At 38.8% G+C, this 144,179-nt stretch overlaps 1 long non-coding RNA gene across 1 annotated transcript; it reads left to right on the top strand.

The window, feature by feature from the left end:
• The first annotated feature begins 30,657 nt into the window (after positions 1-30,657).
• On the top strand, positions 30,658-112,637 carry LOC113925647. Its single transcript, XR_003521014.1, has 3 exons — positions 30,658-30,996; positions 105,827-105,960; positions 112,447-112,637. It is a non-coding gene; the product is annotated as an uncharacterized LOC113925647 (long non-coding RNA).
• The last annotated feature ends 31,542 nt before the right edge of the window (positions 112,638-144,179 follow it).

Genomic DNA, 144,179 nt, shown 5'->3' with positions numbered 1-144,179 from the left:
GAGCAGAGAATTACCTCCTAAAAAACTGAGTCTCATACAACTCCTGCATTTCCCTTAATTTCTGTTACCTCTGCATTTTACAACTAGTTAATGTCAAATGTTATAAATTCAAGGGTCCTCCAAGTATGCTTGTTGCCTCTTTTTTTTTTCCCCTGAGGTTGAGAATAAATTAATTTAAATTACTCTAAGCCCTGAAACACAAGAAAATTGAAGGGCCTTTACCTGGAATACAGGTACTTCTAAGAATCAGGTTGTCCCAAAACTTGAGGCATAGCATTGGTAAAGTCAGGATTTAGGCTTGACTTCTGAATAGGAACACTTGAGAAGTGAAAGGAAAATGAAGAAAGTGCTGTTAATTGAGGTGGAGGAAGAAAGGAATTTCCTTAGGAGGAAGGCTGAGATCAGAGCGATCAGGTCAGACAGACAGGAAATATGTGGGCTCTGTGTTCCTTTTGGGACTGGTCTTGGGAAAGGGGATCTTAGGATGGTTAATAGATTGTTGAGTTGTTTGAGGAGCATCAAATTTATAATTTATAATGTCCATTCTTCCCTGTCTTGATTCTGAACCAGCTAAGTCTGAAGACGCCAGGAACCCAAGGCTCAAGAGGTAAGTGGATATTACAAGCCTTTAAAATATATGGAATGGAGGGCACCTGGGTGGCTCAGTCGGTTAAGTGACTGCCTTTGGCTCAGGTCATGATCCTGGAGTCCTGGGATCGAGTCCCGCATCGGGCTCCCTGCTCAGCAAGGGGCCTGTTTCTCCCTCTAACCCTCCCCCCTCTCATGTACTCTCTCTCTCTCTCATTCTCCCTCTCTCAAAATAAATAAATCTTTAAAAAAAAAAATAAAATATGTGGAATGGATGCTGGGGGGCAAAGGCATTTCAGGGAGTATCTGGAAACTTGGAGAGACCACCTTGCAAATTTCCCTATTTTGCCACATTGGAGGAGCTCATGGGGGAGGGACGTGACCACTGGTTGACCCGGGGGTGGATCCTTTCAATCGGCGGCTCATCCCTTCCTCCGGGCTTTAGGAATGTACAATCTGCCCACCATCCCTACAGGGGAGCCGTTTTCAAGGACACAGCCCTGAGAGACTCCTGTGTCCTTGAGATCATCTAGGCGCTATATGGGACCGAATCCAGTTAAGGCCTCCATAAAAGTTCCTAAGATTCTGGCAGCTGGGTGTGGAGATCTACTCAGCTTTTGGCCTCCCAAGAGGAACCGCACAGGTAAGTTCCCCAGTTGATCATACCTACCACCTACCAATCTGGAGTGGTCTGCCTCTTTCTTCAGTATCTCCCTGCCCTCCATGAATGGGGGTAATGGGGGGGCAGTTTCACATTTCACCTGGGAAGCACCCGAGGTTTCCAGCCAGCGTCCTGGAAGACAGGAGTGTCTCAATTGCCTTTTGGGGAGAGGGTGCCGTATGCATAGGCTAATTGTTTTTCCTAGGAAAGAGGGTGTATAATATCATAGTTGCCTTTTTGATGGTATTTCTCCTAATGTGATTCTGGATTGTTTTAAATCCTGGGTTTTGAGGCAATTGTTATATTTGGGGTAACTATGGTAGGAGGTGGTCATTTGTGTTTTTGACATTTTGTGCCTGGGGCGCTAATGCTTGGTTTCTTATTTTTCCTGTTTACTCTGACTCTTTCAACACGTGGATTTTAGGGAGGGATTTGGGTTTTGTTGATTCAGCTTGGGAGGTGAAGAAGGAACCCATTCTGTGACAGGCTGTGGCTCCCAACGCAGGTGTCTGACTCTGCCCAGGCCTTGAGGGGAGATTCTCTAAGCGGAACAAATTTGAGGATTAATTTTTTTCAGCAATACTGTACATGAGGATTTCGTTTCCAGAGTCCAATTTCTCTCTGGACACTTACTATTTGAGGGGGTTCATATTGTCTCAGCTTGGCGCCTATTTGTATTGCCGCTGAAGGATTTGGGGACTAAGAATGTCTGTCCTCTGTGCTCCTTGCACACTTTTTGCAGAAGCTATATTAGACAGTGCTGCTGGGCATAATGTGAGAGGGGAAATAGGTAGGGAGTGAATTTTGGCTCAGGGTGCAGTTTGGCCTGGAAGTTAATTTAGTAGATGTTCAGTTTTGGCCATCTCCGAGCCTTTAGGTACAAAAATCTCGTCCACATGAGCCCAAAGAAGATACATCAAGAGCAGTAATAGGTGTGGGCGGAGAGGTCTCATGAAAGCAGTAGCAAAACCACCCTGATATCCTGTAGGTTTGCTTCCCTGAGAGAGCCACATTCCTAATTCGTATGAACTTGGTCATTCCAGCACTGAGGTGAAAGAGTAAAGGCTGTGTGTGTGTTGGGGGGGGGGCAGAGAGAGATAAGGGGGTGTTATTGGTGGTGAAGGGAAGGCTTCTCCATTATTTTTGGCTGTCGTGAAGGGAATTTCTCCCCCATGATTTTTGCTTCCAGGGAACGTCTAACCTGTTGGTTGGATCCTGCTTCTTTGTCAGGAAGGGGGTTCCATCTGCCAGAGGTCACTGCCCCTGCCTGGCATGGTTTCTTTTCCCCACTGCTTATGAGAAGCATAAGGCACCGGGCTTCCCTTTAGGCACTGTGCTTCTCAGCTTCACATTTTGGATCCCCTGCCCTGGGCTTTGCCCGACTTTTCAGACTTCTGTTTGTAACAAAAAAAGGCCTTCAGGGATTGTGGGGAGGTGATTATTTAAACCTCATAATGTGGTTCAGGTGAAGGACTCTTGCTTTGCCTTTTACATTCGTCATTCTTCTTTTACCTGGAGAGAGAGGGGCTTGATTGGCCATCACTTTCCTTCTTAGAGAAAGGCCTGAGCAGTTTCATCCCCCAAAGTTATTTTACACAAGTTGCAAGAAGAGAAAGGGACAGAAGATGAAATATACTGTAAGTTTCTTGTATGTTTTGCTCTTTGAGAAATCATGCATACTTGTTATTCTGTAGTATTGAGGAAAAAAGAGGAAGCTCAGCTTTCAGTGACCCAAATAAGAAAAGTTAACTTGATGTAAAAGGGAGTCAGGTAACTTTACTCTTGGGTACAAGGGGGCAGTTCTTACCCTTGGGGCTTGATGATGGACCAACCTCTCTGGTTCTTCGTAAGATGGGTGGAAGCAAGTTCAGACATTTGAATGAAAAGAAAGAACCCTTACCAGCAGAGGTCTGAGAAAGCGGCTCCTGTGATACTTGATTATTACTTAATAATTAAATAATTTGAGTAGATATTAATCATTTAAGTAGTAGATTTGGATTCTGCTCACAAACCCATTATCCATCTGTTTTCTATCCCCCTCCCAACTAAGAAAGCCCAAGGAAAACCCACTTTAGGTTTCAAGTAACTGTTTTCCACAAGCAGTTTCTTGTCTTGGAGATGGAAGTTGTAATTAGCAGTGACTGTGTGAAACTGTTCAATGGAAAAGCAAGCGGTCCCAGCTCTAATTGCCCCAAGTGCCATATGGTGTGTGTGTCTCTGCAATTTCTGTATTAGCCACTGGGTGGCGAGCTCACTTCACAGAAACCCAAATCTGCGCACCCGAAGTTTCTTTTTCTAACATTGATAACAAAAGGAAGACTGTTCTAGCGGCCAAGATAGGCTACTATGTAGAAATGAGAGGTTAGAAACTTCCCCCAAAATTATTTCATTGAATAATCAATTTGGGCATTTACTGCGTTACGTGTGCCTTACAAAGGCTTATTGCTTTTTTTATTCTCTATTCCTCCAGGACGCTTGATTTGAGAAAGCAATCAATAAAGATTCATTGAGACAACCAGAGGCCACAATGACATAGTGATCAAATTCTATTTATTAACTAGACAAGATGCTTTTCATTCGAAGATCATACATATCTAATGTACCCCTTAGTCCTTGCTATGGGCTGAATTGTGTCCCCCTGCCCCCCATTAATGTAACTGTATTTGGAGATAGAGCTTTTAGGAAGTAATTTAGGTCATAAGGCAAGGTCCTAATCCTAAGTGACTGTTGGTCTTAAGAGAATTTACCATTTCAGAATTATTTTAATGATCAGTAATACTGGGGAGTTGAAGAAGCCCTAAGACAGAAGAATAGTAGAACATCTTTCTCATTATTCCCAATGGTCTTGAACAAAACAAAACAAAAACCCCTCTAGAATTTATGTTTTGTATATAGTATATATATATTTATGGTTGTATATAAATTTTTATTTAGGAAATTGTAAGATACCCAATTGCACAGAGCCAGGGAAAAGTTGACAGTCTATGGCAAAACTTCTGGACTCTTCTTTGCCAATTTCCCCCTATGTTGGCTAAAGTTACTTCACTGGTGACAAGACCATTGAATCTGCAATTTGGAATGAGACTTAGAAGTGCATATTTCTAGAAAGTTGAAGTATTATCTCAAATCCATCCCAAGGTGTCAGAGATGGATTCTTTTACATGCACATGTTTCAGGGAGGTAGAGTTGGGGTAGTGGAAATAAAGAAGAGGGGAAAGGTGAGGAAAAGTGTAGAGACAGGAGGGGGGAAATAAGAGAAACTTTCTCCTTTGGAACTAACGAGGCTCAGATCTGCTCAGAAGACTCTAGATTCTGTTATTTTTTTTTGCTCACTTACAAAAGGGATACACTTAAACATGGAAACAATCCCCATTTTAACCTTAGATCAGAATTTGAGGTCCAGTTTTGACACTTATGCCTTTGGGCAAGGTGCCTTCTGATCCTTTTTCCTAATCTGTACAACACAGCTAACGTGTACTCATGGAGTTGTCTGGAGGCCTGGATGCGAGGATGCCTACAAAGCCTCCAGCCTTGCTTAGCACAGAGTTGGTGCTTGGGATTATTTGGTGGGGGTTTAACATCATAGCTAAGAATACAGCCTTTGGGAGCAGACAGTCTGGCCTGAGTCCAGCTTGGCCATTGACAATCTAGGCTGTTTGAACAATCTACAAGTTTCTTCATCTGCAAGCTGAAGATCATATTTACTTCCTTTTTTTTTTTAAAGATTTTATTTATTTGACAGAGAGAGACACAGTGAGAGAGGGAACACAAGCAGGGGGAGTGGGAGAGGGAGAAGCAGGCTTCCTGCGGAGCAGGGAGCCCAGTGTGGGACTCGATCCCAGGACCCCGGGATCATGACCTGAGCCGAAGACAGACACTTAACGACTGAGCCACCCAGGTGCCCCGATCATATTTACTTCCTATTGTTGTGCGGATAAGACAACATACATCAAGTTTTGTGTAATGAGGGCTACTTAGTAGGAGCTCAGTGAGCAGTGGCTGATACTGTCTCCCATTAGCCTTGGACAGTGTACTTTGCACTTGGGGGAAAACCGCAGATGGAAGCTGTAGGAGCTCTCTCCTGTTCATGCCTCAGCACTTGCTTTTTGACGCTGTCCTCCTCTGACTTAGATCTGATCCTGCATTCATGTGTTTATGCATCCATATCTAGTGCAATATGTCTCAATTTTTCAAGACCCATAATTCCTTTTGATAAATGCAAAAAAAAAAAAAAAAAGGCAACCTTCCTATTCTTTTTCAGATTTTGATTTCCTGTCCCCCATCCATCCCCTCCTCCAATCTGGTCATTGTCTTCAGGGGAAACTCTCCCATTTGGAGGCTCGCCATTGCCCAAGGCAGAACTTCCCAGTCCTGGGCCAGGGCACTTGGGGCCTCCAGTGGCTTGGAGGGGTGGCAAGAAAATGATCCCCCTGCTAGGTGGGGAGCAATCCATCCCTCTTCTTATTTCCTGGTGAAGTTTCCTCTTAACCCTATGAGTTCGCTTTCAAACATCCCTTCTTTAGGAGCCCTTTCCTAACCATGGCCCTTGTGGTTGGCAGAATTCCAGGGTGACCCCCCAGTGGCCCATGCTCTTGTATAATTCATTCCCGGTGCATGAGCAGAACTGTGATGAGATATATTGCTCCTGTGATCATGGTACATTGTACAGCAAAGGTAAAGGGATTTTGCAGATGTAACTAAGGTCCCTAATTAGTTGATTTTTGAGTTAATCAAAAGGGAGATTATCCTGGGTGGGCCTGGCCTGACTAGGTAGCATTTAAAAAGTGACAAGCTACAGCAGGCATTCTCCTCCTGACTTTGAAAGAAGCAAACGACCGCGCTGTGAGCTGCCTAAGCAATGCAGAAACAGCCAGGAAGGTGAAAGAGAATTTGGTGAGAGGAACATGCAACATTTTCAGCAGGGAGGAGTCAACTGCTTCAGAGAGGTAAATTAAGACAGGGGCTGAGAAATAGACATTTTATTACCTGGCAAGCAGGCGGTCAGGGTATATTCCACGGAATGGCATGGACAAAATCAGATTGCAGTGTTGTGAAGAGTGAAGGCAAGATGATGAGTAGCTAGATCAAGCACCAGGTAAGTCTTTTCAAGCAGCTGTGCTGGGAAAGTTGAGAGTCAGAGGGCAGTAGCAGAGGGGGTCCTGGGACCACAATATGGGTTTCATAATGGGACACGCTGAGGAATGTAGTTGCTACTGGGAAGGACAAAACAGTGAGAAAGAGAAGAAAACACTTCATGGCATGATGTTCCCAAAGAGATAATCCTCAACAAAGAGGGAGGAATTTTCCCTGGGCAGGAGTGGGCTGGTTCTTCCACTGTGTTGGATTTAGGTTTGCATATGATTTTGGAAGGGGGAGTGACTGATTGGGTAGGGCAGGAAGAAGAAGTGTTTTTAGAGATGACCTCCACTTTCTCTGTGAAGTAGGAAGCAAAGTCATCCGCTCAAACGAGGCAGTGAGTGTTTGGTTTGTGGAGAGTGGGGAATTAAAAATAAAAATCTTTAAAATTTAATTATAAGACACATACAGAACAGTGCGTAGGTCATAATAATACTGACCAGTAACTTATTACAGGGTGAACTCAACCACGTAACCACCACCCATTTGAAGACCCAGAGTGTTACAGCACCCTAGAAGCCCTTCCTGCGCCCCCCTTGAACAGCAAACGCTTCCTAAAGGAACCACCACCCTGACATCTAACACCATACATTAATACTGCCTTTTTTTTTGCTACTTTCTCTGACTGGAATTATATGGTATATATTGTTTTATATCTGGTTTCTTGTACTCAACATTGTATTTGCAAGGTTCATCCCTGTTGTTGGGTGTAGAAGTAATTCATTTATTTGCCTTGCTGTATAGTATTCCATTTATGAATCTATCACAATTTGTCTTTTTTAATGTTTTGGATTGTTTTGGCTGTCACAAATGGGCTTTTATGTAAAAACATACTACACATATTTTTTTAAGATTTTATTTATTTGAGAGATAGGGAAAGAGAGAGAGAGAGAGAGAGAGAGAGAGAGCGCAAGCAGGGGGAGGGGCAGAGGGAGAGGAGAAGATGGCTTGATGGGGGACTCGATCCCAGGACCCTGGGATCATGACCTGAAGACAGATGCTTAACCGACTGAGCCACCCACACGCCCCCATACTACATATTTTTTGGTGTCCATATAATGCAGTTGTGTTTAATAGAAATATAGGAGTGGAATTACTGTACATTGGATTATACGTATGTTCAACTTTCACAAATACTGCCCGGGAAGGAAAGATCTGGCAGCAATCCTGCAATCAATTCTCTCCCTTTAGTGAAGATGCCTGGGAAAGAAAAAAAAACAACCCAGGTGAACACTCTTGTAAATGTGCTAATGAAAGACCTCCTGGCAAATACACTGATGTATTTACTAGCATGAGAGTCCTTATCTATGGAATGCTTTTTAGCTGGATGTACTTGAATAGTTTAGGTTGCTTTTTTGTAAATAAATCTGGTTTATGTGTCCTTAAGGGTTATGATTCAAGAAAATAGTACCTAAGCTATGGAATCATCAGAATAATAGTACCTAAGCTATGGAATCATCAGAATATAAACTACAGATGTTTCACAACTGAAATTAGCTCCTATTTGTTTATGTGATGGCCATGTGCATTGCTCATAGCCTCCTAACATGACAGGGAAGAGTGTGGACAGCAGTGTTGGTGATCACCAATCTCTCCTTGCCTGTGTCTCACAATTACCCGTATCCTTGTAATTGTTTGCTGATACGAGGGAAGCTCTCTGAATCTTCTGATTTGACTGTCTGATTCTTTGTGCTATCTCACTACTGAACAGTATTCTACATGATTGCTCCAATTTATGCTTCCAACAGCAGTGTAGGAGAGTTCCAATTGCTTCCATTCTTGCTAAAACTTGGTAATGTCATCTTTTTATTTTAGATATTCTGGAGTGTGTGTGTGTGTAAGTCCTTTGTCTTTGTTTTTTCTTCAAAGTTGCCTTGACTTTTCTTTTATTTGCATCTTAATTATAAAAGCAGCCTGTCAATTTCCACAACAGATCTGCCTAAATTTTGATTGAGATAGCATTAAATTCATACACAAATGTGGAAGAAAGGCCATATTTTCAACATTTAGTGTTGTGGGCTGAATTGTGTTCCCCCCAAAGTTATGTTGAAGTCCTAACCCCAATACCTATGAACATGACCTTATTTGGAAATGAATCTTTGCAGATGTCATCAACTTAAAATGAGGTCAGACTTGATCAGGGTGGGCCTAAATTCAATGACTGGTATCCTTATAATGATATCATAGTCGATTTTTAGACTTCTTTCTTTCCAGATATATATTGACTAAAGACTATAAATTCCCTTCTAAGTACAGATTTAGCCGCATTGCATATTTTTAAATATGTTTACACCATTTTCATTTGCCAATTTGCCATTTATTCTTTGACCCATGGGTAATTTTGACATATTAATTTGAAAAATATGGATAATTTCTGGTTGTATTTCTGTAGTTGAGTCCTAGTTGAATTTCACTATGATCAGAGAACATATTCTAAGTGGATTTTTTATTTTTATTTTTTAAGTGGTTTTGATCCTTTAGAATTTATTGAGACTTGCTCTATGACCCAAAATGTGGTTTAACTTGGTAAATATTCTATATTAGGAATATTGGAAAGCAGGTGTCTTTGCAGTTCCTAGGGTAAGTGTTCTGTATATAAGTAGATCAATTTGTGTTTTTCAAGTTTTTTCTATCTTTAACTGATTTTTTTTTTTTTTTTTTGGTCTGCTTGTTCTATCAACTATTGAGAAAGTTATATTAAACTCTCTCTTTTTTTTTTAAAGATTTTATTTATTTATTTGACAGATAGAGACACAGTGAGAGAGGGAATACAAGCAGGGGGAGTGGGAGAGGGAGAAGCAGGCTTCTCACTGAGCAGGGAGCCCGATGTGGGACTCGATCCCAGGACCCTGGGATCACGACCTGAGCTGAAGGCAGACGCTTAACGACTGAGCCACCCAGGCGCCCCTTAGTATCATTGTGAGTTTGTCTGTTTCTCCGTTCTGTCAATGTTTCCTTTATTTCTAGGTTATATTGTTATATGTGTACACACTTAAAATTGTTATAACTTCCTGCTAAAATGGAACTTTTATCATTATGAAATATCACTTCTCTTCTATAATAATGCTTCTTGCCAAAAAGTTTACTTTGTGTGTTATTAGTATAGGCACACAAGCTCTTTTGGTTAGTGATTGCATAGTATATCTTTTCTCAATTTTTACTTTTAGGCCCTTTGTATTTAAGGCATGTCTTTTATAAAGAATACAGAATTAAGTTTAATTTTTGTTTTTCAAATCTACCAATGTCTGTCTCTTAATTGGACTGTTTAGTCAGGCTAAATTTATTGTAATTACTTAAATATTTGTCTTGTTTTATATTTTTAGGATTGTTTATAGGATTGTTTTATATTTTTCCAATCCATTCTAAGTTCTTTTCTCTCAATCTCTCTTCCTCTTTTGTAGACCTGCTGGTGCTGTTATCTCAGTTTTTGTTTGAAAATGGGTTTATGGAGTTTTTACCTTTAAAGGTATTTTTATTGTGTATAGAATTTTAAAGTATTTTGAGGCCATTATTATGTAATCTTTTGGCTTTCATTATTTCCTTTGAAAAGTTTTTGCAAGTCTTATTGTTTCTATTTTCAAAGTAATCATTAATTTTTTTTTATATTGGTGTCTTAAAAAGAATTTTTCTTTATACCTTTGATTTTTAGCAGTTTTAGTTCAGTAAGTAAAATAGGTACATCATACTCTGATGTACTCAGATATGATTTTTAAAAGAGATTTTATTTATTTATTCATTCACTTATTTAGAGAGAGCAAGCAGGGGGAGGGGCAAAAGAAGAGGGAGAGAGAGCATCTCAAGCAGACTCCCCACTGAGCACAGAGCCTGACATGGGGCTCAATCTCACAACCCTGAGATCATGACCTGAGCCGAAATCAAGAGTCAGATGTTCAACTGACTGAGCCACCCTGGCACCCCCAGATATGATTTTCTTGGTATTCATCCTTCTTGGGGTTTGTAGTACCTTTTTGATCCATGGATTGATATCTTTCATTATTTTTGGAAAATTTGTAGTAGTATTACTCCAATTATTCCTTTATTCCCATTCTCTCTTTTTTTTTTTTCCCTAGGAGCCCAATTACATGTGCTACATATTTTTTATTGTACTCCTTTGGTCTTAAACTTTTAGATTTTCTTTTTTTTTTTCCTCTCTGTGATTCATTCTGGATATTCCATTTTTACAAAAGGCTATTTTTTTAGGGCAGTTTTAGGTTCACAGCAAAATTGAGTGGAAGGCACAGAGATTTCCCATATATCCCTTTGCCCCTATGAATGCATTGGTCTCCTCCCATTATCAACATCCCCCATTAGAGAGGTACATTTATTGCAATTGATGAACTTCCAATGACACATCATTATCATCTGAAGTCTATAGTTCACCTTGGGCCTCACTCTTGATGTTGTGTGGGTTTGGACAAATGTATAATGACATCTGTTCATCCTTATAGTATCATGAAAATTATTTTCACTGCCCTAAAAATCCTCTGTGCTCCACCTATTTATTCTTTACTCCCATCCCATTCCCTGCAACCGCTAATCTCTTTCCTGTCTCCATAGTTTTGCCTCTTCCAGAATGTCATATAGTTTGTATAATATATATGTAGCCTTTTTAGATTGTCTTCTTTCACTTAGTAATATGCATTCAAGTTACCTGCATGTTTTTTCATGGCTTAATAGCTAACTTCTTCATAGCACTGAATATTCCATTGTCCGGATGTGCCAAATTTTATCTGTTCACCTACTGGAGTACATTTTGTTGCTTCCAAGTTTTGGCAACTAGGAATAAACCTGCTGTAAACATACATGAGCAGGTTTTTATGTGTACATAAGTTTTCAGTTCCTTTGAATAAATACCCAGGAGCACAATTGCTGGATTCTATGGTAAGAGTATGTTTGGTTTTGTAAGAAACCACCAAATGGTCTTCTAAAGCGGCTGTACCATTTTGCATTCCCACCAGCATCTCACCTGTTGTTCCACATCCTTGCCAGCATTTGATGTTGTCAGTGTTTCAGATTTTGGGCATTCTGTTAAGTGTGTAGTCATACCTCATTGCTTTAAATTGTAATTCCCTGATGATATATGTGGATTATCTTTTCATATGTTTATTTACCATCTGTATGTATGTGTGTGTGTATATATATATTTGTGAGGTGCTGTTCAGCTCTTTGGCCCATTTTTTAATCGAGTTGTTGTTTTCTTACTGTTGAGTTTTAAAAATTCTTTGTATATTTTGGATAAGAGTCCTTCGTCAGATGTGTCTTTTGTAAATGTTTTCTCCCAGTCTGTGGCTTCTCATTTTCTTGCCGGCGTCTTTCCTGGAGCAGAGTTCTTTTTTTTTTTTTTTTTAATTTTAATGAAGTTCAGCTCATCAATTATTTCTTTCATGGATCACACCTTTGGTGTTATATCTAAGTCTTTATCCCCATACCCAAGTTATCTAAGTTTTCTCCTCTGTTATCTTCTAGGAGTTTATAGTTTTGAATTTAACATTTAGGTACATGAGCCATTTTAAGTAAATTTTTGTGAAGGGTATTATAAAGTCTATGTATAGATTCATTTATTTGCATGTGGATGTCTAGTTGTTCTAGCACCATTTGTCGAAAAGACTTCCTTTTCCCAATTGTATTGCCTTTGCTACTTTGTAAAAAGATCAGTTGATTATATTTCTGTGGGTCGATTTCTGGCCTCTTTATTCTGTTCCACTGATCAATTTTAAAAATTCTTTTGTTAATACCATACTTTCTTGATTACTGTAGCTTTATAGTAAGTTTTGACATTGGGTAACATCAATCCTTCAATTTTGTTCTTCTTCAGTATTGAAGTCTTTTGCCTCTCCATATAAACTTTAAAATCAGTTTGTCAAATCCACAAAATAACTCGCTGAGATTTTGTTCGGGATTGTGTTAAATCTGTGGACAAAATTGGGAAGAATTTATGATACTGAGTCTTCCTATCTACTGGATCTTTTCTTTTGAATTATCTTCTTGTCATTAATTCTATCTGAAGTTGATTAATATTGTGTTTTTCAGTTTCCAAATTTCTATTTGATTTTTTAAAAATCACTTTCAGCTGTGAAATTTTCCATCTTGCTTTTTTATATTGAATATATCAGCCAAGGCTATTTTAAATTTTGTGTCTGACAAGTTCCATATCTGGTCCTATGGGTCTGTTTTGTTGTCTGTTTTTTTCCCCCTTTAATTTTCAGGTAATTCTTAACTTTTTGATGCCTGATAATTTTTGATTGAATGTTGTACATGGTATGTGAAAAATTATAAGTTGAGACTGTGGACAGTGTTCTCTTTCTCCAGTGATGATTTACTTTTGCTTTGAAGGCAGTTAGGCCAGGGACTGATTACCTCAATTCAGTCAGATACTGAGATGTTTTTAAGCTAAGCATCAGTCTTTGTGAGGACAGGCTTCTGCTGACTCAGCAGAGTGAGGGATCTTTGAAGTAAAGTTCCCCTCAAGACTAAATGGCCTGAATATGCTTATTTCTGAATCATTCACTTTTGACTTAATACTATGTGCAAAGTGGTTTAGGTCTGGCTGACCTTAACCAATTAACTGTGGCAAAGGTAAGGGGACCACGCTGATTAGGTCAAAACAATCGGGTTCCATCCCTGGAAGTGGGCTGAATCCACTTCTCCAACTGTTGCATGGTAGGTGGTAAGGATTCAGGGAGAGAACTACAGTCTATTACACATGCTGGCTGCAAAGAACATTAAACCAAGACTTGGGAAATCTGAGTTCTAGGCTTGCCTTTACCACTGATGTTAATATATAGGCTTGGACGAGGCATATTCTGTCTTTAAACTCGAAAGTTTCAGTAAGGTAAGGAAGTAGGATTATGTTCCCTACAGATGTGCCTCTATTTTTATTGTGGGCTAATTCACTTCAGCAGAGGAACCTCGTTGTTATTTGAGGTTCTGTGTAAGATTTCACTTGATTAAAGAGCTTCTCAGCTAAAGAGAGGTTGAAAAACCAGTGGACTAAATGATTTTAAACATCTTCAGTTTTATTCTTTTATAGATGAAGCATAGTTGTCTAAATGTATTTTTTTGCTTATTTTTAAGTTTAAAAAAAACCCTTAATCACAACCCTATTTAATCTCTTTAACAAAAATGACAATGACCACAAATTATATTTTTTAGGGGAAAATCATAAAAGCAGAAACTTTATGATGGTATACTGCAATAGGTCCAGGTTTGCCAGGAACATGACATTGTTAATGAAATTTATATATTATATGTATAATAAAATATATATAATGAAATTTATATATATAATGAAAGAAATATATATACATATATAATGAAATTACTTATATATATAAGAAGTATATATAATGAAATTTATATACAAAGGAATTTATATATTGTATATAATGAAATTTATATATAATGAAATTTATATATAATGAAATTTATATATATGATAAAATCTATATATAAAGAAATTTATATATATTTATATATACTTCTTATAATATATATATTATATATATATACACACACTCATGAAATATAATGAGTGAATAAACTGTCTTTACATCATAAAGTTATAAAACATTAGCACTTGGCTGGTTTATAGGAGTGTGGTAGGTAGAATTCTAATATGGCCTCCAAGATTCCTGGACCCTGGTGTACATACAGCTTCTCCAGTTGTTGAATCAAGCACTAAAGCTGGTAGCACTTAGAGAGATTTTCCAGATGTAATTAAGGTCCCTAATCCAGTGACTTTAAAATGGAGAGTTTGTCTTGTGGAGCTGATGTAATCACCTCATCATTTAGTGAACTTTTAAAATATGAGTCTAGGGGCACCTGGGTGGCTCAGTTGTTGGGCGTCTGCCTTTGGCTCAGGTCCTGATCCCAGGGTCCTGGGATCGAGCCCCACATCAGGCTCTCTGCTCCACGGGAAGCCTGCTTCTCCCTCTCCCACTCCCCCTGCTTATGTTCCCTCTCTCGCTGTCTCTCTCTCTCTCTCTTTCTCTGTCAAATAAATAAAATATTAAAAAAATAAATAAAATGCGAGTCTATAGGTTAGAGACAGAGGTAGTCAAAAATTTGAAACATGAGGGAGATTCATTGTGCAAGAATTTCTCCACTGCTGACTTGAAGATGAAAGGGACCACGTGGCAAGGAATGCAGGTGGCCTATAGGACCTGAGGACAGCTCCTGACTGAAAGCCAGCAAGGCAACAGGGACTTCAGTCTTACAACCACAAGAAACTGAATTCTGCTACAGCCACTGGGTTTCAAAGATGTATTAGCCTGCCAGGGCTGCCATGACAAGATGCCACAGATGGAGTGGCTTAAACAACAGAAATTTATTTTCTCACAGTTCTGGAAATCACAACGTTGGCAGGGTTAGTTTCTGGTTAGGTGTCTCTTCCTGGGCTGCAGATGGCTGCCTTCTCACTATTTCCTCATACGGGCACTTGGGGTGGTGGGGGGCAGAGGGCAGAGAGCGAGACAGAGAGATCCCTGTTGTCTCTTCTGCTTCTTATAAGAACACCAGCCCTATAAGATGAGGACTGCACCCTATGACCTCATTTAACCTTAATTACCTCCCTAAAGTTCCTTTCTTCAAATACAGTCACATTGGGGGTGCAGGCTTCACCGTATGAATTCTGTGAGGATGCAGTTCAGTCCACAACAAAGGAAGACCTTGACCTCTAGATTAGAATTGTAGCTCAGGTCTGCACCTTGATTTCAGCCTGGTGAGACTCTGAGCAGAGAATCTAGCTCTGGGCTTCTAGCTTCCAGAAACTGTGAGATAGTAAACCTGTGTTGTTTAAAGCCACTGAGTTTGTGGTAATTTGTTATAAAGCAATAGAAAACTAAGCAGGGGCACCTAGAAATTCTAGGCTAATCTCATTTTATTCATGAAGAAAATCGTATCCAAAGAAGCACAGAGTGAAGCAACTGTAGAAGTTTACTCTACCAGTTAGAGTTTCTCGGTTAAGCACTCCCCAGTAAGCTCAGTCTAGGCCTTTTTCCACTCTAGTGTTTATTTCTTGACCTCCTGCTGATGTAGCCAATGAGGTTTTATTCTAAAAAGAGAACATTTTTGCCTCAAATTCCCCTTTCTGGAAATATATAATTATATAATTATATATATATATGTAACATATATATAATTATATATAAATATATAATTTCCCCCTTTTCCTAGTGATTAGGAAAGAAGGATTTCTGTTCTAGGTCTTCAGCATTCCTTATTACCACCTCACTCCAGAGATTTAACTCCCAACTTCTAGAAAGGTCTGGTTCACTTAATGTGCAGGATTTATGTAAATATGGTCTGTAGACCATCTCTATTTGAATCACCCCTGGTGCTTGCTAAAAATGCAAAATCTTGACCCTCTTCCCAGAGAGATTTGGATTCAGTAGGTGATGCAGATGCACACTGCAGTTGCAGAAACACAGTGACATCCTTTGTGCTGCAGTGTGTGCCCTTTCCTACTTGTTGGCTCCTCAGAGGAGAGCAAAAACATCTGTTCATCATTCTATGCATAATAAGCCATAGCATAATTTTGATTACCTCATTCCCACAAGACTCCGGTGAGATGGATTTATCTTATCATTGGAAAGTGTCCAATGTTAGGAACCATATATTCTTACCTCAGCATTCTGTTTGTTTTCCCCAGGCTCTCACCATCACCTCCTTCCCTTTGTTCTGCTTACTATAGCCAAACCCATTACCAGTGAAGAAGAATGATTATTAGGCATCCCCTACATGACCCCTGTCCTCTCTCCTCCCCTTGACTGAGGATTTTCTGTTTGGGGATTGCATATAGATGGCTTACTTTTTGAATGCTGTTAATATCAAGAGATTTGTGTTTCAGACCATAATCAAGGTTTTAGACTTGATCCCTTTCTGGGAAGTTGGGGGAAAAGGCCAAACAATACTTTTTAGAAATAAAAGTTACTACCATTTCCTCCCTGTCAGCCTTAAGGAGGTTGATTCTCAGTCCCTGGCATGAGTGACAGGAATCTTCTGCTTTCCTTTCCTTATTTTGTTACCCAGTCATCTGGGTGTGTTTGCTCTTAACATTTATATTTCCTTTTGTCAGGCTGCTTGCTGTCTATTTGGGCAGATGGTTACACAAAGTTCATTGGTCCATCCTATGTATTATGCAAGAAATTTTTGGTGCTTGGGGATCTGAATGTCATACCATGCCTTGGAACCAGGGGGCAGGAGGATTATTCTGTTATGGGCTATTCTTTTTGTAAAGATGTACACATTTAAAATGGAAAAGTCCTTACAAAATAGCTTTTAATACTGAATGGGAGGGTGGGAGATAATTTGGGGGAAACTTAAAAATGTCTAATCTGGAAGCCAGCATTATGGGGCATAGCATAGTTCATTTCTGTTGATAAGCACTTTGAGAAGTAGATATTCTGGACTGGCTAAGAAGTTACAAGGTCTCCTTTTCATTGTTGGCATAGTTGTCCCGGACTCTGTCTGTTCACATGGTTGACTTTTGGAGATCAAGGGTCTTGAAGAATTAGGTAGATTAAAGTATTTGCAAATTCTATTAGTGATGCTCTAAAACTCCAGGAAATAAAAAAAAATATACTCCAGGCTCTTGGTTGCTCAGTGGTGCAAACTTACTGCACCTGAAACTTCGCCAACTTAAATCTTGTTATGCCACAGCAATAGAAAGTGCTTTTACCAGAAGATGGGCCAGGTTAGCTGGGGTCCCAGCCATTGAGTGTAACAACAGGGAAAATGCAGTCTATTTTTGAGAATGCACTCTTGTTAGACCAGTGTTTCTAGATCTTTTTATCAAGAGAAGTTGAAAATCTGATTTTATTGTGAGATTGACTGATTTAACCTATTTGCACCTCATTTGATTTTTAGAAAACACTGCGTGCCAATCAAAATACAACTGTGAGCAGGCTTTGGACTTTTAGGCCACCAATGTGCAATCCGAATATCCTAGTTCTTCATAAATCTAAAGGCGGTATCTGGAGAAGGTGTCCTGCCTTGAGAGCTATTCAGTGACAACTTTGAAAATATGTGTCTAATCATCTGAATTTATTTTTATTAGGTCTATGGAAATGGCTTCAACTGATTTAAGCTAGAGTGTTGTTAAGTCAGTTAAAAAAAAATTCATTCCTGGGGCGCCTGGGGGGCTCAGTCGTTAAGCGTCTGCCTTCGGCTCAGGTCATGATCCCAGGGTCCTGGGATCGAGCCCTGCATCAGGCTCCCTGCTCCGCGGGAAGCCCGCTTCTCCCTCTCCCACTCCCCCTGCTTGTGTTCCCTCTCTCGCTGTGTCTCTCTCTGTCAAATAAATAAATAAAATCTTAAAAAAAAAATTCATTCCTCTACTCCCCCACCCTCCCAAAACTATAGGCCCTTTATCTTATTAATCATTCTTCACATGTGTGCTACGGTGGTGGATGCTGTGATGTACCTTCCAGATTCCTGTTCTGGACTGAAGCCCTCAGTCCCTGAGCTACAGCTCGTAGCAGTATCTCTCGTTGGGAGTTTCAGGCCAGAGGGAGCTGCTTCCCCAAAAGTTACACTTTCTCCTGCAGGTGGGGGGCAGGGCCTGGCCAGTGCAAGGATACGAAGGCCTGGACAACTTGTCTCCATTTGGAACAACTCTGAAGGTCCATCCCAGGTCAAGAGCTCCTCACAGGATTGGCGAGGCCCCCTTTGAGAAGTTTTGTATGTCAGAACTGATGATAGGAGATGCTGTTACAGGATTGTCCCTGCTAGGGGCTAGGTGGCACTGCTTAACCATCTGAAACAAGATGAGTGCCATTACAGTAATGAACGGTAGGGTTGGAATGGTAGTGAGCCTAAACTTCAGAGAGCTATGGAAATGGTTACTAGCACACAATGTTATGAGGGTCCAGATAGATGGCAATTAACAAGAGTATTGCATAATTTACACTATCAAGGGAAATTAGGGATGGATGATCAAGAGGCTTACATCAATTAGCCCAATAAAATGTCACTATCTTTGCCCAATTTTTGGACTGAGTCAATTCTCAGACACAGAAGCCATTGACTGAAGGAGAGGCAGTTCTCATGAGCAAAAATGCTGAAGCATTATGACAAGTGTAAGCATTAAGGAATTTCTCTGTTTTCTTGCAAAGGGATAATGGCCATAACCCTATACTGGGGAAACCCTATGCTGTGGAATAGGGGAATATCTCAAGATTTTGAAGACTGTTCAATGTAGGGTCTAAGCTGACACTGATATCAGAGGACCTAAAAGCATTATCATGTCTCTCAGGTAGAAAGGTGGTATATGGATGCAGTCCAGGTAATAAATGGAGTCCTGGCAGAGTTTACCTCACAAAGGTCCTGAACCTACTCAGTAGGCAATTCCCCATCCCCAAATATTTAATTAGAATGGACACTCTTCTAAGCAATCCTCGGGTCAAAAACAAATCCACAAGGGAACTTAGGAAATATTTCAAATTGAATGAAAATGAAAATATAATACATTGAAATTGTAAGATGCAGCTAATGTCATGTGTAGAGGGAACTTGTATTTATATTTGAAAAGAAGAAGGGTCTTCTTTTGTCTTATTGGAATAGACATGCTTGGAAGTTGGTAGCACTCTCACATTGTTTCTTGGTCTATGGTTAAGAGCTGTCATATGGGGAAGCCTCAGAAACTGTCCTTCATCCTGGCCAAGAGAGTAAATATAAACACAATACTGCAGTCTAGGCTTATTTCAGATATTAATGCCCCCCCCTACAAACTTAAAAAAGGCAAAAGTGGTCTTTTAAATCCCTGTTTAGTTTACCAATCTTGACCCTACAAAAATGAAATGGTTTCTGGCAGATGGACAATAAACTACCATAAATGCAATCAAGTAGTAGCCTCGGTTGTGGTGGCTATGCCAGACCATATTAAAAGATTAACACTGAGCAGATTAAACACAGCCTCAGATAGATGATATACATGCAGTCATCAATGGAGTGAATGCCTTCTTTTCATCCTTATCAAGAAAAAGGATCAGAATCAGTTTTCATTCATGTGGACTGGACAACAACACATTTATGATCTTTCCACAGGTCTATGCTAACTCTCCTTCTGTCTGTCATAATATAGTCCGGAGGGACTTAGATTATCTGGACACGTTGCAGAACTTCACTTGGTCCCTCATGTTGATGAGATGTTTATTAGGCAGAATGAGAAATAGGCAGCAAATACATGGGAAAGCATATAAGTTCCAGGGGTGGAGATAAACCCTATTTATCGCCACTGGGGAATGAAGGCAATATGCGAAGAGAAGCCTAGAAAAGCAGAACCAAAAGGCAGAGTAAGGTAGAGGAAGAGGGGGAGATGTAGAGGCAACCTTGAGTATGCCTTTCTACTCTTGGACTTTCTAATTATGTGAGTTGGTGAGTCACTTTTGGTCTAGGGCTGGATTGAGTTGAAGTTTTGTCTGCAGAAGCTCATTTTCACAGCATTAAAATAAGGACACGTTTGACTTTTTTTTTTTTTTAGGGCAAATGTAGCTTAGAGACTTTACAACATTTTCAAATGAGGTGGACCCATATGCCTTTCCCTCTATTTCACCCTGTTTCTGAGAAGAGAAAATTAAACAGTCCCCTTTATACAGATCTCATGTTCTTCTTCTTTTTTTTTAAAAGAGTAAGAGAAGTATCAGTAGACAACTAGCTCTGTTATCTAATAGCAGAAATTATTTTAGAGCAATCATTCTAACCAATAATAGTTTAGTAAATGTTATCCTATATCTAAAAAATTACGGCTTAAGCAATTGAGCAAATCAACTTACTTAACTACATAGGAGTATGCACAGTTTATTTTAGAAGGTTCATCAGAAAGACCCAATTCTTTTTTTTTTTAAATTTTATTTATTTATTTGACAGAGAGAGAGAGAGAGACAGCGAGAGAGAGAACACAAGCAGGGGGAGAGGGAGAGGGAGAAGCAGGCTTCCTGCAGAGCAGGGAGCCTGATGTGGGGCTCGATCCCAGGGCCCTGGGATCATGACCTGAGCCGAAGGCAGCCACTTAATGACTGAGCCACCCAGGCGCCCCCAGAAAGACACAATTCTTAAAGTTAGATGCATTTTGAGTACTTTACAGAGATTTCTCTTTTGTCGAAATGAGCACTTGGTAATACTTACTGTAAAAGTTTTCTGGGTTAATATTATTGTGGCTAATCTCTATGGCAATAACCAGTTAGCAGTAACAATGAAAAAAAGATTTGTTCACAATAGTAGTAAGAGGGAGAAAATGTCTATGAATAACATGAAAATTAAATGTGTGAACCTCTGTGGAGAACATTGCAAAACTCAACTGAGAGATATAAAAGAATTGGAATAATGTAGACATAAAATATTCTTGAAGAGGATCAGGATTTATGTGAAAATGTCAGGTTTTTTTCCCAAATTAACTTACAGTATTAATGTAATAAAAAGTCCAACAGGATATTTTTCCCTCGAAAATTGACAAAATATTTTCTTACCGTCACTTGGAAGAACAAACAGGTGAGAACAGCACTAAAAAATGCTGAGAAAGAAATATAATGTTGCAGAAGCAACCTTACTGGATTCTATTTTAAATATTTGTTATCACTTATAAAACTATAGCAATTTTATCTGTATGGTACTGGCAGGTAAGTGAATAGATAATTTAGAAAAATAACTTGATGTGAATAAGACTTAATGTCTGAAAAGGAGGCAAGCAAATCAATAATAAAGGGTAGGATTATTTAATCATGACTTCTAAAATAATTAGAAAATTGTTTGGAATTTTCTCTTACCAAATAATCATCTATTTTCTGATGGATTAAAACACTAAATGTCAACAAAACATGAAAGTGATAGAAATATAGGTGAATGTTATCTGATCCAGGGATAGGAAAGGATTTTTTAGCCTGCAGGCAATGAAAGAGAAGACTGATAGACTTGACTTCTCATGTAAAAATAATTTAAAAAACATTTTTTCCCTATTTTTAATAGAAATACTCTGAAAACAATACTCTGAAATACTGTGTTTACCAGAACTGACATGAAAAGGTCCTTTTTTTCCTTTAAAGATTTTATTTTTTTATTTGTGAGAGAGAGAGAGAGCACAAGCAGGGGGAGGGGCAGAGGGAGAGGGAAAAGCAGGCTTCCCACTGAGCAGGGAGCCCAGTGTGGGACTCGACCTCAGAACACTGGGATCATGACCTGAGCCAAAGGCAGATGCTTAACGACTGAGCCACCCAGGCATCCCTGACATGGAAAAACCCTTAAGATATATACTTAAATACAAAGTTAAAAAGCAAACAAAAAGAAAACAATACAAAGTAAAAGTCATGTAACACATTGGGAAAATATTTTTAACAGATACCTAAGGTAATATTATACTTGGCATCCAAAGAAATATATATTAAGACCCAAACTTAGAAAAGGAGGAAAAGATGTGAACAGTTCAGAGAATTTTCTAAGAAACCTTTATTTTCAAAAAGAATCAAATTAATATAAAAGAATGAGGTACTGTTTTATGTATATATAGTTGACTCTTGAGCAACATGAGTTTGAACTGTATGGGTCCACTTATATGCAAATTTTTAAAAATAAATACAGTACAGAGGTGCCTAGGTGGCTCAGTCTGTTAAGAGTCTGCCTTCAGCTCAGGTCATGATCCCGGAATCGCACATTGGGGAGTCTGCTTCTCTCTCTGCCCCTCCCCCCTGCTCATGCTCTCTCTCTCTCTCTCTCAAATAAATAAATAAAATCTTAAAAAAAATAAATACAGTACAGTGCTGTAAATGTATTTTTGCATGATTTTCTTTAGTTACTTTATTAAAAAATATAGTATGTGATTCATATGCCATACAAAATGTGTGCCAATCAGTTGTTTATATTATCAGTAAGCCTTCTGGTCAAAAGTAGGCTGTTAGTAGTTAAATTTTTGCAGAGTCAAAAGTTATACATGGATTTTTGACTGCATGGGGAGTTGCTGCCCCTAATCCTGACATCGTTCAAGGGTCAGCTGTAGTTATCAAAAAGCAAATGTCTAATGCTTGAGCATACTTGCTCCGAGTCTAAATTGTAATTATGTGCCTGTATTATATCTAGATTACATATATTGAAGGCCCCCAAACTATTAATATTGTTTCACTTGGCATCTCCAGTTCTCAGAATCTTTCCTAAGGAAATGATCCAAAGTGCAGATTTTCATAAAATAATTTTAGCATCATTTATAATTGAACAATTCTATACATCCAATAAAACAATTTAAATATCCAATGAATGGGAAATGATTAAGGTAAATTGTGTTGAATCCATATAGTGAGATGTTGAGCAGCCATTTAAAATTATGCTTGTAGAGAAGTTTTATTGCTTTTATTACAATGGAAAGTGAAAAAAAATTAATATACACATTTAAATATACAGTTTCAATGATAAAATCATGGAAATGCACCAGAACTTTAGCTCTGGTAATCTTTTCATGGTTGGATTAGGAATGCATTAAAAAAATTCTTTTGTCTGTATATACCATGGGCATTTGATTGAAAAATAAGCGATTTGTTTTTTTAGCTATAAACTCATCAGGTATCTATTTCATGGAAACATCTAGGGCTTTTTGTTTTATGACTCCCTGGTAGATTTAAGGGGTCTTTTTTTTGTTTTTTGTTTTTTTGTTTTTTAACTGCAAACTCCCAACAATAAAAGTAGGTTTCTGGAGGCATGGTTGGAAATGGAGAGGACTTTAAGAATGGGGTGTGGAGGAGGGAAGGGATGGCCTGACCTGAGAGAGAAGTGGATGGGATAGAAAGAAGAGTGGTAAGTTCAAATGGGGTACACCTGTGCTGTGCTACCTCTCAGCACTTTGGAGATGAAGGGTCCCAGGGGAAGGAGGCTGACCGAAAAGGGGGGTTGATATATATGAGAGCTGTACAGTAAGGAAGGTACTATACCTCTTGGGATAAATTTTATGCTTGGTGAACGGAAGGTAGACTCAGAAATATTTTTAGGCTAGGGCCATCCCCTAGTTAGTCAAAATGATGCTTGCCAGTAGTAAGGACACTCCTCTACTTTTCTGTTCTTACAAGCACTGCAAATCCTTGCATGGTCTTTAGAATGGGCTATGCTTAGGTAGAGTATACTCCTCCAGGGAGAAGTGGGGCAGTAGTTGGGTACTTAAGTTCATTGATCTGTGGGGAAGATGGATCACTTAAGTAGGGGGGAAGGTCTCATTGTAGATATCCATTTCATTACTTAAAAAATCATTTGTTATTTTTAGTACACAAAATTATAAAAAACAAAACATCCAATAACTCCTGATGACTGAAAAGCAATAGATTTAATATATATACATGATGAGATAATTCAAATAATATATTAAGGTGTGAAATAGGAACAAACTAGCCCTTCCCATTTCACCCTGTGTCTTTCTCTCTCTAAAAGTTACCACTTAGCCTTTTCTGTATCCTTTCAGAAAAAAAATTTACGCATATACTGGCATGTGTTTATGCGTTTATTCAGTAAGTATTTAGGGAATGATGTCTCTGTACCAGGCATATTTCATTATTACTTTTTTATTTGAGTATAGTTGACATGCAATGTTACATTAGTTTTGGGTGTACAACTTAGTCATTTGAGTTTATATGTTATACTATGTTCACCAGAGGTGTAGCTACCATCTGTCCCATTACATTGCTGTTACAGTATCATTGACTATATTCCTTATGCTCTGCTTGTTATTCCCATGACTTACTCATCCCATACCTGGGAAGCCCGAATCTCCCTTTCCCCTTCACCCATTTTGCCCAGCTTCCCATCTCTTTCCTCTTTGGCAACCATCAGTTTGTTCTCTGTATTTTTTTTTTTTTTATGTTGAGTTAGCCACTGTATAGTACATCATTAGCTTTTGATGTAGAGTTCACTGATTCATTAGTTGCATATAACACCAAGTGCTCATCACAACACATGCCCTCCTTAATACCCATCACCCTGTTACCCCACCCCCCTCCTCCCCTCCCCTCTGACACCCTCAATTTGTTTCCCGGGGTCCATAGTTTCTCATGGTTCATCTCCTTCTCTGATTTCTCCCCCTTCAGATTTCCCTCTCTTCCCCATAGTCCTCCGTGCTATTGCTTATATTCCACATATGAGTGAAACCATATGATAATTGTCTTTCTCTGCTTGACTTACTTTACTTAGCATAATCCCCTCCAGTTCCATCAGTGTCATTGCAAATGGTGGGTATTCATTGTTTCTGATGGCTGAGTAATATTCCATTGTATATATGGACCACATCTTCTTTATCCATTCATCTGTTGAAGGGCATCTCGGCTCCTTCCACAGGTTGGCCTTTGTGGACATTGCTGCTATGGACATTGGGGCGCATGTGCCCCTTCTTTTCACTACATCTGTATCTTTGGGGTAAATACCATTGCTGGGTCATAGGATACCTCTATTTTTACATCTTGAGTAACCTCTACACTATTTTCCAGAGTGGCTGTACCAGCTTGTATTCCCATCAACAGTGTAAGAGGGTTCCCCTTTCTCCACATCCTTGTCAACATTTGTTGTTTCCTGTTTTGTTAATTTTTGCCATTCTAACTGGTGTAAGGTTGTGTCTCATTGTGGTTTTGATATGTATTTCCCTGATGGCTAATGATATTGAGCATTTTTTTCATGTGTCTGTTAGCCATTTGTATGTCTTCTTTGGAGAAGTGTCTGTTCATGTCTTCTGCCCATTTTTTGACTGGGTTATTTGTTTTTTGAGTGTTGAGTTTGAGAAGTTCTTTATAGATCTTAGATATCAGCCCTTTATCTGTAGTGTCATTTGCAAATATCTTCTCCCATTCCTTGGGTTGCCTCTTAGTTTTGTTGACTGTTTCTTTTGTTGTGCAGAAGCTTTTTATCTTGATGAAGTCCCAAAAGTTCACTTTTGCTTTTGTTTCCCTTGCCTTTGGAGACATGTCTTGAAGGTGGTTGCTGTGGCTGATGTCAAAGAGGTTACTGCCTATGTTCTCCTCTAGGATTTTGATAGATTCCTGTCTCACATTGAAATCTTTCATCCATAGACCAGTGGAACAGAATAGAGACTCCAGAAATGGACCCTCAACTCTGTGGTCAACTAAACTTTGACAAATCAGGAAAAAAATATCCAATGGAAAAAAGACAGTCTCTTTAATAAATGGTGCTGGGAAAATTGGACAGTTACATATAGAATGAAACTGGAACATTCTCTTATACCACACAAAAGATAAACTCAAAATAGATGTTCTCTGTATTTGTAGTTCTGATTTGGCTTTTTTTTAAAGATTTTATTTATTTATTTGAGAGAGAGATAGAGAGAGAGTGAGCACAAGCTGGGGGAGGGGCAGAGGGAGAGAGAGATACAGACTCCTTGCTGAGTGGGGAGCCTGATTCGGGGCTTGATCCCAGGAACCTAAGTCATGACTTGAGTAGAAGTCAGATGCTTAACTTACTGAGCCACCCAGGTGCCCCGATTCTGGTTTTTGTTTGTTTATTCATTTTTTCGATACCACTTACGAGTAGAATCATATGGTATTTGTCTTTCTCAGTCTGACTTATTTCACTTAGCATAATGCTCTCTAGGTCCATCAATGTTGTCTCAAATGGCATAATTTCATCCTCTTTTATAGCTGTGTAATATTCCATTGTGTTTATCTACCATGGTTTTCTTATCCATTCATCTGCTGATGGACATTTAGGTTACTTCCATGTCTTAGCTATTGTAAATAACAATAGCGGTGTATATATATATATATACATATATATAAACAATAAACATAGAGGTGCATATATCTTTTCGAGTTAGTATTTTAGTTTTCCTTGAGTAAATACCTAATAGTGGAGTTACTGGATCATATGGTATTTCTGTCTTTAATTTTTTGAGGAAGCTCCATACTGTTTTCCACAGTGGTTTGCCAATTTACACTCCCACCAACAGTGTGCAGGAGTTCCTTTTTCTCCACATCCTTGACAACACTTGTTTCTCATCTTCTTGATTTTAGCCATTCTAATAGGCATGAGGTGGAGTCTCATTGTGGTTTTGATTTGCAATTCCCTGATGATCAGTGATGTTGAGCATTTTTCATGTGTCTACTAGCCATCTGTTTGTCTTCTTTGAAAAAAAATGTTTATTTAGGTCCTCTGCCCATTTTTTAATTGGATTTTTTTTTGGTGTTAAGTTGTATGAGTTCTTTATATATTTTGGATGTTAACCCCTTATCAGATATATCATTTGCAAATATCTTCTCCCATTCAGCAGATTTTTAGTTTTTTTGGTGACTTCCTTTTCTGTGTAAAAGCTTTTTGTTTTGATGTAGTCCCAATAGTTTATTTTTGCTTTTGTTTCCCTTGCCTAAGGAGTTGTATCTAGAAAAATGTTGCTATGGCTAATGTAAGAGAGATTACTGCATATTTTCTCTTCTAGGATTTTTATGGTTTCAGGTTTCATGTTTAGGTCTTTAATCCATCTTGAGTATATTTGTGTATGGTGTTAGAAAGTAGTCTAGCTTCATTCTTTTATATAAAGCTGTCCAGTTTTCCCAGCACCATTTATTGAAAAGACTTTTCCCCACTGTATATTCTTGCTTCCTTTGTCAGAGATTGACCATATAAATGTGGGTTTATTTCTGAGGTCTTTATCCTGTTCTATTGATCTATGTGTCTATTTTTGTACCAGTACCATACTGTTTTGATTACTACAGCTTTGTAGTATATCTTGAAATCTGGAATTGTGATACCTCCAGCTTTGTTCTTTCTCAGGATTGCTTTGACTATTCAGGGTCTTCTGTGGTTCCATAGAAATTTTAGCACTATTTGTTCTAGTTTTGTAAAAAACTGCTGTTGGTATTTTGATAGGGATTGCATTGACTCTATAGATTGCTTTGGGTAATTAGACATTTTGACAATGTTAATTCTTCCAATGCATGAACATGGACTCTCTTTCCATTTGTTTGTGTCCTCTTCAATTTTTCATTAGTGTTTTATAGTTTTCAGAGTACAGGTCTTTCACCTTTTTGGTTAAGTTTATTCCTAGATATTTTAGTCTTTTTGGTGTAATTGTATGTGGTATTTTTAAAATTTCTCTTTCTGAGACTTCCTTGTTACTGTATAGAAATGCTACTTATTTCTGGGTATTAATTTTGTATCCTGCCACTTCACTAAATTTTTTAATTACTTCTTGTAATTTTTTGTGTGGAATCTTTATGATTTTCCATGTATAGTATCATGTCATCTCTGAATTGCTACAGTTTAACTTCTTTTTTTACCAATATGGATGCCTCTTATTTCTTTTTCTTGTCTGATTGCTGTGGCTTGCATTTCTAGTTCTATGTTGAATAAAAGTGGTGAGAATGGACATCCTTGTTTTGTTCCTGACCTTAAAGGGAAAGCTCTCAGTTTTTCCCCATTGAGGATAATGTTAGCTGTCAGTTTTTCATATATGCCCTTTATTATGTTGAGGTATATTCCCTCTAACCTCATTTTGTTGAGTTTTCCTTTTTTACAATGAGTGGATGTTGAGTCTTGTCAAAACTTTTTCTTCATTTATTGAGATGATCATATGAGTTTTATCCTTTGTTTTATTGATGTGGTGTGTGGCATTTATTGATTTGTGAATCTTGAACCATCTCTGCATCCCAAGGAATAAATCCCACCTGATTGTGGAGAGTGATCTCTTTAATGTGTTATTGTATGTGGTTTGCTAATATTTTGTTGAGGATTTCTGTATCTATGTTCATCGAGGATATTAGCCTGTAGTTTTTTTGTGGTGTTTGTCTGGTACTGGTATCATGGCAATGCTGGCCTTGTACTATGTATTTAGAAACTTTCCTTCCTCTTCTATTTTTTGTAAGAGTTTGAAGAGAATAGGTATTAACTCTTATTTAAATGTCTGGTAGAATTCACTTGTGAATCCATCTGGTCCTGGACTTTTATTTTTTGGTAGTTTTTCGATTACTGGGTCAATTTTGTTACTTGTAATTGGTCTATTCAGATTTTCTGTTTCTTCCTGGTTCAGTTTTGGAAGATTGTATGTTTCTAGGAATTTATCTGTTTCTTCTAGGTTGTACAGTTTGTTGGCATATAATTTTTCACTATATGCCATTAGTGTGGTACAGAGTTTGTCATTTTTATCTTTTCAAAGAACAAGCTCTTGGCTTTTTCTATTTTTTTTTAGTCTCTATGTCAATTATTTCTGCTATGATCTTTATTATTTCCTTTCTTCTACTCACCTTGCACTTTGTTTTTCTTTTTCTAGTTCCTGTAGCCATAAGGTTAGACTGTTTCTTTGAGCTTCTTCTTGTTTCTTTAGTGGGCCTCTATTACTACATACTTCCCTCTTAGAACTGCTTTTGCCATGTCCCAGAGATTTTGTACCCTTGTTTTTCATTTTCATTTGTCTCCATGGAGTGTTTATTTCTTCTTTGATTGCTTCATTGACCCATTGGTTGTTTAGTATCATCCTTTTTAGTCTACACATGTATTTCCAGTATTTTTCTTGTGATGTATTTCTAGTTTTGTACCATTGTGGTTGGAAAAGATGCATAGTATAATTTCAATTTTCTTAAATTTATCAAGGCTTGTTTTATGGCCTAATATGTGATCTATTCTGATTAATGTTACATGTGCACTTGAAAAGAATGTGTATTTTGTTGGTTTTGGATAGAATGTTCTGTATATATCTGTTTTGTCCATCTGGTCCAATGTGTCATTCAAAGACATTTTTTCCTTATTGATTTTCTGTGTGGATGATCCTATCTATTGATGTAAGTGGAATGTTAAGGTCTCTTAGGGTTTTTTTTTTCTTACCATTTTTTTAGATTTATTGAGATATTATTGACATATAAAACTGTAACTTTAAGGTGTACAATGTGATGATTTGATATACATACATATAATGAAGTGATTAACACAATGTAAAGTTTCCTATTATTATATTGCCATCAATTTCTTTCTTTATTTCCATTAATATTTGCTTTATGTATTTAGATGCTCCAGTATTGGTTGTGTAGATATTTACAGTTGTTAAATCCTCTTGTTGGATTGATCCTTTTGTCATTATACAATGCCTTTCTTTGTCTCTTGTTACAGTCTTCTGTTTTAAAGTCTATTTTGTATGATATAAGCATTACTGGCCTGGCTTTTTTTCACTTTCATTTGCATGGTGAATATTTTTCTATTTCTTCACTTTCAGTCTGAATGTGTCTTTAGGTCTGAGGTCATTCTCTTGTAGGCAGTATACAGAAAGGTCTTGTTTTTTTCTTTTATATCCATTCCAGCACTCTATGTTTTTTGATTGAAGTATTCAGGCCATTTACATTTAAAGTAATTATTGGCAGGTATGTACATATCACAATTTAAAAAATTTGTTTTCTGGTTGTTTTTGTAGTTCTTCTTGCTCTCTTTGTGATCAGTGGGTATCTATAGTGTTTTTTTGGCTTTTTAAAATTTTTATGTGTCTATCATAGGTTTTGGGTGTGTGGTTACTATGAGGTTCACATATAATATCCTAAGTAAATAGCAGTCCATAGTCATTTGATGGTCATTTAAGTTCAGACAGACTCTGGAAAAAAAAAAAGAAAAACAGAAAAGGGATTCTTTTTCTTTTTTCCATATCTTCCCTCCTTACTCCATTCTCCACATTTTATGTATATGCTGCCATATTTTACATCTTTTTATTCATATTGTCTGGTTATGGCCATTTCTTTTCTGAGTAAGTCCCTATAACATTTGTTGTAAGCCTGGTTTAGTAGTGACAAACCTGTTTATCTTTTGTTTTTCTGGGAAACTATCTCTTCTTAAAATCTGAATGATAACTTTGCTGACTAATTTACTCAGATGGGAAGATTATGAGAGGAATGGGTTGGAGGAAGTGTGCTGGAATTGAGGGCTTTGGTTTGGGTCATGTTGAGACACCTGTTAGACAATCAAGTGTAAATGGGGAGTAGAGAGTCAGCAGCATAGATATGGTTTTAAAGGCATAAACTGGATGAGAGCAACTGGGCAGTGAATATAGGATATGTATATATATGTACATATATGTATATAGTAGGTACTGTGTAGTATACATGTGCAAAGAACCCTTTAGAAATTTAAGTGTGATATATGATGAGATTAGTATAATGTTCCAGAGAAATAAGACATTTCAGAGAGAATTACAGAAAAGTTTCTGGCCTCAATACTTTATTAAATGGCTAAACCAGGAAAAGAAGTAAGAACCTTTGGACATGGTTACCTTGGAGACTTCAACATTCCAGGAATGATAAGCTGAGTGGACTCAATTGTGACCTGGAGCCCTGTAGAAAGGATGGGATGGCAACCAAAGCAGACTTTCTCCCTAGGATTTTGAGAAGCAGCCCCCTGTAAAGGAAAGGAATCTGATATCTTCTCAGAGAACCATCACCAAATTCAAAATACACTCAGCTTTCCTTTGTCTGGTCTATTCTTTTTCTGAATCTGATGTCCAGGATGTTTCTCACAGAAAAATGTTAATAGGAGACCAAGATTGATGGGATGAGGGAAGAATGGAGGTGGAGAGTTGGCTCCATGGGCTAGAAGAGGAACAAACAGGACTATGGTAGTGAGAAAGAACTGCGCAGAGGAAAAGGTACCTTTGGTAAAAGGAAGTGATCAAAAAGGTAAGAATGGAGTGCTGTTAAATGATAGATTGAAGACATTATCTTTCTGCCCTTCCCAATTCCCACTAAATTGATTGTAAATTAAGTAGAACCATAAGATTATTTTAGAGAATGGGAGAAGAGGCAACAATGGGTGGGAGATGCCAACAAATTTTTGAAAGATTGAAACAGAACAAGATGGAAACCGAGTGCTGCTAATGAGAATTTAGACCTATTCAGGATTTAGTAGTTACAGGTACCATGGAGGATGAGTTGAGTTGTGGGGCTAAAAACAGTGTGGGAGGATTACCTGAATTTTCTATGTCATATAGGCTCACTGCTTCCCCAGCCCCCCATCCCGTGCCTCACCTGAAAAGCCAGACTTAAACTCCGGAGAATTTAAAATGGAGAGGGTCTGGTTTAATGGACAACAAGTAACTAAATATATAATATATGTATGTATATATATAGTTGCAGTTTTATATAATGTATATATAGTGTATATAGTTACTTTTGTTTGTCTTATATATATCTTTATATGTTATAGTATACAATATATACAATATACACAATAATTACTTTTGTCTTTCTTATACCGTTATGTTCTCAAAGTTTTTAAAAAAACATATTTAATTTTCTTTACTTTTATCCTTTCTATACTTTATTTTCCTTACTGAGCTTTTCATAAGAACTATTTTTATTAGGCTTCTACCTTGAGAGACAACTTCACAGAAAGGGTCTTTTGATTAGCATTTTCATGGGATACAAATAATCCATGCCCTGTGTCCACAGACTTCTCTCCAAACCTCCTTTCACATCAGTTTTTCCCATCTAGTTGCTTGCAATCCATTACCATCTGGCCAAACCATCAACCATTACCCATGAATTGGGAAAGTTTCATACCTCAAGCCATCTTCCCATCTTTGGATATATAGTGTTACTTTTGGTTTATTATTTTGGTAGGGCTGGGGGGATCCAGGGGCTTCCACTTGGCCTTTTTTAGCATAATAATTCTTACTGAATGGGTCAGGAAGCCAGTGTGGATGTTCTGTCAGTTGCTTGAGTATATCTATTCCAACCATATACCTAGAAACTATTATTCAATTGGACTATGTGGGGACTTAAGTCATAACTCTATTTGCCACATGGCTTCCATAAACTCCCATCATGATCTAAATATTGCACTAAGTATGTTCTGGGTCTACAAGGACTAGCCTTAGGTCAGAACAAGTGGCTAGGAAGACTCAACATCATAAAGCTGTCAATTATGACACATACATAGGTGACCAAATTGATGGTCAAAGATCCTCCCTTGCAATGCCAATAAATAGTGTTGATTCAATTGGATATCAGTATGGAAAAATGGATCTTAACCCTTACCTAAAATGATGCACAAAAATAAATTCTAGATGAATCCACAGATCTCAATATGAAAGGTAAAACAATAAAGCTCTTAGAAAAAAATAGAATTTTTATAATTTGAGCAGAGGAGGCCTAGGACAGATTTCTTAAAGATTTTTAAAAAATTTATTCACTTGAGAGAGAGCGAGAGCACTAGCAGGGGGTGGGCATGGTCAGAGGGAGAGGGAGAAGCAGACTCCCGTGGGGCTCGATCCTAGGACCCCAGGATCATGACCTGAGCTGAAGGCAGATGCTTAACCAACTGAGCCACCCAGGTGCGCCTAGGACAGATTTCTTAATGGCACACAAGATAGTATAGAGAAAGGGCCAACCATAATGGAAAAATTGATAATTAGCTCATTAAAATTAAGAAAGTATTCAAAAGAAAGATTAAGAAAGTGAAAGGGAAAGCCTCAAATGGGACTTGTGTCCATAAAAGGACATCTACAAATTAATAAGAAAAAGGCAAGATGACCAAAGAAAATGGGTAAAAGATGTGAACCCAAAAGAGCATGTCTGAATTGTGAGAAACATCGGTCAAATTCACTAGCCATCAGGGAAATGCAAATTAAAATCACAGTGTGATACACACATATACGCATACATATCAGAATGACTAAATTGGAAAAGACTAAAGGTCAAGTGTTGTCAAGGATATGGGGCAATTTGAAATGTCATATACTTCTGATGGGATTGTAAATTGGTATAACCACTTGGAAATTGACAGTATCTACTAACATTAAATACGCACATACTTTATGGCCCAGTAATTGGCATGTGCCCCCAAAATGCATACATGTTTTCATCAAAAAACATGAAAATATTAGTAATAATAAATAAAAATAATGAAAACTGATAAGCAGATAACATCCCAGTGAATTCTCAGAAGTTGAACCCTAACTCCGCATTAGTCCATCTCCTCATCTCATCCCGTTACATTTCATCACATTTTAAATTTCTTATTCTGACCTGCTCTCTCCCTATAGTAATACTCTTAGAGTGGAAATTAAAAATATTTTATTGAGAATGCTAAATAGTTGCTTAAAGTTTCCTGCTGGATTCTGTAGTGAATAACTTTGATATTTGCTCTTCATTTGATCTTTCAGAAGGACAATTTCTTTCACTGCCTTGCTGTATAGCCCCATATAGCCTTCATGCTATTTTTTTTTGTTGTTGTTGACTGTAAAATGTGCCCAATCCTTTCAAATTTCTCTGTATGCTGACATACAGTGTGCAGAGATTGCAGTTGCCCCCAGTCTGTGCATTTAATTTATGGTTAAATTCCCCATCTAACAGATAATCTAGTTATATGCGATACAAATAATCCATGCCCTGTGTCCACAGACTTCTCTAGTTATATGGGATACAAATAATCCATGCCCTGTGTCCACAGACTTCTCTCCAAACCTCCTTTCACATCAGTTTTTCCCATCTAGTTGCTTGCAATCCATTACCATCTGGCCAAACAGATATCTGACAGATATCTAACAGATAATCATGTATATGTTCTCCTTTACCATGAAGTCATCCAAAACCCACTGCTCATATTTTTGATACTTTGAACCAATGTATACACGATATGCTACAAGTCCCAGAGTATACAGTACCACCACTAAAGTTCTTCCTGTCTTTATACCCATCCCTTCCTGCTCCCTCCCTTGACATTTATCATTATATAGCATGTACTCATAAGCCTTCTATTTTGTGGCTTTAGAATTCTCATTTTTTAACCTTTTTTACTCCTCCCCCCTCTATGATGAGCCCTAGCAGGTAGTTTTCCTTGGGGCACCATTTTTATAATCACTTTATGAATGCTGCTTCGTGGAGAAGGTGAACAGAGAACTATAAAGCTATTTTGAGATATGGGAGCTGGGCTGTCAGCTGTGCTCACTCATTACTTAAATGACTCATTTCAGTTCACCAGTTTTACAAAGCATGCAATACAAATTTGTGCTTCAGTAAACTTTTAAGTTTCAGCATTTCAAGAGTCTACTGTTTTGAAGTTGAAATATTAATTAGGTTTTCCCTTAGTGATCTATCACTCTAATTTATGTTGGTACTTAGTGGAATCCCAAGATCATTCATGAATAAAAGAGACAGGTACTTTGAAATATGGGAGTACAAAGGAAGACTAGAGCCCCAGTAGAAAATTATAACCATCATTTCTCTCAAGACCTGGTTTACTTATGTTACATGCTGTTTCTTTGATTCACATTTGTTAAGTGCTGTTTCCTTGAAGCTGTCTCCCATCTCTACTTAGACCAAAGCATCAGTCATGTTTGCTGTTCTTCACTTTTAGGACTTGATCTTAGACTCCAGAGGAGACTGGGTTTACATGGTCTTCTATTTTGATGTACTTTGTAAGAGAGTAATATGGCCAGACCTAGGCATAGCTGTGAACTAAATAAAGTGTGTCATCAGTGTCCACAAATGTGTTCATCGTGCCTGGCACTGTTTCTTTCCCTTCCTATCTTATTCAATAAGTACAGTTTATCAGGAGTTACCTCTAACTCGAGTTAGAGGTAATTCTGATGGTCATTCTGATGGTCAAGTATTAAGTTACAGGAAGAGCACAGTAATCCTCTGCTAATGGAACTGTGGTAAAATGGGTTGATTCCAGATTGCTAGGTCACAGCTTCGTAAGTGAGATAAAATGGCTAACAGGACCAGAGCACTTCTGCTTTTTCATATATAGATAGGTTCTTTTAAGAAAATTCCAAAAATGTAAGTACATTAAGATTTCCAACTCATCATGCCTTCAGCCAGACCTCTGGCTGAAAACTTTTTCTATGAAGAGCCAGATAATACATGTTGTAGTCTTTACATGTCCTTTGACCTTTGCCGAAACTCCTCCGCCGTGGTAGCATGAAAGCAGCCAGAGATGGTATGTAAACAGATGGATGTGGCTGAGTTCCAGGAAAACTTTATTTACAAAAACAGATGGCAGGGATATTGGCCAACAGACTGTAGTTTGCCAACCCCTCCTTAAAGCCCAAGATTGCCTGTTCTCTTGGGTGGTTCTAGTTTTATTTCTCCCAGATTGCTCCAGTTGCCCTAAATAGAAATAGTGTAAAAGAAAATAGAGTGAGTGTTCCACAGCACAGGACTGTAATGACATGCGACATTGTAACATTTTAGGCCTTGTAGGAAGTTATTCTCCCCCTACCGAGGCTCCATCTTAACTTTTGAATGAAACTGATGTCTAGGGCTACATTTCTAGTCCCTGTGTATGACTTCTGGAACTGAAGACAGTACATTCTCAAGGGAGGACAGATGCCCCCAAATTGTACTCACCATCTGGTCAAGCACAGTGGGAGCCAATTGTCTTTGAGGGCAAGGTGTGAACACCTGTTCTTTCTCGCAGATTGAGGATTTACTGTTTCAGGTCTCCTAAGGTGTATTTGCCCACAGCTATGCAGTTAAGCCTATTTTTATAGCTTGAGCAAATACATCCTCAAGTTGGCCTGTGGTTGGTTGATTGATGACTCAAGAATGCTAAATTCCCATGTTGGAATCTGACCAGCAGTTACATTGTTCTGTACACTTCCTGCTGCTTCCTACACAGATAATTACCAGAGGCTAATTTACAGATGCCAGTGGGAACGGAAATAGAGTGAATGGCTGCCCACAGAGCTAGGAATTGGATTTTATCAGGAGTCATGGAGAAGCACGTTTGTTCTCAGATAAAGAAAAAAAAAGTCCAGAAAAGTGACTAGTTAAGAAATATGACAGTAAAATGAGTTATCCGAAGGGTAGTGCAGTATTCAAGCGTTGTTGTGGAGTTAGAAAACCTGAGGTGAAATCCTTACTGCTCCACTTAATAGGTGACATCTTGGCTGAGTTATTTAAATTCTCTACCTCTTAATTCCTCACAAGCAATATTAGTATGGCAGTAGAATCTGTTCAGAGTTGTGAGGATTACATAAAATAAACACATATAGAACGTTTAGGTCACTATTTGAAACGTGGTAAATGATCAGTAAATGTTAGCTATTCTAATTCATGTCTCCAATCTAGTGTTTACTTTAAGTTTTCTTTTGTATTTAACAATCAGGAGTAAATCTGTTCACCTTCCTCATTTGCTGAAGGAGATTTCAAGAGTAATTGATTGCTTACCTTATAGAATAGGAAACTGAGATTCACGAATTTTTTTTTAAAAGATTTTATTTACCTATTTATGAGAGACAGAGATAGGAAGGCAGAGGGAGAGGGAGAAGCAGGCTCCCCGTGGAGCAGGGAGCCCGATTCAGGACTCAATCCCAGAATCCTGGGATCAGGACCTGAGCCGAAGGTAGATGCCTAACCGACTGAGCCACCCAGGCATCCTGCGATTTCATGAATTTACATGAATTGCCCAAGGTTAGAGACTGATGGAACCAGATTTAAAATCCACCCACTGATCCTCTTAATAATATAGAATTTCCTAAATTTGAGCTGCTCTAGAGCTGATTGTTTTTGCCTCAGCTTAGTTCTTATACTGTTCCACCAATCTTAGCATCAAAATCAAATTTATAAATGGAGTGATCTTAGGCAAATTATATCTCTCTATCTCAGCTCTTCTTTTATAAAATGAGCAGGTTGGTATGTAGCGACGATCGGCTTTTCTTTTATAAAATGAGCAGGTTGGTATGTAGCGACGATCCCTATGATTTTTTCCAATTTTGGAATTCTAGATCTAAAGGTTTTATAGAGAAACTCATCACTGAGGTAAACAGCTAGAGTCACAGTAATGGGTAGGCCAGTTGACCAATGTCATCGTTTTCAGGAGGGCACTGATAATGAGAATTAAAGATGGACTCAGGATTGCAACTACCACCAGAACAGAGGTTTCTTTTTTGTATTTGACGCCCAGCACAGACTACCGTGGAATTTGCGTCATGCTGGTATAAGGGATGGACCAGGAATTTTAGAACTTGAGGAAGACGTCAAGTATATAATGAATTGGCTATGCAGATAGTAAAGTATATAAATAAATGCTTTTTAAAAAGCAAACAATTACTTAGGCAGATTTATTTTTATCTTGGAAATTTTGTCACATTGGTTCTTAAATAACATTGAAAATGATATGATTTAGAATTCACTTTAAAGGCACACACACACACACACACACAGTGTACCTGGGTGGTTCAGTCAGTTAAGTGTCTTTGACTCATGATCTCCCAGTCCTCCGAGTGAGAGGCTCTTCGCTCAGTGAGGAGTCTGCTTGTCCTGCCCCTGCCCCTGCTTGTGCTCTCTCTCGCTTGCTCTCTCTCAAATAAATAAATAAAATAAACACACACCCCTTATTTTGCCAGTTATATCTCTTAGTGTCCAGGGTATTTAAACAGAACTACTTCATGTTTTAGGAGGAGTTTGGTGATGGAGCTGAACAGACCTACCTAGTTTCCTAACCTACAACGTGATACTCAAATCTCTAAATTAAGATAATCTTTTAAAAATAGTATGGGGAAAACAGCACAAGTATTTAGCAAGACTCTTACAGAGCTGCTTAGAATTGTTAGAGCTGGTTATCATGAATTTAAATGATAACTGAATAATCTAATACATAGGTTATGTTGCTACTGCTTATAAGAGTAATCAAAGCTTGGGATAAACATATTCCTTGATACACATACTTCAAAATCCACAGAGTTTCAAAGATTTATTTTTGGGTAATTATCTCAAAAGATGGGTAATCCTCTGTATGCAACATACACTATTCTATAAAATAAGATGCATAAGTAACCCAAATTAGGCAGTTGATACCCAAAGTATAATTGTCTATGTTGGAGCTTGTCACACTCAGGCAATATAGTGTTAAGTGTTAATACCGTGTTAAGTGGTTCAGAAACTGGGTTCTAGAATCAGACTTCCATTTGATTTTGTTCTTTGCCCCTTACTGTGTGACCTTCAGTAAAGAACTTGACCCATCTAAGCCTCAACTTCCTCATTGTGAAATACACAGTAACTGTGCATAGAGGGTATTGAAACAATTGACATAATTACATGGAACCTGCTAAGCACACTGTTTACCAAGTGCTTTGTGTCTTTCTTAATGGCTGCTTAACTTTTGGAGAAAGATCTACAGCTCCCTGTTTATAGCAGCCTTCATGCAGGGAGCTGTGGGGGCCCTGCCACATCTTTCTGCCCACTCTGTTGACTGTGACAGAAGCCAGGTGAACAGTGAGTAGGGGATTGTCATAAGCATGCAGGTGTAGCGAGTCCTTAAATGCTCTGATCAAAACTTTGCAAGTTTGCACCTTGAAAAATGAGATACTTTTTATTTGCTTTTTGTTAGGTGTAGAATCCACTTCTTGACTTTGGTCAATATTTTAAATCATCTACATTTGCCCATCTCTTTTTAATTACTCTGAACCTCTGACTAATCTCAGTAGAGATATGTATTAGAAAATTAAACATGATGGAAATGGTTTATCTTTTTGGAGTTTAAGCTATAGAGAATTCCTCATAGATTTTTAAGTTTCTGGAAGAGAAACTATAACTACTATGAATCATTAGAAGTTGAATGTATTTATACTATTTATATAAAGAAAATAACTGTTTTTTAAACTTTTCTACTTTGGAAATTGGATTAAAAATATGTATTATTAACTAATTTACATACCATAATAGGGATAAATTGTTGTTTTAGCTTTTACAGAGAACTTGCGATAAACTTGTAGTCCTTTGGAGTTTATTTAAATATGTCATTTCATTGTACTCGGGTGGAATTCCATTTTGGTAGTAGATGAGAACATCTCTCATTCATCATCAGAACTGGCAAAAGCATACATAAAACAAAATATAGGTGATAAAGAGAAAATTTTTTCAAGTTAATTAAAATAGTTGTGAAAACTGTTTATAGTTAATATGTACAATACAAACAGGTTAATATGTGTGGGAAATTAGAACAATGTCTGACACATAATAGGTACTTAATATATTCAGGTGATATTATTTTAAAGGAAAATGCAGTTAAATAGTAGAATAAGAAAAAGAGGGTTTTCTAAATTTACTGGGTAAATTTTGACTTGGTTTTTGATAACACTTAGCAAAAGGTGCTGGTAGAATAAAAAAAATTTAGCGTCCTAATTTACTGAGTCTAAGTGCTGGCATACTTACACGGTTTGATCTTTTTTCATTTGATTGAAGAAATGAGCATGTACCCTTTGTCTTTCAGAGAATTAACAGTCCATGGGGACCCCAAAGGATAGTATGTATATTCTGCTCATCAGTGTGATAGGTTATTTTATTTGTTAAGTGTGGGTTTCCTGGCTGACTCCATCAGTAGAGCGTATGACTCTTGATCTCAGGGTCATGAGTTGGGCATGAAGCCTACTTAATTAAAAGGAAAAAAATACAACACATGATTTGTTAAGTTTAATCATAGTTGACACATTATTGAATCCATACACCAGGAATGTATAACATGTTTGAGAATTTTGGCAGCTAGACTTGTAGGGATTTGACTTTCTGTCTGGTATATGGTCAATCCTAATACATCTTTATGATTGCCACTCATTTATTTATTTATTTTTAAAAAAGATTTTATTTGAGAGAGAGTACTCGCAGGGGGGAGAGTGAGAGGGAGAGGGAGAAGCAGACTCCCTGCTGAGCAGGGAGACATGGGGCTCAATCTCAGGACTCTGGGATCATGACCTGAGCCAAAGGCAGATGCTTAACCGACTGAGCCACCCAGGCGCCCCCATGATTGCTATTTAATATGCAGGAGGCAACAAACCTTGTAGTAGTGATTCTTAACATTTAGGTAGTGCTTTAGAGTCTACAAAATGCCATCACTTACATTGCCTCATTTCCATGAGACAGGCTGTATGATTTCCGTTTTAGCTGTGATTCAGAGAAGTTGCTGAGCCACGTCCCGCTAGTGGCAAAATCCTGAGTTGACTACTCTTTCTACCTCATTACAATGTCTTGTGAGCCACTGTGCTTAGATGTTTTGATGCCTGGCAGCCACACCTACAAATAGTAACAGCTTTAAATAGTCTCATGTCACCCAGCAACTTTAGCTGATGTATTTTTTCTCTGCTACTTTCCACTTGAAACCATAGGGCAGATACTTGAACTTCCCTTAGTATCATCTGAGGATGGAAGACTGAAAGCCTCCCTTTTTAAAAGAACTTGATCATTCTCCTGTAGCTACATGCATTGGCATCCAGGTAGATCATGGGAAAATTAATGAAGGACATGGCAAACTGGAACATCACTAGCGCCCAGGAAGCTGCCAATAAGGCAGACATTGCATTTTTTAATAGGATGCTCAGTTAATGGGCAACCCTTTTTTGGAGTCCTCTGCGGCCGCAATTTTTGTTTCTTTTTGAAACTTCTCAGTTACACAGTGAGGCAAGTCCAGAGAGCTGTTCTTGGCTTCTTAGCAGTGAATTAGGCCCCTACTTCATTTACTCTGAGTGATGCGAGTTGTCACCTGTTTTGAGGACTGGTTGGGTATACTGAAAAGCTTGCTCTCCCCTTATTCCACTAGCTATGGTTGCACTCTTAGTTTTGCAGAAAATCAAACAAAAGTGCAGAAAGTTTGGTAGAATTGTTGAAGATAAGTGGCAGAGTCTGGAAAAACTTAGGGATCATATATCACTTTGCTTTCAGAGGCCACAGCTCGGGAAAGCAGGGTCTCTGAGTCAAGGAGTTCTAGAAGTGTTCTTTGTTTCCTGTAGCTTCTTAGACCCTTTTCACAATAGGCAGGTCCTTCCAGAGGCTCTATTTCTTTCCTTCTTTCTTTGACACTGCTTTCTATCTTCTTCTTGCTATTTGTTTATTTTAATTTTAATTTTTAAAAGTTTTTATTTAAATTCTAGTTAGTTAACATATAGTGTAATATTGGTTTCAGGAGTAGAATTTAGTGATTCATCACTTACATACAACACCCAGTGCTCATCACAGCAAGTGCGCCCCGTCACCCATCTAGTCCAACCCCCCCACCTCCCTCCATCAACCCTTTGTTTGTTCTCTATTGTTAAAGAGTCTCGTATGGTTTGCCCCCCTTTCTTATTTTTTTCCCTTTCCCCTATGTTCATCTGTTTTCTTTCTTAAATTCCACATTGAGTGAAATCATACGGTATTTGTCTTTCTCTGACTGACTTATTCTCACTTCTTATACTATATAAAAAATATTTTTTCACATTTTCCCATTGACTTGATACAAAAACTAGATCAGTTGTCTTGTAGAATTTACCCCATTTTGTTTTTTTCTTTGTTCTCTTTTGTGATGTCATTTAACTTGATCTATCGTCCTTTGTATTTTCTAATAGGAGTTTGTTTAGAGGATCGATTAGATTCAAGTTCAGCTTTTTGGGCAAGAATAACACAAAGGTGTTTCTGTGTGCTTCTGATTGCATTGCATCAGTCGGCACACGATGTCTTATTGTTCCTGTTAAAGTCCTTAAAACTTCAGTGTGAGTCCACAAATAGCTGGCTCCCACTTTGGACTTCCCATTCCTATCCATTTGCTATCCACTTAGAGTGAGGCATGAGCCTTGTTAACCAGAGATTTCAAGTGAAATAAACCTCCACTGCCAAATGTGCTTTGAAAAAGGACTTGAGTCACCTTAAATGAAAGAGGAACCATATAATTAGAATATCAAAATATTGTAAAGAGGATGAAGGGGGGGAAAGACAATGGGAAGTCACAGTGGGGCATGAAGATTGAATGGCAGATGGAAGCTGAGGAGTCTGCCTATGACAAGGAAGCTAGCTACTCGTGTTCTTCAGCAAATGAGCATGCCTCTAAGTCTCCCGTTGAGATGCTCTGGGAGGCTCATCTGCTCCTTCACATAGTGGCTTTAATTCCACCAACCTGTATTGAAAGCCTAAATATTCAGAGAATCTATGAGGTTTCATGGGACACTTAGGAAGATGAGCAAGTCAGTTTCTATGCCTTACGATGCCCCTAATTTACTGAGATGACACACACAAAGTTGCTTTAATCCAGGCAGATGGTGTCAAGTGCTGTAATAGACGTGCCTCTGTCAGGGCTTGGGGAGCTCAGCAGGGGGGAATTACTAATTTCTGACAGGATAAGGAAGTCCTGAGAGGATATGGCATTCGAGTTGGATTTGAAGAAGATAAATGGGTTTCACTGGGTGGAAAGGAGAAGGAAGGGAATTCCAGTCTGTAGAAATAGCTTGAACAAGATCCAGAGGTATTTTATTTTATTATTTATTTTTTTTAAAGATTTTATTTATTTGAGAGAGAGAGAGAGATTGAGAGAACGAGTGGGAGGTGGGGCAGAGGGAGAAGCAGGCTCCCCACTAAGCAGGGAGTCCGATGCGGGACTCGATCCCAGGACTCTTGAGATCATGACCTGAGCTGAAGGCAGAAGCTTAACCTACTGAGCCACCCAGGCACCCAAGATCCAGAAGTATTTTAAAGTGTTTGATGTTTTCAAGGAATGGCAGGAGTTTCACTCTCAGGAAGCACATAATGCATGCCAGTATGGGCATATCTCATTTTATTTTGCTTCACAGATACTATGTTTTTTATAAATTGAAGGTTTGTGACAACCCTGTGTTGAGCTAGTCTCTTGGTGCCATTCTCCCAACATCATTTGCTCACTTTGTATCTCTGGGTCACGTTTGGGTAATTCTTACAATATTTCAAACTTTTTCATTATTACTGTATTTGTTATTGTGATCTGTGTTCAGTGATTTTTGATGTTACTGTTGTAATTGTTTTGGGCATCTTGAAACATGCCCATATAAGATGGTGAACTAAATTGATAAATATTGTGTATGTTCTGATTGCTCCACTGACCAGCTTGTTCCCCCATCTCTCTCCCCCCTCTTTGGGCCTTCCTATATTCTGAGACACAACAATATTGAAATTAGGCCAATTAATAACCCTGACAAGGGTCTCTAAATGTTCAAGTGAAAGGAAGAGTTGCAGGTCTCTCACTTTATTTTAAAAAAATTTTTTAAAAGATTTATTTTCTTTTTCTTTCTATTTATTTTTTAAAAAAGATTTTTTTTATTTATTTGAGAAAGAGAGAGCACAAGATGAGGGAAGAGCAGAGGGAGAGGGACATGGAGACTCTGCACTGAGCATGGAAGCTGGAGTGGAGCTTGATTTCAGGACCTCGAAATCATGACCTGAGCTGAAATCAAGATTTGGATGCTCAACCGACTGAGCCACCCAGGCACCCCTTACTTATTTATTTTAGAGAAAGAGGGAGTGTGCATGCACACACACAAGCAGGGGGAGGGGCAGAGGTAAAAGATCCCAAGCAGACACTCCAAGCTGAGTGCAGAGCCCAAGGCAGGGCCCAATGCCACGACCCTAAGACCACACCCTCCAAACCAAGAGTTGGACACCCAACAAATTGAGCCACCAAGGCACCCCTATTTTAAAAAATTTAAATTTTTAAATTTTATTTATTAGTAATCTCTATACCCAACATGGGGCTCAAACTCACAACCCTGAGATCAAGAATTGCATGCTCTGCTGACTGAGACAGCTAGGTGCTCCATGTCTCTCACTTTAAATCAAAAGCTAGAAATTATTAAGCTTAGTGAGGAAGGCAAGTGAAAAGCCTAGATAGGCTGGAAGCTAGGTGTCTTGCACCAGTTCACCAAGCTGTGATTGCAAAGGGAAAGTTCTTACAGGAAATTAAAAGTGCTATTCCAGTGAATACGTGACTGATAAGAAAGCAAAAATGCCTTATTGCTGATATGGAGAAAATTTGAATAGTATGGATAGAAGATCAAACCAGCCACAACATTTTCTTAAGCCAAACCCTAATTCAGAGCAAGGCCCTAATGTGCTTCAATTCTGTGATGCTGAGAGAGGTGAGGAGGCTGCAGAAAAAAGTCTGAAGCTGGCAGAGTTTGGTTCATGAGGTTTAAGGAAAGCAGCCATCCCCATAACATAAAAGTGCAGGGTGAAGCAGCAAATGCTAATGTAGAAGCTGTAGCAAGTTCTCCAGAAGATCTAGCTGAGATCATTAATGATCTTTAGCTACACTAAACAACAGATAATCAGTGTAGATGAAACAGCCTTATCTTGGAAGAAGATGACATTTAGGACTTGTATAGCTAGAGAGGAGAAGTCAATGCCTGGCTTCAAAACATCAAAGGACAGGCTGATTTTCTTGTCAGGGGCTAATGTAGCTGGTGATTTTAAGAAATAAGCCCATGCTTATTTACCATTCCAAAAATCCTAGAACCCTTAAGAATTATGCTAAATCTACTCTGCCTGTGCTCTATCAGTGAAACAATAAAGCTTGGATGACAGCACATCTGTTTACAACATGGTTTACTGGATATTTTAGGCTTACTTTGAGACCTACCACTTGAAAGAAAAGATCTCTTTTAAAATATTCCTCCTCACTGACAATGCACCTGGTCACCCAAGAGCTCTGATGGAGATGCACAGTGAGATTAATGCTTTCTTCATGCCTGCTTACACAACATCCATTCTGCAGCCCACAGATCACAAATCATTCTGACTTTCAAGTCTTATTATTTAAGAAATACATTTCATTAGGTAAAACTGCCATTACTCTGATGGATCTGAGCAAAGTAAACTGAAAACTTTCTGGAAAGGATTCACCATTCCAGATGCCATTAAGAATGTTTGTAAATCATGGGAAAAGGTCAAAATAGCAATGTTAACAGGAATTTGGAAGAAGTTGGTTCCAACCCTCATGGATGACTTTGAGGGGTTCCAGACTGCAGTGGAGGAAGTAGCTGCAGATGTGATGGAAACAGCAAGAGGACTGGAATGAGAAGTGGAGCCTGGTGTCATGATTGAATTGCTGCAATCTCATGATCAAACTTCAACAGATGAGGGGTTGCTTCTTATGGATGAGCAAAGGAAGTGGTTTCTTGAGTTGGAACCTACTCCTGGTGAAGATGAGGTGAAGATTATTGAAATGACAATGAAGGATTTAGAATATGACAAACTTAGTTGACAAAGCAGTGGCAAGATTTGAGAGACTTGCCTCTAATTCTGGAAGTTCTACTTTGAGTAAAATGCTATCAAACAGCATCACATACTACAGAGAAATCATTCATGAAAGGAAGAGTCAATGGATGGGGCAAACTTCACTGTTCCCTTTAGTAATTGCCACAAACACCCCAACCTTCAGCAACTGTCATCCTGATCAGTTAGCAGCCATCAAAATCAAGGCAAGACTTTTGACTAGCAAAAAGATTACAACTATCTGAAAGCTCAGATGATGATTAGCATTTTTTTTAGCAATCAAGTATATTTTAATTAAAGTATGCACATTTTATACATAATGCTATTGCACACTCAGTAGACTACAGTATAGTGTAAACATAACTTTTATATCCACTGGAAGACCAAAAAAATTCATGTGACTTGATTTATTGTGATATTTGCTTTATTACCGTGGCCTGGAACTGAACCTGCAATACCTCAAGGTATGTCAGCACATGAAAATGAAGCTTAATAACTAAGAAGAAAAACAGCTTAAAAAGAAGGTAGAGGACCAGATTGGGAATAATTTTAAAAGCCATATTAAGGATTTTAAATTTTTTTCCTGTGGCTAATTGGAATGTATTTATTTATTATATATTTATTTATTTTAGAGGGGGGGTGGAGGGGCAGAGGGAGAGGGAGAGAGAGAATCTCAAGCAGACTCCTTGTTGAGTGTGGAGCCCGATGCGGGGCTCCATCTCACCACCCTGATGGTCTAGTATGCTTTTTAATGGTCATATTTGTGGCTTGAGCTAAAATCAAGAGTCTGCTGCTTAACTGACTGAGCTACCCAGGTGCCCCTGGAACATTTTTAAAGAAGAAACATTACAAGATTTATATTTTATGAAAGGTAACTTTGTGGGTAGCCTAGAGAATAACAGTAGGTAGAGAATGACCCATTAGAAGACCAGCTTAAATGTTTAGAACCTTGAGAAGGGAAGGGAAGGTATGAACTCAAGAGACACTTAATGGTAAAATGGCTTTGGGAAATAATTGAATATGAATTTAAAGAAGGGAGCAGTTGAAGATGATTCCTATTTTTAGCCACAAGGTAGATGGTTATGCCATTTGAGAGAAACAGAATTTAGGTGGATGAACGATTTTGGTGAAGGAAGAAAATGAGATGAATTTGACACCATTGAGTCTGACCCATCTGTGGCATATTAATTTATTTAATGACAATGACATACTCTATTCTAGGTGCTTGGAATACAAAGTAAAACAAAGAAAACAAAAAAAAAAAAAGGAAAGAAAACACAGATAAGGCCCTAGCTCTCATGGAACATGCTTTCTAGTAGGGGAATATTGACAAAAGCCAGGTACAAAAAAATTCAGATCCTAATAAGCACCAAATAGCCAATAACAGAAGATAATGGAAAGAGAGGAACCAGACAGGGGAGCTGTTCAGTGGTCAGGAAAGGTCTCTCTGATGAGAGGACTTTGAAACAGACACCTGAGTTGGAAGAAGTCTGTCATATAAGGACTTAGAGTCGGAATTCCAGGCAGAGGGAATAGCAGGTGGAAAGTCTTCAAGGCAAAGAACCAGCAAGGCATGCGCAAGGATGAGCAAGTCTGTACTGCTGTGGGACAGAGAGGTAGATGATGAGTCACACGGGGCAGCAGGGATGCCAGTCATGTGGATCTTGACACAGTGAGTTTGTTTTCATCCTGAGCACACAGGAAGAGTGGTCAACAAAGAAAAGATATTCTGTGATCTACATTTTAAAAAGATCACTCTGATTGCTGAGAATGGACTCACCAGAAGTGGTGAGACCAGTAAGGAAGCTCTTGTAAGTGATGGGTGGTGGCGTGGGCTAAGGAGGTGGTGATGGGGTTGTACAAACTGGTCAACATCTAGATGCGATTTGAAGGCAGAGCCACTGGGACTTGCTAATGGTGCTGGGGTGAGTGAGATGTCTGAGGCCAAAGCAAGTGAGGAAAGGTGGTATCATTTGTTGAGAAGATGGGACTAATGGCAGATGGGGAGAAGTTTGGTGGTAGGAGTGCCCGGTATGTGGCAGGGACTTGACCATTTGGGGCTGGAATGCAGGAGAGTAGTCGAGTCTAGAGAGATGGTTTCAGAGTAATCTCCCATGTGATCAGAATCAGTGAGGATTGTTTTCTAAAAAAGAATTGGAATATTGGTCATTGGGGATGAAAACTACCCATCAACACATAAATAAAAGCAATGGCAGAAAACAAGAAAAAATACAAAGATTGTTTCCCACTCTGCAGTAGCTTCTGTTCCCACAACAGGAATCAGGCTAGAGAAATCACAGTGCTCCCTGGCCAGTGGCTTTCTGAAAGACTGAATCAGGAAACCACAGCAAGTAGGAAGATGGAGCCAGTGTTGACAGAGATTCCAGTTTGAGTGAAGTAGAGATGAAAAGGAGTTTCTGGCCAGTTATGGGATTAAATGCATGCAGTGGTGTCCAAGAAAATGCTTGCAGTTAAACCTGGAAGCATGTACCCCCAAGGGCCTTTTGTTGTGGGAAAAGAATAAAGAACTGTTATAAATTCAGTAATTGGGCTTTGCAGATCAGGTGCCTAAATGGACTCTACTCATGTAATATGTGATATTGTTCGTATTTTAGGTTAACTAAACTTTTTTATAACTTTGAAGAAAAATACTTCTATCTTTCATTTGTTTTCTGGTGTGCTGAGAAAGGGGTGTGTGTGTGTGTGTATGTGTGTATGTGCCACCTATAAAATTAATTATCTGAGGGAATTCATGAAAAATTGCAGGGATTATAATGTTATACCATAAATGATGTCTGAAGCCTAAGGCTGGATGATGGTGTAAAGAGAAAAGGGCATTTTTGAAAATAGAATTCTCAGTGATGTCCACAGTTATGTGTTGATAGAGAAGAACTAGAGACAGGATCAGAGTAAGAGCAAATATTCTAGGACTCATACCAGTAAAACCTGACATTGTCATTATAGTCCTGATGTTAACTAGAATTACTGTGGTGATCATTTTGCCATATGTAAAAATAATGAATCATTCTGTTGCATACCTGACACTAATATAATGTCATATGTCAATTATAGCTCAATAAAAAATAAAAATTACATCTCAAATTCAAAATCAACATGAAAAAATTAAATTCCTAATTTCTTCAATACCCCAATCCTAGTCCTCGTCTTACTAATTAACTCAATAGATGACGTGGTGCAGTTGCTCACGGTGGTCAAATTTATATCCTTTCCCTCTAGTAGCTCCCATGTCCTATCCGCCACCAATCCAGGTGCTTTTTCCTCCAAATGTTTTCTCCTCAGCCTACTCTAGTCTTCTCCATTCCTGCTATCACCTCTCCAGTCCAGGCCACCTCCTGCAGCTACTGCATTGCTCACCTGCAATGTTCTCAAAAACCAGGGGACATTTGGCAATGTTTGAAGCCAGTTGTGATTGTCACAACTGGGGATGGGTGCTACTGGCATTTGGTAGGTGGAGACCTGGGATGCTGGTAATCATTTTGCAATGCACAGCACAGCCCCACGAAACAAAGAATTATCTGGTTCAAATTGTCAGAAGTGTTGCTGTTGAGAAAGCGTGGTAAAGGAACATTCACTCTTACCACTTGCCTTCTCCCCTGGTAAAATTTCTCCAAAGCAGTCTGTGTAATATAAAAAATAAACATACGCAGTTATTATGTATGAGACCCTTCTATCCATCACTGAAACCCCAAATGGACAACCATTTTATACCCAAATGACAAATCCTATTAACTAAACCCAATATTCCAGTAATTAATGGTTGTTCCAATAGTTAACATTAGGAAAACATTGGTTATCTTAACTTAACATTAGTAAGAAATTTTCTCTGCATTAATTTCTCTATAGTATGGCTGTGTACCTGCTCTTGTTAACTTCTTTTATAACTATGATGTTTTTTACATTTAAGAATATGCTCACTACCAGAAACTGCATATATGATATTAGTGTTTAGTATTCAATTTTTTTCAAGATTTTATTTATTTATTTGAAAGAGAGGGCACGAGTGGGGGTGGGGTGGTGGAGGGAGAAGGAGAAGCAGACTCCCCTCTGAGCAAGGAGCCCCACGTGGAGCTCGATTCCAGGATCCCAGGATCTTGACCTGAGCCGAAGACAGATGCATAACTGACTGAGCCACCCAGGTGCCCCTTTAGTAATCAATCTTAATGTAAAAATTCCAACAAAACAATAAATGCCAAAGAAATAAAAACACTGGAAACAATATCACATTCACTAAAAAGATTGACAGCATGGAGGGAACAATAAATGAAATTATCACTGTTACAAACTACTGTTGAAGCTAGCTAAATGCAAATACCCCAAAAAGGAGCATTGAAAATAACATGGCTAGTTGTGTAATTGCAAAGTGAACTGCATCATGGCTCTCCTCTCCTGATGAGACAGTGTGTGCTTGAGCTCCCAGTAGATGCAGGAAAAATGCCTTTTCATCTGAGGTAGGATTTCAAATGGAACTCCATATATGGTTTCCCCTAACTGAAATGTATATAGTAAGGTATGATCATATGAAATTTATCTTGTTTTTATATTAAACACCATCATAACAGTGAACAGTGAATCATGTCTGCTTAACATCCTCCAGTGGTTTTCTTTGTCCTTTTATTAAGCTGAAATTCTTGAATACAGTTTCAAAAGCTATGGAAGGTCTGATCTCAACACATGCCATCTTTCCTATTCTCTAGAATTTGGCCCTTTTGAACTTCTTTCAGAGCCTTGCACATGTGATGCTCACTAATCCTTTAATCTCTGCTACTTTGCATATGCTATTTGCTCTGTCTGGAACATTCTTCTCCACCCCAACCCTCAACTTTCCTGGCAGGCTTCTCTAATCCCCTTACCCCACTTACTTTCAGATTTAGGATATGAATTGTTCTGTTGAAAGTGCTGAAAATTCTAAATGTTTCAGTGAGTATCATTTAGGTTTCCAAGAGAGTACAACCTCTCTCTCCTCCAAATTAAAAAAAAAAAAAAAGAAAAGAAAACAGAACTGTTAGAAGCAAAGTAATAAGTATTCTACCAGTATTTGTAAGTGTTATGCTCTAGGAATACGGATTTTTGGCCAGGATGCAGTACTCCTCCTCTGTTATCCATTGACCTTCATTTACAGTTTGGGTTTTCCATAGCACAATTGTGCTATGCTGTTGTACACATGAATGGAGCCCCCACAAACTATCATTAATAGTAAAATAAAAGGAATCAATAAGAAATGAAAATGGAAGAGTGCATCACTAGGAAGCTAGAATCCAGAATAGAGTTCAAACTCCTTGAACATTCCATATGATATTCTTGATCATTCTCTAGTATGATACTAGATTTCATAGTTTGAGTCTAGTTATGGTATTATCATCTCCGAGATATATCATTTTAAAAACTAACATTTCTAAGGTGGAATATAATTTTCATCCTGAGGATAATGTTTTGACCTTTTCTTTAGAAGAGAAAATTTAAAAATCATCTTAATGCTAATGATGGGGAGACTGTGTGCCGATTCACCCCGTGATATCAGGAAGTCCATTTTGGCTCAGTTTGAAGTCTGGTTTCCAACAGGGCTGTGCCCTTGCTCTGTAAGTCCTCTGAAGTTTTAGCTGATACTATTAGGGAGTAAAATATGATAATCTGTCAAACTGTCAATGAATGCTTTCCTTAAATATAATAAGAGCTTAATGACCAAATGGCAACACCGTTTGAATTTTATTTGAACAGCAGGTCCATATTTATGCATGGGACATTATACTGTGTATATAAATTATGATGTCTAAATATGCACAGAAGCATTCTAGAAGTTAGCAATTTAGAAAGTAAATCCTTTCTGAGTTAGAGAGGAGCATCTCAAGATTCTTAAGATTCTGAAGGATGTAGGTATTTGAAAGTGAAAAAGAAGTAGTATTAGAGATGTGTGCATTACTTTATGTGGAAGGTAATTTTAACTGGAAAATGACTGTTGTACCCTAGTCATTAAGGATGCTCAACAATAATCCTTCCTATCCTCCAAGCACACTCCAGGCACTTAATTTAGACACAGATACATCATCTGACTCAGCCAGTGGAAAGACAGTAGCAGTGATGAGAATCTTTTCTAGGCAGAAGCCTGTTAGAACCAGGGTGGGATTTTTCAACTGCCTTTATCCATGTTCCACTGCCTGGTGATATTCCAGATGATGGAGGCTCCATCAGTCTGCATCCCTTAGTGAGGATGGTGAGAGTGTGTAGAAATATACCTCTATCATTTTGAGTCACATGATTTTGGGGTTATTTGTGACAATAACATAATGTAGGCTCTCCTGACCCATACAGCAAGCTATTGTTACCTTACTTAGGTTGAGAAAAATTCAGAATACCAGAGTACATTTAATTTTCTGGAGCAGGAATCAAATATCACAGAACTATCATTTTATATATCACAGCTAGCTGTAACTAAGTTGAATAAAAAGAGTTGAATTTTCTTTTGTAATTTATTCTACTAGATAAATATATTAATTAATAATTGCTTAACATAAGTATGCATTATTTGCCTACAAACTGTAGATATAATCTCTGTCCATGTGTTTGACTCATAAGTCTTGAAATTCCCAGGCTATTTGGTTATATATATTCAAACTCCTGAAATAGGTTAGCCCATTGGAGACAGACTACAGAATGACTATGGTGGAAATTATAAAAAAAATTAGTTACAAATTACTGAATTCTCTCTAATCTTAAAATATGTTGCTTAGGGATTTTTTACATTCTGATTTATATTATCATTTGAAAAAAATATACTTGGTTACTTAGCTAGATGGTCAGTGTTTTTGAGGGCAGAGACTTGTCTTAGATATTTAAGAGTTTGTAACCCATGGAGTATACTCTGAAATGTTTTGAATATTTGAATGCTTAGAACTAAATGAACTGGCAAATAGTAACAGTCATGCCATGTGAATGGTGACCCACAAAACTGTTTTAAAATGACATTGTTGATAAACTAATGATTTCTCTTTCTGGAATAGAGGTATAGCATGAATCACATTTAGGGAGATAGCTAGTTATTGGGAGCTCAGTTGGAGTAAGCTTTCATTTTGATCACAGAGAACACATTTCTGCTTAATACTATGATTAGAAATGGTAGATTTGTTAATTAAGGGACCATGTATTCCACTGAGGTGTGGGTATGCCACACAAAGTAGATTAATTGCAGAGTGTCGTCTGGGAATTTGAATCTTGGCTGGTATATCTGTTAACATACTATTTTTGGCAGCAAACTAGATGTTTATAGTACCCTTTACTGATATAAATTTGTTAGGTAAAAGCAAAAAAAAAATTGCATGTCTGTGCTGTCAGGACATTACAGGAATTAATCTGAGGCAGAAAATTAGGAGAAAGACAGATTCAAAGGGCTAAGCCAGCACTGCTTAGATATTTGCTTTAGATTATTTGTTTATTTTTGATGGTCTAGTTTGCTCTTTTAAAGGTCGTATTTGTGAAAAACAAAAGATAAAGTTTAGGACTAATGTGTGAGGTCTGATTGGAGATCCTCTCCCCTTATGTGCCTCAACACACACACAATAGAGCTGAGTTTCCAGAGTTCACAGCTTTAGTTGACAAAGCAGGAAAACAAAACACCCCATAGAGGGAGAGAATGGGTATATACGCCTGTCTTAGCTTTGGCTCTAAGCAAGTGAGAAAAATCTCATGGGAGCTCAGGGCTAGAATTCACACTATCTGTATGGTCTCCAAAACTCTCAACTGGAAATCTAGTTTAAAGTTGGTCCTGTGTTATTAGTATTTTATGAACTGGCTGAAAGTAAATACAAATCCTACTTGAAGCAATATAACATCCGCTGAGACCTCAAAGAATTTCTACAGAGGGGATTCCATGAAACATATGCTCATGCTAAAAAAACTACCAAATAAAATAGGAAATAAGACCCCTTGTCAGTAGAAAGAGAAAACCACTGAAACAGGCCTGCAATGACTGGATCTTACAATTTGTTTATAGAAATAGATTATATGGACATATAGTATGAGGAACAATACCATCAAATTTAACCAAGTAGATTGGAAAAAAGTAAAACTTGAGAAATACAGAAAGTGTAATAATTGGAGACTCATTGGCTAGACAATATAGTAGAATAGACATAGTTAAAGAATTAAACTGGAAAGAGAATGCTGAAGAAATTATATGAATTCAGTTCTAAGAGGCAGGTGTAAAATGACATATTAAGAGAAATGAAGTATAAAATGAGAAGGTCCAACATGGAATATAATGAGTTATGGAAGGAGAGAATAGAGAGGATAAGGGACTGGTAATATAAAAAGGTATACTGGTCTACTATTTTCAGAATTGAAGAAGGACTTAAATCCATATAGTCAGGGGGCCCTAAAAATTTAAGCCAGATAAATATGAGGAAATTCACATCTAGATACATTATAATAAATCTAAAGTATCACACCAAAGACAAGGATGAGATAAAAAGAAAAGCAGCTAGAAAGAAATAGAAGTTATTTACAAAGGAACAACAAGTAGATTGAGACAGTAGAATTACAAGTTGAAAGTATTGAGAGAACAAACTGTCAAACTAGAATTCTATACCTATCAAAAATATCTTTCAAAAAAATGGGAGAAATAAAAACTAATAACAGATTTTTAGTAGAAGAACTTCTGAAGAATACATTTCAGAAAGAAGAAAGATGAATCTGGAAGAAAGCTCAGAATAGGCTTTGGCTATAAGGAATGGGATGTGTATCACACGAGTTTTATTTATCTCTTCCTATTCCTTTGGCTCCATCTGCTTCCCAGACCCTCAATCACTTGCTCTGCTTCAACAACTACTGTTGTTGCCAGATTTGTCTCTGGATTGTGCAGTCCTGCTGCTTGGGGACAGCTAATGATTTAGCCTCCCTGTCTGCTGTTAGGCCACCGGGCTAACCAACTATATACCTTGTATCTCTGGCTATTTTTGCACTTTCAGACTTGGATGCAATTCCACATAGCAGGGTGTAGGATCTCCATGCCAAGGGGCCACTTGGGGGCCACATGAGAATCTTGGAATTGTAGGAAGAGTTAATTTCCTATGTGGCAAAATTTAACTACTTTAATTAGGAGGTATAAAGCAGGCAAGTATATAAATTTTCTCTTCTCCTTTTCTTCCATGCACAGCTCCAAGGGATGGTTATTTTTTACAGCCCTGAAGATGGTAAATCTATTCAAAGACTGCACAAATTATGGGGTGCCTGGCTGGCTCATTTGGAAGAGCATGTGACTCTTAATTTCAGGGTCATGATTTCAAGTCTCACATTGAGTGTAGGGATTACTTAAATAAATAAAAATTAAAAAAATGATTGCACAAAATAAAATGAAAATTATCTAAATAAGTTAGAAAAAATAATTAGAAAAATTAGAGTTTATGAGGTTAAAAATGGAAATAGAACTAAAATCCTAGACAACAACCAAAATTGTTGTTGGCTCAATATGGTTAACTTTGGACTTTGTAAATTTAATCAGGAATATTGAAATTTCCAGAGTAAATAATAAAAAATATGATGGAATAATTTCTAAGGAAGTAGAGAAAAAAAATAAGGGGAAACAAATAATATTAAAACCCCAGGTCTAAAACCCACAGCTAATATCATCCTCAATGGGAAAAAACAGAGCTTTTCCTCTATGGTCAGAAACAAGACAGGGATGTTCACTCTCACCAGTGTTATTTAACATAGTCCTGGAAGTCCTAGCCTTAGCAATCAGGCAACATGAAATAAAAGGCATAAAAATCATCAAGGAAAGAAGTCAAGCTTTTTTGTAGATGACAAGGTACTGCATATAGAAAACCCAAAAGACTCCATGCCAAAGCTGCTAGAACTGATAATGAATTCAGTAAAGTGGCAGGATACAAAATCAATGTACAGGAATCTGTTGTATTTCTATACACCAACAATGAAGCAGCAGAAAGAGAAATCAAGAATCAGTCACATTTACAATTGCACCAAAACCAATAAAATACCTAGGAATAAACCTAACCAAAGAGTTAAAATACTGATACTCTGAAAACTATAGAACACTCATGAAAGAAACTGAAGATGACAAAGAAATTGAAAGACAGTCCATGCTCATGGATTTCAAGAACAAATATTGTTAAATGTCTATATTACATAAAGCAAACTATACATTTAATGTAATCCTTATCAAAATATGAATAACATTTTTTCACAGAGCTAGAAACAACAATCCTAAAATTTGTATGGAACCACAAAAGACCCCAAATAGCCAAAGCAGCCTTGAGAAAGAAGAGCAAAGCTGAAGGCTTCATAATTTTGGACTTCATGTTATATTACAAAACTGTAGTGATCAAGACAGTATGGCACTGGCGTGAAAATAGACATGTAGATCAATGGAACAGAATAAAAAACCCAGAAATGAACCCACAACTACACGGTGAATTAATCTTTGACAGGGCAGGAAAGAATATCCCATGGGAAAAAGATAGTCTGTACAACAAATGGTGTCAGGAAAATTGTACCACTTTCTTATACCATACACAAAAATAAACTCAAAATGGATGAAAGACATAAACGTGAGACCTGAAACCATAAAAATCCTAGAAGAGAGCATAGGCAGTAACCTCTTTGACGTTGGCTATAGCAACTTCTTACTAGCTATGTTTCCTGAGGCAAGGGAATCAAAAGCAAAAATAAACTATTGAGACTTCATCAAAATAAAAAACTTCTACACAGTGAAGGAAACAATCAACAAAACTAAAAGGCAACCTACGGAATGGAAGAAGACATTTGCAAATGACCTAGCTGACAAAGGGGTAGTATCCAAAATATATAAAGAATTCAACATCTAAAAAACAAATAATTCAATTTAAATATGGGCAGAAGACATGAATAGACATTTTTCCAAAGAAGACATCCAGATGGCTAATAGACACATGAAAAGATGCTCAACATCACTCATCATCAGGGAAATGCAAATCAAAACTACAATGAGATATCACCTCACACCAGTCAGAATGGCTAAAATCAACAACACAGGAAACAGCAGGTGTTGACCAGGGTGTGGAGAAAGGGGAACCCTCTTGCATTGTTGATGGGAATGCAAAGTGGTGCAGCCGCTGTGGAAAGCGATATGGAAGTTCCTCAAAAAGTTAAAGATTGAGCTACTCTATGATCCAGCAGTTGTGCTACTAGGTATTTATCCAAAGAATACAAAAATACTAATTCAAAGGGATACACACACCCCTATGTTTTTAGCAGCATTACCTACAATAGCCAAATTATGGAAAGAACCCAAATGTCCATTGACTGAAGAATGGATAAAGAAGATGTGGTGTATATATACACAATGGAATATTACTCAGCCATACAAAAGAATGAAATCTGGCCATTTGCAATGATGTGGATGGAGCTAGAGAGTATTATGCTAAGTGAAAAAAGACAAATAGCATATAATTTCACTCATATATGGAATTTAAGAGACAAAACAAATGATCATAGGGGAAAAAAAAGAGACGGCAAACCAAGAAATTGACTCTTAATTATAGAGAACAAACTGATGGTTACCAGAGGGGAGGTGGGTGGGGGGATAGGTCAAATGGGTGATGGGGATTAAGAAGGGCACTTGTGATGAGCACTGGGTGTTGTATGTGTTGAATCACTAAATTTTACACCTGAAATTAATAATGCACTGTATGTTAACTAACTGGACTTTAAATAAAATTTTTAAAAAATAAAAAAAAAAGAGACATGAAAAAAAACAAACAAACCTCCTATTCTATCCAAAAAAGGGCAAGAAGGGGGTGGAAGAAAGCATGGCAAATAGAAAGTACAAAATAAGATGTGTTATCTGTAATTACAATCAATATAAAGGGAAAATCTACACTTAAAGAAAAAAAGGCCTTGGACTTGATGAAAACATTGAAAACTGAAGTATATGCTACTTATGAAAACATAGCAAAAACATAAAGACTCAGGTGAAGGTCAAAGTTAGGAAAAGATATTGCCACTCAGATAATGCACACACACCTTCCCTCCGACACAACTGTTTTAATGTCCGAAGAGGTAGATTTTTAATGTATAAAGTGTTTTTAGAGACAAAGAGGATCACCATTGATAAAAGTTTCAAATCGTCAGGAAGATGCAACATTATTAGCTTGAATGCTTCTAATAAGCAAACAATGAATCACAGAACACTACATCACAAACTAATGATGTAATGTATGGTGATTAACATAACATAGTAAAATAAAAAAAACATAGTTTTGAAATATATAAAACAAATTTACACCCTATAAACAGATTGACAAGCCCACATCATAGAGATTTTTTAACACACCTCTTTTTGTAAATGTTAAGCAGACAATTTGAACAACATAATTGTTAGAAACTTTAACATTTCAATGGCTTAAAACAATATAAATTTATTTCTTGTTTCAATAAATAGTCTAACAGGTGTGCCTAATTGGTAGAAAGGTGTATGTGGCATGTGGGGGCCCTGTGCAGTGTGGTCATTCAGGCACCCAGGTCAACAGATGGTCTCAACTCATCATCTCCAAGATCATGCTGAATATCAAACTTTAACCAGAAAGAAAGCATGGGAGATCACATGAGAAATTTATATGAGATTGCCTAAAAGTGGCTTATTTTGTTTCCATCCTTATTTCATTTGCCAGAGCTCAAACATACGGTTAAACCAAATTGCATGAAAGACTGAGCAAATAAGTTCATCTAAGTATAAGGTCAATATTTTATTTATTTTTTTAAAAATATTTATTTATTTATTTAGAGAGAGAATCCCCAGGCAGACTCCCTGCTGAGCACAGAGCCTGACTGGGGGCTCGATCTCATGACCCTGAGACCATGACCTGAGCTGAAACCAAGTCAAATGCTTAATTGACTGAGCCACCCAGGTGGCCCTAAGATCAATATTTTAAAAAGCAAGTTGCACTTTTATGCAAAATATTAGAGTTAGAAAATTTTAACATAATAGAGACAAGAATATACAGTATTAGGAACAATTCCTACAAAAGATGTGCAATTTGTGGGAAGACTTACAGAAGACCTGAATAAATGGAAAGGTATATTATGTTCATGGATAGGAAGATTCTGCATCATAAAGATGTCAGTTCTCTCCAAATTGATCTAGAGATTCAGAGCAAGTAACTCAAAGTCCCAACAGGAATTTTTGTGGAATTCGGCAAGGTGGTCCTCATGTTTGTATGAAAGATCAAAGATGCTCCTTAAGAAGATGAATCAGGTGGTGGTGGTGGCATGGTGGGGGGAACTGGTCTAGCAGAGAGAAAGGATTGACTTATAAAGCTTCACTGATTAAAATAGTGTGGTATTGGCATAGGGCATACAGCAGATGGATGGAGTAGAATAGAAGGTCTGGAAACATGATTTATGGTAGAGCTGGTACTGCACAATATTTAGCAAAGATGAACTATGCAATAAATGGTGCTGGGAGTTACCCATGAGGGAAAACCATGGTATGGATTTGTATATACCACCAGGCATACACAGAGATCAATCCCATTAGATCAGAGACACATTGGGAAAGACAAATCTTTTTTTTTAATGGTAGATAGTTTATATATATATATATTTTAAATTTTATTATGTTATGTTAGTCACCATAATCCAAAATCATTAGTTTTTGATGTGGTGATCCACGATCCATTGTTTTCGTATAACACCCAGTGCTCCCTGCAGTATGTGCCCTCCTTAATACCCATCACCGGGCTAACCCATCCGCCCCCCCTCCCCTCTAAAACCCTGTTTGTTTCTCAGAGTCCATTGTCTCCATCTCTCCCTCCGATTCCCCCCCTTCATTTTTCCCTTCCTTCTCCTAATGTCCTCCATGTTATTCCTTATGTTCCACAAATAAGCGAAACCATATGATAATTGACTTTCTCTGCTTGACTTATTTCACTTAGCATAATCTCCTCCAGTCCCATCCATGTGGATGTAAAAGTTGGGTATTCATCCTTTCTGATGGCTGAGTAATATTCCATTGTATATATGGACCACATCTCCTTTATCCATTCATCTGTGGAAGGGCATCTCAGCTCCTTCCACAGTTTGGCTGTTGTGACTTTGCTGCTATGAACATTGGGGTGCATGTGGCCCTTCTTTTCACTACATCTGTGTCTTTGGGGTAAATACCCAGGAGTGCAATTGCTGGGTCAGAGGGTAGCTCTATTTTTAACTTTTTGAGGAACCCCCACATTGTTTTCCAAAGTGGCTGTACCAACTTGCATTCCCACCAACAGTGTAAGAAGGTTCTCCTTTCTCCACAACCTCTCCAACATTTGTTGTTTCTTTCCCTGTCCATTTTTGCCATTCTAACTGGTGTAAGGTGGTATCTCAATGTGGTTTTGATTTGAATTTCCCTGATGGCTAATGATGATGAACAGTTTTTCATGTGTCTGTTAGCCATTTGTTGTCTTCTTTGGAGAAGTGTCTGTTCATGTCTTCTGCCCATTTTTTGACTTGATTTTTTGGTTTTTGGGTGTTGAATTTGAGAAGTTCTTTATAGATCTTGGATACCAGCCCTTTATCTGTAGTGTCATTTGCAAATATCTTCTCCCATTCCTTGGGTTGCCTCTTTGTTTTGTTGACTGTTTCCTTTGCTGTGCAGAAGCTTTTTATCTTGACGAAGTCCCAAAAGTTCATTTTTGCTTTTGTTTCACTAGCTTTTGGAGATGTATCTTGAAAGAAGTTGCTGTGGTCGCTGTCAAAGAGGTTACTGCCTATGTTCTCCTCTAGGATTTTGATGGATTCCTGTCTCACATTGAGGTCTTTCATCCACTTTGAGTTTATCTTTGTGTATGGTATTAGAGAATGGTCGAGTTTCATTCTTCTGCATGTGGCTGTCCAATTTTCCCAGCACCATTTATTAAAGAGACTGTCTTTTTTCCATTGCCTATTTTTTCCTGCTTTGTCAAAGATTATTTGACCATAGAGTTGAGGGTCCATATCTGGGTTCTCTATTCTGTTCCATTGGTCTCTATGTCTGTTTTTGTGCCAGGACCATGCTGTCTTGGTGATCACAGCTTTGTAATATAGCTTGAAATTGGGCAACGTGATGCCCCCAGCTTTGTTTTTCTTTTCCACATTTCCTTGGCGATTTGGGTCTTTTTTGATTCCATACAGATTTTAGGATTGTTTGTTCCAGCACTTTGAAAAATGGCATTGGAATTTTGATTGGGATCACATTGAAGGTGTAGATTGCTCTGGGTAGCATAGACATTTTAACAATGTTTATTCTTACGATCCATGAGCTGGAATATTTTTCCATCTTTTTGTGTCTTCTTCAATTTCTTTCATGAGTGTTCTGTAGTTCCTAGAGTATAGATCCTTTACCTCTTTGGTTAGGTTTATTCCGAGGTATCTTATGGTTTTTGGTGCTATTATAAATGGAATCATTTCTCTAATTTCTCTTTCTACAGTTGCATTGTTAGTGTATAAGAAAGCAACTGATTTCTGTGCATTGATTTTGTATCCTGCCACATTACTGAATTGCTGTATGAGTTCTATTAATTTTGGGGTGGAACCTTTTGGGTTTTCCACATAAAGTATCATGTCATCTGCGAAAAGAGAGAGTTTGACTTCTTTGCCAATTTGAATACTTTTTATTTCTTTTTTTTGTCTGATTGCTGTTGCTAGGACTTCTAGTACTATGTTGAACAATAGTGATGAGAGTGGGCATCTTTGACATGTTCCTGATGTTAAGGAAAAGGCTCTCAGCTTTTCCCCACTGAGGATGATATTCACTGTGGGTTTTTCATAGATGGATTTTATGAATTTGAGGAATGTTCCCTCTATCCCTATACTCTGAAGAGTTTTAATCAGGAAAGGATGCTGTATTTTGTCAAATGATTTTTCTGCATCAATTGAGAGGACCACATGGTTCTTCTCCCTCCTATTAATGTGTTCTATCACATTGATTGATTTGCGAATGTTGAACCACCCTTGCATCCTGGGGATAAATCCCACTTGGTCTGGTGGATGATCCTTTTAATGTATTGTTGGATCCTATTAGCTAGGATTTTGTTGAGGATTTTGGAATCCATATTCATCAGGGATATCAGTCTGAAATTCTCCTTTTTGATGGGGTCTTTGCTTGGTTTGGGGATTAAGGTAATCCTGGCCTCATAGAATGAGTTTGGAAGTTTTCCTTCTGTTTCTATTTTTCGAAACAGCTTCAGTAGAATAGGTATTATTTCTTCTTTGAATGTTTGGTAGAATTGGACTCTTGTTTTTTGGGAGGTTTTTGATCACTGCTTCAATCTCGTTACTGGTTATTGGCCTCTTCAGGTTGTCAATTTCTTCCTGTTTCAGTCTTGGCAGTTTATAGGTTTCCAGGAAGGCACCCATTTCATCCAGATTGCTCAGTTTATTGGCATAGAGTTGTTGATAATAATTTCTAATAATTGTTTCTATTTCCTTGGTGTTAGTCGTGATCTCTCCCCTTTCATTCATAATTTTATTAATTTGGGTCGTTTCTCTTTTCTTTTGGATAAGTCTAGCCAATGGTTTATCGATCTTATTAATTCTTTCAAAGAACCAACTTCTAGTTTCATTGATCTGATCTACTGTGTATCTAGTTACTAATTCATTCATCTCTGCTCTAATCTTAATTATTTCTCTTCTAATGCATGGCTTAGGCATCATTTGTTGCTTTTTCTCTAGTTCTTTAAGGTGTAGAGTTAGTTGGTGAATTTGGGACTTTCCTATTTTTTTGAGTGAGGCTTGGATGGCTATGTATTTCCCCCTTAGGACCGCCTTTGCAGTATCCCATAGGTTTTGGACCAATGTGTTTTCATTCTCATTGGTTTCCATGAATTGTTTAAGTTCTTCTTTGATTTCCTGGTTGACCCAAACTTTCTTGGGCAGAGTGGTCTTTAGCTTCCAAGTGTTGGAATTTCTGCCAATTTTTTCTTCTGATTGAGTTCCAGTTTTAAAGCACTGTGGTCTGAGAATATTTAGGGAATAATCTCAGTCTTTTGGTATCAGTTGAGACCTGATTTGTGACCCAGTATATGGTCTATTCTGGAGAATGTTCCATGTGCGCTTGAGAAGAATGAGTATTCTGCTTGTTTTAGGGTAGAATGTTCTGTATATATCTATGAGGTCTATCTGGTCCAGTGTATCATTCAAAGCTCTTGTTTCTTTGTTGATTTTCTGCTTAGATGATCTGTCTATTGCTGAGAGTGGAGTATTGAGGTCTCCTACAATTAACGTATTGTTATCAATATGACTATTTTGGTTAACAGTTGGCTTATGTAGATGGCTGCTCCCATGTTGGGGGCATAGATATTTACAATTGTTAGATCTTCTTTTTGGATAGACCCTTTAAGAATGATATAGTGTCCTTCTGTGTCTCTAACTACAGACTTCAGTTTAAAATCTAATTTGTCTGATATAAGAATTCCTACCCCAGCTTTCTTTTGAGGTCCTTTGGCATGGAAGATGGATCTCCATCCCTTCACTTCAGTCTGGATGTATCTTTAGGTTTAAAATGAGTCTCTTGTATGGATGGGTCCTGTCTTTTTATCCAGTCTGCAACCCTGTGCCATTTTATGGGAGCCTTTAGGCCATTCACGTTGAGAGTGATTATTGAAAGATATGAATTAATTGTCATCATGTTGCCTGTGAAGATGTTGTTTTTCTAGATTGTAAATTTCTGTTGTATATCACTCTTGGGGTCTTTCTCCTTTTATAGAACCCCCCCCTTAATATTTATTGCAGGGCCAGCTTAGTGGTCACATATTCTTTCAGTTTCTGCTGGTCTTGGAAGCTCTGCATCTTTCCATCCATTCTAAATGACAGCCTTGCCAGATAAAGTATTCTTGGCTGCATGTTCTTCTCATTTATTACCCTGAATATGTCTCACCAGGCCTTTCTGGCTTGCCAGGTCTCTGTGGATAGGTCTGATCTTATTCTGATGTTCCTCCCTCTGTACGTAAGGAATCTCTTCCCCCTAACTGCCCTTAAAATGGTTTCCTTGGTTGTAAGATTTGTGAGTTTTACTATTACATGCTGGGGTGTTGGCCTGTTTTCCTTGATCTTGGGAGGGGTCCTCTCTGCCTCTAGGACATGAATGTTTGTTTCATTCCCCAGATTAGGGAAGTTCTCAGCTACGATTTGCTCAAATATATCTTCTAGTCCTCTCTCTCTCCCCACTCCCTCTGGGATTCCAATAATTCTGACATTGGAATGCTTCATGGTGTCACTGATTTCTCTGATTCTATTTTCATGGATTCTGAGTTGTTTTTCCCTGGCCTCCTCTTTTCCCTTTTTATCTATTAAATTGTCTTCCAGGTCACTAATTCGTTCTTCTGCCTCACTTACCCTAGCTGTTAGATTATCTAGATTGGATTGGATCTCATTGATAGCATTTTTAAGTTCTGCCAATTCAGCTTTCATTTCTGTCCTTAGAGACTCTATGTTGCCATTAATTGATTTTTCCATTCCAGCTATTGTCTTCACAATTGCTAGCCTGAATTCCATCTCCAACATCTTGGTTATATCTGCATCCATTTGTAAATTTGCGGCATAAGTCATAATCTCTGAGTCTTTCCTATTTTGGGGATTCCTCCTCCTAGTCATTCTGTTGATGGGTGGTTTAGGGAATGTATAGAGTCCAAATTATTGACCAGAACCCAAGCAAGATGCACCTGTTTTCTAGGGACCTTAGAGTTGCTGGCCTCTTATTCTCCCAGCCTGTCTTCTGGGGGAGGGGCCTGCCGCACTGTTACTCAGGCAACCCTGTTTGGGCAGAGTTGCCCTGCCCCACTGTGGCAGGGGATGGGCTCAGTGGGAAGCAGTTTTGGGGGCTTTTGTTCTCTGGCAGCTTTCCCTGGCGGCTTTCCACGTCTCTTCCAAGAGTTAGAGCAGAAGAGACCATTTCCAACCCTCTGCCTCAGAGCAGAGAGATCGCGGTCTGTTCTTCAGTGAGCTCTCCAGGCCACACTGTCTCTGTTTCTGTCCGTGCTGCTGTAAACTGCAGGATCCTGGGTTGTGCGCTCCTCCGAAGCGCCTCCAGTCCTGCCTCCAGGTTGGGGCACGTCTCTGCCCTTTCCTTCTAAAACCGCCAGTTGCCCCCCCATTCACACGCGTGGCCCTGCTGCTCTGGGTTTCCATCCTGGGGGCTGCCCTAAAGTCCTTTCCCAGCGATACCGGTCTGCGAGTCTGTGCCCTGTCTCCAGCGTGGGAGGCTGTTGCTCAAGGGCGGTGTAGGTTCCCCACAGCTGGGCTCCCTCCTGTTGCCGTTTATCCTTCAATATCTGCCCGTGGAATCACGGCTCCCCACTTCGTACCTCGGAACCAGCCACCTGTGATATTCTGTTTGTAGAGATCCAGATCTTCTTACATCTCAGGCTGATTTCATGGGTGCTCAGTGTGGTCTGGTATATATCCAGCTCAATTCTGGGGACCAGTTAGAATAGGGTCCCCTACTCCTCCGCCATCTTCCTCCCCCAAAGACAAATCTTTAAAATGTTTAGAAGAATATAGAGAAGAGTGTCTCTATGATCTCAGAGTAGGAAAGGATTTTTTTTTTTAAAGCAATAAACAGAAGTGCTAAATATTAAGGCTAAATTATATAAAATTAACTAAGTTAAAACAAAGAATCCCTGTCCATCAAATGATGCCTAATGGAGATTCGAACACAAATAATAAATTGAAAGAAGCTATTTGCTGCACACATAACTAATTTGTTAATATCCACAGTTTATAGATATTATCTATGATTTGGTAAGAAAAGATGGTCTGCTAGAAAAATGGGCAAAAGACCTATCTAGGCATTTCACAGAATAATAAATATAGACAACATGAAAAAATTTTAACCTCATGTTTATACCAATAGTTGGAACCCAGGAGAAAGCAGAAATGTGAGATTTTAGCTTCCTTTTTATAAATAAGTTTATTTTTTCAGGTCTGCACACCATTATCCTTCTTTCATTCTTCTTCATTAGCCATCTTCATCTTTCTCATCTACTGCTAGCAGGACAAGCTGGTAAGTAAAGTGTAATTTTGAAAGTCTCAAGTGGGTTTGCTTCCTTTCTTGGGGTATAGTGCTGCTTCAGACACTATTTGAGTGAGTCTCCTGATTTTTGCCTTTATCTCAATTGAAAGAGTCATATTTTTCAGTTCAATGGAGAAAAAAGAAGAAATTGATCCCTTTGTTTAAAAATCATCAAGTTGGGCGCCTGGGTGGCTCAGTTGGTTAAGTGACTGCCTTCGGCTCAGGTCGTGATCCTGGAGTCCCGGGATCGAGTCCCATGTTGGACCCCCTGCTCGGCAGGGAGTCTGCTTCTCCCTCTTACCCTCTTCCCTCTCGTGCTCTCTATCTCTCATTCTCTCTCTCTCAAATAAATAAATAAATCTTTAAAAAAAGAAATCATCAAGTTTACAATTGTACATCTTGAGCTACCTGATTTTTAACAATAGAGAGACTTAGGTTAAGAGAATTATTTGGTTTAGTCTATTAATTCATGCCTCTGGCCTTTAATATGCTCAAGTTATATTATTATTCCCAGAAACTAGTTTTCTGTGCTACTATTTGTCATTTTCTATATGTGAATAATCTGTTCACTTTCCCGCAAATACTTAAAGTTTTGACACAAGCCCGACACCTTCACAGCCATGTAAACTTTATTGTTAAGGGCAAAAATTCTGACTTAGGTATGAGAAGAAATATATTTCTAGATTTGCTTACTCAGGGAGTTCAAGTTCACTGGAGTACCTCATCTTTTTTGCTTGAAGACCCTGGAATAGAGGAAATTCCCTGCCTCCCAGACAGATTTATTAGTTCCAGGAGAGTAAAGTGTATGTTGTCACCTACATGCTTAAAAGGAATACTGCTAATGTTTAAATATTTTCAAGGGGAAAGTGCAATGAGGTCATGGAGAAATTTACAAAAGGAGAAAAACATTGTAATGCATGATTTATAGTCAAAGTTGGACATGGTTTAGTTTTCTTTGTGTTTATATCCAGTGATTTCTGCCATTCCACAAATTCTGTGTTCTGGCTCTTTTCCCTGATTCACCATTCATTCAGTTTTTAACAATTTTGTGCACCAATTACATGCCAAGTCTCCTCTGGGTGTTTGTGGTACATGAGTGAATAGAACTAAAAAAATCCTTGTCTTCATGGGGCTTGAATTCCAATGGTGGAAGGCTGGCAATAAACAATGCACATAATGAATAAGTGAATTAAATGGAATGTTGGAAATTGCTATGTTCCATAGAGGAAAGGAATTGAGCCAGATAAAAGACATGAGATTGTTGACAGGCGGTGGTTGTAATCTTAAATAGGGTTTTTGGGATAGGCTTCCACAGGAAGGGGACATCTGAGCAGAAATTCAAGGAAGCAAGGGAATACGTCAGGCTGATATTTGGGAAGAGTGTTTTAGACAGAGGGAATAGACAGTGCAAAGGCCTAGGGCAGGAGTATGCTTGGTGCACAAAGGGACAGGGAAGAGGCCAGAGTGGCTGGAGTGGAGCAAACCCAGGGGAAAGAGATAGGACATGAATTCTGAGAGTGAATGGCAGGGAGTAGAGGGAGAGTCAAGTGTTGGAGGAAGGCAGGCTCTTAGAGCTTTGTTGGACATCGACTTAACATGCACTTTTGCCCCAAGTTAAAGGGCTGCCTCAGGTGCCCTAAATGGGTAAGACTGCTAGGGAGCAAGTGAGAAATTAGCGAGCCCAGTTAGGAATGCGTTGTGTTGCCAAGCAGAAACGTTTCCTGACTGAGTCCGGGGCAAACAGTGGAAAGAATGGAGGTGGACAGCATTTCCTGACAGATTGGATGTAGGATTTAAGAGAAATACAGAAGTCAAGTATGATGGCAAGGTTTTGGGTCTGAGCAGTGCAAGAACGTTGTCATGGACAGAAATAGTGATGACTGCATGCAGAGCAAGTTTTGGGGGATTGGGGAAGACCAAGAGTTTGGCTTTAGATATTTAAATCTTGTGCTATTAGAAATTTAGGCAGAGTGGGGCACCTGGGTGGCTCAGTCGTTAAGCGTCTGCCTTCAGCTCAGGTTATGATCCCAGGGTCCTGGGATCGAGCCCTGCATTCAGGCTCCCTGCTCCATGGAAGCCTGCTTCTCCCTCTCTCCACATCCCCCTGCTTGTATTCCCTCTCTCACTGTCTCGCTCTCTCTCTCTGTCAAATAATAAAATCTTTACAAAAAAAAAAAAAGAAATTTAGGCAGAGTTGAAGAGAGAGAGGCATGGGCTGGAGATATTGAAGACCAGACACATACTGCTTGCATTTAAAGTGAGAGTCTGATTGAGATGGTCAAGGGAGTGGGTAAGGAGAGAAAAGATGGTGTAGAGTGCCTGGGGCACTCCAAGATTAGGAGGTCAGGTGACGGAGGGCAACCAGCAGAGGAGATGGAGACAGAGGGGCCAAGCTGGTAGGACAGAATTCAAGGGAATGTTGGGGATTCAGTAGCCAAGTGAAGGAAGTATATCAAGGTGGAGGGAGAACTCCATTGTTTTAAAAGCTGCTGAGAAGTCAAGTACGTAGAGGACTGAGAATTGGGGTTTCAGTTTAGCAGAGGGGGCAGGTTCTGGTGACCTTGATAAATACGAGCAGTCTCATTGGTGCCAATGGGCACTGAAAACCTGAGGGAAGGGTGTGCAGAGAAATGGGAGAAGAGTTGGGGACAGGGAAATAGCTAGAACTATAGACTACTCCTCTGAAGAGTTCTGCAAAGAAATATGTCTGTAACTGGCAGGGGAAAATTTGGGGGCTGTTTTTCTTCATTATTAAGAAGAGAGAAATAAGAATAGGCAAAGAAGAATAATTCCAACATAGAGGGAAAATTTGAGGATGGAGAAGAAAGAGAAGAGGTTCATGCCTTCTTCAGTTTTTATCTACCATGAATTTCACTCTCTTATTTCCTCAGCTCATTTTTCCATAAAATGCATTTGTTGTTTGGGCCTATCTGGCCGACACAGACTTTGGAAGTCCACACATTGGCACCTCTGTTCATAATAGAGCAAAAATGATTTAAATTGTAAAAGAAAACAAAAACCGACAGCAGGTAATAGATGAAGCTCTTCAGATTTTAACAGTCAAATTTTGATTAAACATGAATGAGTAATTTTAAGGAACTAGAGTTTGGAGTTTACTATCAAATTCTAGAAAGAAAGCATGAAAATAACAAGGCTGTATCCTCCAATGTTCTAGGGAGGTTTGGAAGGGCCCAGAAGAGTCTGCCTTCTCTGGTCAAATGTAGAACAGTAATTCGCTAAAATGGAGAAGTCACCTTCAATGGTGGTGGTTTCTGTGGTCCTTAGTTACCAGAAGCTGGAGATGGAATTGACACTGTATAGGAAATGCCAGAGAGTGGAGACAAATGCCTGAAATATTCTAATACAGTCGCTTCGTTATAGCCTCTCCTGTGACCTTCAACAAGTCATCTAACCTTCATGCTGAATAATCCATCAAATGAGTTGTCTATGCTTTCATATTTCTGTTTGATTTCCCACATTAAAGATTCTTGACTCTTTACCCTCCTTAGGATACTATTGTCTTGGAATCATGCAGGACTTTGAGTGTAGGATGTCTAGTGTTTGGGTCATCTGATAAAACGTAAAAAGCCTCACAGCTATTTTAAGAACATTTTTGCATGGGTGTGGGGATTTCCTGCCTTTTCTGTTCCCCTCCTCTTAAAGCAAAAGAAAAATGACTAAAAGTTGAGATTTCAACTACGGAAGAGTGGCTATTCAGTGACCACGTGTATAGGAAATGCCTGGAAATAGTATTTTGGAGCTTTTATTTTTTATTTTTTAAATTTATTTATTTTTAAAGATTTTGTTTATTTATTTATTTGAGGGAGAGAGAGAAACAGCATGAGAGGGGAGAGGGTCAGAGGGAGAAGCAGGCTCCCCGCCGAGCCAGGAGCCCAATGTGGGACTTGATCCCAGGACTCCAGGACCATGACCTGAGCCGAAGGCAGTCGCCTAACCAACTGAGGCACCCAGGTGCCTGGTATTTTGGAGCTTTTAAAGAAGAAATCCTAATTTCCATATTGTGTTCAGTTTAAGCATCTCGAAGCCTCAGAGCCTTAGCCATTTCCTGGTGCTATTTTCTACCTATTAGTTGTCCACCTTGTGTTCTTAAGCTTGAAGCTTAGAAGTTCCGATTAAAGAACAAAGACATAAAGAACGTAAAGAAATGAGAATAGCTTGTGCCGATAACTACTGTTAACATTATGTTTGTGAAATAAGCTAAATGAAGCAACATCGATTCCTCGATGATTATTTTACTGTTCACATATGCTGGGGACTCCGAGGACCTTTAATAACCTTCAGTGCTTACTGATTCAGATGCTTATAATTTGATACCAGCGAAGTGCCTCACTAGAGAAAGCAGCAGCAAAGCCATAAAACCTTTGATTTACATCTTGGGGCTATCTGGAGTGAAATTGCTTTTCCCTTGTGCGCTGCACAGAGATAGAGACTTCACCATTGGTGGGAAAGAGATTTGAGCTTTATGGTTTCCAAGGAAGATCAATTTTCATTTATTAATAATACCTCATTATGTGGTCCTTAAGTGGAAGATAAATAATTCCTTCCATATCATGGGTATTCCATGGAACTTTTAAGTGCTTTTGTTAAGTGCCTTCTCATTTAGTTAGAGAAGAGTAAAGTAGCTGCTGAAGAATCCTCATTTTAAGGCCTGGCTCTAAGTTATTGCTCCCCTGTAGCTTTTCTGGGCATATGCTTAGGGAAAGGGAGATGGTTAATGAAAAATATAATTATGTTCTCTTTCCTTGGCTAGGAAGCACCAGTGTGAACTTTTTCTGGTAAGCCTGATTCTTAAAAACAAAAGAGCTTTGTGGCAAGGCGATTGATTAAGTAGGAAAGTACAGAGGATGATGACCTTTGTACAATGACAGAGAAAGATGAAATTGGTTTGAAGTTAAAAAAAAAAGAAAAAGAAAACATAAATAGATTCATTATACAGTCTGCGGTTGCTATGGAAGGTGACTTTATCCTTTCCTAATGATTAAAAAAATTCTTAGCAATTCTTAGAAATGGTTCAGTTCAGTTATTGATGGTACGGTTACTGAGCTCTAGGGAATCTCAAAGACACAAAGGGAGAGCTAAATGATTCCCTGTGGTTGCTACCAGCCCAGTGATCTAGTTTAGAAAACCAGACATAGGAAGATAGTATCACTAACTTTATACAAGTCTAGAAAGAAAGGATAATTAAAGAACAACCTGGGTTTAACCTTCAGGTTATATAGTTTATGAGGAATAGGATTTCCTATTTGCTGTCCTACATGACCCTAAGTTTTTTATCCAAGCTGAAGGTGGCAACTTGGAGTGAATATTGGTGTTTGCCTATATTGGGAAGTTTTCTGAGGTCTGTTTCAATGGGAAGAATGGCTTTCGTTGATTAGTGAGACCAGGAGGGAAGGGGAATGGCAGTGTGATGTGTCCACTATTCAGGTTCTAGATCAGAGGTTGGCAAACTTTTCCTATAGAAGGCCAGAGAGTAAATGTTTTAGACTTTGCAGGGCGCACAGTCACTCAGCACTGCCACTATAGTGTGAAGCCGTCATAGACTATATGAAAATGAAAACAGTTGAGAGTGGCTGTGTTCCAATAAAACTTTATTTAGAAAAACAGGCAGCGGGCCAGGTCTAGCCTATGAGCAGTAGTTGCTGATGCCTCTTCCGTAGACTATTAACCAAGACCTACCTGAGTTAGAGTTGCTAGCTCCCAGCTAATGCCATTATATTTCTCCAGACACTCTTATCCTTGGGTGACACTAGAGAATCTATCGTGCTTCCACTGAGATTGTCTGACAACACACTTTCTCAAGGGTAAACGCTGTAGAAGAAGAAAGCTGTGTTACAGTAAACACGGATGTATTTCTCAAAGGAAGTCTTTAGGCAGCACGACTTGAAATGCAAGTATACAACGTTGGCTACATTGGGAGCAAATTTCTGGGGGATCTGTCAGAGCATAAAATTAGGTCTAGTTGGGAAGGAATGCAAGCCCCAAGGTATGACTAAATCGAGATAGCAGGATGAAGAAAATTAACAGTGGGAAAACTTAGGAGCTTCCAAATAACGGTATTTTTCATAGGATTAGTGCCTCTTGAGAATGATATTTTATGCAGTTTATTCAATCTTTATTGCTTGAGTAGATTAGAAACTCATCCTGTACAACCTGAATGAAATAACTCCAATTACAATATCTTCTATTATTATGCCTCCCAAATCCTGCCAAGTCACACCTGCACAGGCCTGACTCTGAACAGAGTACCATTGTGAATTACTTTCTAGAAAGGAAACTTTAATCCATTCCTAGTCAAAAGGAAATTCTAGTTTCCTGCCAAGATAATCGTGTATTTTGGACTTAGTATAAGCCAAATCGGTAAGGTCCTGTGTTATAAGATTTGAGCAATGTAGGCTCACCTGTTGAAGAACTTATTCCTCTAAAATTTATTTCAGTGTTTGCGAACTTTCCAGAATTATACATAGTCTTAGAGCACTGTATCTCAAATGTGCAAAACAAAGGCATCGAATAAAAAGGAAAGTAAAGAACGATGCTTTAGGAACTTTTTTTTTTTTTAGTTTTAGCAGAGAGAATGGGAATCATCATAGGGCTATGAAAGATGCTCAGATTCTTTTTGAAAGGGGGATGACTTCAATTTCATGACGTATCTGATATGCAAGTCTTCCGTGTTATGATTTTCATGGCGTCATCTTTCCACTCTCAATAATTCACAGTTGTGAAATAGAAATTTATATCCTGATTTGAAGTGAGGGATATATTTGGAACAAACACAGAGAACAACAAATAGTAAAGGAGGTAAGAGAATGCCGTGGAAATATGGCGGGATTCAGTATTTTACATTGCAACTCAGATGTGTGCAAAGGTACTGTCCTTCATGTGTCTACAGCTGGGGATGGTGGGAAAGGCCACCAGAACCCTTATTTTTGCTAATGGTCTTCAGACAGTTTCAAGTCAATTTCTCTTCGTTTCTCGTCTTCAAAAAAAGTCTCCCCTCATCTGCTTTTCCCATTTGGCAGATGCAGAGAAGCCTCATGGCCCGTACACATGCTGAATTCTGCTGATACCAGGTTGGCCTCTGGCCTCTCAGTTTTGCCACCTGTCTTATTTCATCCCCTACCAAAGTGACTGGGGCTCTTGTTGCTTGAGGTCTGGACTCTGTGTGGTTAGAAACAACCCACTCTGCCCCATCCAGCTGTCGTTACGAGCCCATCTTGGTTCTTGTGAGGATAAAGCCTCTGAGTCCTCACCAAGTCTGATCTTTAGCTCCTGACGTGTAGGTCCTCACCTCACTGCTTCAAGAGGGGGGTGCCGTTTCCAGGCCTCGCCTACACGTGCCAAGTTGCTATTTCTGTTCTGATGTAGCTGCCACATGTCAGCCTAGAGGCACCCTGAAAGGTGGTCTCCTCCTGAGAAACCCGCTGCGAAGTAAGGCACAAGCTCCTCTACTTTATCTCCCCCGAGCTCTTTGGAGATTCTCTGTTCTTAAACGCCTCTTTGATTCAGGTCTTAGAGCGAAGACTCTGGGGTTGGGGATATTAGATCCCTGAGGGACCCTGGCATAGTCTAATCTTCATGTCCACTCTATTCCTGCTGGGGGGATTTCTGTTGCTCCTACTAGCTCCTACATAGGGGTCACTCTGTGTCCTTCTGCACATCATAGCAGACTGTTGTTCTTGTCATACCTACCTTCCCATGTCCTGTAGACTTAGAGTGACCAACTGTCCTGGTTCAGCCTGGGACTGAAATGGTTTTAGAATTGAGAGTCCTGTATCCTAGGAAACCCCTTGGTCCTGGGCAAACACTGATGGTTGCATACCCTACCTGTGATAAATGAACTTCATAGCCAAGCTTTAGTGGCCAAAGAGCTTTAGGGGAAGGAAAAATAGATGACTCAGAAGGAAACCACACGTGAAGGTACGGAACTACAAAATATTTTTCTTCACTATAGAAATAATGGTAGAAAGTTTGCTTCTATTACACCTAGCAACTAATTTGTTGAAAAGGAACTGGTGTCATTGCCGAATTAGAAACTGGCCAGAAACTGATCTGTTGGAAGTTAAGTGGCTGCCACACTTGGGAAAACTTCCCTCTCATTGTAGTAAGTTTTTGGTCCAGAAAGCTAATCGTAGTCAATGTTTTGAGCAACTGGAATCATTCAGGAGAATATCTTACTGCAAAATAACTTTTATTCTGAGTCCTGAAATAAATCTCAAACTTGGACATACAAGTGTGTTAAAGCAATATCCATTCAGTTTATGTTATAATAATGTTGGAAGTTGGATTAAGAAAGGATAGAAATGAAGAACTATCAGCCGGTTACTAAAAACATGCTTGATTTTAGGCTGTTGAAGGAAGCCGAGGTAGCTTATCCTGGGTATGAGTATGATAGCTCTTGTTAGCATGAGGCAGGCAGCCTGAGATGGGCCAGTGTAGTGTTCGGGAGGGTCTGAGAGGCAGTGAACAGGGACCAGCATATCAGGCCTGTCAGTGTCTTAAAGGTATATCCCAAGCCAGTGATGATTCAAGTGACAGCCAGCTTCGAAATTTCTAAGGGGGTGGTAGCTGTATTCCCACAGGTGGGTTTAGAGAAAGCCCAAGGGAGAAGATATGGAGACTGGGAGAAGGATGATCGACCAGATGGACAGCTCTTCAGCAGCCAGATGGCTGGCCTTAGGGTAACATGGCAGGGTTGAGACCAGCAGGAGTAAGAAGAAATCATATATCTCAACAGAAGTTTGATCCTGGAATGGGTATATGGGAGCAGAAGAGCAATCATCCAAGAGACCACTTGGGAGCCCAGTGACCTTCAGTGGGGCTCCTAGCACTGGATGTCATCAGAGGCTATAAAGACCGAGGCAGCCGAGTGGGTGGTTTGTACTCCAGCTAATAGAACATTACCCTACCATGTTCAAATGCAAGTTGTCTGGACCCCGGGACTGGATGAGCCTCCAGCTGGGGAGAACTTGGAGGGGTGGGGAAGGTACAGGCAGGTAATTAGGATTAGGGACATAGCTGCCTGCCCAAGGGCTACTTTATTAAATAGGCCTCATAGGCTGCCTACAGCCAACAGAAATTTTGTTTCACCAGAGTATTCAATTGAAGTAAGAATATAAGAGCTGGAAGGGATTCATTTATTTACATGTTCATTTTAATCAATAAATATGTATTGGTTCTCAATTATTTGCCTGTGTTGGGTGCTGGGGATAGGGTGGTGAAAAAATTAGATCAAGTTGAAGGAAGAGTTGCATTCTTGAAAGAGGAATCAAACAAATAGACAGATACTCATGGAGCTGGGATAGGAGAGTCAGAGAGGGTCTAGAAGCACATTGGAGGGGCACCCAATTAATCTAGGCCGGGAGGGCTTTCAGCTAGTATAACCTTCTCGTACACTAGGAGGGAAAAAAGATGAAGGAAATTATTTTGTGTCACCTAAAACATCAGATCTTATGTCTTTGGTGGCAAAATGTTATCTCTTGGTGATCCTAGGTACCAGTGACCCCACGTCCTTCCTCTACCTGGGTGGGGCTCTACATAGTCTCACCTCCTCTCAAGACTCCAGGGGATATGAGCACAGCCACATGAGTGGCTGGCGGGAAAGCTCAGATCGTGGCTTCATTTGCAAGGCTGCTGCCTTGCTTGCCCTGTATAAGATGGCGGAGTTCCAGGGGGGCGGCCAACCCCTCCTGGAGCACATCCCATGACATGTTCTGGCCTCCACATACCTCTCCATGGGATTTTGACAACTCGGAGGACTGTATGCCTTATCTTACACATCTCCTGCTTGTCAGTTTCCGCAAGAGTTCACCTCACGCCTGCCCCGTGGAATGTCGTGCTGTTTGCATTCCTCCATCCTGTCAAACTTCATTTGCGTCTGCCATGCATTCAACACGTGGGCAAATGTTCAGGATAAACCTCTGAATTGGTGCCTAAAAAACCAGCACGCATCCAGAATTTGATAAGCACTGTTCAGTGTCATACAGAGATTGAAAAGTAGGGATGCCCAGGGTGGCTCAGTCAGTTAAGCGCCTGCCTTAGGCTCAGGTCCTGTGGGATCGAGCCCCGCATCGGGCTTCTTGCTCGGGAGTCTGCTTCTCCCTTTCCCTCTACTGCTCCCCCTGCTTGTACTCTCTCTCTCTCTCTCTCTGACAAATTAATAAAGTCTTTAAAAAGAAAAGAAGATTGTGGCGCTCCTTCCATACGGTAACCTCCATTAGGAAATTAAATAACCTTACAGAGTATTCACAAAGTTTCTGGTCACCTGAAGTGAAAAGAGTTTTGCACTCTTGTAGTGCAAGAACTATTTAGTGGAACAACCGTGAAGTACTGGAAAGAGGAGATCTCCGATTAAATTTCAGTTCTGCCCCTCTGAGTGTGAGTAAGTCACTTAACCTTTTAACGTCTTTAAAAATTGGTAAATACTGGGGCGCCTGGGTGGCTCAGTCGTTAAGCGTCTGCCTTCGGCTCAGGTCATGATCCCAGGATCCTGGGACCGAGCGCCGCATCGGGCTCCCTGCTCTGCGGGAAGCCTGCTTCTCCCTCTCCCACTCCCCCTGCTTGTGTTCCCTCTCTTGCTGTGTCCCTCTCTGTCAAAAAAATAAATAAAATCTTTAAAAAAATAAAAAAACAAAAATTGGCAAATACTAAGAATATTTTAGAGTTGTGGTAATTAAATAAAAAGCAAACTGAGCACAACACAAGCGCCTGGAACAGGATCGATGCTTCATAAATGTTTACCAAATTGAGTAGTACTCACGCATATGCATTAATAGTGAAGAACCCCAAAGAGCACACAAAACAGCATATAATCAAGTGCTAAATTGTGTGGAACACAATGGAGGAAGTCATGGAGGCTTATTCACAAGTGGTCTTGATGAAAAATTAACTGTCACATTGAGGTAATGAATTTCACATGGATTCAGTCACAGGATATAGTCATTTAGATTGATGAATCCGTAATTTTAGTTTTACATCAGATGGAAAGTATTTACATTTTGTTTTCTGATTTTAAAAATAATACAGACACAGTGTAGAAAAATATGAGCAATATAGAAATGTTTAAAATAAAATCAACTATAAAACTCATTTCTAGAGGTAACCTTATTAATATTTTAAAAATGTGTATGTACTCTGTATGTATCCTCCTTTTTTATATCCTGCTTGTGTTTGACTTACATTCTGTGGTGAGAAGTTTCTCATCGAAAAAAATTCTTGAAACATGATGTTTTTAATAGATATGAAATACAATATTTCATTTCTGGATGTACTACATTGTTTTAACTATTTTCTGGATGTATTAGAAATGTTTCTTTTCTTTTTTATTTGCAGTTAGCATCTCTGAATTTCAATCTTTGCTGGTATTTAGATCATTTCCTTAGAACAGAGTCCTGGAGTTGGAATGGAATGATCAAGTCAAAGTGCATGAACATTTTAAGGTTCTTAATATGAATTTCCAAATTCCTTCCCAGAAAAGTTGTACCAGTGCATTTCTATCAGGCACAACTCATGAGCAAGCCCATCTCACACATCCTCATACAAAAGTACAATTAGTATTTTTATTTTTTATTTATTTATCTTTAAGGATTTTATTTATTTATTTGAGAGAGAGAGAAGAGAGTGTGTGAGCAGGGGGAGGAGCAGAGGAAGGAGCAAAGGGAGAGAGACGAGCAGACTCCGTGCTGAGCATGGTCTCCGTCCTTGACCCTGAGATCATGGCCTGAGCCAAAATCAAGAGTCGGTCACTTATCCGACTAAGCCACCCAGGCGCCCCCAAAAGTATAATTAGTATTTTTAAATTGATGATTTGGTAAATGAAAAGTAGCATCTAAAAATGTATATGGCCTTGGTTCATAATGAGGATGAAAATTTTTTCTCAATTTTCTTTGGCTCTTCAAGTATTAATGCAATGCTGCTTTTATTTTTGATTTCACATTTACAGTAATAACCCATTGGTGGATGTATTGCAATTTTTTTTGCCAGTTTGTAGTGGTCTTTTAATTTAATTTTTTTGCAATATACAGGTTTTTTTTTAAATTTTCACATAGTCCAAACTTCTTTTCCTTTGTGGTATTTTCTCAGATATATATGTGTAAATTTTTCCTGTGTCTCATGATCACTTAAATATTTGCGTTTATTTAACTCCAAATAGAGTTGGAGAAAGAACCTTCTCCAACTTTTTCTTGTTGAGAAAGAAATTTTCAAGCAGATATTAAAGAAAGAGTAGATGTAAAGTGACATCATTAAGAATACACACATAAATCTTACTATGTATAGAAATGTAGTCTTAGATAATTTGACATTTCAGATCAGTGAAGAAAGGTTTGTCAATAAATATTTTACAAACTAGCTATTTATTGTTTTACTTACATGTTTTCTTAGTGCTATTCTCTTTTATGTAGGGTTTGTGTGTGTGTGTGTGTGTGTATGGACTCTATTTCCTTGCTTGTATTTTCTCCAGTATTTTTGATGTTATATACACAGTTTATATGTTTATTAGTGTTTAAATTTAGTGATTAGTTTTAACTTTTCAAAAACGTATTTTGCTCTATATTTTTCATTGATAAGCCATAAAATGTTACCTTTTGAGACCTCTCCCCTCAAGGCAAGGTTACAGTACTTTTGTTTTCTTAAGCCAAATGTGGAATTCATTTCTGTAACATAGGATTTTGTCAATTTTATTTTTATCATTATTTTCCTTATATTTTAGATATGACAGAGAAAATATACATTAATATATAGATGTTTACACATATACAAGATGTATATATTTACATAAACACTATAGATACACATACAAATGTATACATTATTGACCATGTTCATTTCCAAAAAAGCTTTATAACCATTAGTTATTTAAAGTTATTTAAAACAGGAACCTGGAGGGTTTATTTTCTGTCTTTTCATTTTCTTTGCCCATGAATAAGAATTTGGCTAGGGAAAAATTTCATAGATTAAAATGTTTTCCTGCCAAAATCATATTGACATTGCTCTGTTGAAATTCAGTATTTATTTCAGGGAAGTCTAAGTCCAATTTGATTTTTATTTCTTTTCAGGTTACTTTTTCCTGAAAATCTGGGTGCTTGAAATATTTTCCCCTATCAATGCTTAATCATGAAATATCTGGATATATTTCATTTACTCATTAATTTTTCTTAGTATGTGGTGGGCTTTTTCTCCAATATGTTTTCTTTCAGAACTTTTTATGCCCTGTGTTGGCTTATGGGATGTGTAGAGTCCTTCTGATATCTCTAATTCTCACTTAAAAAAAAAAGATTTATTTATTTATTATAGAGAGAGAAAGAGAGAAAGAGTGAGTGAGGGGCATAGGGAGAAGGAAAGAGGATCTCCAGCAGACTCCCTGCTGAGGCTAGAGCCCAATAGAAGGATTGATCCCACAACCCTGAGATCATGACCTGAGCCAAAATCAAGAGTTGGAGGCTTAACCAACTAGCCACCCAGACACCCCTCTAATTCTCACTTTTAAGAGCAAGTTTCTGGGAGCTTCTATTCTAGGATCGTAATACCTAGTTGCAGCTACCTGTTTGTACAGGAAACTTCACCTCAAAGCTTTCAAGCACATGTTTCCCAAGAGGACGGGGGGCGGGGGGGATGGGTACCTGGACAGTGAAGGAAACTGAGGCAGGGTCCAGTGGAAGTCTCAGACCCTGAATCCTTTATGAAGGAATCCTTTATGAAGTATTGTCTAAACTTCCTTCATCCAGGAGGTAGTGGGCAGGCAGTGGGGACAGAGACAATCTGGGCTCTGTGTGGGAGTGGGCAGGGCATGAAATCAGGAAATTAGTTTCCCAGATGGGGGCAGATCAAGGGTATCAGTGGAGGCCAAGAATGAAATCTAAAGAAAAATTTTTGCATAAAAAAGTAGATAAGAGGGAATAATCATATTAGAAACACAGAACCCACCCCAATCCTGGATTAAAAGTATGTGTGGCCAGTGGAAACTGATACGATGATGGAAATGTTTTGTATCTGCACTATTTTATATGGTAGCAGCTACTGACTGTGGTTATCAAGTAGTGAGGAACTTGATTTTAAATTTTATTTAATTTTAATAGCCACATGCAAATAGTGGCCCCAGTATTGAACAGTGCAGCCAGAGAGGCTTCCTCTGACTAGGAAGGGAGCCATGGAGGTTGTGGGGTCAGCTCTAATACCCTCGGTTTCCTAAGTATGAAAGTTCCTCCCAGGGTTGGCAGTAGATTGACTATAAGCCTTGTTATTTGATATTGGGAAGTTCTATCACTTTCTGTCTTCATAGATATTTTGGTGGAAATTTGGGAATCACTGCATGGAGGAAGGTTAAATACCATTTTAGAACATAAGTCTACCATATTCTTCTCCCTTTTTTTCCTTCCTGCCTGCCTGCTTGCTATCACTTTGTAAACAATGGTAACAATCCTTAAGCCAAAATTTAAAGATCACTTTTTCTTCTACTTCCTCCTACTTTGGGCCCTTTGGGAACCAAATTTTATTACGAATAGGAAAATGAGTGTTGAGTTTTTTTATGGCAGCTGGGTAGGGTGGCACATGTAGAAGGAATACTTTCAAATTCTTAGTTCAGATCTTAGCTTCTTAGTCATTTTACAGTTTTAATCTTCTTTTAAGGATATTTTAAAATGAAAGAAAATTTGAATTTCTGTGTTTTCCAGGTCAGGAATGAGTTTTTAGGGCAGTCACTTTATAACAAATTAAGCCACTAATTGATTAATTGATTAATTTAGTAATCAATAAACATGGTGAATTTTTGCTTTATGCAGGTCTCTGCTAGTTACTCTGGAAGAGAAAAGGGGGATAAAGTGATAGATGTACAGTGTGAAGGATACTTTTTAGTGCTTTTTCAGTTAAAATAAAGATCCAAGAAAGATAAAAATTAACATTGATGTAATAATTATATTTACTTTGTGGAAAATAATTCAATTAGAAGAAATTTGGAAAGCCCTGGAAAATCTGGGACATGATTTTTATGTGTACTGAAATAGTTTTTTCCTTAGAAAAGTTGAAATGCACAAAAATGTAGGTGGCTTTGCCTAAGGAGCAATGCTGAGCTCTAACAGATTACAGTAATTTATTTTTATTTTATTTTTCAAAAATATTTTATTTATTTATTTGAGAGAGAGAGCATGTGAGCACACAGGGAGGAGGGGCAGAGGGAGAGAGAAAGAGAGAATCTCAAGCAGACACTGTGATCAGCATGGAGCTCCATGTGGGGCTCGATCTCACGACCCTGAGATCAAGACCTGAACTGAAATCAAGAGTTAGGTGCATAACCGACTGAGCCATCCAGGTGCCCCTATTTATTTATTTATCTATCTATCTATCTATTGAGAAGGAGAGTGAGAAAGGGGGGAGAGAGAGGAGAGAGAGAGAGGAAGGGCAGAGGGAGAGGGAGAGAATCTTAAGCAGTCTCTATACCCAGTGTGGAGCCCGACATAGGGCTTGATCTCACAACCCTGAGATCGTGACCTGAGCCAAAAATCAAGAGTCAGATGCTTAACCAACTGAGCCACCCAGGCGCTCTTACAGTATTTTATTTTATTTTATTTTATTTTATTTTATTTTATTTTATTTTATTTTATTTTATTTAAGATTTTATTTATTTGACAGAGAGAGACACAGCGAGAGAGGGAACCCAAGCAGGGGGAGTGGGAGAAGGAGAAGCAGGCTTCCTGTGGAGCAGGGAGCCCAGTGCGGGGCTCGATCCCAGGACCCTGGGATCATGACCTGAGCTGAAGGCAGATGCTTAAAGATGTAGCCACCCAGGTGCCCCAACAGTAATTTATTTTTAATTAAAAATTGATTTCTGTCATTTTTGAGACCTTCCACAAACATACAAAAAAGGGACGCCTGGGTGGCTCAGTCGGTTAAGCAACTCCTTTCTTTTAGAGGCCCTTTGATCTGCACTCTTTTGCCCTCTACTTCTATTTTTTTTATAAATAACACTCCCTCAAGGGTGCTGTAGAGTAAACACATGGATCCACTGGCAAATCAGTATTGGCAAAAAAAAATGTATTAGTTAGCAAGATTGTTATTTCCCTTTTCCAGGAAAAAAAAATCTTACTGTATCCAAATTGTTTCCAAAGAGTTTTAATGGCGCCATTAACTGGCAGCACAGAAAAAGTTACGTCAAAGCAGAACTTTTCAAATGTTTGATGATGGACAGTCCATGCCATGGTGGTTGGGGAGGGGAGATTGAAGTGGTTGACCTTTTAGAGTCTCCTTTCCTTTCATTCACTCCTTTCTTGAAACATAAAATTGCTTCAATTTGATGCTAAGGCTTACCAAGGCAAGAACAGCAAAAAATAAAATAAAGGTCTTCTGAGGACTTAAAAATAACACCAAAGCTTTCCAATTGCACTTCAGAATAGTGCATTAGCTCCTTTGTCACTATGAGCTCCTCTCCAGATTCTCTCACACTCTATTTTCTTTCTGCATCAGAGATTACTTCTGTCAAGTGTAAATCCATTCTCAGTTTTTGCAGTGTTGTCTAGCTGAAGGGCATCTCTTCCCCTGACCTGCACCTAGCCCAGTGCCTGGCATGTAGTAAATACATATTGGATGATGTAAGAATTCAATGTATCACTCATTCCAATTTACCCAAGATCCTACTCTTAGAAAATAAATATTGAAGATACAAGACATAATTATAAAGAAGAGGAGGTGAAGGAGTACTGAAGAAGTTTTTTAGTTGATGATGGTTGCTGGAGCTGAAATGGCTGGTGATCATGCTGGTATGGTCTTTCCTTGAGATGGTTTTTTTCAACCAAAAGAACCTAATCTATATTAAGCAATGTAAAATATAGTAAAAATGGATTTGATTTCTTATCCTTTGGTTCTTCCATTAGTTAATGAAATTGTTTGCTCACTTTTTTTTTCTCTTTATAGAGTATTCCCTAGAGCAGCATTTCTTAATATTTTTGATCTCAGGACTTCTTTATTTTCTTCAGAGTTATTGAGGGACCCAAAGAACTTTTGTTTACAAAAATTATATCTCTCAATATTTACTATGAAATTAAAACTGATAATATACAAATGTTTTTCTAATTAAAGTATTTAAAAACAATAAACCCATTATATTGTTAATATAAAAAACATTTTCTTTATGCAAAAATCCATACTTTTTAGAACAGAAAAGTAGTGAGTACAGCACCATCATTTATTTTTGCAAATCTCTGAATGTCTGATAATAGGAGACAACTAGATTCTCACATATATATTTTCAATCTGTTACCATATGTTCTTTGATTGAAGTATGGGAAGAAAATCCAGCTTTGCGTAGCTCAGAGGTGGAAAAAAAGAATTTCAACAGTTTTTTTCAGATAGTTGTAGTTATTCTCCTGTGATATTATACCAAAGTTTGACAAGTGGTAGTTTCTTAAAATTAGTTGCAGAATAGACTGTAAAACTGTATCAATGGACTTTTTGTACTTTGTTATATTAAAAATCCTTTAGTCTATATTACACTTTGAATAAACCTTTTCCCTATACATAATTTTGTAACCTTATGTCTTGGTCATTTGGAAAGTATTGGTATTGAGTTATTCAGATCTTCAAAATGTTGACATTTCATTCTAAAATACGAAAAGTCACATTTATTAATATTAACAGAAAAGTCTTTAAATATTGGAAAGTTGTCAAGGTTATTATGTTGGACATATTTTCCATAATTCCATTTTTGCTGGAAAGCTAAACTTTTATCATTAGCAATAAATATAGTCTGTTTTTCTCAAAGTGATAGGCTTACTTTATTTGTGTTTGAAAAAAAAGTTTTGCAAAATACCTTTTTTTCCTCCAAGTGTTTATTTAAATTCCAGTTAGTTAATATACAGTGTAATTAGTTTCAGGTGTAGGATTTAGTGATTCATCACTTACATACAACACCCAGTGCTTATCACAAGTGCCCTCCTTAATACCCATCACTCATTTAATGTATTCCACCCCCTATCCCCACCCACCTCCCTTCCATCAATCCTCAGTTTGTTTTCTACAGTTAAGACTCTGTTTTATGGTTTGCCTCTACTTTTTCCCCTCTATGTTCGTCTGTTTCTGTTAAATTCTATATATGGGAGAAATCATATAGCATTTATCTTTCTCTGACTGACTTATTTCATGTAGCATAATACTCTCTAGCTCCATCCATGTTGCAAATGGCAAGATTTCATCCTTTTTTATGGCTGAATAATATTCCATTATAGATATGTTATATTAATATATACAATTAATATATTAATTATATATATATATACACACACACACACACACACCATAACTTCTTTATCCATTAATCAGTCAGAGGACAATAGAGCTCTTCCCGTAATTTGGCTATTGTTGATAGTGTTGCTATAAACATGGGGGTGCATGTATCCCTTGAAATCAGTATTTTTGTATCCTTTGGGTAAATACCTAGTAGTACAATTGCTGGATCATAGAGTAGTTTTAACTTTTTGATGAGCCTCCATACTGTTTTCCAGAGAGGCTGCACCACTTTGCATTCCCACCAACAGTGCAAGAGGGTTCCCTTTCTCCACACCCTCTACTTAAGTCTAAATAATATAAATAATAAATTATTTGACTGTCAGTTCTTTCCAGTAAATATGTTCTAGAAAGAAGTAGCTAGTTCAGATTGCAAATCAGTTGCACATGTGCTTTTCCTCAAGATAACCAGTGAATTAGATATGCAGCAGAAGAATTTTATGGGTATCTCCCATTTTGGCACACAGAGTATTAAAGAATGTACTCAAAGATTGACATTTAATAAGATTAAGAGCATTGCCTCCCCAAGGACATTCTTAAGTGGAATTGCCTTTGTTTTTGTTTTGTTTTGTTTTGTTTTTCCACAAATGCATGTTGGTGAACAATACAATGACACTGGTATCATTTGGTGGTACTCACTGCTTTGATTGTAAAGCACCAGCACTGTTAACTATCACTGCTTTTGTACCCTCAATGCAAATATCAACACAGTGAGAAAGGCAAATAATACCTTAATATTATTGTGAAAGTAGTTTTGACTCTGTGGATTCCCTGAAAGTATTTCACAGAGTCCATGAAAGTTTTCTGGGAACCCTAGCATTCGGTGGGCCACACTTGGAGAACTGCTACCCTACAGGCTAAGTATAGGTTTTAGCACACTGGCCCTTGAAGCTTTTGTGTTTTATCACACTTTCATTTACTGGGGATTGGGTAGCAGAAGTGAAGAGATTAAAATGTAAACACTGTTTTTTTTGAAAGCATTTTATTGAAAAGTTAAACAAGATGGTAAGAGTCTAAATAGACTTCCTTGAGGATTTTGTTTTGATCTTTACCCTAGACTCTTATTGTGTAATTTTAAGTCAATATCATGTCAAGTGTTCCATGGTTAAGGAATATGGCATCTTGAACTTAGGAGAAAGATTATGTCTCAATGAGATAAACAGAATTTGCTTCAAACAAATAAATATATTTCAGATCCATACAGTTTATGATTTGGGGGGTTAGAAGAAAAGAACTGCAGAATTACCCCTATGCTATAGAAGTATCACTAGAAAAAGTAAGTGATTAGAATAAATAGGTAAATAGGGAGTCTAGGAGGGAGGAAGAGGGTGGCATCCCAACAGTACAGCTAGATAACTATCAAATCATCCTAAATACCCTGGAAATCAAACTGAAGACTGATAGAACAAACTCCACAACTAAAGGGAGAGAAGAGGCCACATCGAAGAATGTAGAAAATGTGAAGACATGGTTTAGGGGAGAAAGAGATCCTGGCTATTGTGAAGGGGGGAGCCATGGTCATGGAGAAGGGCAAGAGAGAGGAGCACACAGGGGAATATACAAGGAGGATGTTTCCCCATAGCCATTGGCTGGGAATACAAGAGGGGCTGAATTTCATAAGTTCTTCTTATGTGAGTGGGGCTTAAAGCCTGGAGTTTTAAAGGTCAATGGGCTTGGCTGGGATAGAGCTTAGAGGGCACTGTGCTGCTCTTGGAGAGAAAGCAGGCAAACAACCCTGGGGCATACAGCATGGAAACAGTGATTTGAAGAATGCCTGCGGTACACAGTGGGGAGAGTATTTGCTCCTCTGAGAGCATGTCCCTGAGAGACAGCATTCATGGAGATGCCTTTCTGGGAACAAAGGAGCTTGCCAGCACCATTTTCCTTGTCCACTCCTCTGCATAAACACAGAACCACCTGTGGGAAGCAGTGCAGCACAGACACTATCTGCCTAACTTGCTTACACTGAGCCCCACCCCACTGTGCTCTGGTGGAACTGCCTTTCTCACTCACACTTACCTCAGTCCCAGCATGGTGCGCCCATCCCCTAGAAGACCAGCACAAAACCTTGCCCACACTGCATCTCTTGAGGAGACTTTTGCAGTGCCCCAGTTCTGGTGGAGGTGGGGACAGGTATCATTTCACAAGCAGAACAGAGTACGCCTAGTTAAAACCCACCTCATCCAGACCAAGACCAAACACTGCCCACAGCAGGCAACTGGCCTGAAGGATAGCACAGATAGAACACTATAGCAGAAGGCATGCAGCACACACCAGAGATACTCCCTGACGCACCAGCCCCTGGACACTACATGATCTCTTCTTCATAAGGCCATTACTTTCAGGAGCAAGAGAGATGACTGGCTTTTCTAGCATACAGAAGAAAACTGAGACTTAGACACAATGCCAAGACAAAGGATTTTATCCCAAATGAAAGAAGATTAGGCCATGGCCAGAGATCTAAGTGAAACAGATATAAGTAACATACCTGATGGAGAATTTAAAGCAACAATCATAAGGATACTCACTGGCCTTTAGAAAAGAATAAAAGACATCAGAGACTCTTACCACAGAGATAAAAGAGTTAAAAAGGAATCAGAGATTAAGAGTGCAATAAATGAGATTAGAAACGTTAGACATGCACAGTAGGCTGGAAGAAGAAGAGGAATGAATTAATGACCTAGAAGACAATGGACAATGTAATGGAAAGTAATAAAGCTGAACAAAAGAGAGAAAGAATTCTGCAAAATGAGAATAGACTTGGGGAACTCAGTGACTCTATCAAATGTAATAACATTTGTATTTTAAAAGTCCCAGAAGAAGAGAGAAAAGGGAGCAGAAAATTTATTTGAAGAAATAATAGCAGAAAACTTTCCTAATCTGGGGAAGGAAACAGACATCTAGATCAAGGAGGCACAGTGGCCTTCCATCAAAGTCAACAAAAGCAGCCCCACACCAAGACCTATTGTAATTAAATTAAAAATATAGTGATAAAGAAAAAAGTCTTAATAGCAGCAAGACAAAAGGAGTCCTTAACTTACAAGGGAAGACCCATAGGGCTAGCAGGAGATTTTTCAACAGGAACTTTGCAAGCCGGAAGGGAGTGGCAGGGTATATTCAGAATGCTGAATGGGAAAAATCTGCAGCCAAGAGTACCCAGCAAGTCTATCATTCCAAACAGAAGGAGAGATAAAGAGTTTCCCAGACAAACAGAAACTAAAGGAGTTCATGACCACTAAACCAGTCCTGCAAGAAATATTAAAGAGCACTCTTTGAGTGGAAAGGAGAGACCAAAAGTGACAGTATAAAGGCAGAAAACACAAAAACAGTAAAAATGAATATTTATGTAAAAAAATCAGTCAAGGAACTCATAAAAAGATGTAAAATATAATAACATATACCTAAAATGTGGGGAGGACAGGAGAAAAGAATGGGTTCAAAATTAAATGACCATCAACTTAATATAGACTGCTATGTACAGAAGAGGTTATGCAAAACCTAATGGTAACCATATATCAAAAACCACTAACAAACATGCAAAGAATAAAGAAAAAGAAATCCACATATATCACCAACAAAACATGAGAGAAACACAAGAAAGGATCAGAGAAAAACTCCAGAAACAACCAGAAAACAATAAAATGGCAATAAATACATATATACCAATAAGTACTTTGAATGTAAATGGACCGAATACTCCAATCAAAAGACATAGGGTATCAGAATGGATGAAAAAACAAGACCCATCTATATGCTGCCTACAAGATGCTCAATTTAGGACTAAAGACACCTGCAGAATGAAAGTGAGGGGATGGAGAAATACTTATGCAAATGAATGTCAAAAGAATGCCAGAGTAGCAATACTTATTATTGGATAAACTAGACTTTATTTCTATTTATTTTTTATGTGCATCATCTTTTTCATTATTTAAATTCAACTAGCTAACATATAGCACATCATTAGTTTCAGATGTAGAGTTCAGTAATTTATCAGTTGCATATAACACCCACTGCTCATCACATCATGTGCCCTCCTTAATGCCCATCACCCAGTTACCCCATCCTCCCCATTCACTTCCCCTCCAGCAACCCTCAGTTTGTTTCCTGTAGTTAAGAGTCTCTCATGGTTTGTCAGACAAACTAGACTTTAAAAAACTACTGTAACAGATAAAGAAGGGACACTATATAATAATAAAGGGGAAAACCCAACAACAAGATACAACAATTGTAAATACTTATGCACCCAACATAGGAGCACCCAAATAAATAAAACAATAAACAAAAAGGAACTAATCAATAGTAATGCAATAATAGTAGGGGACTTTAAGACTCCACTTGCATCAATGGACAGATCATCTAAAGAGAAAATAAACAAGGAAACAATGGCTTTGAATGACACACTGGGCCAGATAGGCTTAACAGATATATTCAGAACATTCCATCCTAAAACAGCAGAATAGACATTATTTTCAAGTGCACATGGAACATCCTCCAGAATAGGTCACATATTAGGCCACAAAACAGGCCTCAACAAATACAAGAAGATTGAAGTCATACCATGAACCTTTTCTGACCACAGTGCTATGAAACTAGAGGTCAACCATAAGAAAAAGCTGGAAAGACCACAAATACATGGAGGTTAAAGAACATCATACTAAATGAAAGGGGTCAAGTAGGAAGTAAAAGAAGAAGTAAAAAATTAAATGGAAACAAATGAAAATAGAAATACAATGGTCCAAAACTTTGGGATGCAGCAAAAATGGTCTTAAGAGGGAAGTATACAGGAATGTAGGCCTACCTCAAGAAGTAAGAAAAAGCTCAAATAAACAGCCTAACCTTACACATAAAGGAATTAGAAAAAGAACAACAAAGAAAACCTAAAGCCAGTAAAAGGAAGAAAATCATAAACATCAGAGCAGAAATAAATGATATAGAAACTAAAAAAACAATAGAACAGATCAATGAAACCAGGAGCTGGTTCTTTGAAAAAATTAATAAAATTGTTACACCTCTAGCCTGATTTATCAAAAAGAGAAAGGACCCAAATAAGTAAAATCACAAAGGAGAGAGAAGTAACAACCAACACCACAGAAATACAAACATTTATAAGAGAATATTAAGAAAAATTATATGCCAACAAATTGGACAATCTGGAAGAAATGGATAAATTCCTGGAAACATAAATCACCAAAGCTGAAACAGGAGGAAGTAGAATACTTGAACAGACCTAAAACCAGCAAAAGAAATTGAATCAGTAATCAAAAAAACTCTCCACAACAGAAATCCTGGCCAGATGGCTTCACAGGGGAATTCTACCAAAATTTAAGGAGGAGTTAATACCTATTCTTCCCATAATATTCCAAAATAGAAAAGAAAGGAACTAGAAAAGGAAGGAAAACTTTCAAATTCATTCTATGAGGCCAGCATTACCCTGACACCAAACCAGATAAAGACACCCCCCAAAAAGAAAACTATAGGCCAGTATCTCTCATGAACGTAGACACCAAAAATAAATAAATTTTATCAATAAAATACTAGCAAACTGAATGCAACAATATGTTAAAAAAAAATCATTCACCACGATCAAGTGGGATTTATTCCTGGGTTGCCAGTGTGGTTCAATAATCACACATCAATCAAAGTGATACACCCATTAATAAAGAGTAAGCATCATTTCTTTTTAAAAAGAAAAGATTTTATTTATTTGAGATAGGATGAGGGTGAGATAGTGAGAGAGAGAGAGAGAGAGAGAGAGAGCATAAGCCGGGGGTGGGGGGGGAGAGGACAGGGAGAGACGGAGAAGCAGGCTCTCCACTGATTAGGGAGCACAACACGGGGATCGATCCCAGCATGCTAGGATCATGACCTGAGCTGAAGGCAGATGCTTAACTGAGCCTTTCAGGCGCTCCCCCATATAATCATTTCAATAGATGCAGAAAAAACATTTGATAAAGTACAACATCCATTCATGATGAAAACCCTCAACAAACTAGGTTTAGAGGGAACATACCTCAACATAATAAAGACCATCTATGAAAAACCCATAGCTAATATCATCCTCAATGGGAAAAACTGAGAGCTTTTCCTCTACAGTCAGGAATAAGGCAGGGATGTCCACTGTCACCAGTTTTATTCAACATAGTCCTGGAAGTCCTAGCCACAGCAATCAGACAACATAAAGAAATAAAAGGCATAAAAATTAGCAAGGAAGAAATAAAATGTTCACTATTTGCTGATGACAGGATATTCTATAGAAAACCCAAAGACCCCACCCCAAAACTGCTAGAACTGATAATGAATTCAGTAAAGTCACAGGATACAAAATCAAGGTACAGAAATCTGTTGTATTTCTATACACCAATAATGAAGCAGCAGAAAGAGAAATCAAGGAATCAATCTCATAATTGCACCAAAACCAATGATACCTAGGAGTAAGCCTAACTAAGGGGTGAAAGACCTGTACTCTGAAAACTATAAAACACTGATTAAAGAAATGGAAGATGACACAAAGAAATGGAAAGACATTCCATGCTAATGGATTGCAAGAATAAATATTGTTAAAATATCTATACTACCCAAAGCAATCTACACATTTAATGCAATCTCTATTAAAATACCACCAGCATTTTTCACAGAACCAGAACAAACAATCCTAAAACTTGTATGGAACCACAAAAGACCCCAAATAGCCTAAACATTCTTGAGGAAGAAAAGCAAAGCTGGAGGCTTCACAATTCTGGACTTCATGTTATCTTACAGTGTTGTAGTGATCAAGACAGTATGGCACTGGCACAAAAATAGACACAGAGATCAATAGAACAGAATAGAAAACCCAGAAATGAACCCACAATTGTATGGTCAATTAATCTTTGACGAAGCAGGAAGGGATATGCAATTGGTAAAAGAATGTCTCTTCAACAATGGTGTTGGGAAAACTGGATAGCAACATGCAAAAGAATGAAACTGGACCACCTTCTATACCACACACAAAAATAAACTCAAAACTGATTAAGGACCTAAATGTGAGACCTGAAACCATAAAGATCCTAGATGAGAATACAGGCAGTAACCTCTTTGACATCAGCCATAGCAGCTTATTTCTAGATAGGTCTTCTGAGGCAAGGGAAATAAAAGCAAAATTAATGTATTGGGACTATGTCACAATAAAAAAATTCTGCACATAGAAGGAAACAGTCAATAAAATTAAAAGGCCACCTAAAGAATGGAAGAAGGTATTAACAAATGACATACCTGATAAAGGGTAAGTATCCAAAATATATAAGGAACTTATAAAGTTCAACACCCAAAAAGCAAATGATCCAATCAGAAATGGGTAGAAGACACAAATAGACACTTTTCCAAGAAGACATGCAGATGGCCAACACATACATGAAAAGATGCTCAACATCACTCATCATCAGGGAAATACAAATCAAAACTACAATGAGATATCTCCTCACACTGTCAGCCAAATTATGGAAACAGCCCAAGTATCTATCCATTGACAAATGGATAAAGAATATCTACAGATACAATGGAATATTACTCAGCCATCAAAAAGAATGAAATCTGGCCATTTGCAAGGATGTGGATGGAGTTAGAGAGTATTATGCTAAGTGAAATAAGTCAGAGAAAGATACCATATGGTTTCACTCATATGTAGATTTTTTTAAAAGATTTTTTTTTTATTTATCCTAGAGAGAGAGAGAGGGTGCACAAGCAGGGGAGGGGAAGGAGAGGGAGAAGCAGACTCCCCACTGAGCAGGGATCCCGACGGGGGCATTTGATCCCAGGACCCTGTGATCATGACCTGAGCTGAAGGCAGATATTTAACTGACTGAGCCACCCGGGCGCCCCCATATGTGGAATATAAGAAACAATACAAATGAGCAAAGAGAAAAAAGAGGGAGAGGTAAACCAAAAATAGACTCTTAACTATAGAGAACAAATTGATGGTTACCAGAAGGGAGGTGGGTGGGTGATGGTTGAAATAGGCGGTAGGGATTAAGGAGTGCACTTGCTGTTATGAGCACTGGGTGTTGTATAGAAGTGTTGAATTACTATAAGGTACTCCAGATACTAATATTGCACTGTATGTTAACTAACTGGAATTTAAATAAAAACTTAAAAAAAACCGAGTAGGTAAATAATAGTGAAGGAAAATAAGTGCCCTAAATTCTATGAGGTCTTAAGTCTTAAGAATGAACTAGGAAAATCTGGATGAGTAGTTAAGATTTGGAGGGAAAGAAAGATTAACTTAAGCTCATTAATTAGTGCATGCTGCTTAAATTCACAATGTTGGCAAAAAAAAAAGTCTTTTAAATAACACTTCAGAGAATATGCCAATACAGCATGTATTCATTAGGAAAAATGTCAAATATGTGGAGAATGTTGAAATTCTATTTAAAAGAATGACTTATTTTAATGTTTGTATTGAGTCTAGACTCAAAAATGATCTTTTTTTTTAAAGAAAAGATCCTTGAAGTGACATCTACCCTATTAAAACAGTCAATTAAATTTATTTTTAGAACTTCCCCAAACCATGGAGTGTGACATTCATACAAAGTTATCTCTACACTTACTTTGAAAATAGAAGATATGTTTAGAAAAATCTTATTTCATAATATTTTCTGTGAGAATACTGCAGCCTATTTTATACTTTGCACCATAGTATAGTTTTCTAATACTTTTTCCAGCATAGCTATATATATTTGTCTTTTTTTTTCTATCCAAAAGACCTGCTATAATTCACAATGGCTTTCATATCTCTTAAGTATGTCTCACATCATTAGAGATTAAGGCACACAATACAGCCTGAAAAGAAAGATGTAGTGAAATATACCATTAGACTCTTACATGAAAAAAATGAAGTTATGGGTATGTTCACTAATTTTATGTATATGTTAATTCATAGAATTAAAAATATAAATATATATACACATATCAAAATGTTAATAGTGGTTTTCTCTGAGAGTTCGCAAAGGTGGTGGGGGGTTTATGATTGAAGATGTGCTTTTACTCTTTTATTTTTGTGATATTTGATTTTTTCCAACAAGTATGTATTCCCTCAAAAATCAAGGAAAGACACGTACTAATTCAAAATAAATAAATAAAAATAAAAGAAATATATTGCGTTTTGTTTATAGTAGAAAGTTTGGGAAACTGGAAGTTACGGAGAAGAAAACAAATCTTAAGTTGGGAAGATATGACATAAAAATAACTAGAATTCAACATTTATTAGTATTCCAGTGACATACTCTGGCATCAAAAACCATTTCTAGCTATAAGATTAGTAGTATACCACCTTATAATCATGGTGCCAGGCCCGAATTTTGCTCCCAGATTATTTTGTTATTCTTATGAATGAATAAAGGTATAAAGTCAGGATAGAAAAGTCAAATGCTTGGGGAGGTTTCAGTTTATACTATTGGGAAACTTCTTTTTTTATCTTGATGGCAGGAGGGTACTATCCTGACTCTCTGCAAATAGTCAGTACTGTCTGATTTCTGAGAATCTCTTTGACTTATGGAACAATGTCATCTACATTCACACAGGCAGAATGGCAGGTGGGAGAAAGGCATGAATAATATGTGCTCTAAAAAGACTTTGCCTGCACAGAAGTAAGAGAAGAAAGGGCCTTTGAGTATTATTTGCCAAATGATCTTAATAAAGCCTCCCATAGAAAAGGGGTCTGGTCTACTCCAAAGCAGGTGTGGCATAAACAGAAAAGACCCTGGGTCCAGCCTGGAAGATTCTATTCACCTCAGAAGCAGATTTTCAGTTCCCTGGTCAAACTGTTGAAGGAAGTGGGGCTGATTTCTCAGAATACTTTGTCTATGACTAGAGTGATCACATATTCCAATTTTCTCAGGATAGTCCTCATTAGCTGCTGTTTTCTTGGCATAATTGTTAATAGTCCCCTCTTTTACTCTCAAAAGTATCCTGAAAATCAACTATTTGGCATTCTTCTTACGGCTGAACTGTTGGGCAAAACATCATAGTGGATGTGGCAGAGTATTGGTTGGTTTGCAAAGCAGTCATTTTCAACCATCTCTTTTATCATCTTCCATTGCAGAGGCCAGGAAAGTGAAATACTCACCTTTGCAGCCTTCTTGCAGCTGGATTGGCCATGTTACACAGTTTTAGCCAATGAGAACTTTCTGGGAAAGTTCAAAAATCTATTGGTATTGACTTTTTCTCTTCTTCCTATTTTGAGTGTGGACATAATACCTGGGGTTGCAAGAGTCACCTTGAAACTGAGCGAAAGGCCAAGAATATCTCAGAGACTAAACTCTCGCAGTGTTGGCCCTGCCGATCCTCTACCAGCAGTCAGCTAATCTGAAAACAAATTATAGCTCTATTTGTTTTAGTGTCTTTTGGTTGGTTTTCTCTTACTTGCAGCTAAAATCATTCCCAATATGCACAATGGGTTGTTTTCTTTTTTTTATTTTAGATTAGTCAGTTGTGCTAGACTTGGAATCAGCCTCTTTTGGTGTGCAGCTTTACTGCCCTTTGGTGATGGCAAGTCAATCCTTTTATTCTCATTCATGGGTACTACATGCAGATGCCAAAACACAAAAAGAGAGAGTGTGTAGACTGAAGATGCAGGAACTGGGGGAAAGCAACAAATTTGTCTCCTTTCATCAGAGGGAGTTCTTATTTTGGAAATATAGCATTTATTTTCTGAGAACTCTGAGGACTGTGCATTTGGCAAGGTCTATTCATTTTTCATCTTCCCAGCTAATGTCTTTAGGGAGGAAAAAGATAAATCTGAATGTCAGCAGGATACATATGGAGCTGAGGGCCACAGTTACTAATTAAGTCCTCTCCAAAGACCCATTTTGATGTCTTGACATAGGAGATAAACAGACTACCCAAAGATGTCTTTTTTTCTCCCCTAGCATTCAAAAGACCCCAGATTGGGACATGATCCTCAGGCAGGTTGATGCATCAAACCTGGATGAGCCCAGAGACCTCAGCCTCCCACTTCTCCTTGAATGCTACTCCATATGGGATTTGGGGGCCAGATTGCTTGGACCTCTCATCTGTAAAAGGAGGTGGTTTAACCGTCACAATTATGGGACTGATTTCTGTATTAAAGCAAAATTATACCAATAAGATATCACTATGTTACTAATTTGTTACAAAGGTAGTCATCTTCTTGACAAAAAAAAAAAAAAAAAGAAAAAGAAAAAAGAAAATCTGTATTACTGATCTTCAGGCCCCAAACAGGAAAAAACCTGCTGCCATATGTGGGGAAGAAGAAAAAGCTCTCTAAGGAGGGCTAAGCTGAATTAAACCCATTGTCAATTGAAAATTCAAATTTTAGCCCCGCATTGGGATCTCTGCTCCACGGGAAGCCTGCTTCTCCCTCTCCCACTCCCCCTGCTTGTGTTCCCTCTCTCACTGTGTCTCTCTCTGTCAAATAAATAAAATCTTAAAAAAAAGAAAATTAAAAAAAAAAAAAAGACCCCAGATTACCTTGTGTTAATGAGAGTGGTAGAAGAGGGCTAACATACTGACACAGCCCCCGCATCATGCTGGCTAGATGGCAAGGTCCTGGTTCTCTGATAATAACTGGTTTAAGGGGATAAGTATTTTATTGCAGTGCTACTGAGGAAACAGAATTCCGATCAGAGCAGGCCCTGAAGTGATTTGAGTATTGCAAACTAACCTTGCCAGAAATCAGAATGTCATTTTCTTGAAGCTTAAAGGGAGAGAAAAGTAATTTGAGAAACACACAATCCTTCAAAAGGTTCTCCTTTGCTTTCCTGAGGTTCATATTTCCATATTTCCATGGAGTCTAACAGGGTGATGGTTTAAAAAAATCTGTTTATCCTCTGTTTTTCTAAAGGGTTCCCTCCGTCTCTTACTACATTGAGAACCTCCCAGGAAATTATCAGTGCTTTTCCCGAGTCTGGTTCTGCTCCTACCAGTCCCTGCCAAAATTAAGCCAAAATGATTCCAGAATCCATCTGTGAGAATAGATAAGAGTGTCTTTCCATTTATATCAGACAGCTGGATTCTGGCTTTGATGATTGGTCTGCGAAACAGACCAAACAGCAAAACAGAACTCACCTTTTTGTCAATTTTTTTTAACCCGAAGGCTAGTTGAGACTACACCAAGAGAGATGATTCTACATTTTTTGGCAGGAAAAGTACTTTAATATAGATACATAGTTTATTTCCCTAGGGGAAGAAGTTCAGATCAGCAAAATGGCCTATTTTCCATGAAATTTGTGCTTAAAAAATGGATATAAGTGCCTAAAATTTTTCAAATCTGGTCATGGACCAGATCATTTGGCAAATAATACTCAAACACTGCTATATTCTTGCTCTCTGAGGACCTTTTTTGCCCAAAGTTTCTCTCAATCCATCTTTCACTAGCTTACTTTTCAGGAAAAGTTAACAATGACTGAATTTTAAAATCTGATTTACATGTCTAAGCAGCACATTCTTAAGAGAGGCTATTTTTCTGCTTGGTTAAAGCAGAATGAAACATTTGCAATTTTGGATAGTCTCTGTTTAGGCTTAGGGGCTGCTGGTAGACTATTCTGTGTACATTGTAGACTGTTAGCGCATGAAGATTAAAAATGAAATTCACTGCGCAATATCTCATCAAATGCCAGAATGGAGTGGGTCAACCATGAGGATGAAATCAGGTCTCATTTCAGTAGTAGGTTCATTGGAGACAAGGAAGTAAATTATTCCAGTTTTGCTCCAGGATAAAAACAAACATTTATTTCATTAATTTTTGCAGAATGGAGGTGATATTCCATAATTTTTCCAGTTTTTTACAGCAAATTTCTTTTTTTAAAAAGATTTTATTTATTTAAGACAGGAGAGAGAGAGATAGAATGAGTGGGGGGGGAGGGGCAGAAGCAGGCTCCCTGCTGAACAGGGAGCCTGATGCAGGACTCGATCCCAGAACTCTGGGATCATGACCTGAGCTGAAGGCAACCGCTTAACTGACTGAGCCACCCAGGTGCCTCCTTACAGCAAATTTCTAACATTAGCTGCATATCTATAAAGTCTCTGATTATTAGAAGGTAATCTCTAGATGGCAGATGGAGTTTCTATTAGGTTATCATTGTGACGTCAGTAAATAATGATGCAATTTCCCAATAAAAAGGACCCATTTGGTAAATTTCCAAGACTGCTATATTCTTGCTCTCTGAGGACCTGAAGATTCTTTACCAGTTTGTTTATATTAAATTTGATTTGCATGATTGCAAGGAGGGTAGGCATCTTCCTCAAACTATAGATACAGGGACAAGCAATGTGAGTTGAAATAGAAACTAAACTCTCTTAGGAAATTTGATTGTGTCTACCAATACTATCAGCTTATCTCCCAATGTACTTGCCTTTATTTCTCTGTCCTCTCAATTCCTAATGGAAATTAGGATTAGGTAGAAGACATGCTGAATTGCTTAATGATAATAAAAGTTAAGACTTACTGGCAGATGGTGGAGGAAGGGGTCAAAAGGTTCAGAGAAGTGGAAATGTGAATAGTGGGCCAGAAACCCTAACACCTGATAATATTTTGCACGAGAGTGTGGAAGACAGTTTTCCCAGGTGATAAGGAATGTGCTGGTGGGAGGGGCATCAGAATCACCGAGAAGCTCTAAAGCTCTGTCGAACAGGCTAATAGAAGATGCTGTTATAGAACTGAGCTCCTGATAGCAAAGGGGGTGATGAAAATCTGAAATGTTAGAATCTAGGTGGCAAAGAGTTTAATTACCGGTAGAAAGATATAATTGTCACAATAGGTGACAAAGCAGAGTGGCAGCCAGGGGTCTCAATTTGCAGAGAGCTATGGAAATGCTGAATGGGATACAGTATTCCTAGAGGCAAGACAGATGGGCAGGCAGTCCATAAGTATACCACTTGATTTACACAATCAAAATAAACCAAAGACAGGTGATCAGGAAGCTCAGGGCAATAGCCCCACCAAAAGGCATGATCCACTGCTTAGTTTTTGGACCTATGCCGGTTCTCGGACTCCAGACTCATTGATTGAAGGAGAGGCCAGGGCCCTATGGGGAAGGATACTGCAACACCATGCTACATTTAATCAGTAGTATTTCTCTACATCTTTACCCCAGTGGACATAAAGACATTTACTAAGATATCTTGCATTGGGGGGAAAGGAGAACATCCAGGTTTTTGAGGATTGTTGGGCCCAGAGACTGATTTTCATTGGTATCTGGGGATCCAAAGTGCCACCATGATTCTCAGTGGGTGGTAAAAGGAGTCTTGCTTCAGGACTGGCTTACTGTGAGTCCACCTGGTCCATGGGCCTACATGGATCTTATTTCCTTGATCCTCCAATATGTAATTGGAAGGGACAGACTTGGCAGTTGGCAGAACACTCACATTGGTTCTGGACCTGTGAGGTAAGAGATTGCATAGAAAGGGAAGGTTGAGGGCACCTGGGTGGCGTGGTCGGTTAAGTGTCCAACTCTTGGTTTCAAATCAAGCCCCATGTCTGGTTCCATGCTCACTGTGGAGTCTACTTGAGTTTCTCTCTCCTTCTCTCTGCCCCTCCCACTCCTGCTCTGTCTCTGAAATAAATAAATCTTAAAAAAAAAAAAAAAGTAAGTTCAATTCTGTCTTTAAATCTTGCCCTTTCTCCACATTCCCTATCCCTGGCCCAGAGAGTAAATCAAAATAAATACCATGTTCTGTGGGGAAGATTAATGCCATTCTTTCACATACTTAATGCAGGGATGGTGTTCCCTCCCCAACCCCCATTTAGTCACTAGTCTGACCCCTACAGAAACTAGAGGTTTCACACTGAATGAAGTTTGTCTGCTAAATGTAGTTTGTTTGTTTCTTTCTTTCCGCCTTCCTTCTCTCCTTTCTTCCTTCCTTCCTTCCTTTCTTCCTACAGAACGACACAGCCCCTGGCATGTGGCATGCAGCCATTTGTTGAGCAGACATATTATTTTCCATCCCTCTTAGAAAGGAAGCCAATAAGCAGTTTGCATTCCCAGGAGACAGAGAAGAGTATACGTTTAGTTCAGATCTTTCCCAGGGTCAATGTTCACTCTTCGACCTTCAATCATGCTATAGTTGGAAGGGACCCACAACATTCGGACATCTTTAGAACATCACATTCTTCCACTGTATTGATGATATGGTAACTGGGCCAGATAAGCAAGAAGTGACTCCAGAGGGTAGAAGAAAAACCTACGTGCTCCAGAGGGTAGGTGATAAACCTATGAAAATTCAGGGGCTCTCAATGAAATTGGTAGGGGTCTGGAGTTAGGGGGCATACTATAACATCTAATTCCAAAATAAGGCATATTCTCACACCTCCCACTACTATTTTCCAAGCACAATGCTTGGAAAACCTCTTTGACTTCTGAAGGCAATACATTCCATATTTGAGAATGCTGCTCCATTGCCTTTAGTAAAGAACATGAACTGACAGTTTTAAATATAGGAGTCTGCAGGAGGTCTAGGTTATGAAGCAAACAGTCCTGCACCTAGACCATACAACCTGGCAGATCCTATAGTACTAAGGTATCTGTCGTGGGAAAGGACACTATATAGAGTTTATAGCAAGCTCCAAAGAAGAGTTACTATGTGGAACTCCAGGGTTCTAGAACAGCAGACTGCATTGTTGAAGTGTTCTATGCAATATAATAGCTACTAGCCACATATACTGCCAAGCACTTGAAGTATGGCTAGCGTTATTTCGTCTGTCTGTCTGTCTGCCTATCTACCTATCTACCTACCTATCTGACATTTTACTTAATTTAATTTTGGGGGATTTTAAAACAAGAGGAACAGAAAACATGAGTGGTTGCCTGGGGCTAAGGAAAGGGGCTCCAGAGGGTACAGGGGAATATTTGGGGTGATGGAACTGTCCTGTATATTGATCACTTACACGACCAACAGGTCAGACATTAGAGGATGATTTTACTGGATGTAAATTATAACTCAATCTTTTAAAAAAGCGACTGACAAGACAGCCAAAAATTTACTCTATGAGAAAAAAAAATAGGGCTTATGGTAAGTTTTCTCTCATGAACAGTAAAAAAAAAGGACTTTGGTCATAAACAAAGGGACAGTAAAATGAGAGATCTTCCATATACAAAATTTTAACAATGTTTTTAAGAAAAATATGCTTATGCAGAGGTAATACTTCTTTTTGTATTTGGTTTAATTAACTGGCACTTCTTTTCTGGGAATAAAAATGTTAGAAATAGTTATTTTTAAATTTCACAAAAGTTTCAGGTAATAAGCAAGGCATTAGAACAAAAGAGGGCTCGAAAACTTGTTCCGTAAGGCATTTGCTGTAAAAACACGTACTGCTTGTAATAAAAAAAAAGAAAAAAAGTATTTCTTTACAGTTAAAAACATGCAGTGAGTATTTGGACAAAATAGTCAAGTTTTCTTGAAAGAGGAAAATTAAAATGTAACATACTACCCATAAGCTACATATTTAGCTCAAACTAGATCTAAGTTGTTTAACAAGAGCTAATTTCCAGATATAATCTATGAATTTACACACTGGTATTTAGCGCCTCTTCAAAAATCTGTCTGTAAATTAAACAGTTAAGCAACATTGTTTTTGCCTTTAGAGCTTTTGCAGCTGCAGCAGATCATCTGGTAGTGCCTGCCTGACTGTAGAGGCAAATTTCTTGGTACTGCCAACTGCAGCATGGGCTCGTCAGAGAGAGGCTGCTGTCTAGGTTACTTTCCTTCTGGCCATTTACGGTGTGGGCATATCAGGTGCTTGCTCTCAGCCAGGAAGGAACACAATGTATTTCAAGTCTCTGAAAACTGAGGAGCCTAAAGTCGCACAGTGCTGTGTTTACTTCAAAGCAATGGTGCCAATCCGGGAGGGTCCTCAGCAGGCTGATTTTTAAAGTGCCTCCTTTTTGGTTTAGGATTCTACTTCCTCCCCATCACTTTCATCATTGCTGTCATTCTCTTCCTTGTCTTCTCCCCTCTTTAAGCTTTTTCAGATATTTACTAGCTAAAATCATCTTGGGTAATAAATCTGCAAGAAAGTAAAAAGTTTCCGATTCCTCTGCAGTATTTCACAAGTCATTGAGTGCTTCCTTTTCTTTTTCACTGCCATGTCTCTAGGAATAGGTGGCTAGATATTGAACAAAGAGTTCCACAGCCTTGGCCATGGACACCCTGCACCTCCTGGTTGATGGTGAACACCTGGGGGGCGGGAGGAGGGAGCTCTTCATGATGACTCGGATGTGGGACATGTGTCGCTGCTCCCCGCACTTGTCTCTGTGGCAACCGCCTCCGCCATTTTCTCTACCTCCCGCATGAGGTCTGCTGGGACCTGCGGTGAGCGTGTGAGACCAGCATGGAGGGTGTGGGCTCATTTTACTTAATTTTAATTAACTTAAATTTAATCATAAATAGTCTCATGTGGTCATTGGCTACTGTACTGGACAATGCAGTTCTAAAGCAAGTCCATTTCATCTGTAGCACAGATTTATACCATTCAGAAAGCAGTTCCTGCTTTCTGGTTGGATCTGGTAGAGATAGAGTATCTGACCCTGGGTGGTAAGTCATGTGTGACGAGAACTAATCTTCATGTCCTGGGTTTTCTCACCTGTTGAGTCATGAATTTGGGGGGTTGGGGAGCTCAGTAGTACTCTTATAAGATGGTGGAAGTGGTCCATCCCAGATTAGGCATGAGAAGGGTTAGTGGACATGAGTTAGCTTCACGGGTAGATGGCCTAGACCACTGAATGCCATCTGCTCTCATTGTACTGATGCCTCTCCTTCAGCTCAGACCCATAGCTGTTTGGTGTGTACCTTTGGAAGCAATTGTAGTTGGTGATGGAGACTGAGCTTGTTTACCATTGGGTCAGTTTTATGTGTCAGTATGAGCTGAAAATGGACTGATGTTACTCTACAACCCAATGAGGAGTGACTTTGATAGATGTCAGTATGGAAAATCTTCCCAATGGGTAAAGCCCTGGGTTGTGCAGGTGGTCATTCACTTTGTGTTGAAGGAGATAGTCCAAGGGAAGACTATACATGGATTCATGGGTATAAACAAATCATCTGGCTAGTTGGTAATGGCCCCGAAAGGAAAAATTATTGGGAGGGACAGGGGACAAGGAAGACTGAGGAAGAAGGATGTAAATGGGTTGAATAGAATAGTCCTAAAGTATGAAAACTTGTTTTTGCCTACCACAGAGCATCAACCACAGACCTGGCACTGACTAACTAAGTAGACAGGATGCTTCGATTATTTAAAGTCAGTCAGCCTCTGTCATTGGCTCTACTGGTTCTAGCAAATTGGACACCGTAGTAGAGTCTCCACTGTGGAAGAGATGGAGGCTATGCATGGGCCCAACAGCATGGGCTCCTGGCTACCAAGGCTGACTGCTCTTGCCAAATACCCAACCTGCCAGCAACAGAGACATGGCTGTTCTATGGCGTTAACCCTCAGGAAAATTAACCAGGCATTAGGTTGCAAGTTTACTACTTTGGACTTTTAGCCCAGAAGGGTCAGTGATTCATCTTGACTGGAATTAACACACATTTTGAGTATATGCTTGCCTTTCCTTGCTGCAGAGCTCCAGACAGCACTACTCTCCAGGGTCTTACAGAGTATTTAGTCCACTGACATGGGATCCACATGAGATTGCCTTAGACCAAGAGACCAAATTTAGAGCAAAGGAGGTATGGAAGTGGGCTTATGACCATGAAATCCACTGGCCATATCACATACTGTGTCATCTAGAAGCTTTTTACCTAATAGAGTCACAGAATGGTCTCTTAGAGACACAGTTGAGGTGCCTACTTGGAGATGACTCCTTTAGAGGATAGGGCACCATTTTCCAGGATATGCTATATACCCTAAATAAAGACAATTATCTGGTACCATGCCCCCAGAAAGCATAATACATGAGTCAGAATCATGGGGTGGAAGTAGGAGTGGTCTCACCATTCCCAATTCACTTGAAAATTTTGCATTTCCTGCTTCCATAATTATAGGCTGTGCAGGTATAGTGATTTTTTAAAAAGTACTCTGTACATCCAGTGTGGAGCTGGACTCACCACCCTGAGATCAAGAGTCGGATGCTCTACCAACTGAGCCAGCCAGGTGCTCCTAGAGATCTTGGTTCTCAGAAGAGGAATGCTTACTACCAAGGGGCACTCAGTAAGATTTCCACTGGTGTCTAAACTATGTTTTGTTTGTTGGGTTCCTTTTGCCCAGAGACCGTTAGGCAGGGATAAGAGTTATACTGGTGGATGATATCAGCAGGCTCTTGGTAAGCATACTGTTCCTGCCTTGCAGGTGGCCACCATCTTGCTGGGTTCCCGTGTGGCAGAGAGAGGAAGCTCTGGTGTCTCTTCCTCTTCTTATAAAGGCACTAATCCCATCATGGGGCTCTACCCTCATAGCTTCATCCAAACCTAATTAGCTCCCAAAGTTCCCATTTCCTAACACCATCACATTAAGGATTAGGGCTTTAACATGTGAATTTTGGGGGGACACAAACATTCAGTCCATAACACCTGGTAAGAAGAGCATGTGGGATGGAGAAATTATGGTCATCTTTGGAAAATACAGTTTGCTTACACACCATATTACTTCCTAAGATTTCCTCTCTTCTGTATCTACTTATCTGTGTACTAGTGCCCGACTGCTTTGGGTGTTAGGATGAGAGACTATTTTTTCTTATATATTTGTTGAAACCAACCAAAGTGAATGTGTGGGATTCCTCTGCAAAAAACCAGATGCCCATAATGAGGACAAATGACAGGATATCTCGCTTCTCAGTTCTGTCATGATTGTGTTCACTTCCACTTGGGGCTCATTTCCCAATTGGGCCAGGACACTGCTTAGATATCAGTCCTTAACTTTGCATGTAGACATTTGATATTTTAAGATTATTCAAGGACAGTTAGTTATTGTTAGTAGATAATCTCAATTATCCCTCAAACTTTGATTCTTAGAACAATGAGAAGGAAGCAGGAGGCAGGCAAAAAACTATGATTTTCATGAGTCAAAATAGTAGTTGCATAAATTTAGAAACCTCATGTCAACATCACCATCAAAATAGAGAAAGAAAGCAAATACTACCACATCTTCTGCCTCCCTTATGCCTAAGCACTCTTCTTTATCTCTACTTCTAAGAATGGAATAAAGCAAGCATCTGGGCATGAGACAACATTCTTAAGAAAAATCAAGACTTAAATGTGGGCTCAGACTACAGACAGAAGAGAGATACAGTGGGTTCTGGAAAATGATTTTCCTAATATCTCAATATGAATAATGAAATGGGGGCATAACAACAACATCTGGAATGCATGTAATTCCACATTCCAAATGAGTATACTTTTATTCTTTTTTAAAGATTTATTTATTTAGGGGCACCTGGGTGGCTCAGATGGTTTAAGCATCTGCCTTTGGCTCGGGTCATGATCCCAGGACCCTGGGATCGAGCCCCACGTTGGGCTCCCTGCTCAGCGGGGAGTCGGCTTCTCCCCCTGCTCATGTTCTCCCTCTCTCCCTCTGTATCTCTGTGTCTCAAATGAATAAATAAAAAATCTTAAAAAAAATAAAGATTTATTTATTTATTTGAGGTTGGGGGGAGGGACAGAGGGAGAAGGAGAGAGAGAGAGACTCAAGCAGACTACCCCTTGAGCCTACATAGAGCCTGATGTGGGGCTTGGTCTCATGACCCCAAGATCCTAACCTGAGCCAAAATTGAGTCGGATGCTTAACTGACTGTGCCACTCAGGCACCCTGCAAATGAGTACACTTTTAAATCAATAATTTGGATTTATTTTCCAGGAAGTTCATTTACTGTTTTTTCCTGCCCCTCCCCCCCCACCATATATATCACATTCTTTTTGATTGCTTAAAACTTTCTAGCATTTTGGAGTTTGGATTTTTCAGGGATATGTTTAACAAAATGAGGATTTTTGGGTGAAATGTGTCAAAACGAGTAGGAAAAATATTGATGGCCTATTGCTTTAGTGTGAAGAGGCAGTGACATTCCTGGGCAGGATGTGGTCACAGGCAGATTTTGTGCCATGAACCTTGTGTGTGTGTGTGTGTGTTTGAGAGAGAGAGAGAGAGAGAGAGAGAGAGAGAGAGAGAGATTCATGGAGATACCCAAAGCTTTAGTCACACTGAATGCATTGTTTGGGGCTTGTTCTTGATCACAGGGAGCAATTTTCTATTTGCAAATGGAAGGTGGAAAATGTTTTACATTTAGATTCTGAAAGCAATCTTGTCTTGACATAAGCAAGATACCAAACCCTGCCATTTCTGCTCAAGAAGAAACTGGCTTGCTCCCTTTGGGGTACACCACTGCCGAGGTACAAAGTCTGACCCCTATGCAGATGTTTTCTAGTGCTTTGTGTTGTTCTGCTTGGAACATCTGTGAAGCAACATTTATCTTTATATAAGCTCTTTCAGATTCCTTTTAACTGACTTTGGAGGCTTAATATTTCTTCATAGTGGGAAGGAATTATTTGACAATTAGAAGTTTCACAAATATCAGCTCGAAGTTGATTTTTTTTTGTTTGAATAAGGAAAGTAAAATTAATATCAGGTTATACTTCTGATTTCTCAGCAAAATTCTTTCAATAATTTTTATATAAATACTAACATTTTTGGCAGGTACTTTAAGTTCTTAAATATATTACTTCACTTGCTTTTCTTCATAGTCCTATATGAAGTAGGTACTTTAGCTCTATTTTACAGGTGAGGAAATCAGTCACAGAGAGGTTAATAAAATCAATTAAGGTCACCAATGTAATGAGTGGCTGAGCCTAGAGCTAAGCCTAGATCTGTTTGATGTCCAAGACCAAGCTTTTTCCATTTTAAGACATTGCTTCTCAAGTCACTAAGTTGTACATTTTCTTACAAGTCCACAAATCACCACTTGAATGAAACAAGTGATGGATTCAGTGAATCTGGCTTCTCTTCCTTCTGGGTCATGGCAAGAATACATTTCTAAGTCTGCCAAGGAGTTAGTTATGGCCAGGTAACATTTCTAAGTCTGCCAAGGAGTTAGTTATGGCCAGGTAATTGAGTTCTGGTTGATAGACTATACAGAGAGAAGTTGTGTGTGTGTGTGTGTGTGTGTGTGTGTGTGTATGTGTGTGTATTATATTTATATATTTAATTTCCAGGCCTGGTCCATAAAATCTTCTGTATGGTTCTCTACATTTTCTTCCCCCATATTCCAGGGAATGGCAACATCCAGGGCCACCTTGGAAACTTGGAAACTGTGCTGTTTGGAAGATGGCAGAGCCTCTGTCTGTCTGGGTCCCTGCATGACTACATGGAGTGGATTTCTCTCCTGGTGACAACTGGATTTTATGTGAGTAAGAAGCATTTATTGTGAGATTTTGGAATTTGTAGGCTAGCATAGCTAGTGTTGATTTCACAGTACTAATTCCTGTATTAGTTAAGTGGTGTGCTGTTGTAACAGGAACTTAAAATGTGTGACATTGGCTTAGCAGTTAAATATCAGAAACAAATTACAGAAACACTGGAATTCTGTCTTATGCAATGACAATGTTTTTGGTAAATTCTGAGGCTGAGAAAACTTGACATCAGATCTTGTCACTACCCAGACTCTAGCTCCAGGGTACAAGACTGAGAAGTAATTTGTTAGGAGTGTGTATTGGTTGTAACTGGCTGCCACCAGCAAAAACGTTGCAAGGAAGAGATGAGCCCAGGAAAGATGGCTGGTTTGGATGGAGAGATTGAAGGGAATGGAGAAAGCCCAGAAATCAAACACCTTAGAAAGCTGGAAAATTTCACTCTGCTGGACCCCTAAACAGTAAAAGTAAGATAGAAATATTTTGAGTCACGGAGATCCATTAAAAATCAGCCTTAGGTAAAAATTCTTTCAATAATAGCCATTATTTGCATATCTAAAAACTCACTGATGTGCTATGCTAAATTTAACTAAATTGATTATTAACCTTGAGATCTTTAGTGGCATAAAGAACTGCCAGAAGTTATGAAATTTGAATTTCATAAAAACACATCCTAGATCAAATTCTTAGGTAGAGTCCCCCATATGACTAAGCAAACCACAGTGGTGGTTAGTGGTGGTGATATTTTTCCCCTCACTTCACCAAAAAAATACATGAGTTACACACTCAGTTATTGAGCACTTCCCGTAAGCCTGGTGTAACCATAATGAGACCCAAATTGGGTGTACAAAAGCAGAGGTGACACAGAGCCAAAATCCAAAGTAAAGAATTAAGAACTGCCAAAAGAGAGAGAAAATGTTACAGGATTTCAGGAGTTGAAACAACTATCAGCTGGAACATTTATAAAAGACTCATGTCAGGCAGAGCATTTGACGTGGGTTTCAAAGGACAGGTAGAACTTTGATACATATCAACAGTGGTGGGCAAGGACATTGTAGGTGAGCAGCAAGGCAGGGTGAAAGCCATGACATGGGAAAGCATCCTTTTGGACTGCCATGTATTTAGATTTAAAACATACACTAGACAGCGGAGGACCCTGGATTTGACACTGAGAATGTGTTCTTCAGGTGTATGTTAATGTGGGGACTTTCCAGTATTAGCAGCAATTGTAATAGTATGTATATTAGGCCTATGGTTGGGACTAGGAGAGCAGAATGTAACATCATTTGCAGAGAGAATAAAATGGAGAAAGAAGGCCTGTTTTGCAGAGCATCCCAATAGTCTCGGCAGTGGGAAGGCCAAAGATGGACAGATTACAGAAGAGACTGGCTCAGGAAATGCCTGAATATAGGAGACAGAGGCTAGGTTCAAGATGTAGGAAGAAAAATTGGTGAGCCTTGATTTCTCAGTCTGTCCATTCATATGGAAAAGTAAGAATGCACTGTATTTTGTAAGAATTTTGTGAAATCCAAAATGCTGAACTGGTCATAATCTCTCTCAGGTAAGATAAGGAATAAAATGTTAGAAATACAGAGGCACTATAAGGAAGGAGCTAGATAGGGCAAACATCTCAAGATTAAGCGTGTTCTGCTGCCTTAGTGTAAAAGTCTCTAAATTTGGGGCTCCTGGGTGGCTCAGTCGGTTAAGCATCCAACTCTTGACTTCAGCTCAGGTCATGATCTCAGGATTATGAGATCGAGCCCCACATCAGGCTCTGTGCTGGACATGGAGCCTACTTAAGATTCTCTCTCTCCCTCTCCCTCTGCCCCTCCACCCCCTTCCCGTTCTCTTTCTCCCTCTCTTTAAAAAAAAAAAAAAAAAAAGTTTGGTGATAGTTAAGGAGAATCAGGTGTGTGTGTATACAGATACATGTACAGTTAACTACTGATATTTCTAAATCATGGTTGCTATAGGGAATTATGATTGTTCAATTTAAAGTTATTAAAATGTTTCTCACAAGAAGAGTGCTCCCAGCTACTGTCAGCTTAGGGCAAGCAGGGGACCCCGGAGTTGGAAAGCCACAGTGGTGGCCTGGGCCCATCCCAGCAACTGAAGCAAGACGGCCACCGGCAGGTGACAAGATCTGTCCAATTCACATCTAGTCACAGAGCAAAGACCCCACCCCACTGTGGTAAGAGGTGGAGACACAGGGAGGTGTCCTGCACAGGGAGTGGAATGCCTAGGGAGTGAGAAAGAAAAAAAAAAAAAAAGAATCTACCAAGGCCAGTATAACCTTAATGTGAAAACTGGACTAGGGCTGGTAAAAAGGAAAAATATACATCAGCCTCAATCATGAATGTAAATGCAAAAATCCTAAGTGAAATCTTAGTGAATGAAATCCTAAATAAGCTATTATTACATTAAATTCAGTGCTAATAAAAAAATCAGAGCTGTATTAATTAAAGTGAAGTTAAACCATTAGACAAAGAAGGCCTCAGTGATTTACAGAGCACTGAGACTTGTTCCTGTTTTATGTGAATGATGCAGGGTAGTGCTCCAGGTTAGTTAGCCATGTCACGTATTCTATCAGTGTTTCATCGATGGTGTTGCTTCATTATCTCTTAGGCAGTACGTTTCGAACATTAGTGCAAATTGGAATGACCTAGAGAGCTTTAAAAAAATTCAGCCTGCTGGGTACCCCCTCAGACTTTTTGATTTTGTAGGTTATGAGTGGGGCCCGAGAATTTGCCTCTTAAAAAAAATTCTGGGTGTTGATGATGGGACCATATTTTTACTGAAACATCAATATCATCTATGTGGTTTACAAAATGAGTCACCATGGGTTGTGGGTCACAGAAGAGGTAAAAAAGAAGATGGACATATCTGATTACTATCTTGAGGTAAAAGGAGTTACACATGTTAGTTTCCTTCTCATTTTACTGGTAAGAACCTAGTCACCCAGTCAGTTACATCTAACTGCATCCAACTGCAAGGTGGTCTAGAAAATGTGGTCTCTAGACAGTGGGGTGCTGGAAAAATCTCTTCCAATTCTGTATTTATTGATATCACACTGGTAGCTTGAAATTTGCTGTAGTGTAAATACAGCAAAGAAACTACAAATGCTACAAATCAGGGCTCCCCCCAATGCAAAGGCCAGTTGCCAAACATTTACCAGACTCTGCAGTTTATAATTCAGTCACCACATTCAGTTTCAACTCTATTACAATGAATAGGGGAGAGATCAATAAATAAATTTTGATGGACAATTAGTAGCTTCTGGTATAATGACCTACTAGGTTCTGTTCTTAAAATGCAAGGGTAGATAAATATCCACTAAATAATGACCTACCCAGAAAAATCTCTTAAAAATAGGTTAAATTAATGTAATGAATTACATGTGGTTATCTCAATAGATGTAGAAAATGTGCCTAATAAAATTTAACACACGTGTATGATAGATTCAATCAGCAAACAGGAGCAAGAATCTTGGTAGAGTGTTGAGGAAAAACTTTTCTTCTACTCCCTTAGTTTAAGTAATTGAGGGCTTGGAAATTAAACTGATGAAAGATCAGGAAGAGAAAAAAACAAAGTTATCCATGTATCCATATAAATAGAAGTTCATAGAAAAGGTAGTTCAAAATGATGGTAAGAATTTGGGGCTTATATCCCATCTTGATAGGGGAAGGGCGTGAGAAAACAAATGACTTTTAGGAACGATAAATAGGCCTTTTGGAGAATAGATGGGAGATATGATAGTTCTGTGATAATTGCCTACCTAGGCAATTTCTTATCTCAGTGCTACTTTCTTATGCTTGGTGATGGGAGTTAAACTTCCCTGGTTGCAAAATTCCTGGGGAAATGCTTTATGACAGTTGACTTCTTTCAGGAGACTCTGCTTTTAGGCTGTTAAGCCCTAAGAGGAGCTCAGGAAAAAAAAGAAAAAGAAAAAGAAAAAAAAAATTCTTCCTGCGTCTGTTGATTCTAAAATGTCATCAGCCCAAAATAATCATGCACAGTCATATATTCTGGATCCCTTCAAGAGGATCTATATATAGAAAACCTGCAGCAAATATAAGGATACATCTGTTTTTAAAAGCTTTGGCCTAAAAATCACAAATCATACTTCTGTTCACATTCCGTTTACTAGCATTTAGTCACATGGATAAATCTAACTGCAAGGGAGGCTGGGAAATATTATTCTGGAATATCAATACAGGAAAACAGTTAGCAGGCTCTGCCATATCTTCTTCCTTGCTTATATCTCTCTGTGGTACTTGGCACCACCAATCATACATATTGACTTGTTAATTTGTTTATGGTGTGCCCTCTTTACTAAAATGTAACTTCTATAAGGGCAAATAACTTTATTCAGTACGTCAGTGTATCTGTAGCCCAGTAGGTTACCTGGAATATGGTAAACATTCAGTAAATACTGATTTAATGACTATATTGAATGACTATAACAGATATTATATCAAAAATTAATGCAAAGCCTCATCCTTCCAGAAAGAGGACTCTAAGTCTTGATTCCAGCTGACTGAGAGAATGATGGTGCCAGGTAGAAACATAGAGAAGAAGGAGAGAGTTGATTTTTTTCAATAAATATAAATGTGAATTTCTGTCAGTCAGATAGGGGTAGGCTCAGATAGGTTAGCTGGACAAGCGAAAGTCTAGGACTGGGTCCATAGTTGGTTATTATGCACATCATTGTTATAGGTAAAACTCTGAGAGAGGATGAGATTGTCAAGGGGGAGATGTACAAAGAATGGAGCAGAAACCATGGAGAAAGGGAGGGATGAGGAGCTTGTCGGAGGAGGCAGAGATCATGTGGTTCTAGAGATAAGCGAGTAAGCAGAGTAGTGAAAAATCAAGGAATCCACAAGAGAGAGAATTTCAAGACATATGACATCTTTATCAAGGTCTGTAGAGAGTTTTAACAAAGCAGAGGAAGAGAAACTGAAAGGGATCTGAGAAACATCATCTAGCTGTGTGATCAGGAAGACCAAGAGACCACAGATTTGGGTGAAGACTCTCGGACCCACCCTCTGTGTTAGTTTCCTATGCTGCTGTAAAAAAAATTACCACAAACTTGGTAGCCTAAAAGAACACACATTTGTTCTCTTACTGTTCTGGAAGTCAGAAATCTGAGATGGTTTTCATGGGGCTGAAACAAGGTGTCAGCAGGGCCATGTTCCCTCCAGGGGCTCTAGGAGGGAATCTGTTTTTTCCAGCTTCTAGAGCTACATTCTTTGCCTCATGGTCCCTACCTCTGTCTTTAAGGTCATTGGTGTGGTGTCTTCAAATCTCTCTCTTTTTTCCATTTTCACATTGCCTTCTTCTCTTCCATCTTCAGATCTCCCTATGTCTCCCTCTTAAAACAGTACTTATTATGTTTAGGGCTGATCTGGATAACCCAGGATAATTACCCTATCTCAAGATCCTTTAATCACATCTGCAAATTTCTTGTTACCATGTAGGGTAAGCAGTCACAGGTGCCAGTGATGAGGACCTGGATATTTTTGGCGGGACCTTATTCAGTCTACCATATTCTCCTTTGCCCAGTTTACTCTTTTTTTTTTTTTTTAAGATTTTATTTATTTATTTGACAGAGATAGTGAGAGCAGGAACACAAGCAGGGGGAGTGGGAGAGGGAGAAGCAGGATTCTCGCAGAGCAGGGAGCCTGATGTGGGACTCGATCCCAGGACCCTGGGATCATGACCTGAGCCGAAGGCAGACGCTTAACGACTGAGCCACCCAGGCGCCCCCAGCCCAGTTTACTCTTATAACAAAAAGGTCATTGAAAGAACAGCTCAGCAGAATGTTTGGAGGCAAAAGTGGGAAGAGGTTTGAAGTTGAGTAAGAAGAGATCTCAAGGAAACCATGTTTTTGGGAGTGGTGAATAGATAGGGCAGGAAGAGCAGCCATTTCAGGCGGAGGAAAACCAGAGTTTGTTTGTAGACGGAAGAGAAGGAGCCAATAGCGCTTTCACTGGAAGGAGAGACTAAGTCATTACTTACTGCTTAACCATAATCATGTGAATAGGGATCATGTTGATTTTGTTCACCAATACATTCCAAGCACTACAGGCACTACTTAATACATAGTATGCATTCAATAAAAATTTGTAGAATGAGTGAATCATTTATGAAGGAATCATGTAGATCTTTGTGCTCATTCTGAAGAACTAAAAAAACCATTGAAATCTACTTTCAGATGGTCTAACAACATATTAATTAACAAAGTACAAAAAAATTATGAGTGTCAAAATGTATTTATCAAACTCCAGAGCTACCCAAATACCTACAGAAATGTCATGGTTGTCAACCTTCCAAAGAGGCTGGGAGCTTGTTACCAAGCGTGTTCTACTGTGTCATCTCTGGTATCTTTCTTCTTTTTCAATTACACTACACATTTTCCATATCCTGATCAGAAGTTCAGAGAAATCTTTCATTAACTTATTTTTTGTATAATGTTTGTGTAGAGGTTGGAGCATTGATTTCATCATAAGGAAGACCTGAGGAAGTTTGAGTGAGACCTCTGAGGACTGCTATCTTTGACGCACCTTGGCAAATTACTTTGCCTCTCTGAACTTCAGTTTCTTCGTCTATAAGTGCAGATGATAATAATATCTACCCTGAAGAGCTGTGATGATTGGATGAGTTAATGCATTAAAAGTGCTCAAACTCTCAGTACATGTCAGTGTCTGTTGTTTTTACTACTACTACTACTAGAGATTTTTTGGCTCATGTTCCATGTATACGCATGAAAGAGATCTAGAAAGATGACTTTGTGCAACTTGGAGGTCATATAAATGCAGTTTTACAACATCAAAGAAGTTAAATCCTTCATAATGAAATCTGGCTTAGCCACCAATTTGGCCTTTAGCAAGTGATTTCATTTCTGTGGGCTTTATTGGCAAAATGAAGGGCTTTTATTGTATGATTTCCAAGGTCCTTTCCAGCTTTATTTTTCTATGAATATATTCACTGGACTTGTCCTTGTGTGTGTGTGGGGGAGGAATCATGACTTTTGATACCATTATTCCTAAAACCTGGCATAGTATCCAGCACTTTGTAGGCCTTCAATAAATATTTGTTACATAAATGAATAGCATAGTTGCACTGAAGTCCATCTAATGAAGGGAACCATGGATTGGGTTATTATTTTTACTACAAAGTGGATTTTTATGACTTGAGCTTATGTCTTAGGCTTTTTCTGTTCCTCATTATGAAAGGGAAGGGAGTAATGCTACCAAAGTAACACCACAGAGCAGGCATGGGGTGAAAATTAATCTATTATAATTGAGTCTCTGAGCAAAAATTCTAGTTCAAGGTCAATAACAACCATGAGTATTTTTCTGATAATGATTATGAATTAGCAGTGAATGACTTTGCAAATGAGAAATATATTCATAAATATAACAATACTTGAGAACTTAAAACTTGGATGAAAGTTTATTAATATACAACAGTATCAGCATCGTGGTGGCAGTGAATGAGAAGGGATTATTTCCATGCTTGGATGAAAGGTAAAGGCTGGAGGGAAAGACATTAACTATAGGAAGTGAGAAGGAGGGAAGTGGTCAAGAGGAAGCTTGGAGTGGACACTCAAAAGAATGGACTATAGGCAGCAACAGAGGGAATTATCCGAAATACTTGATACGGGTCTGGGCTTTCTGTAATCACATAGGATAGGATCTTGAGTCATTTTTTTTTAAATAGCAATTTTTTTTTAAATAGTCAGTGATCCCCAAATTCTGGATGATGGGAGACATACAAAACTATGGTATCTTTCAGTGAAACTCAATATAATAAACCTCCACTGATGGACAGCTATCATAGTTTGAATGCTTACATGGCAAAACAGACACTACTATATCCATTTCATGATGAGAAAATTGTAGTTCTGAAAGTTGATCAAGTACGTTTATTTTGAAAGGCAAAGGACTTAATCGTGAACTTAATTGTTTTGTCTAATGTCAAATCCTAACATGTTCCCATTACGGTATGTCATGGGTCTTTTGGTTCCATTTGTTCTGATAGTGCAATTCAGTGGGAGATTGCATTTACCGTGAAAAGGTCGCAAATTACCTCTAATTTCATTATTTCAAGATCCAATACTATCGCCAGGAGTAATGCCCAGTGATAAGATTGGGGACATCATAGCTCTAAGAAATGTCAGATAACATATTGTTGTTAAGGGATTTTCTAACAGAGCTTAGAACTATTTTGCCTTGTAGTCACCATTATTTTTTTAATGTAGGAATTACATTTAGTGATTTAGTGTTATCTTTTTTTTAAGATTTTTATTTATTTATTTATTTGACAGAGAGAGACACAGCGAGAGAGGGAACACAAGCAGGGGGAATGGGAGAGGGAGAAACAGGCTTCCCACTGAGCGGGGAGCCTGATGTGGGGCTCGATCCCGGGACCCTGGGATCATGACCTGAGCCGAAGGCAGACACTTAACGACTGAGCCACCCAGGCACCCTTAGTGTTATCTTTTTTACTTACATTTTTGTGCGCTTTTTAGTGCTAGAAAAAGTTGGGGAGTAGAATTTAAAATGTGGAAAAGTTTTGATGGTTTGGGAATGAAATAGAACAGGATATCAGAAATAGAGAAGATCACAAAATCTATGATTTTTGTTCCTAACTCAAACAAAAATTTCCTAAACCAAGTGTAATTGGTGACTAGAAATATATACCTTTCTCAACATCTGTATTTTTTCCCTTTACTTAAACATGAAAACTAAAATTAACTTCTAGAAATTCTGGATTTGGATTTTTGAGGCTAGCATTCTCTTTGATAGTGATTGCCTGACTAATCAAGCACCGAAATAATGTCCTCAATAATTAGTTAATTGTGGCATACTCAAGGCACTTGCCAGTCAATTGAGACACTTCTCTCTCATTTTGAGGGTGAAACATGTTGACTGCATTTCTAATTGGGCAGTTAAACGTGCATCCTTTCATTGACCATTTTTAGCTTACTAGGAATTTTATTTCCAAATGCTAGATGAAAAATGAGTGCAACTGAGTAGTTCCTGTATTTTTCCACTGTACCAGTTTATTTTCATTTAAGTTCTCATTTAAATTCTAAAGTGAGTAAAGAGTTAAATATTTTTTAAAAGGCATAAAAAACAGAAGAAAATACAAATAAACATCACACTTCTGGATGGCAAAGAAATACTTTAGTTTGGAAACAAAAGATTATATATAAGAAAATATTGACAGATCTGATAAAACAAGCTTTATGTATTTTTTGCCCGTTTCTCCCAAATTTATTGACATGCAATTGAAGTGCATAAATTTAAAGCATAAATCTGATCAGTTTTGACACATGAAATCATCATATGTCATTTGACTGGAAAAGTATCAACATAATAAAAATAATAAACATTCCATCACCCCTGAAACTTTCCTTGGGGCCCTTTGTAATAAATCTCACCTTCTACCTGTATTATTAAATACAGATTTGATTTCTCTCATTATTTTTTTTCACATCCTTCATTTTAATTTATTTATTGCAATTGTATTTTTAAAAAATTATTAACATAATGTATTATTTGTTTCAGGGGTACAGGTCTATGATTCATCAGTCTTTCACAATTCACAGTGCTCATCATAGCACATACCCTCCCAAATGTCCATCACCCAGCCACCCCATCCCTCCCACTCCCCTTCACTTCAGTAACCCTTAGTTTGTTTCCTGAGATTAAGAGTCTCTTATGGTTTGTCTCCCTCTCTGGTTTCATCTTATTTCATTTTTCCCTCTCTTCTCCTATGATCCTGTCTTGTTTCTCAAATTTCTCATATCAGTGAGACCATATGATAATTGTCTTTCTTTGATTGACTTATTTCGCTTAGCATAATACCCTCTAGTTCTAGCCACGTTGTTGCAAATGGCAAGATTTCATTTTTTGGATGGCTGCATAATATTCCATTGTATATATACACCACATCTTCTTTATCCATTCATCTGTCGATGGACATCTTGGCTCTTTCCATAGTTTGGCTATTGTGGACATTGCTGCTATAAACATTGGGGTGCATGAGCCTCTTTGGATCACTACATTTGTATCTTTGGGGTAAATACCCAGTAGTGCAATTGCTGGGTCATAGGGTAGTTCTATTTTCAACTTTTTGAGGAACCTCCATACTGTTTTCCAGAGTGGCTGCACCAGCTTGCATTCCCACCAACAGTGTAGGAGGGTTCCCCTTTCTCCACATCCCCGCCAACATCTGTCGTTTCCTGACTTGTTAATTTTAGCCATTCTGCCTGGTGTGAGGTGATATCTCATTGTGGTTTTGATTTGTATTTCCCTGATGCCGAGTGATGTTGAGCACTTTTTCATGTGTCTGTTGGCCATTTGGATGTCTTCTGCCCATTTCTTCATTGGATTATTTGTTCTTTGGGTGTTGAGTTTGATAAGTTCTTTATAGATTTTGGATACTAGCCCTTTCTCTGATATGTCAATTGCAAATATCTTCTCCCATTCTGTTGGTAGTCTTTTGGTTTTGTTGACTGTTTTCTTTGCTATGGAAAAACTTTTTTTTTTTAAAGATTTTATTTATTTATTTCACAGAGAGAGACAAAGCAAGAGCAGGAACACAAGCAGGGGGAGTGGGAGAGGAAGAAGCAGGCTTCCCGCGGAGCAGGGAGCCCGATGCGGGGCTCGATCCCAGGACCCTGGGATCATGACCTGAGCCGAAGGCAGATGCTTAATGACTGAGCCACCCAGGTGCCCCTGTGGAAAAACTTTTTATCTTGATGATGTCCCAATAGTTCATTTTTGCCCTTGCTTCCCTTGCCTTTGGCAATGTTTCAAGGACGAAGTTGCTGTGGCTGAGGTTGAAGAGGTTGCTGCCTGTGTTCTCCTCAAGGATTTTGATGGATTCCTGTCTCACATTGAGGTCTTTCATCCATTTTGAGTCTATTTTTGTGGGTAGTTTAAGAGAATGGTCCAATTCCATTCTTCTGCATGTGGCTGTCCAATTTTCCCAACACCATTTGTTGAAGAGACTGTCTTTTTTCCATTGGACATTCTTTCTTGCTTTGTTGAAGATTAGTTGACCATAGAGTTGAGGGTCCATTTCTGGGCTCTCTTTCTTTTCCATTGATCTATGTGTCTGTTTTTGTGCCAGTACCATACTGTCTTGATGATTACAGCTTTGTAATAGAGCTTGAAGTCCGGAATTGTGATGCCACCAGCTTTGCTTTTCTTTTTCAACAGTCTTCTGGCTACTTGGGGTCTTTTCTGGTTCCATACAAATTTTAGGACTATTTGTTCCATTTCTTTGAAAAAAGTAGATGCTATTTTGATAAGGTTTGCATTAAATGTGTAGATTGCTCTAGGTAGCATAGACATTTTCACAATATTTGTTCTTCCAATCCATGAGCATGGAACATTTTTCTATTTCTTTGTGTCTTCCTCAATTTCTTTCATGAGTATTCTATAGTTTTCTGAGTACAGATCCTTTGCCTCTTTGGTTAGATTTATTCCTAGGTATCTTATGGTTTTGGGGGCAATTGTAAATGGGATTGACTCCTTAATTTCTCTTCTGTCTTGTTGTTATTGTATAGAAATGCAACTGATTTCTGTGCATTGATTTTATATCCTGCCACTTTACTGGATTCCTGTATGAGTTCTAGAAGTTTTGGGGTGGAGTCTTTTGGGTCTTCCACATAAAGTATCATATCATCTGCAAAGAGTGAGAGTTTGACTTCTTCTTTGCTGATTTGGATACTTTTATTTCTTTTTGTTGTCTGATTGCTGAGGGTAGGATTTCTAGTACTATGTTGAATAGCAGTGGTGATAGTGGACGTCCCTGCCATGTTTCTGACCTTAGGGGAAAAGCTCTCAGTTTTTCCCCATTGAGAATGATATTTGCTGTGGGTTTTGTCATAGATGGCTTTTATGATATTGAGGTATGTCCTCTCTATCCCTACACTCTGAAGAGTTTTAATCAAGAAAGGATGCTGTACTTCATCAAATGCTTTTTCTGCATCTATTGAGAGTATCATATGGTTCTTGTTCTTTCTTTTATTATTAATGTATCACATTGATTGATTTGTGGATATTGAACCAACCTTGCAGCCCAGGAATAAATCCCACTTGGTAGTGGTGAATAATCCTTTTAATGTACTGTTGGATCCTATTGCTTAGTATCTTGGTGAGAATTTTGGCATCCATGTTCATCAGGGATATGGGTCCGTAATTCTCCTTTTTGATGGGGTCTTTGTCTGGTTTTGGAATCAAGGTAATGCCGACTGCATAAAATGAGTTTGGAAGTTTTCCTTCCATTTCTGTTTTTTGGAACAGTTTCAGAAGAATAGGTATTAATTCTTCTTTAAATGTTTGGTAGAATTCCCCTGGGAAGCCATCTGGCCCTGATTTCTGTCATTATAGATAAGTTTGTATTGTTAGCATTTTTATAAATGGAATCATATAGATTGTACACTTTTTTGCCTGATCTTTTTTAACTGAGGGCAATGATTTTGAGATTCATCCATACTGTTGTGTGTATCAATAGTTTCTTCATTTTGTGTTGCTTAATAATATTCCATTGTATGGATATATCATAGTTTGTTTAAATATTGTTGGGGGACATCTGCATTGTTTCCAGTTTTTGAATATTACAAATAAAGTTGCTTTTGTGGACATATGTTTTTGCCTTTCTAGGGTAAATATCTTGGTAAGTGTATGTTTAATGTATTATCAAACTGATAAGTTATTTTCCAAAGTATTGTAGAATTTTACTTTCCCATCGGTAGTGTATGCAAGTTCCAGTTTTCACATATCCTAACACTTGGTATGGTCTGGCTTCTTAATTTTAGCCAATCTAATGTGTATGTAGTGGTATTTAAATGTTTTTTTAAAATGCATTTGCCTGCTTATTAATGATATTTAGCATTCTTTCAAGTCTTTATTGGCCATTTGTATATTTTCTTTTGTAAAATGACTGTTCAAATCATATACTCAGTTGTTTTGTAGGTTCCCTGGTATTTTCTCCACAAATAATTGTTATCATCTACAAATAGGGAAAATTTTATGTCCTCCTTTCAGAGATTTATGCCTTTTATTATTTTTTTCTTGCTTAATTGCAATAGCTAGGACCTCTAGTACAATGTAGAATATATGTGACAAAAGCAAATATCCTAGCTTTGTTCTTAATCTCATAGGGAAATAATTCAGTCTTTTACTATTAAATGTGATTTTGGCTGTAGATTTTTGTAGATGTCCTTTAGCAGCTTGAAAATTTCTGTAATTCTAAGTTTACAGAGAGATTTCATGAATGAGTATTGAATTTTTTTGAACAGTTCTTCTATATCTGTTTATTAAGGTGTTTTGCTTTATCTAAAGAGTGATCTGTCATTTGTCCCAGCTTTTGGAAAGTAGCCTGTAAATCCTTGAAGTGTTCCCAGTGATTGGAATGTCTTTGTTACTGGTGGTGGGCCCTTTAGGCTGCACTTGATAATTTATGCTAATGAGGTGACTCAGGGTAGGGGCTGGCCAGAAAGACCAACCATCTTATTAGGGGGCTAGGATTTTGAGCCATGTATTATTATTAGCCCAACCTCTGGGGAAGGGACAGGAGCATTGTCCATCAACCACATGGGCAATGATTTAATCAATTATACCTATGTAATGAAACCCCAATAAAAACTCTGGACACCTAAGTTCAGGCGAGCTTCCTGGGTTGGCAGTATTTTCATCCTTATTGTACATGATGCTGGGAATGTAATGTATCCCTGAGGGTGGTGGACGTTCTGCATTTGGAATCTTCCCAGACTTTGTCCTTTGCTTCTCTTCCTTTGCCTGTTCTAATACGTTTCTTTTTACTGTAATAAAATTGTAATAGTAAATATAGTACTTTCCTGAGTTTTGTGACCCATTCTAGTGAATTATGAAACCGAGGGAGTCCATGGCCACCCTCAATTTTGTATTTGGATAGTTTGAAGTGAAAGCAACCCTGGGGATCCCAGAACTTGTGGCTGGTATCTGAAGTGAGGGCAGTCTTGGAGGGACTGCTCTCTCAGACTTTGCAGTTTGCCAAACTTATTCCTTGGGAAGACTTGCTAGTTTGGAGGACTGCATCCTTGACCTTGTGTTTGCCTAATTATAGGTAGCACCTATTAAAATGATTATATAGGGTTTTTTTTCCTTTATGCCATTAATTTGATTAATTACATCCATTGAATTTTTAAAAATTTTTTTTATTGTTATGTTAATCACCATACATTACATCATTAGTTTTTGATGCAGTGTTCCATGATTCATTGTTTGTTCATAACACCCAGTGCTCCATGCAGAATGTGCCCTCCTCAATACCCATCACCAGGCTAACCCATCCCCCTACCCTCCTCCCCTCTAGAACCCTCAGTTTGTTTTCAGAGTCCATCGTCTCTCATGGTTCATCTCCCCCTCTGACTTACTCCCCTTCATTCTTCCTCTCCTGTTATCTTCTTCTTTTTCTTTTTTCTTAAAATATGTTGCGTTATTTGTTTCAGAAGTACAGATCTGTGATTCAACAGTCTTGCACAATTCACAGCGCTCACCGTAGCACATACCCTCCCCAATGTCTATCACCCAGCCACCCCATCCCTCCCACCCCCAACCCCTCCAGTAACACTGAGTTTGTTTCCTGAGATTAAGAATTCCTCATATCAGTGAGGTCATATGATACATGTCTTTCTCTGATTGACTTATTTCACTAAGCATAACACCCTCCAGTTCCATCCACGTCGTTGCAAATGGCAAGATCTCATTCCTTTTGATGGCTGCATAATATTCCATTGTGTATATATACCACCTCTTCTTTATCCATTCATCTGTCGATGGACATCTTGGCTCTTTCCACAGTTTGACTATTGTGGACATTGCTGCTATAAACATTGGGGTGCACGTACCCCTTTGGGTCCCTACATTTGTATCTTTCTGGTAAATACCCAGTAGTGCAATTGCTGGATCGAATGGTAGCTCTAATTTCAACTGTTTGAGGAACCTCCATACTGTTTTCCAGAGTGGTTGCACCAGCTTGCATTCCCACCAACAATGTAGGAGGGTTCCCCTTTCTCCACATCCCCGCCAACATCTGTCGTTCCCTGACTGGTTAATTTTAGCCATTCTGACGGGTGTGAGGTGGTATCTCATTGAGGTTTTGATTTGGATTTCCCTGATGCCGAGTGATGTTGAGCACTTTTTCATGTGCCTGTTGGCCATTTGGATGTCTTCTTTGGAAAAATGTCTGTTCATGTCTTCTGCCCATTTCTTGATTGGATTATTTGTTTTTTGGGTGTTGAGTTTGGTAAGTTCTTTATAGATTTTGGATACTAGCCCTTTATCTGATATGTCATTTGCAAATATTTTCTCCCATTCTGTCGGTTGTCTTTTGGTTTTGTGGACTGTTTCTTTTGCTGTGCAAAAGCTTTTTATCTTGATGAAATCCCAATAGTTCATTTTTGCCCTGGCTTCCCGTGCCTTTGGCGATGTTTCTAGGAAGAAGTTGCTGAGGCTGAGGTCGAAGAGGTTGCTGCCTGTGTTCTCCTTTAGGATTTTGATGGACTCCTGTCTCACGTTTAGGTCTTTCAACCATTTGGAGTCTATTTTTGTGTGTGATGTAAGGAAATGGTCCAGTTTCATTCTTCTGCATGTGGCTGTCCAATTTTCCCAACACCATTTGTTGAAGAGACTGTCTTTTTTCCATTGGACATTCTTTCCTGCTTTGTCAAAGATAAGTTGACCATAGAGTTGAGGGTCCATTTCTGGGCTCTCGATTCTGTTCCATCGATCTATGTGTCTGTTTTTGTGTCAGTACCATACTGTCTTGATGATGATAGCTTTGTAATAGAGCTGGAAGTCCGGAATTGTGATGCCGCCAGCTTTGCTTTTCTTTTTCAATATTCCTCTGGCTACTCTGGGATTAAACAAGATTGATAAGGATGCATTATTTTCATATAGTGATGGATTTGATTAACTAATATGTTGTTAAGGATGTTTGCATCTGTACTCATGAGAGGTAGTGGTAATGTTTTGATTTGGCTTTGGTATTCGGAGTATGCTAGTTTCACAAAATTTGCTGGGCAGTGGTTCTTCTTTTATATCTGAAAAAGTTTCTGTAAGGTTGATATTATTTATTTCTTGAACATTTGGTATCATATACCAGTGAAATCATATGGCCTTGCAGTTTTCTTTTTTAGGAATGTTTCTGATAGCAAATTCAGTCTCTCTAATGGTTATAGATATATTCAGTTTTTCTGTTTATTCATATACCAATTTTGTGAGTTGTAGTTTTCAGGAAATTTGTCCATTTCAGGTAAATTGTCAAATTTGTTGGCATATTTTATTCATAAAATTCTGTACCCTTTTGACATCTGTAGGATCTGTGGTGATAAAGTGTTTCTGATATTTGTGATCTTTGTTCTTCCTTGATCCTTCTAAAGAAACAGCTTTGGGTTTGGCTAGCTTTCCCTATCTTTGTTTTTTATTTAATTGATTTCTGTTCTTTTAAAAAATTATTTCTTTCCTTCTGTTTACCTTTAGTTTACCTTATTCTTCCTTTTTTAGCTTCTTAAGGTGGATACTTAGGTCATTGATTTTAGATTTCTTCTTTTCTAAAATATAAGCATATAAAGTTATAAATTATATCTTTAGCTACACCTCACTAATTTTGATATGTTTTAATATCATTCAGTTTAAAATTTTTCTAATTTCCTTAGTGATTTTATCTTTAATTCATTGATTATTTAAAAGTATTATTTAATTTATAGGTATATAGGATAGTCTCAGCATTGGTATTCTTTTCTAATTTCAACCCACTTTGGTCACAAAATACACTCTGTATTACTCTGACCTTTTAAAATTTATCAAGAATTATTTTATGGCTCAGAATATGATCTGTTATACAAATGTAAATCTACCCTTGTGATAATGTGCATTTCTGCAGTTATTAGATGTAGTGTTTTTATAATTGCCAATTATATCATGGTGGCTGATCATATTGTTTAGATCTATTCTGTCATGATTTTTTTGGAAAAGTTCTTGTATCAATTGCTGAGAAAAGGCTGTCAGAATGTACTATGATTTTGGAAATTTTTTTCCCTTAATGCTGCCAATTTTTGCTTCGTGCTATTTTGAGACACTATTATTTGTTGAATACATATTGATAATTGTTATGTCTTTTTGATAAAGTCTACCTCCCTATCATTATGAAATGTTTATATACCTGGCAATACTCTTTGTCTTAAAGTCTATCTTCAAGACATTATTAAAATAGCCATACAGCTCTTCTTATGCTGTGTTCTTAGTATTTTTGTAAAAAATCAATTTATGTTTAATTGATCTATTAATATTTAAAAATTATGTCTTGTAGGAACCATATGCTAGGTGTTGACTTTTTCTTATCCATTCTATCCATCTGTCTTTTATTTGGGGTTGTTTAGACCATTAACATTTAATATAATCATTGATTTGATTGTTTGTTCTTTTCTTCGTTGTTGTTGTTCTTGTTCCTCTGCTTCTCTTATTGTGCTTTCTCTGTATTATCTTCCTTTTTAGGATTCCATTTTAATTTGTATCTTGGTTTTGTATGCATATTTCACATGTTAGGCCCTGACTCGTGTGAGTACATTACACAGAATTAGGGGATCTTTACTTCGGCTCTCCCTTTTGAAATCCCGTCCACATTATCTAGCCTTTGGGTCCTTCCTTTTTCTGGTTTTTCTTGCTAGAAAGGTAGAGTTTCTCTTAGAGTTTCAGCCACCCTTGCTGCTGCCACTATTGTCACTGTGCCACTCTGTCACCTGAATCTACTTTTCAAGACAAAGTTATTAGAACAAACAAGCAAAAAAAAAAAAAAAGGAAACTTACTCACATGAAGGTTGTTTCCTCGTTTTTCACTCCTCTCCACAATTTTCTTACTTTTACTTATGTTACTTTTTAGAGTCTGTAAGTAGTTGTTCATATTTTGTCAAGAATTTTTAGTTGTAATTATCAGAAGGGTTGAGGGGTAGTGGTTTTTTACAATGGAGCCAGAACTCAATTGTATTTTAAGTAGGCCTTTATCTGAAAGATTGCAGCATAAGCACTATCAGGTATCTGAGCTAATGGATCGTGCAGTATTTTTATAGCAGTTTTATTGAGATATAATTTCACATACCTACAGTATGCTCCCCAAATATATATTTAATGGTTTTTAGTATATGCAGAGTTGTGTAACCCTCACCACAATCAATTTTAGAACATTTTCATTACCCTAACAGGAAACTTTCAAAAGTCACCTTTATTTTTGAAAAATACTTTTGCTGGATATGAGATTCTTCTTTTTCTTTGAGCACTTTGAATATGTTATTCCACTTTCTCTGGCCTCTGTTCCTCCTGATGTTAAGTCAGCTGTTCATATTTTGAGGACTCCTTTGTATGTAATTATGTGATGAGTCACTTTCCTCTTGCTTTCAAAACATTCTCTTTGTCTTTTAGGTTGTTTTCTTTTTGTTTTATTGAAGTACAATTAACATACAGTGCTATATTAGTTTCAGTTGTACACTATAACGACTCACTAATTCTATGCATTACTCTGTGCTCTTCATAAGCAGACTCTGAAGCCTCTTTGTTTCAGCCATCCCCCCACCCACCCCCCTCACCTCTGGCAACCACCAGTTTGTTCTGTGTATTTCAGAGTCTGGGCTTTTTTTTGTCTCTTTTTTTCTTTTTCATTTGTTTTGTTTCTTAAATTCCACATATGACTGAAATCATATGGTATTTGTCTTTTTCTGATGACTGATTTCATTTAGCATTATACCCTCTAGGTCCATCCATGTTGTTGCACATGGCAAGATCTCATTTTTTATTTTGGCTGAGTAATATTTCATTCTATATATATATATATATACATATACACCACATCTTCTTTATCCATTACCCTCATGCACTGTTGGGGGAATGCAAATTAGTGCAGCCACTGTGGGAAACAGTATGGAGGTTCTCAAAAAATTAAAAATAGAATTACCATATGATCCAGGAATTCTAATACTGAGTATTTATCCAAAGAGAACAAAAACACTAGTTTGAAAAGATATATACACCTGTATGTTTATTGCAGCATTGTTTACAAGAGCCAAGATATGGAAACAACCCAGGTATCCATCCATAGGTGAACAAATAAAGAAGATGTGGGTTGTGTGTGTGTGTGTGTGTGTGTGTGTGTGTAAATATTGGAGTCATTATTTTTTAAATGACTTTCTTTGTGATTATGCTACTTGGAGTTTGTCGTTCTTCTTGGATGTATAAATTAATGTTTTCCGTCAAATTTAGGATGTTTTCAGCCATTATTTCTTCTCCTCCTTTCTCACTCTCTTTCTTCTCTAGCACTCCCATTAGGTGTATGTTAATATGCTTAATTGTGCTTTACATTTCTCTGCATCTCTGTTTGCTTGTCTTTATTCTTTTTTCCTTTATTTGGGGGGATTGATTATTTCTATTGTCCTACGTTCAAGTTTGCAGATTCTTCCTTCTGCCAGTTCAAATATACTTTTGCACTCTATTGATTTTTTTTTAATCTCAGTTATATTTTTTCAATCCAGAATTTCTATTTGGTTCTTCTCTTTAAAATAATTTTTTAACTTATTGATAGTCTTTATTTAATAATATATTGTTATCACAGCTTCCATTATTTCAAGCATGGTTTCCTTTAGTTTTTTGAACACATTTGTAAGTTGTGTAAGTTTTGAACACATTTTGAACACATTGAAATCTGTTAAATCTGACATCTAGGATCCTGACAGGCAATTTCTGTTGTCTGTCTCTTTCCTGTTCTGTGGGTCACACTTTTCTGTTTCTTTGCAGGTCTCATAATTTTTTGTTGAAAACTGGACATTTTAAGTAACATGTAACATCTGGGCATGGATTTCCTTTCCATTTGTGGGGCTCCTTTTTATTGTTGTTTGCTCATTTGTTTTGTGACTTGGCTAGACTCTCTTAATGGCATCTATTTCCCATGTAGTATAAAGCCTTTGATGTTGCCCTGAAGAGAGGTGTAGTTTTGGCATGAGCACAGTCATCCTGGGATGATGGTGGTTTTATTAAGACTCTCTTTGACTTTCTCTTCTGATTTCTCTGTTAATATATCTGTCTCAGTTGGTATCACAAACAGCTGTTAGTTTCCACTGACTTATGGCTGATTTCTTTATTGTTTTAGTCAGTGCTCTGGGGCATAAATTGCTCTATGATCTGATCCAATCAAATATGGGTTGGGGTATTTTTTGAGGCCAGATTTGAGGTTTGTTCTGTTCTCATGGTGGCTCTTCATAGCTGTTTCTTTTTCTGGTTCTCTCTGATAAACTAGCTGGACCTACAGCTTAGTTTCTTGCTTACATAGAGCTGTTAGCCTTCTCTTAGTTGCTTATTACCAAAATATCCATAGGTTTTGAGACCCTTAGGCTTGAACTCCCCACTGTGCTTCAAATGAAATCAGTTACTTTGGGGACAGCTTCAGAGTTCCCTGTTCTTTTTGACTGCCTTTGTCCTTGGGAAGAATCCCTAAGTCATTGCTCCAGAGCAGGGGGTAGGGGCAGTGGTGTGAGGCCCACGTATGAGCAGGGTGCTGTTTGGGACATTAGCCTCTGGTCTTCTTTACTGGTCTCTGCTCTATGAATGAGCTGGGCTAAGGGTGACTGGGGACACAGTATTTTGGACCTGCCTAGTCTGTGAGTGTGAGTAGGGGCTGGATGGAGGAAGGAAGCCCTTGGCCTTTGTCTGCACTGACAAGGAATTTAGCCTCTGCAACTTAGAGTCGGAGGTGATGAGAAATCCTCCTCCTAATGAATACTATATCTCCTTATCGGAAACTGAGGGAGAAGGAATTTGTCTTTTTGGCCATACTTACCCGTCATTACACTGTTAAGCTGAGCTGGCACAGAGAGAGGGATGGAGCAGTTCAAGTGCCTCGGATTCTTCTTGTCCTTACCAAGATTTAGTAGACTTTTGAAGTAGATTTTTAAAAAAATTAGTGTTGCCATATCCCTATGAGCAATTTCAAAATATTTTAAATATTTATTGTTATTTTTAAAGATTTTTTGGGTACCAGATATGGTTGTTTCACTGGGAAGTTGGTCTGTGGACTCCTTATGTCAGCATTCCAGAAGTGACCTCTTGATAACTTTTTTTTTTTTACTACATCCTATATGTTCTTGATTTTGCTAGGCAAATTGAGTGTAATAGCCAATTCACTTAAAATACATGTTCATGTGGTATATAAAGTAGCTGGGGTAGGAGATTGACATATATGAATGAATAGAAACTCTTCAAGATAATACATAACTAAATGTCAAGCTAAGTATTGTAAACTGTGCTTATCAATAAAGATAGACCCATAAAGGATGAAAGGTTAAGGAAAACCTCAAGGTGAAGATGAAAATTGAGTACAGTCTTTGAGGTTGTATAAAATTTGGGTATATAGGGACAGTGAATAGAGAATGCAAAAGGGAATCACTATGAATAAAGGCGTGTGAAAGGAGTATATGACACGTACTTGTAGCTCTGCTAGAACATAGGACACATATGGAAACAGCATGGGTCAGTAGAAAGAGCACTGGTCTAAGTACTATTAAACCTCCTGGATTCAAATCCCATTCTACCTCTATATCTATGCGGGTCCTGGCAATTATAGGGACGATTGAAGTATCCTAGTTAGAGAAGGAAAGGAATCCTGAGGCGAGCAATACCATAGAGCCATTACCACCACCACATATGAAGAGGCAAGGAAGGGGAATGGTTATGAAAAACCAGAAAAAGCTATGGTTCTAGCTGTGATCATAGGAAAATGCTTCATGACAGGAAGTTGGGACCTTCACTTCCTGCCTTCACTTCTGAACTTCAGTAGAGGAAACGGCTACTATCGTCAACCTGTGGTATAGCAGTAAGAGAGCCAGGGAATGACCTGCTTATCCTGGCCTGTAATTTCCTTTTTTATCTCCCGTTAACTCAATACAACTGGAAGCCAGAGGACAAAGAAAAGCTGTTTGTATGGTCCACAGAGGAACTGCTCTGGATGCACAGCAAGGTGGAGTAGGGTGAAGAATGGATTTGGAGGGCAATGGAAATATCCAGAACAACACTCACTAGTTAGATGACCCACTTGGATGGATATTCACCCTTCCCATCTGTATGATCATAAAATATTAGGATAACTGTTTTATACTGGAGAAAAGAAAGAGGCAGATTTAAAGATAAAGAAGTTTAAGTTTAACCATTCCTCAAGAGTCTGAAACATCTCAAAGTTGTGGGGTAACTATTGCCACAAGAAGAGCAGCTTTTTAGCCCTTAGCAATAGTTCAGACTTGACAATCTTTATGTTTCCTTCAGCCCTATGAGATATTTTATGTGACAGCTTATTACTTGAACTTAACAGTATTTAATGCATGGTGATACTTATTTCCTTTCTTATAACGTCTGTATCAGTTATCTAGGAGTAAATAGCTCCCGAGTCAATTTACTTTGGTAAAAAGACAGATATGCTGCATTTGCAAAAGATTTGCAAAAAAATTTTTTTCCATACGCTAGGATTTTGGAATTGCATAGTAACAGCCAATGGGGAGGAGCTGCAGGAGAAAGTGAAGGGACTAGTAGAGAGGATGCGGATGATATTGTGTCTTTGCCGGCAGATGATAGCGGCAGTTTTAAAGGGTAGGGACTTCCTGGCCATTTTTCTGGTCAGGTGATTTATATGATCACTGCGGTCCACTCAGGAATTAACAGCCCATCCCACAGCACACGGGATGGCAGTCACCATGACTGCTCCAGTCACTAACAGTCAAGTGCCACAATCATTTGGGCTTTCGTGTCCCCTGCTTCAGATAACACTTCATCACAGGCAATCACAGGTGATAACATGGCTAATTGTGATGCCACTGCATGCCGCGGATTGCTGGTATCTCATTTCCCTTTGGCAAACTGCTCAGCGCTGTGCGTAAGCTGAAGGACATGCCCAAACTCATGCCCAAATCCCAACTTTAGAGGTCTCAGTCCTGGGACTGTGTCTGTCATTGTCCCATTAGGAAACACAGCAACTGCAACAGGGAAAGTTAAATATAAAGGACTATTAATTACAACAAGAGATTACCTACAAAGGGATAAAAAGGTACTCTAAGGAATACAGGAATAGTATGTGTAGGGGACAGCCACTACCCGCAGGGCTGAGTTAGAGCATCTGAAGAAAGACAAACATTTGAAACACATGCCCTCCACCAGGCTGAGATCATAGGACAAGGTGTGAGTATGGCCCACTGAGTGGGAGAAAAACTTTCTCAGGTTCCATACTAGCAGAAGTTCCTGGGAAGCTGCAGTGTGTGGGACTGGGAAAAGCCCCTTGTGGGGAGATGCTGTACTGGTACTATTTGCTGAGAAACCACCCTCCGGTGTACCTGGGGAAGACATACCGAGGGAGGTTCTGTACCCTGGAACCTGCTGGAAAGCTGGCCGTGGGTGTGATGCCCTGGGAAGTGGCCCTCTAGTTTATTAGGGAGAGGTGTTCATGGAGAGGTCCCACTGAAACTTGCAAGGAGTGAATACCACTGGGCGTCCCACATGTTCTTGACCACTGCATGCTACAGGTGCAAGCCCATGAGAGCCTGTTGGCTTCCTTCCTTCCTTCCTTTCTCCTTCCTTCCTTCCTTCATCCACCCATCCACCCATCCATCCATCCATCCATCCATCCATCCATCCATCCCCCACCCCACCCCATCTCTCTTCTTTCTCTTTTAGCCTGACTCCTCTGTACTCCTCTAACCAAAGGCAGTTTCTTTAGAAGGCTAAGAACAGTTCTGTGAGTCTGGCCATGGCAGTTTGTTCATCAGTTTCCTATGAGCATATTAAAATGTTGGCTTCGACTATGAAAAGTAGAGTTGGCTTGTAGTCAGCTTATCTCATATCAGCTGATGGGAAATAGAGCTAACAAAATAGAATGATGTTTTGCATTAGGAGATTAGTTTGTCTCTGCTGTAGGTACTTTGGATCAGGTTTTCTTATTTGAAGTTATATATAAAATGCACTATTTCTACACTTAGATTTGCAATAGTGAAAAGGACATGAAGCTAGAACACAACGCCTGGGTTCTGCCACCAAATAGCATCATGATCCTAAGCAAATAACACTACCTGTGGGCTTCAGGTTTCTCATTATTCAAATAGAAGTGACTTTCACTTATTTATTTATTAATTCTTTCTGTCAACATTTTTGAGCGCTTACTTTGTGCCAGCCACTGTGCTAGGGCTGGAGATTTGTAACCTACATAAGACATTTTCCTTATCCTCAGGGAGCTCGCTCAGGGTCCTGAAAATGAAATGTAATGTCCTATTGTAGAGAGTTCTCATAAAGATCAAATGAGATAATGGATTATAAGCACTTTGAAAAAGATGAAAAATCACGCTTCAAATGTAAGGGATTGTACTAATATTGATATCACTGTTGTCACAACCCTCGGATGGCAATTAACTTCTGAATTTTTTATTCATTGGCATTTGGGCTAAGAGGAAGATGTAAGTGATTCAGGTAAGACTGGAGCATTTGTATTCCTAAAGAATGTTTCCCATAAATTGACAGTCATTAAAATTAACCTGCGAAGTTAATTATGGTGTCTGACATGGATGGCTTTCAGCTTTATGCAGTTATGTTCTTGACCAGATGAGGTCTTCCTTTTATTAGTTTATGAGTCACAGGGCAAGCATGGGTGTTGTATTGTGAATGCTAAATCAGGATCCAGGAGCTGGAGTTGCTTCTGGCCTTGAAAAAAAAAAGCAACCACCACCTTTCTGGCCTATTTTTGCTGTTTATTGTGAACGAAGGCACCCTTTATGGCTGCTCAAGGTGCTACCAACCTCTCTGTCAACCCGGGCTCTACTGTACCTGGCTCCCTTTCATCTTTGATATTTTGCCTTCTAGAATTCTGACAGGATGCCAGATCTCCTTCATTAGTTCTTGTTTCTCTCTCCTTGCATGCACGCACGTATGCGCGCTCTCTCTCTCTCTTTCTCCATTATCAAGGTCTCGTCAGCTCTCTGCGAGGAGGATTGCATCATCCTTACCAGAAGACTACCCAGAGCTTTGGATATTCTGTAACTGCTCACGTCCTTTCCACTCCCTTCAACCAAGGAGAAGAGTGACAGATTGCTGGCTGAGAGTGTCAGAATGGCTCTTGCCTAATGATTGCTATAAATTTTCATAATAATCAAAGCAGTCATAAATAATATAAAACAATAGCACTGCTGCAGCTGGGATTCATGCTGCTCAGCCTCTCATTTAAAGAATTAAAAAAAAAATAGCTGAGGAAACTTGTAAGAATTTTGGATCATATGGTGCCACTTGGCCCCAAGGACTTGACAAGCAGTAATGAGAGGGGTGTTTCTTGAAGGGCAGACAGAAAGACAGGGACACCTGCTTTGGAGAGTTACCCAGCCTACATCAGAACTGCATGAGTAAGAAATGAACATGTGGTGTGTTAGGCCACTGAGGTTTTGGGTTTTGTTTGTTACATTAGTGTGGTAGAACCTATCCTGACTAACAGATATCACTCATATCTCTGCTTTTAATTTTTCTCACAAGCTAATCACTGAAGATGCCATGGCCAGGTTGTCTCTAGTCAAAAACATTTGTCATTCATTGTGCTTTTGTCAAGATAAGTGTGTTTGGAGATATTTTGCAGTCATGTTATAAGTAAATTTTAGAAGCCTCCGGAGAGTCGCACAAATTTGAAATTCCAAGTGGAAGGTTATTGCGCTGAAAAAGTTAAGCAGCTATCCACTTCCCATCCAAAGTTTGTTCTTATAAATTCTACAAAAGAAAAAATTTGTCTCTCTTGTACGTTTCAGAAACAAAGCCTCTTGACCATGAGGCATGACTTACAGGTTTCGTATTTATAATGTACTTAAATTTAACAAGCATAAAACATATAGCTATTGGTTGGTTATATTATACATTATAAATGCTATGTAGTATTGTTATCTAAATCAAGTTTTTATAATAAAAACCCAACATGGGTGTGTTTATTTTTATACTGAGGGTGCTTTAGCTTGGTTCTTGATTGTGAGCAACAAAAACTATCTCTGCACCTAATTGGGTGAACCCATGTCACGTGTGGTCACCAGGGGTGAGGGGGAAAAAGGAGGATTCCTTCCTTCATCTTTCATAGAGGAAAGCAGGGTGCTATGTCCCACCAACTGTGCATGCAATAGAGTGGGAGAATTTCCTGAAAATGGGAGGAGGAGATGTCTTCATAAGCAAAGCCAACGAACTAGCAAACAATAAAAATTGCCAACAAACGCCTACTTTTCTTAGCAAAACAGGATACATGTGAAAAGCTTAGACTCCCTAATAGAGCAAATGGAGGAGCAGTTCTTCCTTAATTATCACTCAATGGATATATAAGGGTGAAGTATGAAAATATAAGATAGCTGTTTTTCAAATTTAATGTTAGCAGTGGGATTTTTTTTTTTCCTCAAACAGAATCCTTTCCAGAGCTCTGAGGTCTGGTGAAGCAGGCAGGGGGTCCACATTCTTCCCTTCCTGGTTCCCAGTGGCCATGAGATGCCTTGTCAGAGCCCTAGGACTCCTGGACCAGTGTTTGAAAACTACTCATCAGAATGACTTTTTTTTTTTAAAGATTTTATTTATTTATTTGACGGAGAGAGACACAGCGAGAGAGGGAACACAAGCAGGGGGAGTGGGAAAGGGAGAGGCAGGCTTCCCGCTGAGCAGGGAGCCTGATGCAGGGCTCGATCCCAGGCCCCTGGGATCGTGACCTGAGCCAAAGGCAGACGCTTAATGACTGAGCCACCCAGGAGCCCAGAATGATTTTTTGAGTCAGATCTTGGATTTCTGATGCATTGAGCCTTTTTAACTCCCCTCCTTTTACCTCCAACTTGTGCTGGATGAAGCTAAAAAATAAAGAGAAAAAAGCAAATGTTGAGGAACCTGAAACAAATCGAAGAGCACAACTCAAACCTGTTTTTATCTATTCAGAATGGCAGTGGACCAAAAAAAGATAAAAGAATAAACCCTAAGTAAAAACAATTTTCTGTTGAGATTACAAGTTAAGGTAGCTTCTTCTCTTTTGCATGTTAATTACAATTTGGATTTATGATCTGTGATAGGATGATCGATCAGTCATAACTGCATTTTTAGATGGTAGCCACTGCACCGATGGGTGCTGGGCTAGACGTCACCCAGTATAACACTCAGTGTTATGTCATTTCTGGCAAACTCCACTTGGATGTGCTTTGAATGATTTTGTTGTTCTTTTCGCTAAGCTGACGTGTGGTCCACTTCAGGCACAGATCATGATCAAGCTACTGACCCTTTTGGGGATCATCCTCCTCTGCAGGCATGAGAAGTTAAGGAAATATTCTCAGTCTGTTCATCCCTTCTGATCCTACTTTTCTAAGGGAAGAATGAAAGTGTGAGAAGGAGCAAAGGAGAGACTGACAATGTGGGGGAGGAGGGGGGAGAAGCCCGTGGTGGGATATCAGGCATGTCTGGAGCCACGGCATTTGCTAAGGACAGCTACAAATAGGCATTTCGGATTCTTCTTTCTGGCCCAGAATTTTCCATTCAGCTAAAAGGAGAAATGCATTAAGTATCTGGCAAATTTGCTGCAGGGCTACCCAGGAAACCTCCCCAGGACTGATGTTCAGCTGCTTCTCGGGTCCCAAGCTGCTTTCCAGTGCAGGAAATATGAGTGCCCTGCTCAGCAACAGGGGCCGGGTACTTCTTAGGACCTATGAATCTTCCAGTTTAACTGAAGACAGTGAATGACCAGGTTTTACCTTCCTCCTTCTCTACTGAGAACCTGAGGTTAGGTGTTATGTGCAGGTAGTTGAGTTCGAAGATGAACCTAAAAAACACAAGTGAGGGAATGACAGTGTGAGATGGAAAAGACAGAAAGTCCATTAAGGGCATAATAATAGGTGGATTACTACTATAGGCAGTTGGGGCTCAATCCTTCTGGGGCCCTCAAATTGTGTGTCCCATGATTTGGAGGCTGGGACATTGATCTGCTCATTTATGCCTCCCCTTGGGTGAAGGGTGCCTCCAGCAGTGATGACCCCACACTTTTGGTTGTAACGGAGTGGATTGGGGAAAGTTCTCTTGATGTCAGAGAAAACCCTTTGGCTGAGGAGACCTAGGAACTAAACAGAGATCAGAAGCTGTCAACAGGTGAGAAATTGTCTACCCACACCTGCAGCTTAACTCAGCTATAGCCTTGTGCCTAGAAAAGGGCCTAGTACTATTCTCTGAATAATAGGGGAATCAAAAAATATTTCTTACATTAAATAACATAAAGATATTTTATTATAATCTAGACTAAAGCAGCTTAAAGCGAGGTGAACAGTTGATTGGACAAAAGTTGTTGAAGAGAAGAAACAAATAAAAGCTCAGAGAAAAAGGAAAATAGGAAGAGAAAGGGTATTTCTTAGGTTGAAAAGGTTTGTTTTTTCCAAATGTATTTACTGAGTACCTATTGAGTTGCAGTGCATAAGCATCACAAACTTCTATGCCTGCATGAAGTTTCTATTCTAATGGCAGGGAGATTGTTCCTAGGATACATAAGTTTACAGTGTGCTTGATGATCGTGAGTACTAAGGAGAACAATATGGCAGAGAGGGGGACTAGGAGGTGTGGGGCTGGGGACAGTTTCTAATTTTAAAAAGGCTGGGCAAGGTGGGCTCACTAAGAAGGTGACTGAAGTGGGCAAAGGGGCCCTGAGGCTATCTAGGGGGAAACATTCCAGGCAGAGGAACAACAGGTACAAGTCCCTGAGGCAGGATCATGCCTATGGGGAGGAGAAATAATTTTCCCTCTACCCTTCTGAGTTCTTGGCTGGAACGTCTATAATGAAGCAGATTAACAAGAGAAGAACAAGCAGAACCCAGGAAAAATGAGTAACCCAAAGAGGTGACCTAAATACCATCTTAATAGGGAAAGGGAAGGGGGAATATAGACCTCTTAGGGGAGAGTCAGTGATTTTAGTTGATAAGTGAATTCCTTTTGGAAGATCCTTCTCTAGGCATGTAAGGGAAGTTCAGAGAAAGCCTCTTCTTGCATTCACTGTTTCTCAGGTGCTCAATATACCAAAGCAGCATATTATGGGGTGGCATATCCTGAGATCCTACCATCATATTTTGGGGATGGCATATTCTGCCACTCTTCTGGCAAGTTAGATGAGTAGCAAAGGAGGCCTGTGTGACTGAAGCAGCTGAGCAAGAGTCAGAATAAAAGGGGCTGGGTCAGAGAGGGAATCTCAGAATAGATACGGTAAGCCAGGGCCAAACTTACAGGGCCTCCTATGCCTTTTTAAAAAATTTACATTTTTACTCTGAGTATAATGGGATGCCATTGGGAGGTTTTGAGCAAAGATACATTGAGATTAAAGAGAAAAAGGGGGAAAGGGCAGAAATCATAGGCCCTCAAATGATAAATGATGATGTGGACCTGATAGCATTTGTTAGCGCCTCCTGTCTTGGCCTCATTACACCACTCTCCATGCGGGAACATTTTATACTGGGCTTGATGCATACGCACTTCCTGCCTGGATGGAAGACCCAATGATACCTGGGCGTGGATTTTTCCCACTGGCTTCTCTAAACAACATTTTTACTTTAAGAGGCATTTTTCATATTCAAAGACAAAACAAACATCATCAATGGTTATTTGGATACAGTGGAATAAATCCAGAGATTTCTCGCCTTCGAAGAATCTTGAAAGAGCTGTGAAACATGCTCTTTGAATTCACCTGATCTTTGCCTAGAAATCAATACTTTGAAATCATGCTGTCGTACATATTGGTTAGGTTGTAAGCAATGGGAGCTAACTTAACTGACACAATGTGGGGTGGCCCACAGAGAAGCAGTAGTTGAAGAATTGGCCTCTGAGGGCAGTGGGAAGTCCAGGAGGACCGGACAGTGGGAATGAATTAAGAGTTGCAGAGGCACCATTGCTCCTGGGGTGAATCAACTCTAATCACTTTTGTTTTTCTCCCCATCCTTGCAAAATTTCCCTCAAAGTTCCAAGTCCTGACAGATGATCTCTGGCTTCATTTGGGCCACGTGCAGTGGGCTAGAGCAAGACAGGATGATGGACCACACACAGTGAATGGAAGGTAATCCCTCCAAAGGATTCCTGGATACTTAGGGTTCTCTAGAGAAACAGAACCAGTAGGACAGACACACAGAGAGAGAAATGTAGATCTATATGAGGAGATTTACTCTATGAACTGGTTCATGTGCTTCTGGAGGTCAAGAAGTCCCACAACCTGCTATCTGAAAACTAAAGAACAAGGACAGCTAGTGGTTTAATTAGGGGGCAAATTAGGGGGCTGATACTATGAGTCCTGGTCTCATCTGAAGGCCTGAGAACCAAGAATGATGATGTCTGGAGGCAAGAGAAGATGGATGTCTCAGCTGAAGTGGAGAGCAAATTCACCTTTCTTTTGCCCTTTTGTTCTGTTTGGGCCCTCAATGGATTAGATGGTGCCCTCCTCCACTAGTATGGGCCCTCTGCTTACTCAGTTCAGCAGTTCAAATGCTAATCTCTTCAGAAACATCCTGCACAGATACACTCAATAATACTGTTTTATCAGCTATCTGGACATCCCTTAATCCAGTCAGGTTGATACAGAGTACCATCATAGTACTGTCAGCAGAGAAATATCAAATAAATTCTGAGCAGGTCCAGACAGCAGATGTCCACTACAGTCTATGTCTGTACCACCCACTAGCTATGTGTGGCTATTTCAATTTAAGTTAAGTAAAAGTAAAGAAAATTAAAAATTCAATTCCTCCTTTGTACTAGACACATTTCAAATGTTCCAGTACCTTGTGGCTAGCGGCTTCTATTGGACAGCACATATGTAGACAAAGAAAGTTCTTTCAGACAGCACTGGTGTATATAGTAATAGTAATAAACCTGCATAAATCTTCAAGTACTTTATATTAATTTTCAATACACTCTCACTTTCATTACATTATTTAACTCCCATTTCTGTCTTTTGGTGTAGTCAGAGAGAGTAGAATATTATTTCAAGAGAAAACTAAGGCCAAGAAAGCTTTAGCAGCTAGCAGTAAAGATCACCCAGGCAGTACAAGGGCACATAGCCAATACCGGCCCTAGGGGTACCTGCATCCCAGCACGGGGACCCTCATACCAATCCTAATGTAGAAGCCCGGATAATGCACAGTTTGGTGTAAAGCCACTTCTCAAGCCACTTCTCAAGCCTCTTCTCAAGCTGTTGGAACACAGAACAATCATTTCTGTTGTCACACTTTGAGTTGTAAATTTCCCCATCAAAGAAATAACCATGCAACTCTAGCAAGTGATCTTTTATGGGGGCTTTTAAAGGCTCCTTTGCTAAAGGGAACTATCTACCCATGACATAAATATGAGGATAGATTGACAGGGAATACTTTATCACAGGCTGGAGAAAAAATGGGAGAAAGAAATTCCCCCAGGCTGTTTCTCCTCAGTGATGTAGATCTTGGAAGTACACTGTCCTAGAGCATGCATTGAGGTACATCATCCTGGCATTTGGGTCTTGTAATTGTTGGGAGCAGACCCTTTCACAGGGGTGTGATTTAAGATGGAGCTTGTAAGTTTATAAAGCCTAAGCTCTTATCACCATGCTGCAGAGCCCTTACAATGCAATTATAAAGACATTAGACTTGTTTCTATAAGCTGTACATAAAATAAGGCCCACTGATTTGTGGGACCTGGAGCAAGACTCTAAGTGCAGTCTCATTCCCCCTTGCAAATCAAGACTGACCCCAGGCCTGAACCATGGTCCCACCTGGGCCAGGAGGGTGGCTCCTTGGAGATCTGCAGTGAGAACAGCTTCGCCCTCCAGACCAGCCCTGCTGCCTAGGAGTCTAAGTGGTCCCAGACCTGCTGGGTCAGAGCAGAGGGGGCAGCTGGGCCTAGCCTGTGATCCTTGGAGGTGATCCGATCCTCAGTCTGGGATGGACTGATCTCAGTCAAGCACCTCAAGGAGCCAGGTGCGGCTCCCTGCCTCCAAATGTCACTTCTGATTAAGGGCTTCCAGTTAGTTCTAGGCAGCTTTCAGATAACACACTTCTGGAGCAAATGGAAGGGAGCAAACCTCTTATGTTGGAAACACAGCTGCCCAGCCCCCCACCTCAGGGTGATTTGGAGCACCACGTTCTCTCATTTCCCTGGGGCAGGGGCTGCCTTTTCTTTGCTCCCTTGTGCATCCCTACCCCCAGCACACAGTCATCAGCTGTCATTCCACCCTCCTCCGGCCTGCCAGACCTCCTTCACCTCATCCCTTGTCCCCTTCCTCTTAAGTCCTTTTGCTTAGCCAGTGACCAAACTTCCAAAAACATTTTCTCAGAAGACCAAACCAAACCAAACAAAGCATATAACAATGACCTGGTGTGCTGGAGTTTCTATTACGTGGCAGCCTCTAAAGCAGAGGGCCCCAGGGGAAGGACCCACTACTTCAGCTCTCTTCAGGTCCGAGGGCTGAATTAACTCAAAAACTGTTTCATCGCTTTAAAATCATACTGCAGGACACTTTGTTCGATCTATGACTTGTCATTTTGTAGTAAATTTTGTTTAGTTCTAAGGACACAGCTTTATTCTTGTTAAAATTGTGCCCTATCTTCATTTGAGCATGAAGTTCCCACTCCCCATGAAGGCATCTTCTGGACATCCGTTGGCGCACCTCTGATTGCTCCCTGTCAGGAGCTCAGCCTAACTGTAGGCAAAGTGGCAAAGAGGAGAGGACTAGCACTCCTCAAGTGAGAGGCTTGTAGCTTAAGCACAGTTCTGGCGGATGTCATTCTGGCAGACCAATTTCATCTACTTCACAGCGGGGCCCTGGACACTATTTACCACATTTGCTTCAGGGCAATTTAAAGTTCAGCTGTGCAGACAGGCTGCGCTTGGAGACTGTGGGGTCCACTGCAGCATTTTTCAGAGGAAGGTCACACAGCTAGTTAGCAGTGATTTGAACTCCATATCAGATTGCCCAGTGCCAAGTGACTTAGCTCAGGCTGCTATACCAAGATTCCACAGACTGAGTGGCTTAAGCAACAGGTATTTATTTATCATGGTTCTGGAGGCCAGGAAGTCTGAGATCAGGATGCCAGGCAGTCAGCTTCTGGTGAGGTCCCTCCTCTTGCTTAATAGTCTCCGTCTCGCTGGGTTCTCACATGACAGAGAGAGAGGGCTCTGGTCTCCACCTCCCAAGAGAAGCACCCGAATCCCATCGTGGGGGCTCCACCCTCATGACCTCATCTAAACCTAAATACCTCCCAAAGGCCCCACCTTCCAAAAACTATCATGCTGTGGGCAAGGACTTCAACATACGGATTTGGGGGAGATGCAAATACTCAGTCTATAACACCAAGTCAGTCTTCGTTCTAGTCTATCACATAGCTGAATACACCCTTACCCAGTCCTGGGAATACTAACTTCTAACCATCACCTTTGTCATTTAAAAAGTTCCATGATAATTTTTTGAATTATAAATGCAATGCATACTTATAGTAGACAGCAGGAAAAAATGAAAGACAATAAACCTTACAATCCCACCAACTAGAGACTAACAATTGGTTTATTTTCTCCTGAACACATAGGTATGTGTAAATATATACATGTATACATCCATAAATAACATTTTTAAGAACAAACTTTGAGTCAGACTATAGTTTTATTAATCCTAATTTTTTACTTTAAATAGTTTTTCCCCTTCTCTTAAAAAATAGTTTTTGCTTTCTCATAGTTTAATGTTTTCGACTAACTGCATCATGTATTATCTGCCTTTATGTATTGTATTATTTGGAAGACATGTATTTACTTTTAATCTTTTCAGTTTTTAGCTTTTAATTTTTGGATGCATTTAAAAAACTATTTTTCTCGTTACCAAGTCAAGAAAGAAATACTGTATTTTTAGTTCTACCTACAGTAGATGGACTTAGTACATCCTTTCCTTCACTACTGCTTCATGACAAAGCCTTGATTTTGAGGGCTTTTAGATGCTGTGATTATTGTTAAAAAATGGATATATGGACATAGGAAATTATTAAGCATGTAAACCATGCATTTTGTCACAGAAGATTTAAACTGGCAATTTTTCCACATTATACTAATTGTTTCCACAAGGTAGAAATACAGAAGATTGGCTTGGATCCTGGATCCCATCATCCTCAATCAGTCCCCAATGTTTTTGCAAGTTCTCATGGGAAACTCTCCCTATTATTACTCTAAAGCTTTAGATTCTAATACGTTTAGAGAATCTTGGCCCTAGACTAGACCACATGGAGCTGGGGCCCAATTTGTCCCATCTTATGGCCATGTCTGGAGCAGTCCTCCTTTGTTCTGATTCCAGGCCAACACCATAGAATGATGAATCTTTTAGGAGGTGCATCAAGTGAATGTACATTTCTCCCCAATGCCTAGGGCTCTTGATCTCATGCCTCTTTTCTGCATGGTCCTTTACTTGTTTCTGCTTGAGCAAGATACATGAATTTAGGACAGAGATTCTCAAGTCATGTGCTGCCTTAACTGTTGCATTATGAGCCTTTGATGTATTTTGCCCACAACTGCAGATATATCTTGAGGATGCTGTCCATTGGATGAATCACTGAGCTATGCAGGTCCTATAATGGGCTGTAGAATAGGGCTACATGCTGGAAATCAGGGGCATGAATGTTAGCCCCTTGTCATGTTGGTGCCAGAGAAGGATTAGGCATTTAGTGGAACATGGGAGGACTTTGTCTTCTGACAGTGTGGTCCTGGCTGTAAAGAGGATTATTTTTAAGAAGTAACATAGTATTGAGGTGGGACCATGTGAACAGTGCAATAACTAGATGCTTTCAAAGAGCATGAGATATTATTCTCTATTGCTATTTGTGTTATAATTATTCCTGGCTTATTTAGTGTTTGTGTTTTTTGAATGCCAAAAATTATAGAATTCCCAAAATGTGCCACAAAAACAACAAAGTGGAGAACTACTGATTTGGAACTTTCTACTGTTGCCAGTCAGAGACCCCGTGGTCAAGACTTCCTATTGTCTGGAGAAGGGGATGAGCAGAGAAAATAGCCAACCAAAGGAGCAAAAAACATTTAATTCAGTTTTGCTAGCATACCAGGCAATCCATGTTGGTTGTTCTGGTTCTCCCTCCTTTAAACTTTACAGAGAGAACTCTCCCATCAATAGGTTAACACCATGACACTCAAATTTCCATGTTTCAGAAAAACATTTATTCACCTACCATGCAAATTGCCTTCTCTCTTGGAATTTATGATAGGGAACTACAAGCATAAGGACTTTTCTGAGGAGCTTTTTCTTCTGTTATTGACCACCTCATCTATTTACCACTTCCCAACTAAATTTTCCCCCAATTCTATTAACTTCTATGTACTCAGATCCCCAGTCTTCAATTAATTGTGGGCACTTTCCAGGGATATAGGTTTTAACTCTCTTGTAGGTGGCAGAGTACCCCACATTGGCTGTGACCTTGTATTTCCTCGCTCCAAACTTTTTTTGCATTTCTGTATGTCTTCAGACCAGCAAACTTGCAAGGTGTTCTATCACTGGTTTTGTTCACTGTGTGTCTCAAAGAGCATGCCCCTGTGGGCCTTGTAAGAGGTGATATATCTTCTGCCATTTTCATAACTTGACTGTTCCTCTACCTGAAGTCCCCAAACCCTGGAAAAAGCTGCTACTCTGATGGAGCAGGACCTTCTCCTTCTTATTTCCAGAAGGGTCTAGTTCTTGTTACTTTTGGGTAATGTGGCATTCTCCTAGATGCATCTGAGAAACAGATTATAGAGGAAGAGAGGATTTAGAATATTGACAACCCACCTATGCTAGATGTTACCAAGTAAAAAGTGTGCTCACCCAAACTCTGGATTCTGATATGCAAGCCTAACTAGTTTCATAAGACTGGTCCACACTTACCCCATGAAGAGGTTACCCATAGGCCATGCAATTGGCCTCCTCAGTTACTAGTGGCATAGGACAGGTGAGCCACAAATTGTGCTTCTCAGTTATTTCCATTGGCCAGAGAGCTGATAACAAATTCCTTTTCAATTCTATAGTTTTAGAATCTCAACTGATAGTTCCTTGTCCTTAGTGAGTCTGTGTGGAATTTTGACCTGCTCATAGTAAAAGCAATAAGTCATTCACCTAGTGCAAGATTTGTAGTCTCTTAGTTTTTAACTATTCACATTATACATCAGTAGTCACCAAGATAACTCTTCTGTTTTGCTGGTCTCTGCTCACTTAGAAATCTGCACATAATTCTTTCTGAGTATTGTTTGATATTCTTAGTTTCCAATGCTGTTGTGATTTAGTGCCTTTTATTTTTTCAAACCTTCTTCAGCAACTTGTAAGCAGGAAAGTCAGGAACTGTGAGCCACCTGCTGTCTTAATTTGACATCTGGTCTCACTGCTTTCAAGCTCCTGTACTTCAAAGCACTTTTACAAGTGAATCACTGTTGTTATGTGGGTCTTTGACTGAAAGGAATTTAGACAACCAGGCTTAAAACAACCGAGACATGCTTTGTACATGTGACTTGGTCAAAATCAAATAAAACAACCCTTTCGGCATTGGGTTATATTTTCTGTTGCTAGGGAATCGGGGAAATAACTATATAACTCATTCTTAGTTTGATGACTACTCCATTAGGGCAAGTAATGTGAATGAACAAATAATAACCAGCTGTATTTTAATCCAAGAAATTACTTTCTTCTTCAGTCCTGGATCTGAAATCATTTCTACACTAAAGTGAAGATGAAGTCTTTTTAGATCATTAACACAAATAATTTCCTCTCAGTGTATAGCAGTCTACTTTCAATTACCCGTTGGTGAAAGGAGATAGGGTCAATGAAACAGCAATAATATAGATACCCATTTTAGCCAAAAGTTGCAACCTTTTTTGAGAACTATCTTAAAAGCTGTCTTATTGCTTTGAAATGAAATTGCTTTCATTTCCCCCTTTTCTTTTGGGTCTGCTAAGGAGCAATGAAACAGCAGAAGTGAGAAAGAAGGGGATTGGGAGATAAACAAAATCTGTTTCTTTTGCATTCTTTAGAATGCAGAGTAGCTCCTGGCATAGAGTAGATGCTCCATAAATGTTTGTCAAATTAAATATATAACCTGAATATTCAGAATAAGAATTTGGGTTCTTTGTCTTACCTGAACACAGGAGCTTTTACCCCTAGAAAATTTGGTTAGCTAGAGGAAAAAACTCTAAGTGCCATGAAGAAAAAAGAAACTGGTGATATGTTACTTATAACTGGAGTCTGGCACAAGGCAACCACATGGTAGGGCTGGGGGAGGGATATTATTTGGAAGGGCTGGCTTGTGTTGATGGGTAAGGAGAATACAGTGGTAACCAAATGGGTCAGTCAAGCTAGGGGCTGGACTTCGTCTGACTGGAGCCAATGCAAGTATCAAACAGATACACAGTGTTAGATATAAACCTTGTCCACCTTTCAGATTGCCTCCCATCCTCCTTTCTCTTTATGGTTTGGTATCACACCTGTGCTAAGTAGTCTGTCTACCTCTAGATGTAAATGGAAGGACACATTCTGGAGTGTAGGACCTGGTTTTTTAAGAGGCTTCAGGAGATTAGATGACACAACCCAGAAGTGTGTGTGAAGAGGGTAGTCAGCTTCCTGAGAGTAAATTTGACCAAAAAGAAATGGGAAATAGGAGTCCTCCCTGCCTCCTTCCCTCTAAGACTTGCTCCAGGATGACATTTCTGTTTGCGTATTTTCTGGAGAAGTCCTCTGTGTTGGGCAAACATGGCTGCAGCCTGGCCAGTCTGCTACTTTTTCTCCTCTTGCTCTCACTGTTCTGGTTTTTCATTTCCCAACTAAAGGATCATCCTTCCAATTCTTTTTTTAGTTTCTGCTTTCTAAAGGATTAGGATTAAAATATTGACTGCCCTAAAGCTTCCTCATCCTGAGCTCCTTACCTGAACTCTTTCCTTTTAATATTTTCTAGCTCTAATCCAGTGACATAAAGAGAAATCCTTCCTTCCTCAAAGATCATGCTCTTCTCTTACTTTGTATTTCTAAATAACTAATATTTATTATAATGTGCAAGAATTTCCCTGAGGAACTATGTGTGTGTTGGGGCAAAGGGTGTATAAATTGCATCCTGAACGTCACAATTTCCTGTTGCATCTAAGAGCTGTTG

This window comes from Zalophus californianus, chromosome 2, assembly GCF_009762305.2.
Source record: "Zalophus californianus isolate mZalCal1 chromosome 2, mZalCal1.pri.v2, whole genome shotgun sequence".
NCBI lineage: Eukaryota > Metazoa > Chordata > Mammalia > Carnivora > Otariidae > Zalophus > Zalophus californianus.
The sequence above is the reverse complement of the archived record's forward strand: the minus strand, read 5'-3'. Positions and strand labels throughout refer to the sequence as shown.